Consider the following 144179-nt stretch of genomic DNA (forward strand, 5'->3'; position numbering starts at 1 on the left):
ATGTGGCTGCACTGGGGTCTCCTATACTCCTGTCAGTAACTCCTCATCCATGCCTTACATGTAAGCCTAATAAATGTATTGGTTTCCCAGGGTGATCTTAGATTTGTTGTTGAAACTGGAGAAAGGTGGTAAAGGGGTAAGTGTAGTTCATGTCTCCCACAGGGAAGGGATTTTAGCAACAGGGATTGTTTAGATCCTGTTGGCCTGTGACCAGTGAAGGAGGATTGCAACCTGGGATTATGAGGTAACACATTTTCTGTCCTAAATAGTTTTTGCCACAGCAACAGGAAGTGAGACTGGGACGCCTATTGCCTACAGTTCTATGTAAGCCATGTACTACTGCATTATATCCAGTCAACATTCTGTGTGGTGACTTGGGAGATGATTTGATGATGCAAGATGATGGTACTTCCTCAGTTTCATAGAAAGGCGGGTCAGCGACAGAGATTTGTTAGCTAAATAATGAAGACTCCTCTAAAGCTCTATGGATTTTATTACTAACGAAGAGCTTCCTCTAGCTTCTCTAGATTTGAGGAGCCAGCAGTCACAAAAGTGAGGGGTCAGTGGGGGTACTTACAGGAGGTGTGGAAATCTATTAAAAATTTGAAAGGAGTCTTTTCCCATGATGCCTAGAGAGAGTCCCTCCTATTCCAATAAGAAATTCATTCTTTCTATATTGGCAGTCCACGGTGACCAGAGAAAGCTTGCTATGCAATGGCCTTTGGTCACTCACACTTGGACTCAGCCCATCTTTCAACATAGCTGCTATCTGCCATCTGTCAGAGGAGACGTGTACACACACACATACACACACACACACACACACACACACTTGTATGTGTGTGCATGTCTGTGTAACAACCAGCAGCAACTTTTTTTTAAAATATTTTTATTTTCTATATTCTTTGTTTACATTCCAAATGATTTCCCCTTTCCCGGGTCCCCCCTCCCCATATGTCCCATAAACCTTCTTCTCTCCATCCCTTCTCCAATCACCTCCCTCCTTTTTCTCTGTCTTTATATTCCCTTCCCATGCTAGATCAATCCTTTCCAGGATCAGGACCCTCTCCAAACTTCTTCACGGGAGTCATTTGTTATGTAATTTGTGCCTTGGGTATTCAGAGCTTCTGGGCTAATTAATATCTACTTATCAGAGATTGCATTCCATGTGTATTCTTTTGTGATTGGGTTACCTCACTTAGGATGATATTTTCCAGATCAAACCATTTGCCTAAACATTTTGTGAATTCATTGTTTCTAATTGCTGAATAGTATTCCATTGTGTAAATATACCACATTTTCTGTATCCATTCCTCCTTTGAGGGGCATCTGGCTTCTTTCCAGCTTCTGGCTATTATAAATAAGGCTCCAGCAGCAGCAACTTTTATTGCTTGATAGGCAATCCCAATTTAATAACCATCAGGTCTCTTCAGAAGAGACCTTTGTAGGAATTGAGGAAAAAAATACTGCTTTTTTTTTTTTTTTTTTTTTTTTTGGTTTTCTTTTAAACTAGTGATTGATTCAAATTAAGAGCTAGGCAAAATCTTGATTTTAGAGCCACGGGGTAGTTTATCTGAATAATGAGGCAAGTACAGATAGCTCTAGGACCTGGCAATATAAGGACAGGGCCCAGAGACACCTAAGATAAATGTTCTTCTAAGCTCAGTGAAATGGGCGGCAGAGACTTATACATGTGTGTGGTAGCATCTTGTTCTAATATCTTTTAACCTCTTTGTGCCAGAATTGTCCAATCCTTTCTTTGCATGAGACTCCCTTATGATTGTGTAAATTAACTTTTTTAATCTTAACTTTTTGTGTAATTGTGTAAATTAACTTTTGGTTGTGGGGGAGAGGGGGGTGCTAGGGGTGGAGTCCTTAAATTCTTCTAGTGAGGTGACAGTCATAGAGCTATTTGCCATCTTTTAGCGGTTTCTGATTTTATTTTGAACAAGGCCAGTTACATCTGGGCAGTTACGGCTGGGGTAGGGATAGGAGTAGAGACCCTCAGAAGGGCTACATGTAAGTCTTGAACACTGCTCCCCACAATGTTCTTGCTTTGGCTGTTTTGCCATTGTTCTGCATAGGGGTGGAGTTGAGGGTAAATGTGTCCTCATTTTGGTGGTATGGGGAGAAAAAATCTTCCAGCTCTCACTGAGTTTTTATTTTTGTTGGAAATGAACCCACTTCACCTACTGGAAGCTATCAACTTTGAACAAGCAATCTCTAGGAAGCTTCTTTGTAATGGCAGAATAAATCTACCCTTACGTTTCTCTTGAAATAACAAGAAGATGAAATACAAAGGAAACGCCTGTGCTCACCACCATAAATCAGGCCTGTTGCTGCGTTCTGCACATATGGTATGGTAACGTGGCCCACTGCTCTGAGACCTGCTAATGGAAGGCCATATGTGCTTCTGTAAGATCAAAACACAACAGGCCTGGTTTAAGACTCCACAGTGGCCCAGACATGCAACTCACTTGCATTTATTGGTTTGTGTTTCTGCTTTAGCACTATTCCTACGACCACAGACTCTTCCCTCACTATTTCTTTGTGTCTATCAGGAGTTGAGGGGCCTGAGTAATTTAAAACTTGGGTTTGAGTTTCACAGAGTTCTTTGAGTGGGAAAAGACCACTGGCGGGCACAGGTGTCTGGAAAGGAAGGCATTAGTTGGTGCCTCAGGACACAGCACTCTTGGCTTGCAGACTCATCTTTGTGATACACTAACGAGAAGATGCTGGGGAATTGGGGTTTAAGCAAAAATAGAAAGAGGCATGATGGTATTATGGCCCCTCTCCACTTTTACTTAAATATGGGTGTGTAAACTGAAAAACAAGGGCCTAGTCTTTAAAACTGAACGAATGAACCAGACTGCACAGAATGGGTAAGAAGCCAAGGTACAGTGGGGCTCAGTCCGCATTTCTTCTTGGGACCTCAGAATACCTTGTGAACATACATACATTTACTTCAGCAGTAACCACCTCCAGAGTGGTGTCTAGTGAACATGCTGCCATCTGATTTGTTATGTTTCACACTTAACTTCTTTTTCTACTTACAGGGAGTAGGAGATAGGTCTGAAAATATCAATGATGGTCAGACAAAGGTATTTTAAAGGGAAGAAATGCATAAACAAAACCTATGCATGCTTGTTATGAACATAAAATTTATTTGTGGTTTTCCTTTTGGTTATTAACATCTGATTGTCTGAGTCAGGGTCTCACTGTGTAGTCCAGGTTGGTTGGTGTTAGTTCTTCGTGTTTTATTGCTGTGACAAAACACCATGACAAAAAAACAAGAACAAAAACAAAAACAAAAACAAAAAACCAAGTTTGTTAGCTGGGGGGAAGAGTTTATTTAGCTTATTCTTCCAGATCATAGTCTATCATTGGACAAAGTGAGGACAAGAACTCAAGCAGGACTGGGACCTGGAGGCAGGAGCTAATGCAGAGAGGCAATAGAAGAGAGCTGCTTACTAGGTTGCTTCCCATGGCTGTCTCAGCCTGCTTTGTTATAGAACCAAGGAGCTCCAGCCCAGGGCCCCACCCACTATGGCTGGGGCCTTTCCCCCACTGATAAATGCCTTACAGCTGATCTCATGGAGGCATTTCTCAACTGAGGCACCTTCCTCTCTTGTGACTCTAACTTTTGTCAAGTTGACACACAAAACCAGCCAGTTTAGTCAGGGACCAACAACAATTCTGCCTTGGCCTTACTAAAGGCTAGGATTACAGGAGTATGCTACCAATCTGCACTTAACTACTACCATTTTTGTAAATAATAACATCCTATCTTCAATATTAATGAATTATATTATTTCCTGAATTCTTACTCATAGCATCTGTCAGTATGCTTTTATGTACAATAATTAGTGTCTCATTGTTGATCTGAAGAACTACAGCTTTGTCACAAAGTAGTGAATCTAAGGTATTTCTTTGGTTATGTCTTGGTTACCACCTCAGTGCTGTGGACTTGTTTTAAAAGTTAGTTCTGGGGCTGGTGAGATGGTTCAGCAGTTAAGAACCCTGGATGTTCCTCTAGAGGCCCCTGGTTCGACCCAAAGCACCTACATGCTGGCTCACAACCATCAATAACTCTAGTTCCAGGGGACCGAACATCTTTCTTGAGCTTTTGTGGGCACTGTACACATGCGGTACACAGACACACACATACCCATACACATTAAAAAAATAAATAAACTAATTAGGATTAAAAGTCAACACTTAATTGTGGAATCCAAATTAGAATAAAAGTTGTGATAACTTTTGTGGGGAGCATTGTCAGTCCAAGCGGTATCACTTTAAACCATCTGAGGCTAGAAAGATCATGATCTTAGAGGAGAAGATACTGCTGCCATTTTACCTGACTGCCATAATTTCTAACTGAATTATAAATTGTTCCTGCTAATTATAAACTGCTAATAAGTATAGCTCTCACATGCCATCAAGAATGCTCCTCATTGCATCAGAGATCACTGTAGAAAACCACGACTGATTGTAGTGCATGATTGTAGTGCAGAGATCAGCTGAGGGTGAGGAGCCCAGACCCAATGGATACATCTATAACCCCTGTACCTGAGACTCAGGGAACATCCAGGCAAGGGACATGGAAAGACTGTAAGAGTCAGAGGACCAGGAAGTCGGTTGTGAGATTGTGTTTCCTAGAAATGGCAGGGAAGCCATACCTGTGATGTCACAACAATATGGCTGCCAAAATAAGACCTGAACAATGACAATATTAGTAGACATGCTAAGTGGAAGGGTGGTGGTGGTGGATCTTGTAGCATTCCATTGCTGTAGAGATAATCTCCTGAACACTGTGTAAAAGCATTCACCTGTCAATAAAAGAAGCCTTTGGGCAATGATCTGAGACAGGATTAGAAGGTGGGACAGTCTGTAGAGGCAGGGGGCAGTATTCTGGGAAATAGGTGTGAGAGATTCACATTCACGCTGGGAAATGCTGATGGAGACAGATGAATAAAAATGAGGAAGAAGTAACTTGCAGTGTGGCACTCTTAGAATAAAATACACGGGATTATTGAGATATGAGCTAGTTGGTGAAGAGAGCCAAGGCTATTGGCCTAGGCATTTATTCATATATAATTCTGTCTCAGAGTCATTATTTCAGAGAACAAAGAGGCAGAGTGGAACATCATGAGGTTACAGATGGCACCAACTACACATCCCTAGATAAAGAGCTAGAGGTAATTAATGACTCCTGAGAGAGAGAATTTGCCTTCCCCAGGGATGAGTCTGATAATTGTAGCTCAGTGGTGCAGTAGGCCCTAGGTTTGAGACATAGGAATTCAAAACAATCAGGAATTGCAGATCATTGCTATCCGTAGTGATTTGACATTCTGGAATAATTGCTGTGGGTATTGTAGATGCCATTTTTGGAAAGCTCTGATTAAATTGCCCGAGAGAACAGCTTTAAGCAGGAATCATGGTTCTCAAAGGTTCAATCCATGGATACCTATGCAGAATATCAAAGCAAGAGCATGAGAAGGAGGTCCACCTCAGCGCAGACAGAGTGAAGAGCTACAAAGGGACTAGGGACCAGAAGAGCCTTCAATGGTTACACCTTCAATGACTCACTTCCTCCAACTAGTTCCACCTTTTGAAGTTTCCAGAACTTCTCAAAACCACAAGTAATTAACACTGCAGAGTACTTAATAGGCCCACAGGCCTACAGGATATATTTCCTAATCAGGCATAGCAGGTGTCTGTCCATAGAGGTAGTGCTCAGTGTAATGGTTCTTCAACCTGGGTGATTATCAGAGTGAGTTGGGGGGAATTGACACTACCAGGCAGGCTCCTGTCTCTTAGGATCCTGACTCAAGATGTAGGATGGAGTCCCTGGGATTGTTCTGAGGCTATTTTGATGATGCCTTTTAGGGTCAGGAAACACTGCTTATAAGGTTCTTGCCCCTCATTTCAGTTCAGATTTTGCTGCATTCTCATTTCCATCTCATGAGTCTAAGAATGGAATGTCCCCTCCCCCTACCATCATGTGTCAGTCAAAGTGCTGAGTGTTTCGGTACAGAGAGATCAGCAGGGCGGGCATGCAGGCCAAACCAGTTACCGGTTCTGGGCTCCATGTCTTTGCTGTAGAGTAGAGGTTGGGGAGGTTTCTGGTGCTTCTCAGCTCCAACAGTCAACGATCTTTAAGAACTGACTTGGTGCCCTCATAACATGCCTTTCAATTTCATTTTGGTTCTTGCTGCCAAGTTCACATGCTCCCCTTCGAGATGCCTGTCTTGTCTTTGACTTGTCCCCAGAATGACAGTCTTCAGTCACCTGATGAAAATGTTAAGCACACGATTTCTCACTCCTTCCAGAGGCTGCTGGGATGTGTTGGTCCAGGCTTTGTGCACATGCTCCTGTGGTAGCACAAAGTGAAATTGCTCTCAAGTGAGAGCAGGGTGGGGGTAAAACATAAAATACTCCACCCTCAAGTCAAAGCAGTAGTTCTCAACCTTCTTAATGCTGTGACCCTTTAATACTGTTCCTCATGTTGTAGTGAACCCCAACCATAAAATACTTTGTTGCTTCTTCATAAATGTAATTTTGCTACTATTATTAATCATAGTATAAATATCTGTGTCTTCTGATGGTCTTTGGTGACCCTTGTGAAAAAGTCATTTGGCCCCCAAAGGGGTCACAACCTGTAGGTTGAGAACCACTGAGTTAAATGTTTTCATGAGATGATTCTGAATTTGAAACTCTAGATGTTATTCTGAGATGGCGAGTGGATTTTATTTTTAACATTGATTTATTTGTATGTGTGTGTATGCCATTGGCGTATGTAGAGCGGTCAGAATACAGCTTCTGGGCTTTGATTCTTCCCTTCTACTTGTGGGTCTTAGGGATTGAACTGTGGTCATCCTCAGGCTTCTTGGCAAGTGGCTCCATTTATTTTTACTTTTCATCAGCATGAGACTCCAAGGTCTCTAAATCTACCAGGCACCAACAACTTGAAACTCTTCTCCAGGGACAGAGACAGTGTGAGTCAAGGAACTTATTAATTTTGGGTCTTCAGGCTTGGACCATACAGATACTTACAGATTCCAGATTAGTGTATGTCAGTGAGTAAGACAGCAGGCATGACACTATGAATTATTTAGGTTGCCAAACAATTCAAATTAGATATGCAGTCATATTCTAACTATATACCACTGCAGGTATCCAGGTTTCCTTAATTATTACATATAAAAGAGCTGATACTTAGAAGCTAAAGGAACATACACAGAACTCCTGAAGAGGCAATATGTTCTTCATGATGATTGTGCTAGACAGCAAACTATAGAAGTTTTAGGTTGAAAAGAGATGAGCACATCTGGTGTGATTATCACTAGACATGGACCATCACCAGGTATGGTGTGGAACTATAGCATCTGAGTGTTCGAGCCTTCCGCATGGCTGGCCTGTGGCCTTGGCAGAGTAGTTCAGTGTAGGAAAGCTCCTTTGGTTCATGCCATGGTAACAGCGCAGAAAAAAAAAAAAAAAAAAAAACAAAAAGAAAACATCATGGCCTTTCCATTGGACAGCTATTCTAACATTTTAAAATTACTTTTGATTTTGAAGTAGGTCTAAATACCTCCAAGACTGAATAGTTTGCTACTAGCCACTTGAGACATATATCCTTATCACTGCATAACTTTTAGGTCTTCTTTTGCTAAGAAAGTACCTATACCTTTACATTTCAAGTTGTATTAGAAAATCAACTGGGTGCCATGTTGTAGCATCGTAGTTAAGCAAAATCAAATGTGACACCATAATTGAATACTTTGTAATGACCTAAAAGAGATTATTTATACTGATGCAAAGGAGAATTAAAAGTGATTGTGCAGTATGCCAGGGCAAGAAATGGTGGAGTGTGAAGTGGCTGTTAGAGATAGGTATCCTGGAATCTGGAGGTTGGCTAGGCTCTATAAAGAAGAGATTGAATGAAAGGAGACAGCCAAGCTACAAAGACTGTCCACTGTGAAAGCCAAGGCAACAAGAATCTCATCTACATCCTCTTCTTTCTTAGCTACAGTCTGGCCAGTCTATGGACCAAGGCCAAATGCAAGCCTGTCAGTGCATCCCATGTTGGTAGCATGATGGAGGATGGGAGTGGGTCTGGTATACAACAGAAATCATCTATTGTGGTGTTTAAAGCACTCAGTGACAGGCTGGGATGGGAGGCACACACCTGAATCTAAACATTAGGAAAACTAAAGAAGAAAGAATTTGAGCTATGTAGTAAGATATTGGATAAATTTGTGTGTGTGTGTGTGTGTGTGTGTGTATCTGTGTGTGTGTGTGTTTTAGATAATCAAGCACAAACCTACCATAGGTGTGCATGCATATACATACACATCAACATGGATACAGTTATGAGATGTTAGTTTGGTTTGCATTGTTCAGCCAAGTATATTTCTGTGCCAGAATGTTCAAACTGAACTTTCAACAGAAGCATTTGGATAAACATCTTTGGAGAAATGAAATATATTTCAAAGGATTAACTTCATGGCTGTTCATAAAACTCGACAAATATTTGTTGAGCTTTCCTGTCTTCCTGGTGCTGTGCTCACTTCTTTGAGTTGTAACTAACTGATATTTATGTCAAGCTTCGATGTCGATACATTTCGTTTGTAAACTTGTTTAGACAGAGTATCCTTTTACCCTTCTTGTGTTGTATTCAGTGACTCTTTCATGCCAATAACATTTGTGTATTATCCAGGAAGATGGTTCTAGAAACAGATCAAGTATCCTTTAAAGATAGTTCAATTTTTGATGTTCAGTGTTGATGCGGTTTTTTTTTTTTAATGGAACATACATTAAACTTATAGTTTCGTCTTGTAAGTGGAATTAAATGAGACAGGCCACAATGTGCATGGGCCTCCATGGGCAGCCCTTAGTGGAGACAGGCCAGCCTCGCTTGTTCTACATTCAGGATGACTTTGTTCAGGGTATAAAATACCTACTACCATCCCCAATGTCACAGTCATCTCCAACACATCATAACAGCCAACCAATGTCTGGGAACCTTAAAAGCAGCAATTTATTTCTGACAGTTCTATGACTGCAAGTCCACAATCAGAACACCGGCACCAGCTCTGAGAGAGTTGCAACCCTGGGCCTTCCTATGGCTTTTCCATTATATCTGCGGATAGCAGGAAGGAGGGAGGTGTGTGGTGAGAGAGATCAGGGTGGAGGGTGAGCACTTTGAGATCCCTTTAGACAAGGATACGAGTGCTGCCATTTGGGCTCCACTCTGGTGACCTTGTCCAACATTAGCTCTCTCCAAACAGCACTATCATCTTGAGAATGAGGACTTTCGCATTTGACCTTTTGGTTTGGCGTGGGGGTGAAGCATGCACAATTTAGTTTATAGCATTGATTTGACTTTGGAGACAGAGACTTGCTAGTTAAAAAAGCAAATGCTCTGCTTTCTTTAGAGGAGTAATTTAAAGCCATACTTATAGCTAGGGGATGCCATAAACTCATTTTTTTTCTGTCCATAATGAACAGAACCATTGCCTCAAGGTTTGTGGATGGTGACAGCATTATGCAGATTGCCTTGTATTGGTGTGGAGTTCTGTCCAGGCAGGCTTCTATGCAGAAGAGAGGGAAGAAAAGCAATGCCAGCGTTGGCTGTGTCAGAATTACCTACTCCTTTATGGTTGGATATCCAGCTTTTATAGTGTTTGATTCTTGTCCAATAACACAACTAAATTAGATTTGAAACTTTCCCATGAAAGCGTGTTAATGTCAAATTCTCAGAATTTTTGTCTGACATGCCCAGCAGTGGATGCTGCTTAATGGTCAAAAACTAGTACTTCTGAGTGTTCTAGAAAATCAATAATCCTACAGCAGCAGAGCCCATGTTTCCACACAAGGCTCCCTGTAAGGAGATCCAGCCTCAGCTTGACCTTTGAACTGCTTTCTTTAGTACACGTTGATCTGAAGAGTGAGTTAGTAGATCACTTAAAAAACCCAAGGCTGTAACCTTCTGACCCCCCATAGAAGTGATGGATAGCTTCAGATTATTTATTTATGCGTTTCTACATGACTAATCAGGTCACTGGGGCTCTGTTTGCCACAATTAAGATTGATTGCCACTTAGGTTGAGGATGCTGGACTCTAATCTTTAAGTCACTGCTTTTGTTGTTCTGTTTCCAATCCTTTATTGTTTACGATGCTTATCCAAATCCTGTGTTTCAATGGAGCCCCCGCTCCAATGAATGTGATGAATATCACACTGGATGCATAGGGAAAAGATTATGTCTAAGATGTGGCTGTGCTCATTAAGTAAAGGATTTGCAACCTTCAAGTGCTTACAAAATAATTTCATGTGAAGCAGGGGATAAAAGAGAAATGGACAGAAATGGACATGCACAAGAAAGATTGCCAGGGGTTGTGCTTTCTGTGGGCTTCTTTTGGGGGGGGGCTCATTTGAACTGGGCTCTAATGTGTATGACTGTATGAGGGATCTGCATAGGAAACAACCAGAGGAGAAAAGCATTTGCAATGAGTGGTAGTCAGTGCTGCAATGGTGTGTGCTAGGATGCTCTGGAAATGCTAAGAATAAGAGGCATGCCTGCAGGAAGGATTGGTAAGGACTTGTTGTTGACAGGATCCAGCCCAGCCTTTATATTTATACTTAAAAGTGTTTATATGCTTACTTATTTGTGTGAGCATACCTGTGTCATGCCATGCATGTGGAGGTCTGAGGACAAGTTTGATGAGTCAGTTATCTTCATACACTGAGAGGGTTCCACAGATGGAACTCACGATGCCAGATGTGGTAGCATGAGTCCGTACTCGCTGAGCCATCCCGACAGCTTCCTTTGTTTGTTTGTTTATTGTTCTTCCTGTTGTTGTTATTTTTCTTCTTCTCCATGAAAGGTAACAAATGAAGTTTAGAATCATCTTAGAGTATACACAGTGGGCTGTACCCCCATAGGTGCTGCATTAAAATCTCCCTCCAAAATTTAAAAGCAAAAAGCAGTTTTTTAAGTTATAAAGCAAACCAGTAGTTCAGAACCAAATTAAAACAAATGTTTTCATGGCTAATATTCCAGACAGGTTAAACTTTGGAAATACTAAATTATGACATATATTTTAATTATTTTTCCAGTTGAGTTTGTCAGAGCACAATAAAGCATTATATAGATAAAGGTATACATACGTGGAAATTCTTTGGCATTTTTAGGAAATGTAAGCGTTCTGGAAGAAACTCCTTTCACGTTTATCAAGCAAAAGCTTGATTTAGATATGTGTTCTTGATTGAATTTTTGGATGTTAATAGTTATATCGTTAAGAAATCGATGCTCTTTGGTGGTTTTGTGGTTAGCATTTGGTACACTTTCTGCTGAGGCCTGGGCTCAATTCCCAATGAGGGAAGCCTTTCTTCTATCTATACAGTAGTGGCACATGCCTTTAATTCTAGCACTTGGGAGGCCGAGCCATGCAGATCTCTGAGTTCTAGACCAGCCTGGTCTAAAGAGTGAGTTTCCAGACAGCCATGTCAATGTAGAGAAACCCTGTCTCAGAGAAAAGAAAGAAAGAAATCACATCAACTGGGTGTGGTACTACAAGTCTGTGATCCTAGGATTTGAAAAACTGAGGCATGAGATTAATTTTTTTCTTGAGATTCATTTGTTTTTATATTCTGTGTATGGATTGTGTGACTACATATGTCTGTCTATACCACATGTATGCAGTGCCTATGGAGGTCAGAAAAGGGTATTGGTTATCCAGGGATTGGAGTTACAGAAAGCTATGAGTCACTCTGTGGGTACTGGAATCAAACTAGAGACTTCGGAAAGAGCATCCAGTGTTCTTACCCAATGAGCACTCTCTCCAGCCCACTTTGTGAAGCTTTTTATTTGTAAGTTTTTATAATAAACTCTATAAAATAGATATATAGACAGATTTTAAAACAGTATCTAACACCAATACTTTTCAAAGCATCTTATGAAATATACAGGGAGAGAAGTACCAAGCTCCTTTTAGAAAGTCAGTATCTCTCATCCTACAGCTGGTTATGGATTTGCTCAGACACAGCAAATAGAACAACAGCCCCGAGGGACATAGATGCAAAATAAAACACTCACAGACCAAATTCTAGAACACATTAAGAAAATACATAGCAAGACACTTTTATTTCATTCCAGGGATGCTAATGTGTTTCAACATATGCTTATCAGCAGCACATAAACACACTTAGGGCCAGAAACCAAGTGTTCATCTTGATTCCAGCAAAGGCCTTTGGCCAAGTTCAACATCTCTTCATATAAAATACCCCAGGAGGCTAGGAATAGAAGGAACAAACCTCAAAATAATCAACTCCATAGACTACAAACGTATAGGCAGTACTATGCTGTAGGTTGAAACTGACACAATCCAGTCTAAAATCTGGAATGAGACAAAGTACCCAGTTTTCTCTTCCCTTACTTTGATGTTTGGCCTCTTAACTAGATAATAACACAAGAGAGATAAAAGGGATGCAAATGGGAAAGAAAGAAATCAAGTTTTTCCTAATTATAGGTTCATTATTGTAAACTTTGAAGACCCCTAAAAATTTACTAGAAAATTCTAGACACTGTACACACTTCCATAAAATAGGATACAATTTCAACACACAAAAATCAGTAGCTTTTCTATATACCAATATTGAAAACGGTAAGAATGGAATTTTTTTCTACTGATTTCTTTTACATTTGTTCAAAAAACCCACAGACAATCCAGGAATAAACCAAGCCAAGAAGGCAGAAAGGGCCTCTTCAGAGAAAACTTGAAGACACCAAAGAAATCAGGAGAGCACCAGAGGGTCATGATACCTCCTGACCACAGGAGGTGTCAGAATGAATATGAAAATGGCTACATTTCAACCTTCATAAAAGTCAATGCAACCTTCATAAAAATCCCAATAACATATTTCACAAAAGTGGGGGAAAACATTCATATGGAAGCACATTATTCTAATCAGAAAGCAAGGTTGTAGAAACCATTCTAACTGATCTCAAATCATATTACAGAACCATACTTATAAAAACAGTATGACACTAATCCCCAGACAGACATGTAGAGCACTGGAATGTAAGACAGGACCCAGTAGGAAAACCACTCAGTTACACCACTCACTTTTTTTTCTTTTTTCTTTCTTTCTTTCTTTCTTTCTTTCTTTCTTTCTTTCTTTCTTTCTTTCTTTCTTTCTTTCTTTCTTTCTTTCTTTCTTTCTTTCTTTCTTTCTTTCTTTCTTTCTTTCCTTCCTTCCTTCCTTCCTTCCTTCCTTCCTTCCTTCCTTCCTTCCTTCCTTCCTTCCTTCCTTCCTTCCTTCTTTCCTTTCTTTCTTTCTTTCTTTCTTTCTTTCTTTCTTTCTTTCTTTCTTTCTTTCTTTCTTTCTTTCTTTCTTTCTTTCTTTCTTTCTTTCTTTCTTTCTTTCTTTCTTTCTTTCTTTCTTTTTAGAAAGGGCTTGCTTTGTAGGTCTGGCAGGCCTGAGAACAGGCTGGCTTCAAGTTCAAAGAAAGCCACTTACCTCTGCATCCAGGTCCTAGGACTTTGGATAAGCTCCACCATGTCTGGCTCTTTGCTTTGTATTTTGACAACTTGACTACAATATGCCACAGAAATGCTGTTTTCTGGTCATTTCTGTGTGGGTTTTACTTGCTTCCTGTGTTTGAGGTTGGATTGTTTTTATGGGTTTTTATGAATTTCTGCTGTAAATTCACTCTGAGCCTCTCAACCTATGGATTCTTAGGTTTAGTTTCTTGGTAATATCCTAGGTTTCTTGGATGCATGGCTATTTATTTTCCTTATAGCTATTTGAATGCAGGTTTCCTTTACCCCTACTGATCTTTGTTTGGTGTCAGCCTGCTGGCTTCCCAGTGCATCTTTATTCAATTAGTTGACTTTTTCATTTCTAGATATCTTTCTTTCTTTCTTTCTTTCTTTCTTTCTTTCTTTCTTTCTTTCTTTCTTTCTTTCTTTCTTTCTTTCTTTCTTTCTTTCTTTCTTTCTTTCTTTCTTTCTTTCTTTCTTTTTCAAGATTCAGCTTCCTTAATAAATTTTTCTTGAAAGTGGTTGTTGTTTTTTTTTTTTTTTTTTTTTTTTGCTGAGTTTTTTCCTCAATATTGCTGATTTTTCTGTCCAGGATCAGGACGTGACTCACCTGCTCCTTTATCTTCTCTGAGCTAAGTAATCCTTTGGACTGGGAAACATTAACATATTTGTCCATCCCTTCCTTATTCTAGCATCTCTGAGTTTTGACAGGGTCAAGAAGGATCTCTGTGGAGTCGTGTTTACCTGTTTTTGGTGTTTCTGGCATTTCTGTGTTGTGATTTGCTTGTCTGCTTGGACAGCTTCTGGTTTTACGCCACCCCTAAGGGCTTGATTCCCAGTCCCACTTAGAGTGGAGAAACAAAATTGCTTGGAGAATCAAAAATAGGCATGCATTCAAAAGTTGAAGGTTAATAAAATCAAATAAATCCTAGCAATGAATCACCACTTACTACAAAATGTGCTCTGGCAACAGGACAGTGTGCTGGGAAGTTAATGATTATTGAAGGTAACAACAAAAAGTAGGAAATGGGGAGGCAACAGAAAGGGGCTGGCAAAGGGGAAAATAGGAAAGTAACAAGGCTTGAACTAGAAGCTAGCTGTCCTGACACATGCTTACAACTCCATCCCCTGAAAGGGGAAGCAGAGGAATCAGGGGTTCAAGATCAGCCTTGACTGCAGAGGGAGTTTGACAGCAGTTTGGGTTACATGCATTTCCACTTCAAAAACAACAAAGAAAAATCCAAAGGAAGCGATCAAAAAGAAGAGCAAAATAGAGGAGAAAAATAAAGATAGCAACTATAAAAATGTAAAAGTATGGTTCTGGAGAGATATGACTCCATGGTTCAGAGCATTGGCTGCTCAGAGCACTGGATTGCAGCTCCCGTTTGGTGTTTCACAACCATCTGTAGCTCTAGTTCCAGTAGATATGACCTTTCTAGTACTGCACACATGTGTGTACAGAATGCATGCAGGCGAAATACTTATATATATATATATATATATATATATATATATATATATATATATATATATATATATAAAACAAAAACTTTAAAAAATAAATAATCTGCACTGGAGAGATGGTTCAGTGGTTAAGAGTATTAACTTCTCTTCCTAGAGGTCCTGAGTTCAATTCCTAACAATCACACGGTGGCTCATAATCATCTGTAATGGGATCTACTGCCCTCTTCTGGTGTGTATGAAGACAGCTACAGTGTACTCATATACATACAATAAATAAATAAATATATAATTCTTTTAAAAATAAACAATATAAAGATATATCCTAATAACTAGAAAAATTGTGACAGAACTTAAATCAGTAAGAAAAGGAATAGAAAGAAATCATGAAAATCTCAATAAGATAAAGACTCAGAATGTCACTGAACGTGTAGAATAGAATAGAAACACCTAGAAGAAGGAGGCTGAGGATGAGGAGGTGACACAGAGACATAGGCAGAGATAGACAGAGGAGTGAGAGACAGAGGAGAGACAGACAGGCAGAGACAGAGAGAAACAGAGAAGGGAGATACCCACAGAGACAGAGAGTCAGAGGAGAGAGGAGACAGAGGAGACACATACACAGAGATAGAGAGAGATAGGAGAGAGAAGAGAGGAGAGAGACAGAGGAGAGAGAGAGAGAAAGAGAGAGGGGGAGAGGAGACAGAGGACACACCACACACACAGAGGGAGAACACCAAATGTACTTGTGGACTCCTCCATCCTCCCCCTTCCCTTCCCTTCCCTTCCCTTCCCTTCCCTTCCCTTCCCTTCCCTTCCCTTCCCTTCCCTTCCCTTCCCTTCCCTTCTCTCTCTCTCTGTCTCTCTCTCTCTCTGTCTCTGTCTCTGTCTCTCTTTTTCTTGGTCTCTCTGCCCCACTGTGTCTTTATTGACAATTTGTCTGAGCCCAAATTGACCTCAACCAAGATGTGTAGCTGAGGATGACTTCCTGCCTCCACTGCTTGAGTGTTAGAAGTATAGACATTTACCACCATGTTCAATTGGTAAGATTTGCTGGGGATCACACACACACACACACACACACACACACACACACACCACACTCACCATACACACAGATACACACACATATACATACCACACATACCACAAACTATACATGTACATCATACTACACATATTATTACATATCATGCTTCACATACCATATACTTCACACACCATACCCCATACGCCACATACACCACACACAGAGACACATCCATACTACATACATACACACATAACCTCCCCCACCCCAAGGTACAGACTGAGCATCCTTGATATGAACACCTCAAATCTTAAGTCTTCTAACATTAAAACCAATAGCGTATGCTCTAAGAGCAAGAATTGACAAATGGGACCTCATAAAATTACAAAGTTTCTGTAAGGCAAAAGACACCATCAAGAGGACAAATCGGCAACTAACAAATTGGGAAAAGATCTTCACCAATCCTACATCAGATAGAGGGCTAATATCCAATATATATAAAGAACTCAAGAAGTTAGACTCCAGAAAACCAAACAACCCTATTAAAAAATGGGGTACAGAGTTAAACAAAGAATTCTCACCTGAAGAACTTCGGATGGCGGAGAAGCATCTTAAAAAATGCTCAACTTCATTAGTCATTAGGGAAATGCAAATCAAAACAACCCTAAGATTTCATCTTACACCAGTCAGAATGGCTAAGATTAAAAATTCAGGAGACAGCAGGTGTTGGAGAGGGTGTGGAGAAAGAGGAACACTCCTCCACTGCTGGTGGGGTTGCAAATTGGTACAACCACTCTGGAAAGCAGTCTGGCGGTTCCTCCGAAAACTGGGCACCTCACTTCCAGAAGATCCTGCTATACCACTCCTGGGCATATACCCAGAAGACTCCCCACCATGTAATAAGGATACATGTTCTACTATGTTCATAGCAGCCCTATTTATAATTGCCAGAGGCTGGAAAGAACCCAGGTATCCCTCAACAGAAGAGTGGATGCAAAAAATGTGGTATATCTACACAATGGAGTACTATTCAGCCATTAGAAACAATGAATTCATGAAATTCTTAGGCAAATGGATGGAGCTAGAGAATATCATACTAAGTGAGGTAACCCACACTCAAAAGGTGACTCATGGTATGCACTCACTAATAAGTGGATATTAACCTAGAAAACTGGAATACCCAAAACATAATCCACACATCAAATGAGGTACAAGAAGAAAGGAGGAGTGGCCCCTGGTTCTGGAAAGACTCAGTGAAACAGTATTCGGCAAAACCAGAACGGGGAAGTGGGAAGGGGTGGGTGGGAGGACAGGGGAAGAGAAGGGGGCTTACGGGATTTTCGGGGAGTGGGGGGGCTAGAAAAGGGAAATCATTTGAAATGTAAATAAATTATATCGAATAAAAAAAACTGATATTATACTGCAAGTAGAACATTCCATTGCTCACTTCATGTGACAGATCATTCTTAAAATGCGGGCACCTTAAAGATAACATACAGAATTATATTTGGGCTATGTGCATAAGGTATATATGAAACATATGGAAAATTTTATGCTCTAAGCACAATAGCAATCTCATCCAAGAGATATTTTTAATTATGTTTGTCTGTATAGTGTCCCTTACCTCCACCAAAGAGACTCAATGTATTGAAAGTTTGGTCCCTTGTTGGTGGTACTACTTTGGAAGGTTCTGGAAACTTGAGGTGGAGCCTAGCTAGAAGACATAGGCTATTAGTGAGGAGTCATTGAGGACTGGACATTGTTCCATTCTGCTCTCTGCTCCTCTCGGCTACCCAGTCAGCATGGCCTGGACGGTTTGCCATGTCCTCCCTCCATGATTTGTGAACTAAATAATTCCCCCTTCCCTAAGTTGTTCACATCAAGGATTCTGTCACAACAAGAATGAATGTCTAGCACAGTATGTATGAAAACACTCCTAAATCAACAAACAAGGGAAAAGCTTGCAACTGTAGAGAGAATGAATACCTTGGGAATTGTATGGATGTACCGCCTGACAATTAAAAAACCTATGGCCTATAGGAAAGGATCGAAGGTTGGACATCTGAGAGGCATAAAGGATTCTGGGATAGAGCCCAGTGTGGTAAAAGCCACTCAGGAAGATGTGAGGAGGACAGGCACATGAGCAGAGGTAACCAGCCAAGGTAGAATGTAGATTAGTATAAATGGGTTTTAAATTATCAGCTAGTCAGGGAATGAACCTAGCTATATGCCCTAAGTATTTGTAAATATATTTTGAGTCTGAATAGTTATTCCTGGAGCTTGGGGTCAGGGGAAAACCGTCCGAAATACTATATGCAAGATATTTGGTCCTAAGTGTTTTGGACAAGAAGACTCTTAACCTGTAGTACATTTATTAAGCACTTTTTAGAAAATATGAATAAGCACATGGAACTTTAGCATTAACCCCACAAAAGCCAAGCAAAAAGCTATGATGAAGAGATTGCAGCTGCTAATGAGTTTGGTGTATTCAGCCTTCTCGGTTTCATAATCTGTTGTTTTCACATAAAGCACATTAAGAACATCCTTCATATTATGTGTTTTAGAGGACACATGCTGTTCTAATGAGTGATTATATTGTGAGTGGGCTGGAGAGATGGTTTAGTTATTAAGAGCACACTCTGCTTTTGCAGAGGACTGGGGTCCAGTTCCCAGTATCCATGTGGTAGCTCACAACTGCTAGTAAGTCTGACTCCAAGAGATATGACACCCTCTTCTGGCCTCTAGAGGTACTTCACACACATGATGCACATAACACATGTAGACAAAACACCCATACACAGAAAAATAAAGAACCAAATACCCTATTTTTGAATTTTTAGTCTATTTTTACTTTGCCTTTTTTTGTTGGTGGCTATTAAACATTTCCTCCTGTTCACTGTCAACTATATAGTCTAACTATATAGTCTAACTAGCAAGGTAGAGAATATACAGGCACAAAGTTAGCATGCAAAGTTACCAATATCATTATGTCATTTTCATCATATTGCAGTCATATGGAGACCAAGCTAAGGCCCAGATCAGAAGAGCAGAACAACTGATGAACTACTCAGAGAAACTGAGCCCAGGTAAACTGGAAAAGGAAACTTGAACTATTCTGGAACCCTTTTGCTATGTGACAGCTTCCTCCTATAACTAAATGCACTGTGATTTGCATTTTCTCCCCTTGCTACCAACTACATTCTAAGTGTAGAATCCATTTAAAATGTCACAGCAGCAAAGATACCCATGACGTTTTTGTGGGTTTTTTTGTTTTGTTTTTGTTTTTTTGCTTTGAACATTTAGTGATACATACATTTATCAAAATACTATATAGCACCATATTACTATTTGCTTTTTGTACTTTAAAATTTTCTTTTGAGAATTTGATAAATAGTTCATATTCTTAACTATACCTCAATTCCTTCCCTCTAACTTCACTGCACACCCAACTTCAAAGCCAAAATAGAATGAAAATACTAAAGCTGTGGTACATGGAGTGCATTTATGTTGGCTAACTACTCCAGAGCATAGGGCTTACCTTGGAGTATGGTTGATATACTCAGTCTCACTCCATAGAAGGTTTTCCCTTCTCTCAACAACTATCAACTCAAATAACTTTTTGGCTAGGGATGGGACTTTGTGCTCATTGTGTATTCTTTGTGCTAGGGTTCTGTCTGGCTTGAACTTGTGCTGGTCCTGTGCATGCTGTCACAGTCTGTGAGTTCACATGGTCATCAACCACGTTGTGCCAGGAAATCAGTTTCCTTGGAGTCATCCACATCCTCTGGCTCTTATGATATTTCTGTCTCCTCTTTGGCATAGATAAAAAATTTCATTTATTTTTATGTGTATTGTGTGTTTTGCTTACATGTGTGTCTGTGCATTACATGCATTCCTGGTGTCCTGAGAAGGACAGAAGGCAGAGCCAGATCTCCTGGGACTGGAGTTATAAATGGTTGTGAGATGCCATGGGAATGCTGGAAATCAAATTCGAGTCTTCCAGAAGAGTAGTCAATGATAGTCACTTCTGAGCCATCTCTCCAGCTACACCCCTCATCCCATAATTCTTTGTATATACCCAGCTATGACTGTCCCTTTGGCATGCATACTCTTACTCTTAGAATTGCAGAGTGAGGGCATGTGGAACATCCACAGTCCCTAGATCTTCTTGAATGCCTTTATGCGTGTTGTTTCTATTGGCTTTGAAGTGCTCTTACAACAACAGCAGGTACCAGGGGCTTCTTTTAGAAACACTTTCTTGGGAAGCTGAGTTGAGACTTCAGTTATTGTACACTGAGGTATTGGCCTTCAGTCATGGCAGGCTGAGGGAGGAGATGGAGGCTGCCTTGCCTCAGCTTGAGGCAGAGCTTACTGTTCAGAGTGTCTCTGAGGAGCTTGAGCGAGGCTGCCTCCTGTGGTTCGTCCACATGACAGACATTCTTACTTGGCTTTCCTGTTTTGTGCTGCTTTCCTTATTCACTTGCCAATTGCCCTAAGGAACACTTGTTTAACAAACCAAGTGATCGAGAGACATGGACTGTTCAGTTTGATCTTGTTGCTGTGATAAAATGCTCTGACTATAAGCAACTTGGTGAGGAAAAAGCATATTTGGTTTACACCTTCAGGTCATAATCCATCATTAAGTTAAGTCAGGCAGGACAGGAACTATGAAAAAATGTTGCTTGACGGCTTCTCTCTGGTTTCTTCACAGGTTAAGGATCACTTGCCTAGTGGTGTGGATCGGGGCCTCCTATATATCAATTAACAATCAAGTAGTACTCCACAGACATGCCCACAGGCCAGTCTGATCTAGCCCCACTTTCACAATCAAAGCTTTTCCACAGATTACTCTAGACTGTGTCAAGTTGACAAAGCTAACTTGGGCATGGACTACGTTGGCTAGTTTTATGACAACTCAAGAGAAGCTAGAGTTGGGAACAAGGAACTTCAATTGAAGTCCTTCTCCATGGCCTCTGCTTCAGTTCTTGCCTTCATATTCCTGTCTTTCCTGAGTTCTTAAAGGGGTGGCTTGCTCATCATAGCTTACTCAGCCTGTTTTTATTTTTTATTTTTTTAGCACCTAGAACCACTGGTCCAGGGGTGGCTCAATCCACACTGAGTCAAATCTTGTTATATCAGTCACCAATCAAGAAAATGCACCTCATGCTTTCCCGTGGGCCAGTGTGGTGGGGCCATGCTCTCAGTTGAGATTTCCTCTTTCCAAGTGATTCTAACTTGTGTCAAGTTGACTAGACAGCACAACTGACCCCTTGCCAATTTTGTACATAAACATTTCATTATTCAACCAGAACCTTTCATTTTCATTTCCCCCTAAAAGGTATGTTAATATTACATTATAAAAATGTTTCAACTTCTAAAAGTCTCATAGTCTAAAAATCCATCACCTTAAAAATTCAGTCTCTCTAATACCAAAATTTTCTTCAAGAATCTGAAGCCGCTCTAAACTTTCCAAAGTGTAATAACTGTGACTTCTCATAAAATTAAAAATAAGTTAAATACTTTTTTAAAAACTATAGTAAGGAAGAGTCAGAGCAAAGCCACAATTGGACCAAAGCAAAACCAAAGTTGAGTGTAAGGCTCAGAGTCAGTGTTCAGGAGCTCACAATGCTGGAGGCCTCCAAGGGTTTGCCACAGTGCACACAGCAAATCTTGTAAGCTCAGGCTAGCTCCACTGCACACCTGTTGCTGTCTTAGAGGTTATCCTATGATACTGACATCTCTGGGATGCTGGGGTCTTCTGCTATAACAAGGATGCACTTCAACAATGCCATTTCTTGGGCTTTCCTCAGGGACTCTTGATCCCGACACATGGTACCAGAGTATGATATGTAGCCCTCTTCATTCTATCACTTACTTTTATGCTAATGAAGGCCCCATTTATGAATGAGGGTGAGAGCAAAAGTTCTCCACAGGCTTAAACTTGTTTCAAGTTCTCAGCTTAGTGGCAGAATTCTGTGGTTTTTCAGATTCAAATTCATCCAGGGAAGTATGGCCCTGAGTATAACGCCATTTAATCTTAGTGTAGCCACACATTTGGTGACTTCTTGGTATGGCCGGCCCATATTGAAATGGAGGTCAGTGTTTGACTGTTGTCAAGAACACCTACACAGTTAGAATGGAAAACATGGCTGTTCAAACAAAGACTCAGATGAGGCTTGTGTCCTTTAGCTCTGGGTAGGGCTGAACTGAAGAAATGAAGGAGGAAATGGGCCTTGGGCTGCAGGGCCCAGGACTCTGTGCTCTCATTTTAGTCATAGCTGCTTTTGTGTGCTCCATCTTTTGCTTTTGTGGAAAGGAGCACTGACATTTTCTAGGGCTAATGTTGGACGTATGTTGCACTTACCCATTTTATCTTGATATTAAATACTAATAATATGATAATGTTGGTACTCAAAGGAGTCAATATCACCCAAACCACAAAAGGTGGCAATTAATTTTTAGTATTTGCATATCTTAGAAGAATAATAGAGGCATGCAGGTGGGTGAATATAAGCCTTTCCCTTATGTAGATTTGAACTTGATCAGGCAGGGCTCAAATGGCATTTTTCTCAAGCTAGGATTTGTGTTTTTCTTTTATTCTATTTTCTTTTCCCCTTATCTTTCCTTTCTAGCACTAGGGATGTAACTCAAATGCTAATGCATGCTGGAAAAGTACCCTGCCACTGACTCATTTGTCCAGTGTTTGAGTGCTTTCTGCAGCCAGGAGCTGTTCTTGTTTTCACGATGTCAATGAAAAAAAGACCAGCCATCACATCCTCCTAAAGGCTCAAAATTACATTTTCCCCCTTATGTTCCAAGGTAAAGACAAAGCCTAAGAGGAAGTAGGTATCCCATGGATGGGGGAAGGACTTTAGGGAAGCCGTCCCATAGATGTGAAGAGGGAGTCCATTTAGAGACAGCCTGTGAGAGGTGTGTAAGTAAAAACCGACTAGGAGCGGTGGAGGCCAGCTGTGGTTGGCCTGGTTTCTGGCCTTGAGGGAAGATCAGAAACAGGGAAAGATGGAGGAACAGTGTGAGATGGTCAGGGCCAGTGGGAGTGTGAGTAGAAGGAGAATGTTTCAGGGTGATGAACAGATGCACTAGAGGAGGATGGCGAAGTCCTAAGAAGGGGGAGGAAGATGAGAAAGGTCTTTATTTTTCCTTGAGGCCAGACGGAGCCTTTAACTCAGGAGGACGTGACTTGACAGATTTTGTCAGGATTGTAGAGGACAATCAACACTTGGAGAGTGGACAGAAATCTGTGACTACAAAGCAGTGAACCGTCTTAGAGAGGATGTGATGAAGGGGGAGATCTTGGGAAGAAGGCTGACTTTCCGCTCTTCACGGACATTCTGTGTCTGCCTGCTGCAGAATGGCGGGGGAGGGGGGCTAGTTTGGGGGTTCAGTTGTTATTCCCAGGTACCCTCTGACTTCTTTCCTAGCCTTCATCCCCATATGGAGGTATAGGTTAAGTGCATCCTTGAGGCTCTCCCAGAGAGGTGATGGTTATGCTGATTCACAGCCTCTTGGCTTTAAGGAGCTTCCTGGAAGCTCCTGTCAAGGGTGTTAACTTCCCTCGGGAAGAGAATCATCATTCGCCAGGGGGAAATGGATAGCTTGCGGCTGTGGGCTCTTAACCAGGTTAAAGCTGCAGGACAAATGATGAGTGAATGCACTTCATGCAGGGAAGACCGAGCAGTCTCAGAGAAGGGAGTATGAGCACGGGGAAGCCAGCTCTCTCCTCCCTGGTGTGCATCAGTCAGGGAAGGATGACAGCTGAGGTCCCTCCAGTGCAGCCTTGGTATGGCAAGGACAATGCCCTTCTTTCTTGATTAAAAAATGTCCGTTAATGAAAAGGAAAGGGAAGTACAAACATGTTTATGTTACTTATGAGAGAGAGGGAGAGAGGGAGAGAGGGAGAGGGAAAGGGGGAGGGAAAGGAAGAGGGGGAGAGGGAGGGGTAAGGGAGAGGGAGAGGGAAAGGGGGAGGGGGAGGAGGAGGGGAGGAGGGGAGGGGGAGGCAGAGGGGGAGGGGAGGGGAAGGAGAGGGGGAGTCAGAGGGGGAGGGAGAGAGGGAGGGAGAGGGAGAGGTAGAGGAGAAGGAGAGGGAGGGGAGGGGAAGGAGAGGGGGAGTCAGAGGGGGAGTCAGAGGGGGAATCAGAGGGGGAGGTAGAGGTAGAGGTAGAGGTAGAGGTAGAGGTAGAGGTAGAGGGAGAGGGAGAGGGAGAGGGAGAGGGAGAGGGAGAGGGAGAGGGAGAGGGAGAGGGAGAGGGAGGGGGAGGGGGAGAGGGAGAGGGAGAGGGAGAGAATGAGGTCTACCCAAGCAGAGAAATTGTCTTGCATAGACAGGGGCTTCTTACCCTCTCCACAGGCATCACTTTGGAGTGGAATTTCTTGTGTTGGAGGCTATTCTATGGATAATGATCTATTTAGCAGCACCTGCCGCCACAACCCCAGCCTCTGTAGTTTGATATCAGTGGCATATTTCCAGATGTGATGAAAACATCTCTGGACTATGACAAAGTTGCTGCTGGTTGAGACTCAGTTTTCTTGAGGGTAGCTGGTGAAGTCAGTGTTTTACTTCACATCCTCTCTAATTGTGTCCTTAGATTTAAAACTGAGTGGTTGGGTGCTGGGGATGTAGCTTAGTGGTAGGGGACTTGCCTAGGATGTGCCAGGTCTTGGATTGTGCCCTTAGAACCCTAAAATCAAACACAACCCAAAACTCTGATAGTGTCTATATACTCTGTTTCTAGGGTAGTGGGCTTATTCCAAGATAAGAGTGCCTGTGCTTTAAGTAATACTTCTTGTGATTCTTACGTTCCGGACATCCCCGTATAAAACACAAGCCTGCAAGGCAGACAGACGCCAAAGATAACTCACTTCCTGATTGCCAGGGAGGGAGCATGCTCTCCATCCTCCTCTCCTGGATCCATGCAATAATTAGCCAAAGTAAAATGAATATTAGTCCATGCTTAACTGCCTTACCGTGAGCTTGCCGGCACTGACCCAGTAGTGCTAAACCAATTATTTTTTGAACTTTATGGCTTTAAATAATCCCTTGCTCTAAAATTCCCTGTACCCCTCAGCTACTTAACCACAGGCCCCTCTGCCCTAAATCCTTTTCTTATACTTTGTAGCTTTTTAAGCAAGGCCCCTCTTTAAGAAGACATAATCCCTTCTCTGTAGAAAACATGAAAGACCTTGAACAAATCAAGATTTCTCCATGGAGAATTCAGTTAATCCTGTGCTTATTGCCTAACAAGGAAATCCATCTCTCCGCCAAGCACGCCATTACCCGGACTAATGCCTGACTTGAATAACAAGCAAATTATTGTGCTTTTAATTGTACCCTGCCTGGTCACAAAGCACATCTGAGAGAGGAATGTGGCGTCTTTTCCCGAGAAACAGGTCAAGCCTCTAATCCTCCTTTTCTTTTCGCCTTCCCCTCCCCCCTCCAACCCTTTCTCTTCCCAGCAGCAGAGGGGGAGGGGGAAGACAGCTAAATTATGTTTAAAATGGAAGAGTCTAAAGAAGAAAAAAAGGCAGTAAATACTGACTTGGGAGAGGGAGAATTATCCTCCAGTCTCTGCAGTGTGGCTCATTTGAGAACAATCAATGTTATCATAACCCCATTACCAGAGGGCGATCTTTTTTTTCCCCCTAAACCAGACTCCTGGTGCATCTCTGCTATTGACAGTTTGGGCTGGGTAACTCTTTGCTGTGCGTGTTTGTGGTGGGTCTTTCCTGAATGCTGTAGAATACTCAACACCTTGTCATGTTGTGTCAATTCAAAATGTTCCAATATGATAGCAAAGTCTCTTGGATGTCATGGGATTGCCAGTCACACTGATGGAGAGCTACAAACCAAACCCTCCATACTGGGCTGGATTGGTTGCATATAATCTTCCATCTCTACACAAACTCTAATAAAATCAGTATTTTAAAAAATGGAAACCAAGGAGGCAAGTGTGTCCTTCATGTATGTAGGTTGAAATAAAAAGGTAGTATAGCTTACATTGTCAGGACTAGGGGAGTTGCTTGTTTCAGCATTCAGGATGCAAAAAGACTTGGCCTTTGATCCTCCTCACACAAACAAGTGTCCCTGAATTCAGGAAGCTTTTGAATGCCCCTCCCTACCTTGCAGTCTTAGAAATTGGGCTTGTTTTGGGTGTGAGAAGCATGATAAGAAGGTTTACAAGACAAGAACCATTACCCAGAAATGCTGATGCCCAAGTAGTAGAGGTCGGAAAGGAGAAGTGGTGGGTCTCAAGCTCTTTGAGACAATGTCAGCCAACAGTACTCTCTGAAACCTGGAAATCAGGACCACGGAAAGCGCCCCCAGCGGAGACAGTATACACGCGTTGCACGCGTTGCCCCGCACTTTCGTTGCAAATTTAGAGTGCAACACAGTCTTACTCCGAGGTACAAAGAACCAGCTTATTTTTAGAAACTTACTAGAAGCTTTGTTGTCTGTCCTTTAGTGGCCTCGAGCAAATGTGGGATAGAAAGGCATTATTGTTAACCTCCGTGCCCAATAGATGGCGGTGTATATCTTCCCGAGAAGCTAGGCTTGCCGGCAGCTGGCAAGACCTCCTTAGGCTAAGGAAGACAAGTGCCACTCGGTGTCCTTTGGAAGACAGGCATTTCCTCCCATTGTTGGCACAAACAGCTCCAAACAATTGTACTGACCACACACCTTCAAGCCACATTCCGGGGTGCTGCTGGCTGCACTGGAGTGAATGCCAGGAAAACGAACCAAGCTGCTAATTTGCTTGATTCGGGGAGGGGGAGAAGGAGGGGAGAGGAAGATCTTGAGTAACAATGGGCATGATTTATTTTTCCAACACGAATAGGGGCGATGCTATTTTAGCCCCTCTTCCAACTGCTGAAGTAAATGAAAGCAGCCACCTAATTAGCCAGAATCACTAGCTAGCGGAGGAAAAAATTCTGCTGAGACTCAGGCTGGGGTGGGGAATTTGGAGAGCCGGGTGTGATGTTGGAGGAGGAGAATGGGTTGGAAGGAAAAGGAGGCCAGGCAAGCGGAAAGCTTTTGTAGGCCCCTGGCTGCCTGCAGTCTGTGGGCTGAGCTGGCCACCGACCCTGAGAGAACAAGGGAGCTGTGGTTCCTTGAATTCATCCCCTGTAGGCGGAAAAGCATCTGCTGGAAGACAGGTCTCTGAGCTGCTTTTAAAAGTGCTATCGATGTAGATGAATTAGCTTGGGAAAGAGAGTCCAGCCAGCCCTGTGTGGCCTGGCTGACCTGCTGGTGGGCTGTTCTGGGACCCCACAGGAAGGCTCTCTGACACACCATTAGGGACATTTCAGGCTGATCTGAGACCAAATTTGGCTGTTGGTCAGGAATGAAACAAATCCCTAGTTACAGACTGATTCTGACTAATTGTCCTTCTCTAGCAGGACACATGAACCATTCCTACAGCCAGAAACTATCAGCAAAACAATGGGCAGGTAGGCACTGTTGAAATCTTCCACTTGAAAGCTACATGGACTGAAGTGCTAATTTATTTGCTCAGGGATGACTTTGGTTTTTTAGTTCGATATCACTTTAATTGAAATACTTCACTAATGCGATTTATCCCAACTGTAAACTGTCAGTTTCCACAGCTGTTGCCTTTTTCAAGCAATCTGGCAAATGTGTACAGCTAAAAACACAAACTTAGGAGGTTGAGAAAGAGCCGGGACAAGCTTCTTTCTCCATTCAGCTGGCCGGCAGCACCCAGCTCCTCGAAAACCTTTGAAATCACACGCTCCTTTCCCGTAGCCACACCCACTTCAATTCTGGGTGTGTTCAAACATCTGCCGTGTTTGGCTGATCAATGTCTGTTCTTCATCTTCTAGGCTTAGGTGCACGGTTTTCCTCAGGGAACATGTGTCTTTAGTGAGGTGGACTTCAGTCTCCTGGGCTGGAGTGGTGGACATGTTATCTAGATGTAATAAAAATCTTTATATTTCCACCTATTCTGGGCTCATGACTGAGGGTCTTGCTCAAATTAGCAAAACGACGGTCATAAAACCCCAAAGAGACCCAGTTTTAACTTTGGATTTTAGATAAGCGATTATGTTCTTTTATTAAAAGTGTATCTGAGATGTTACATCAAACACACACATATACAAGTACACACACACACACACACACACACACCCATGGTCTCTCTGGAATTTAAGTGTAATGTAATGAAACATTGTATATTCTGCATGATGATGCTATTTGTTCCTAAAGAAGTATTTGACCTAAATTGGCCAAATCAGACTCAGACTGGTACTTTTACAGTAGCTTTAGAAAAATATGTGCTTAATAAACTCAAGAAAAATCAGTTGAGCCGCTGAAGTGGGAGAACCTGTGTTATGACTGTGAGTGGCTGTTTTTCCTGCTGTGTGGAAGCCAATGCCATGAAGGACAAACATGTCTCATTTGACCAGGTGCATGAACTGCTCTTGAAGCTGGTCCTGTGCTCAGAGAAGAGCGGGTGACAATGGCTATACAAACTCTCAGCTTTCTACCTCTTGCAATAAGCCAATAAAATGTCAGCTGTGGGTTGTGCCCACTGGGCACAGCTGTTTAGTCAAGAGCATGCAGCATGGGTATCAGACAGCACAAATAGCTGGTGCTAACAGTATCCTTCTATTACTCTTTGGTCTTTGCTTTCAGTGAGCCTTAGTTCTTCTGCAGGACAGTGAGTGGAAACGAGGGGGAGCTAGGCTAGTGATTAGATTTGAGACTTGAATTTCCTACCTCTCCCTTCCTTGTTTGATGACTTTGGAGTCATCGTGGCCTTTGCAAAGTTAAAATTTGAGGTTTGAAAGCCAATAAAGAAACATATCTTCACTACAGAATGAGATAGAAACAGTAGTCACAGGACCTTTTGTGCAGTAGGCAGCTTGAGAGATCTCCCTCCAGGGATGTGCTGCATCCTTGGTCCTAGAAACCTGACGGGTGATAAGAAGATGCAGAAGGAACGGAAAGGATAGGTATGGGAGCAGGGAAAATATCTGGGCTATGTGCACTTTGGAGGAGGGATGCTTACAGCAGCAGTGTTTATATAGATAGCTAGTCTTGGTAGGGAGTGTCTGTGGGAAGTAGTGTCAGGCTGTAAATGCTGGGGAGGAGAAAGCTACAGTTGGTAGTTTAATTTTTTGCATACGCTGATGAATTATTTGTAAACATTGTCAACATTCACACCTAGACCAGAGGAAGACTGCCCCAATTCTGAATCTGCCCCCTATGGGGAAGGTCTTACCAAATTTCCATGGTTCTGAGGTAATGGTCCTTGACGTGACTGTATCCATGTCAACCCATCTACATCTACTCAGGACTTCATTCAGGCTTCCTGGTCTCTACAGGACACTCATAAATTCTTCCCTTTATAACTTAATCAGGGCTGGAGGACAGGTGCTCCTTGGGCCATCGGTTGATTGTGTCCACATCTGTGGGGGCTGTGCCTTTTCTGGAACGTCACTTCCTGTTTCAGCACAAACCTGTCTCCCTGGGGATGAGGCTTCTGCTCATTGCTCTTCCAGTGCTGTTACTTGTAGTGGGACTTTTGACGGTTGCTGTATCCCTGGCATCTCAGTGCTATTTATTCATTTTCAATTATTGGGATATTTGAGGTGCATGGCTAAGACATTTCTGTCCTTGTTAGCCAATTTAAGTGAAGGGAGGAAAGAACAGAAAGAGCACTGTTTGGCCTTGACAATTTGTCCTATTTTCCTTGGAAATTTCTGGAACTCAGAGGTTGGTAGGAGATAAGGTGTTAGATGGGGATTTACCTGTCAAATGTGTGGAATGGTGGACACATTTCCTTGCTTCCTTTTGTATAGTGCTTAATAAGAAAACTGATCCCCAAGTTCTTAGAGCCCCTCAAGGCAGCCTTGGCCCAGTGAGTGGGTGATGGGACTTGTAATTTGCAGGGTCAGGCTCCTCGCTGGAGGCTTTGTGGAGCCAACAGCACACTTGTCCTCGGGGACTTGCCAGAAGTTTCAGCTGGTCTGCTTGCTCTGTTCTGAAACTCTCAAGGATGTGTGTTACAAGAGATGGGGGCTGTGTCCAGCAGAGAGGGAGGTTGGACAAAGCAGAAGGTTTCAAGGGTCTTTGGTGTTGCAAAACCATGAGCTGAAATATCCCAGGATGAACTTCAGGCATCTGCTCATAAAAGATCCTTTTGTCCAATGTCCTGGCTGTAAAATAATACACTCCTGGGTGGGGGAGGGCAGATTGAGACTAGCAGCAGTCAACTTTCAAAGAGCGTGAGACAACATCACAACCCCACACTGTTTTGTTTTACATTTTCCTGGCCCCGCTTCACCACTCATTTTGTTCCCTCTCTTTTGGTTTGGGTGGAGGTTTCATCAAAAAAAAAAAAAAGGAGATCAGCTTTCTTCTACTCACCGTCCTGCAATTCTCTCATCCCACCTCCTCCTGCTCTGCTTGACTCAAGGAAAGGAGGAAAGTGGGGTAGGGGGGGGCTGGTGGGGTGGGTGGTAGGTGGTTGGTGGGTGGGTGGGTGGGGGATTTGGGGGGACAGAGAAACACACTGACACAGTGGTTCTTAACCCGGGGGGTTGCATATCAGATATTCACATGATGATTCATAATACCAGCAAAAATCACAGTTATGAAGTAGCAACAAAATAATTTTATGGTTGGGGAATGAGAAAATGTATTAAAGGGTTACAGCATTAGAAGGTCAAGAACCACTGATCTCAGAGGAATCTTATCCAGTCCTTAGGCTTTTCTGGATGTAAGTTGAGAAAGTTTGTGAATCCAAGCCTCCATTTCTGTATCTGTAAGATGGACACAAACATATCTACTTTGTCTCTTGGGGAGTTTAAAGGAGATCAAATCAATAAATAGGTAGCTAAATGTGTTAACTTACTGATACTTTCCAGTTGCTAATACAAAAATCATTTCATTAGCTTTCTGGCCTCAGGAAAGTTAGACAATGGGTAGGTACAGTGAGTATTGTTAACATGGAAAAAGTCTTAGATGCAAGGGGTAGTGATGGCCTAGCAAATCTCTTGAATGAAACAGGTTCATATGAGCCCTCACTGTAGCCTCTGAGGTAAACACTGTCTCCTTTTCACAGGTGTGAAAACCTAGACTCACAAGGTAGAACTGTTTTCCCAAAGTGCATAGCCTGTATCTCTCCCCCTCCCCACAGGCTGCCCGGTTCCAGCCCCTGCTGTGGGTGGTCTAGCCTGTCCTGTGGCTAGATTGGAGAGTGAATCTGGTAGCACAGATGTGTCAGGAGAGGGAGGGAGGGAGGCAGAGCTGCAGGAAGGAAAGAGACATTCTCTGTCTTTGTGCTGGGCTTTTGGCCAAGTGTGATTGGGACTTAGGAAGTGAGCTGGGGTCAGGGACAGGTGACTGGCATATGGAGCCTCGGGCTGTGAGTGATGACTTTCAGGGGTTCGCAAGGTCTGAGCTGATGTACCTGAAGAAACTGCCTTTTATTGTTGCTTAGGAACATTGGAAATCCTGCTCTCCCTTTCGCCAGAGCCTTTATTCTGTTAATTTAGTGCTTCCAGGATGAAGTTCACCTCTTCCAGGGGGAGGAACATAGTTCTTTACAGTCTCACTCAGGGTGCTTGTGCCTCTGCTTGTATGAACAGTGCACCCTCTTGATCATGAGTAAAGCTTAGACCGGTTGAGACAATTCAGTTGGAGTGGTGGTCTGTCATTTTATGGCCCTGAATTTTTCCAAGAGTTTGGGGGTTCATTTGAGAACATAGCTCACTTACAGAGGCACCTTGTATCCTCTCACAGAGGAGACATCTCTTTAGGGTTTTTTGTTTTTGTTTTTTGTTTTCTCTGATACTCTTCAGGCTAGCAAAAAAAAGCAGCTTAATGACACAGGGAAGGCCAGTCTGAGGGAAATAGCAGATCCAGCAGGAAAGCTCTTTATGCAGAACAAAGGGTCTTAAATCCCAGATGACACAGAGAGTCACAGATCATCTGATCTCAGACTGTGCCATGCTTGGGTGGGATAAAACGGTACCAAGGTCATAGCCTCCTTCCAGTGTCCCGATGTGATCCTGGAGGAAGGTTCACCTATGGGCATCGAGTACACGTTTCTCCTGCTTTCTTCTTGGAGTTCTCCATAGTAACAGCCTGTGCCTAGTGACTGAGAGGAGATCTACCCAGACCCAGATGATCTCAGTTGGCATCCAGCATTGCAATTTGTGTGAAGTCATTTGGGAGAGACCTCACACTGTGATTCTGGCCAGTCCAACCAGAGGCCAAAGATGCTCACACCCCAAACATATATTTTGGGAGCTCTGACCTGCCCTGATCTGCTTTCTCAGTGATTCAAGGGTTACCTCACATTCTTCTGGGGTCGGCTCAATCTTCTGGCCAAGGGACCACCTCTAGAAATGTAGTGGACTTGCTTTAAACCATGCTAATGAAATAGATGGAATAATTAATTCTAAGTACTAGGGACAAAATTCAGAGGCTGATTGAATTATTACTAAACAGACACCCCATGCCTATAGCAGTTTCATATTCTAAGTTATGACAGAGAGAGGGCGAGAGGGAGACAACAGTGTTTAAAAATAAGAGGAGGGGACTGGAGGGATGGCTCAGTGGTTAAGAACACTGACTGCTCTTTTAGAGGTCTTGAGTTCAATTCCTAGCAACCACATGGTAGCTCACAGTCTGCTGTAATGGTATCTGATGCCCTCTTATGGTGGTGTGTCTGAAGACAACTACAGTGTAACTCATATACATAAAATAAATAAATAATTTAAAAAAAGAGGAGGGCTTTTAAGAAACATTCAACATATCTTTTATATCAAGCAATATAAAACTTGAATTTAGGATAGAAAATTAAATTTTTTTTATCTCTCTAACCTTGTATGTAAATATACCACCTACCCCAGGTTAAACCTTTGCACACATAAGGTCCTGCCACATTGTTGGATTAAAGTAGCAGCTGACTACTTTTCCCTTCACTTCCTTGAATCAATTTTAAAGTGAGCCAATAGTGAAATATTGTGAGGTCAGACTCCAGCTGCTGGGGAAAGGGTGTTAGCTACGTTAGAATAAAGACCGAGTGTACTTCTTGTCCTGGTGTGAAGGCTCCTTTGCTTATTTGAATAGTGCACCCTCTCAATGAAAAGTAAAGTTTTGCCTTGTCTAGAGGCTTAAGAAAAGTCTTACTTAGGGCTGAACAGAAGCCCGATATCACCAATTCAGTGGAAGTCAGGGATGTCTTAAGGCCACCTCCTACTGCAGAATCTTACAGACAAGAACAGATAGTTCCCATATCCTTGCAGCTGACTTTCCAACCCTGGGTTTTCTGCTGTCATCTAATATTTGATATTGGAGACCTGCCCTAGCTCATGTAAGGACACCAGAGGCTCTGTTCCACCAGTCCTGGGTCCTCATCCTCCTCAGATAGACACATTGCTGCTAAGAATCTGATGGAGTCTTGGTCCCACGAGGCAGGCTTGCTTCTCCTGGAGACTCGGCCTTCCTAGGCAGCTTTGTCTTAGCCACAATCCTCCCGGACTCCAGAGCCACCAGCACTGCATCTTTGTTCAGCCAGTGCTCACACAAGGCAGCTGAGCTCAAAGTGTGTCACCCAGTAAGACCTCAAAATCGCAAGTTCCCATGAGGCACTCCTCCCTGGCACGGAGAATTCATGCCAGTGCACACACACATGTGTGAGTCTCTTTTTAAGGACTTTTGTGCTCTTTCCTGCAAGATGCTGTCTCAGTTTGGTTTTCAATAAAGTTAGGTGTCAAAAGTCACAACCTTAATTCTTTCTACTAAAAAACCAGACAGACTCTTGTCCCCAGATGAGAATATAGCAACCCACAGTAAGGTCCACTTCTCTCTCTCTCTCTCTCTCTCTCTCTCTCTCTCTCCTTCTCTCTCTCTCTCTCTCTCTCTCTCTCTCTCTCTCTCTCTCTCTCTCTCTGTGTGTGTGTGTGTGTCCCTGAGTACATAGTGTAAACAGTTAGTTATTTGATGGCTCAAGGTAAGAGGGCAGCATAGAGCAAAATTAACCCTTTTTTTCTTAACCAAAAAAAAAAAAAATCAGAAAATTAGGTCACCTGTTGTAGTATAGCTTTGCTAGCCCTGAGAACATGATTCTATGACATTTTAATGACCCTCTCCACTACAAGAACTTTCAAGTTCTTGCTGCAAACTGATAAGTCATATATACTTATTGACCTTATACTTTTATTATATTTTATATTTTATTATATTCCAGAATCCATGAAAGGCTAGGCTGAGGACAAATTTTGTGTGTACTCCAAAGTTCCTCTTTTAAAACAATTCAAGCACAGGTACAGTTTAGATCCTAAATGTCCCACAAAGGCTCATGTCCTGAAGGCTGGATCCCCAGCCTGTGGCAGTCTTAGGAGGGAGGAAGCAGACGGGGCCAGGCAGGGGGAAGCTCGCTGTCGGGACGATACCCTTTAGCAGGTACTCGAAGGATCCAATTCTTGTTTTCTCTTTGTTTCCAGTTGCCAAGAAATGAGCAGCTTTGTTCCACCTCATACTCTGATGAGATGCTCACCACAGGCCTGGAGATGGATCCATGTGTCACAGATGAAAATGTGCATGCATGCGTGCAAGAGTGTGTCTGTGAGGGTGTGTGTGCGTACATTCAAGTGTGTGTGTGTGTGTGTGTGTGTAAGAATGTGTGTGAGTGTGTGGGCATGAGAGTGTGTCTATGTGAGTGTGTGTGTGTGTGTAAGAATGTGTGTGAATGTGTGTGCATGAGAGTGTGTCTATGTGAGTGTGTGTGTGTGTGTGTGTGAGATGTTTAAATGCAATTTTAAGACCTAATGCTTTCTTCTAATCTTCATTTTTTGGTGTATTTTCTTCTCTTTGCTTATCCTCATATGCCTCATTTCAAGTTATATTTATATGTATGACCTAACCAACTTTAGATCCCAGTGGAGAAGTAGACATTGAGTATAATTTCTACACTATAAAAAATAAAGGTGAGCTATAATATTGTCAAGTCAAGAGAAAGCGAGAAGCTCTGGGGAATACAGGGAATAATAATAATGTAAGTGAAGAATATACATCACATCCCCTAGGCATCCTCCGTGCAAATGATAACTGTTGAGAGTCTACAACACAGGGTTGTCATGGTTTTGTGATTGTGAATTGTGGGTTATTAGTTTGCCGTCTTTTACTCTGGGGTACAATTAGCCCCATTTCATGGGAAAAGAAAATCTCAGCTTTTCTTTTGTACTACTTCCTCCTAGTTCCTCAGGAAGCTCAAGGTCATCTGAAAATTAGAGATTTCAAGCCTCACAAATACCTACCACGAAACCACAGGTATTTACAGTGGCAGGTCAGAACACCAAACCTCAGGAGGCTTGCTGGGCTTTGAAAGTGACGTGCTCCTCCCAGGGCTGCGTGAATTTTTCCTCGGAAGCATGTCGGGGGACTTCATTCTGGCATATTTTATAGGTGCTTGCGCAGCTGGAGATCACTTTATTTCATTGCATAAATAACCAAGATCTTTTGTAGGTTCCTTTATTTCCCCCTTTGAGCTGTAAGAATGGTGGCAGATCCGAGGTTCTCACACATATACCTGACATAAATGTGAACCGAAGAAGGGGGAGGCATAAGGACTAACGTTTATAGACCTCTCTCATTAAAACTCACCTTCAGAAACCACTGCTGCTCCTTCCTTATAATCCAATGATGCCTTGTAACCACCTAACCGTTTTTAATATTCCCCAGACTCCACTGAACTACGCTCCAGCTCAGACAGTGTCTAGCTAGTCAGAGAAAACAGTCTGCCGTCATATTTAAAAGCTGTTATTGGGATGGGTTTTACAGGCACTGGGCTAGGACAATTCAGAAACAATTGCTTATGTGATAGTTGGAGGATTTGTCCCTGTCAAACAGTTAATATTGCTTTAATACATGAAGTAGGCTGTATAAGACAGCAATAATGAAAAATGTCAGGAAAGACAATATCAATTGTTATTCAACATCCACATCAAAGATTACTTTTTTGTCAGTAGCTTTCAGAAAATGTATTTTCCATCAGATCTGATTGCATTCCCCTTTGAAGTGCTCCGCCCTCCCGGTAGATTTAATGTGACATCTAGGCACTTTTTAGTCCCTGGGCCTCTGAGGCGATTCAGAGAGGCACAACAAGCCATCACAGGTTTATCCTCAAAGGCCGACACTGTCTGTCTGATTTATTGTAACTTTAAGAATCATCTCCAGCAAAGCATGAGCCCTGCTACCCATCCACAGCGTCAGACTTTTATCAATTCATTTGTATGCAGCCAGTGCCTCTTGGAACCGAGAGCCCTATAGCCACTCATGGAAAATGCATTACCTGCGACTAATCCTTTTTATCTTTAAAGTCTGTATTTTTTATGTATAAGTCATTTTGGGTTATCATAAAATATACATAATTCTCCCTCCCCCAACAAGAAAAAAAAGGCAAAATGGAAAGAGAATATATAATAAGTTATGAGCTTGTGGTGTCCTTATCAGCAAGGATTCTAAATAAACAGCTCTCTTTATGTAAACACCCAGGATATAAAGCCAGGATTACTTTCAATGGGAAATAGGAATGCTTCCATTTTTTTTTCCCTTTTAGGTTTCAAAGTGAAACAGGGAGATTAATCATTGAAAACACGCTCTCTCTCTAGCAGTCCTCCTTTTCTGGTGTGTTTGCTGCCAAGGGGCGGTGGAGCTGCTGGTGGGAGTGGGGTGGGGGTGGGGCCGGGGCTGACAGTCATTCTGTTTCACAGGTTTGACAAACTGTTCGCTCTCCAATGTTTCCCAAGCCATTCGTGAAATGGCCTTAATTAAGAGTGCTAGAAGCCTGTGTCCTGTACAGCGTTTTCTCCGACCCCACCCCGTGCGGTGCCGTTCTGCCGTCTGACCTTCCTGGGATTTTTGTGCTCCTGTGCCCGGCATCCCAAGTGCTAGCTGCTGTCTTGCGCCATTCTGCAACGGTTCCAGGCATTTTGATTCTGCTAAGGTCTGGATCCTCATAAGCATGGGAAACTCTTCTCCTTTAGACTGAATATAAATGCTGGCAGGCTTGTGCTCTCATCTAATTAAACCCCTTGCCTGCAGACCTAGTTCCGGTGTGCCTACTAGGGACCATCTATGTTTACCGGCCCACCACACATGTGTCTGACAGCTTTCTGGCCACAACACTGGAGTAATATGTTTCACAGAGCCCAAAATATTTACCTTTGTACCATTTCCAGAAATGAGCCTCCTCCCTGCCCTGGAACCAAACTGTAAATTCAAATGAATGGAGTTAGTTAGTCCAATCTGACATTTATTTCACATACAGGCTGCACAGAGGTTTTGGGAAGTCAAAATGGTCTTGGGGGTGTTGCCAATGGCTGGTAAAGACTTCTGAATGGGGACTGACTGTGGATAGAGCTAAACAATTTTTTTAAAATACTTTTGACTTTTATGACATAATATGATAGAGATTGGCCAGTTTCCAGGGATGCTGTTCTTTTCTAACTGGACCTTACTAAGTCTTTCTGTGGAAATAGGGAGGTAGTCTCTAGTATAGTATCCAATCATATGAGCTTAAAAACGACTTACTATTTTTTTAAAAAATAAACTCAATGTCAGATAATATCTATATTGTTTACACACTTCAGCAAAAGGTACAGCTTCTCTTACATATCTAAACAATGTAGGACTCCCAGGCTGCCATCCGTAAAGATTAGAGGGACAGGCCAAAGGGGAATGTTTATATGCTACAGTCAAACTCCGGGGATGTGGGGTAGATAGCTAGAAGATGTTAGGTTTGCATGTGTGCTCCAGGTGTGTGTGTTGGCATCTTCCCAGGGCAATGGCATGGGAGGTGATGGCTCCACCCTCACGAGCAGATCACTGCCGATGATCCTAGAGTAGGAAGCCTGATGGTCAGGGCTCCAGCTCGCTGCCCTGAGTGCTCCCACGGCAGGTATTCGATTCTAGACTCGCTATGAGAAAAGGACTTACGGATGTGGGTGTGATCTCTTGTTCCTCTTTGCTTTCCCACTGTGTTGCTATATAGTGGGGAAGCCCTCACTTGGAGGCCTCTTTATCTTAGACTTCCAGACAGCAGAACTGCCACAAATGAGCTCGAGTGGTTTAGAAGTTACCCCGCCTGTGCTATTCTGTTAGAGCCACATGAGAGGGGCTGAGACAAAGGGGCAGATGATCTACAGGATTACTGCTCTCTCTCCTTGCAGGACTGGCCCTGCCTCACTGTTCTTCCCTAATAGAACGAGAAAGCAGAGCGGCATGACCCTTAGCCGAAGAGGGATTTTTAACTACAGAAGTTGCAGTCATTACGTGTTCCCCTATTATTTTTACATGCAGCTCATCTTCTGGGAAATTATCTCAGAGAACTTGCCAGAACTTGCTTAGAGATAATAGGCTGAGTGTCAGTCTTCTGTTTTCCTTGAGAAAAGGAAAAAAAAATCATTTCACAATAATGTCAGAAGATGTTAAAGGGTTTTGAGGCTTTCCGGAGCAGCTCCATGCAATGCTACAGCACCAGAACACGTTCAGGCTGCTGCAGACACAGAGGCACTCAGCAATACCATGATGCCCTGGAGGCTCAGATTCCTTGCTTTGGTCTTTCTGATTGTGGTGCATTCCCACAAGTTCCACCACATGGTCTCACGTTACTTAAGTCTAGCGTGTGCTCATGCCAGGCCTTTTTCTTCATGATAGCTTTTCTGTCTGGATCTCACTTGCCATGATTTGATTGTGTCTCCTGACTATCTGGTTAGACTTTATTACTCTATTTGCATATTGAGGGTATGTGGGTGGGGCCTTCGGGAGGTTACTCAGTTTAGATGAGGTCACAGGGTGGGTGGGGTAGCCACTGTAGGATGGATGGCTTCATGAGAGCAACCTGAGCATGCCTCTTGCAATCCGATGCACTCACAGTGATACAGAAGAAGGCCTTCAGCAGATCATGCTCTTGGATTTCCCAGTCCCTAGAACGGTGAAAAAAATGAGCCTCTCCTTCCACAAACTACCCAGCTTGTGCTATCCTGTTAAAGCGGCAGAGAGCAGACTTAGATAGGCAGCCCACCAGCTCCTAGTCCCAAACGCTTCATCTGTTTGGAAACTCGGGCAGATGTTTTATGCTCAGCGTGATCACTGTCTTTGCGGAAGATCCATGGTTTCTCCTTATTCTTTCCTATGACCTTGTTGTAGTTGCCTACAGCACTGCAGATATTCTGCCATCATATTTCTTAAATCACGTTGCCGTATTTTTAACCTGAGGTCTTGGAGAGTGGGAACTGACCTCTGTATTTCCCACAAATGTCCATTGAAAAATAGGGGGTTGCAGCTCCTTCCATGTCTGCCTGCAATCCTACCAGCCTGTGCCACCCGAACACGCAGAATCAACTAAGCAGGACTCACAGCGGCTCGCAGAGACTGGAGGGATAATCAGGGAGCCTGCCTGGGTCTGAGCTGGGTCTTCTGCATTCATGCTGTGCTTGTTTACCTCAGCGTCCTTCTGGGACTCCTAACCTTGGGAGTGGAGGGTGTCTCTGACTCTTTTGCCTGCTCTTGGGACCTTTTTCCTCCTACTGGTTTACCTCATTCAACCTTGATGTGAGTGAGGGTTTGTTTCTAGTCTTATTACATCTTGTTATGCCATGCTGTTGTCCTTGGGAGGCCTGCTCTTTTCTGAAGGGTAATGGAGGAGTAGTGGATCTAGGGTAGAGGTGAGGTAGGAGAGGGATGCTGGGAGGAGTACAGGGAGGTGAAACTATGGCCAGGATGTACTGTATGAGGGAAGAATACATAGGAAAAGAAAAAGAAAAAAATGGGACTGATTTGGAATAGCTGTGAATGCTTACAACCCCAGCACTGGAGGGAGAGACACAAGGACCCAGGAGTTGTTTGGCCCCCTCGGCCAGGCTGAAAGGATGAGTGCTAGTTCAGAGAGAAACACTGTCCCAGGGGAGGAAAGTATAAGTGATAGAGGAAGTCGCCATACCTCCTCCTCTGGCTTTCCGGTGCGTGTGCATGGGTCAACACACCCACCCACACAGGTGTACATACCACACACACATGCTCCATATATATAATACTCACTGGAGCACATACACACAACAGAACAAAGCAAAGCAGTGCAAATTGTTAAGGCTGTAGTTTTAGACCAGAAAGAAACTTTGGAAACATCTCATCCAAGCTCATGGACTTCAGGACTTTAGACGGTGCATCATATATATATATATATATATATATATATATATATATATATATATATATATATATATATATATATATTTATCAATCACAGGCTGGAACTGCCTTCTACAGAGCTGGCCATTGAGGGGAGAGGACCAGGAACAGCTCTGCAAAGTTCATTTTCTTTTGGACCTTCTACTGACAGCAAAGCAAAGCACCGTGCAGATTGTCTGCCTTGAGTCCACATTGGGAAGGGTTGAACTTTTATACACATGTACAGTGAAGATTGTTGCTGGAGCCCAGCTACTTGGCCTCTGCCCTACCTCCTCATCACACAGTACCAGACCAGAGCAAGGCTAGGCTTCCCCCAGAAGCAATGCTTGGGCCTCTAATTCTTTTTTCCTGCATTTGAAGAGACTCAATTGTCTAGAGTAGAGGTTCTCAACCTTCCTAATGCTGCGGCCCTTTAATACATGGTAGTTTTAATAAAGGTTGTTTCTCATGTTGCAGTGACCCCCCATCACAGAATTATTTTTGTTGTTACTTCTCAATTGTAATCTGATTTGCGACCTCTGCAAAAAAGGTCATTTGACTCCAAGGAGGTTGTGACCCCCAGGTTGAGAACCACTGGCCTAGCGTCTCATGTCGGTGTTTCCATTTTGTTCAGAAAAGCACATGGATATTTCTTCTACTTTTTCTATTTTTCTTCTCTCCCTCCCTGCTGTCTGTCTTTTGAAGGTGTTCAGGTTGGCCTTCAACTCTATTTTCTTACCTTAGCTTTCAGAGTGCTGGGATTATGGTGTGCACACCACCAAACCAGACTCAGATATGGAAGAGAATCAGAGCTGAGGCTAGAGATATGAACAAAGGAAAAGACAGAGGGAGTTGAATCTATGGGGAACAGTAACTTGGCCACAGTTGCTGTCACTTGTCGTGAGGTTGGTGGTTCTGCCTCCATCTTTGCTGTCACTTGTCATGAGGTTGGTGGTTCTGCCTCCATCTTTGCTGTCACTTGTCGTGAGGTTGGTGGTTCTGCCTCCATCTTTGCTGTCACTTGTTGTGAGGTTGGTGGTTCTGCCTCCATCTTTGCTGTCACTTGTCGTGAGGTTGGTGGTTCTGCCTCCATCGTCTCCATGGTACTCAAGTCTTCTTCTTTCTCCATCTCTTTCTTCCCCCTCTTTGCTGCCCCAGCACAGCTTTGTTCCTCTCATGGATAAATTTGCTTAGGCCTAGGATTTTGTATTTCTCTCACCCGTGGCTGATTGTACCTTCTGACTATCTGTAGGGGTTATAGCACACCTCAGTGTAGAAAGTGTCCCTGTCGTATGGGACACAAGAGAAGAGCTTGGTCACAAGTCTGGAAGATGGCTGGCGGTGGCCTAAGATGAAGGACAGTGCCACAGGCTTCCCCTTAGTCTATTAAATGATGATGCTTCTCAAGAGAGTTCTTGAGGGTGTTCTGAGCTAGGCATGGTCTAAGTCCTGCTCACAGAAGAAAAAAGCACAAAGGTTAAAAAAAGGTGGACTCTAAATAAATAAATAGATCTATTTATTTTCCCTCTGTCTCTCTACCCCTCCTTCCCTCCCTCCCTTCTTTCCTTCCTTTACCCCTCCCCCTTCTTTCCTCCTTTCTTTCTTTGCTGCCTGTGAGTACTTGCACATCTGGCTGTGGACACGGATGCACTGTATGTGCATGTGGGACACCAGGTGTCCTTTTCTATGAGTCTCTGCTTGGCTCCCTGTCTCACAGAATCTGAAGCTGGGCCGGAGGGCAGTGAGCCCCAGAGACACTCTTGTCTCCATGGCACCAATGTTGGCATGAAACATGACCAGTCAGACTTCTTACTTGGGGACTTGAACTCAAGTCCTCTTTCCTGCTTAGCTGGCTCTGTAGCCCTCTGGGGTAGATGACTTCTGAAGTGCTTTCTAGATCTAGTGAGTTTTAACTCTTTGAATTTTTGTTAACATCTTAAAGGCATTATTATAACAATCGCACATTGTTAAGTATTTTGGCACTGTGTAGAACAGGCATGAGAAATAAACTGCCATCTTTAACTTCTGTGTCTGGGTTCAATTATTTATCTGAAAAAAAAAAGGCAAAATCTGAGACAGTTTCTGAAGAGCAGATTTTATTTCCCTTGTGATGGCCCTTAAATGCTACACTTGTTACATCTGAGTGCTAATTACTGGAGATTAATTAGTCAGTAGAATGTACTTCTGTGGCAGCCTTCTCCCCTCCCCCACCAGTTACTGAACCATACTTGATCTGTGCTACCTGCAGATCCTCTGCAGAGATCCTGGGAGGGAGACCCTTCTGGTAAGCCTTTTGACAACTCTACAGTCCTGCTTTAAGAAGAACAACTATCAAAGACAGTCACTTTGAAAATAATTAAATGGAAAATATACTTAAGTCCAAGAATGAAGATTGCCCGGCTATCACCCCATGGAGCCGAGCTACTTTTGACGACTAAAGGTCGGTAATGGGAAGTGATGCTTGTTGGTCTCTTTCTGGTTCTGTGAGAGCCCCCAGGTCTAAACCTGGGTGGTACAATTCTCTCCACTTCTCTGCTTCTATCTCGGCCCCCAGAAGACACCTTCAGTAGGGATGTCGTGAGATTTAATCAATTATTATCTAAGGATGGAGAGATCCTGGGATGAAAGGCAAGGAGATAAAAGCCAAGTCTAGCAGCATTATTCTCACTTTCCTCTGCTCCTCTTCTATTAGTGACACAGGGTGACAGCTGAAGTGTGCTTTGGTGCATGTTACAAAATATAAAGAAGCAAGGAAATGGCGGTAATCTCAAAACCAAGCCCTTGTTCTTCTTTGTAACCTGTACACAGTAGATTGGCTGGTGTTCATGCCTCATTTATCTCTTTCTATAGGGTTGTCCTTTGTGTCCAATTTTCCCTTATTAATGAATCTCCCCTTTTGTCCTGTACAGTCTGGGAGGATGACATTTATACAAGGTAATCGTTTTCATGCATTACCACAAGGATTATTTATTGGTGGTTATGCAGCAAAAGTATGTGTATCTATCACCGGCATTGGATGGGCTGCTATTTCCTTAGCAAAATTATTTGCTGATTAGTTTTTTTCCTGGTCTTTAGATTTATGGGTTAGGGGGGAAAGACCCATACAAGCCCTAGATGTTGGGAAAGAGAGCTCCCATTGCAGGATGCTAAGCTGCTTTGACTTCTGTGTTCTCTGAGAAGAGAGTCAAATCAAGACCTTGTTTTCAGATCTAGATACTTTAAAAGAAAGTTTTCTGTATGGTCAGGAATGGAGGGGCCAGGGGAGCTCCTCTGATCAACTCTAAAATGACCTGAATTGATGTGGAGATTAGACTGGCTTCTCTCTGTGTGATCCCAGAGCTCTGTAAGTTCTCAAATGAATCTGAATCTCAGTATAGTCACAAGTGTTCAAGAAACACATTTCCCAATTTTTCCTTAAGTTCAACTTAATTTATATTACTCTGGCAGGATGAAATATTATTTCAATTCCAAGCATCTCCCTTCTTTACCTAGGACTGTGGCTAAGTCCCAGGACTTGGTAATTGTCAAGATAATACTGTCTTAGTCTCTACTGCCTATTTACCCAGGATGCTCTTTTAGAGTACCTGGTCCATTCACATATCAGTGAGGGACCAGCATTTCAGCAAGGTTGCCACCACGTGGCTCAACTTAACCACGATATGGAAAATAGGAAACAGAACTCCTGGTACCTTGATCTCTTATTTACTTTTCCTGCTAAAGCTAGAGAAAGGATTCTGCCTTCAAATCCAATTTCTTTCTTATCTTTTGAACCCTCCCCAAATCTTCTCTGTTCCATGTGAGGGCTCTTATATTTAGTTGTGGGTCACAAGACATTGGCAAGTACAGTCTGTTATTTATATATTTGTCATTTCTGCTGAATAAAAGCCATTGATTGGACTTGTTAGAGAAAGGACAAGAGGGGTTAAGAGGGAGTCTTAGAAGGTGGGGAACATAGTTACCATTTGACATCCTCCTCTTCCCAGTTTTGAATAAGGGCTTAGAATAAGAGAAGGTAATGCCTGTCTTCAGACCCATAGGTATCAGGGAGGACACAGTGAGATTTGGAGGGAGGATAGAAGCTATGGATGTGGCTTAGCTAGGGAGTTATATGCAAGTGGGGCTTTAGAAAGTAATTGTGAGAGATAAAGAAAGCTTTGATTCTTAAATATTACCCTATAGCCCAGTGTGTCATTTCTATAGAATTTTAATGTTAAAAGATAGATTCAACACCAGAATTAGAAGACATATTTGTAGGGCTGGGCTTGTGGATCAGTGGTAGAGTGCATGCTGAACATACACAAGGCTCTGGCTCAATCCTCAGTGTAGAAAGAAGAGAATGATTGGTGTACCACATGATGTGAGTTGTGAGGCTGATTGAATGTTAAGTCACTATGTAGCCACACTCAATAACCTTACCTAATTGTGTATTAAAAGATAAAATAACATGCAAATCACAACTTACTGGGAAAACCCAGGACCCCAAACTTGTGGAGAATGTGTTTTAAAGAATGAAGTGTAAACAACTACTCACTAATCATCTGCAATTGTCTAGGCAATGAGGTAAATGGAAAGACATTAAGAACCAGCAACACATGTGACAGCAGGAAATAAGGTATAAATTCAGTGGGGAAATTTTCCAGGTCTTGGGAACATGGGAAGGGGCATGGCACAAGCTGTCAATTGGTGTCATCCATCTGAGGCCCTGGAGAGGAGAAGATGCTGGAGTTGTAAGAGACAGGTATGGGAGTGGATCCTGACGACTGGAGAGGTGGCTGAGTAAAGGTGATGAATTGAATTTGGGCATGAATATTATAAACCAGTATAACCAATCAAGCAGGTGGAAAGGTTCTGAAAACTGTTAGGGGACAGAGATAGGGTTGAGGCTGCATCAGAATTAATAATTGAGGTCATGAAAAAGGGTGAGCTCAGGGATTGTGGAAGGAAAAGGAAAGAAAGCAGGCAGATGCAGGCCAGCCATGACTTGTACACAGTATCGAGGTATCCAGGACCTTATGATAACTTGACTATGGGAATATAATCAAGTCAGATGATAGCAGACAGCTGGAGATGCTGAGGCTTTCCAAAGGGGACAAAGAAGAAAGCTCTAGGGAGCAAGAAGTTTTGCTTATGGGGGAACTGGTTAGCAATTATATCAAGCATCAGCCAATCATGCTGTTCGTGTTCCATGTTGGTGCAAAGGTATTAGTTCTGGTAGCCTAACATTTCAGTGGCTGGCTCATTGGAAGGGCACATGATGTGAAACTTTTAATCCTCATTTGTTTGGAGATACTGTCATAAACGTAGGGAGGCCTATTTCAGTACTGGGAACATCGTTAATTTTTCATCTAAAATCTACTATTCACCTTTTCAAGACATCTGACTTTAATTTTCTGGCTAACTAAAAACTCATTTTAATTACACATCATTCCCTCAAAGCAAATTAAAAATGTAAAACTTTACATATTAGATTTTCCACAATAGGTAAATATATTAAAACAATATGGATCTTTCAAAGTAGAGATCATATTTTACTCATCTTTGTGTTACCACAGCTTTTCATGATTCTTAGCAAATAACACAACTTCTACAAACATGTGAAGGATGTACTGCATAGGGTAAGGCATAATTTGAATTTCAAATGATTTTAAATTTCTGAAAATTGCTAAATCAAAACATTTCTGGAGTCAATAGTATCATTTTTATAGAAGAACTGAACCTTTTTGTAGCCATGTCCAGCTGTGCTTGATGGCTTGCTATGTTAGCACCATGAAGATGGCCTTGAACACCCTGCTGTACTCATGGAGATAGATGTACTTATTTCTGCTTTATTCATCCGCTCTCAGGTTTCTAGACATCCAAGGCACCAGCAATGAACCGATGTGAAGAGCATCCTCTGAGAGCCTCTGTTTGCTGTGATCTGTAAAATGGAGCTCATCATCCATTTACATCACAGTAAACAAGGAGGATTATCTGACATAGTATGTAAAGGACAGGCATTATGTTGAGAATAGTATACATGTGTTAAATCAAATGATTTTGTGTTTTGTGGTGCTGGGGATGGAATCAGGGTCTTGCACATATGCATTCTACAGCTGAGCTGTGTCCTTAGTGCAAGTGTAGATTTGATTTGAAAGAATATATCTTTAAAAAAATATTTATTTTTATTATTTAAAAATTATATGTTTTTACAGTTTTATTATGTAATAATAGAAAGCTATGTCCTTTTTTTTTTGAATCACATTGACAGAAGCTGGCATTTTCTGAGTAGAAGGAACCGCAATTGAGAAAATGTCTCCATAAGATTGGCCTGTAGGCAAGCCTGTGGGGCAGCTTCTTGATTAGTGATTGATGTGGAAGAGCCCAGCTCTTTGTGGGCAGTGCCACCTTTAGGAAGGGGATCCTGGGCTGTAAAAGAAAGCAGGCTGAATAAGCCATGAGGAGCAAGCCAGTAAGCCATGTTCCTCTATGGCTTTAACTTTAGTTACTGCCTCCAGGCTCTGGCTGTGACTTCCTGCTCTTACCTTCCTCATGACTGTTTTCCTTGAAGCTTAAGATTAAATAAATCCTTTCCTCCCCATATTGCTTTTGGTCATGGTTTTTTATTACAGAAATAGAAACATTATCGAAGGCATTGCATGTGAGTGTGTCTCTGTAGGTATGCACATGAGAATGCAGTATCCGTGGAGTCCAGGAGAAGATACCCTGGCACTGGACTTGGAGGTGTTTGTGAACCATGCAAAGTGGTTGCTGGAAACTGAACTCAGGTTGTCTTCAAGAGCAGTATGCATTCTTAATTGCTGAGCAATCTTTCCAGTGTCTAAAAGCTATATCTCTTTATCATGTTTTCTAAAGAACACAGGACTATCTTAATTGACAGAGACTTAACAAAATAAATGTTGTTTATTTATCCCTACCAGATTCTCAGTTCCTCTTTATAATGAATTTATATTTTAAGTTTAGCGCTTCCAGGAAGAAGCTGATTTTTTTTCCCAATGACCAATATCCATTCTTAGGCACTATGCCTCCACTTTATTGTCAAGGATTACATTAAATTACATAGTGAATACAAGGGGCCTGTATAATTTATGGGGGCTAGGTTATAATGAGATGAAAATAAAGTATCTTAGGGCTTAACAGATGGCTTAGTGATTATAAACTTGTTCTTTTAGAGGATCCAAGTTCAGCTCCTAGCATCAACACTGGGTGGTTTACAATGGATGGTAACTTTAGGGTATTTGACATTCTCTGTGGCCGCTGTATATTTCCTTACATATGTGATGTATTGCCCCCCCCCCATTGACTGACATTCTGAGAGATAGCTAAATGGTTAAGAGGACTTACTGTTCTTGTAGAGGATCTGAATTTGGTTCCAAGCACCAACATCAGGTGGCTTACAGCGGGGTATAATTTCAGTTCCAGGAGATCTGACATCTTCAGGCATCCACTGTCATTGTGCATACATGTTCCATGTAAACTCATGAAGGCACACATACATACATAAAATAATCTTTAAAAATTATCTTCTAAAATGCTATGGATGTGTTGAGATTGCATGTAGCTGATGGCTTGGACAAGGCCAGCTCTTTATGATAGATTATTTTTCATGTTATAAGTAATATTCATAGAATCATGTTCAACTGAAATATCCTTAAAGCAACTTACTGTATTTGTTTTGGTTTTACCTTAGAGTTAAAATATCATATATTGCTTTTGTATATAAACCCCAAACTTTAAACAGGCTTATTTTGGTGCCATTTCATATTAATTTTGCACTGGCATTGGGGAAGGTGAATGATTATTTGTGTACTTGTTGGTGATAAATGAAGCATGCCCTGAGCATTGCTATGTAGGTAAAATGCTTTAGGGTCATTAAACAGGTTGATAGATGTCTAAATAAAATGTTGTAAATAGGAAAACATTATTTCTGTTTAATATTAGCTCAGTGACAAAGCAAGGGTTTGGATACCAAATTAAAATCTCTCTTTGATGTTCATAAGGTGAGTCTGGGCCCCAAGTTGAAGCTCTGTTAGTTCTGCAAGCATTGCTTTGCTGGTTGAGACTGAACATGTGTTGTAACTGGCTTCTGCCTCTGTTTGCTCCACCAGTATCCATACCATATTTCTTGGTGACATTCCTGGTTACACTTACTATGTTAGATAGCCTATTGTTGCTGTGACTAAATCCCCAATAGAAACAACTCTAGGAAGGAAAGATTTATATTGGCTCATGGTTTCAGAGGTCTCATTCTATTGTGGCAAATGGGGAGAGTGTTTCCTAGAAAGAATTAACTAAGCAAGTGTATGCAACACTGTCATAGGCTGTCTCTCAGATGGGACAAAGAGGAAAGGGACTGTTACGGTTTAAATGAGGGATAACAGGCACATATGCTAAAGCCTACATCCTGATGATAGCATGTTGGGAGGTATGTAGAACTTCAGGAGGTGGAGTCCCTCTGGAGGAAGTATAGGCGACTGAAGGTGAGTCATGCCTGATACCTTCCTGTCTTTTTTTCTCCTTCCTGTCTGCCACTGGCTGTACAGTTTTCTTCTTCCATATGATCCTTTTGGTTAATTTGATATTCTATTCAAGCCTGTGGGGACAAGTGATAATGAGCTGAGCTCTCTAAAACCATGAACAAATTAAATCTCTCCTCATTTAAGAAGTTCATGCCAGGGGTTTTCATCACAGTGATAGAAAATTGGTTAATACAAGGAGAAAGCAAACCAGCACAGACATTTTCTCTCTGTCTCTGCAATGAGATGAACAGTTCTGTCCCACCATGCCCTTCTGCCTTGATTATATGCCTCATTTCAAGTTCATAAAAATAGAGCTAAGTTATCATTTTCTGAAATCTCCAAAATGATGAGGGAACATAAATCTTCCTTCCCTTTCTTATTTCTTTTGTCCCGATGATGAGTAACTGGATAACATGGAAACTTAGTACTAGAAAAGTTGGGTACTTCTCTGGCCAGTAACTTGTCTGAGATTGTAGATGAAGCTGAATTGAAAGATGCTAGAGTAATTTAATTTGGCAGAAAAAATGTAAAGGCAGATGAGGATTTGGGCTCTGGCATGGTTACTGTTAGCTGCTTTTGACCAGATTTAAAGTGATTTTGTTAATTAAACAAAACAAAATCTCATTCCCCACAAACAGACTAAATGTTGGGAAAACTTGCAATTTGCCCAGAAGAGATGTCTATAAAGTTGGGAACAAGGAAAGTGTGTCTAGTAAAGAGACTAGTTCTAATGAAAACTAAAAAAGCCAACTACTTTGCATCAGGACAGTGAAAAGTGATATCTTAAGTCTATCTCAGAAATTTGCAGTCTTATCCACAGCAGCTTCAGGAGTGTCAATGGTTTTCACTTCTTTGAAATAGTTGATATGATTGATTGCCCTTTTCACATAGGACCACCTAAGGAAGTAGTCCCTTGTGTTTGACCATCTAGTTATCCAGGGGTGGATAACTAACCATTTATCTGTGAGAAAATTGCTCTTTTGCAAACTAGCAGTGGTGAACTATATGTTTATTAGATAGTTTAGGTTCTAATTTATCTACTGGTAAAATGGTGATAATTTTTACTATTAAAAAGATGATTATTATATAGAATATTTACTATTTCCTTGGCAAATAGTAGCTACTTATGGAATTGCTAGAGCTCATCTACATTCCTTCCACTTTCTTTACACTATCAAGAATCCATATCCTTTCTTATCCTAAGATCTATAGAACTCTTAAGATCTCAGCCCAAGGGAAATGAAAGGCATTGTGTACAACCTTTCCAGGCTCAGAGGTCTACCTTGTTGGTATCTGTGCTGATATGGTTAGACTGACCAGTCACTACACCCCAATGGTCTTCCTATATCATCCTCCTCTGTGCTGGATATATAACTATGTGCTACCATGGCAATCTTTTAAAACTTATTTTTATTTCATGTGTATTAGTGTGCTGTATGTATGTATGTGTACAACATATATGTCTAGTGCCATTGGAAGGTAGATGAGTATATTAGATTCCCTTGGAGTAACAGATGATTTTGAGCCACCAGGTGAATGCTGAGAGGAACTTGGATCCTTTGTAAGAACAGCAAGTGGTCTTAACCACTGAGTCTTCTCTCCATCTTCCTTCAACTTAAAGTATGAATTTATTAACTTTATTAAAACCATATGTTATAGGCTGCTAGTTTTGTACAGATCTCTCTCCTGCTGTCACTCACCTATACCTCTCCCACAAAGCCACTCCTTTACATTCACCAAGAGATTGTCTTGTTCTCTAAAGCTTCCTACAGGGACCAGCATGCCCTGCCTCTGCCCAGAGTATGATAACCGAGTTTTTGAATATCTTTCTTTATCAAAAGAGATCTATAAACTTTCTAAGCAAAAGACCTATTTGGTCTATTCCTTATCATTCCCACACTGTCCAGCATGAGGGTACACAGTAACTGTTGGCTGGAATAATTTTGCCTATGTATTGAGTAACTAGCAAATAACCAGAGTTAGCAAATCACCTAGTCTATTTTACATTACCTTAATGTATTACTTGAGACCAGGTACTTTGTAAAGAAAAGGCTTACTTAGCTTTTGGTGTTTCGAATTTGAAAATCTAAGTTGCATCTTTCTACCTCTATAATATTTTGTGTTTCCCTGCTGTATCACGTGATGGCAGGGAGCATGCTGGTGTGACATCCTGACCAAAGCATGTGAGATGGACAGAGCCTAGTCTTGCTTGCTTAAAGCAACCCTCTTGGGAACTAACTAGAGTCCAGCCAGAACCACACTAATCCCTTCTGAGGCCAGTGTACCTTATGGCCTAGTTACTTTGCACTCAGTCCCATCTCTAAACCTCAGTGTACTGGAAACCAAGCTTCTCACACATGAGCCTTTGGGGAACCAAACCATGGCAACCTCTCGATTGTATACCACACATAATTAGCTGCTTCACTCAGCATTGGCCTATTTGTTTGTCTTGTTTTCTTGTATCTAGATCAGTGGTTCTCAACCTTCTCATGTTTTGACCATTAATTTTTTATGGTGACCCCCGAAACATAAAACTATTTTTGTTCCTATTTCATAACTGTAATGTGGCTACTGTTGTGAAGTGTAATGTAAATATTTTTTCAAGGTAGAGGTTTGCCAAAGGGATCATGACCCACAGGTTGAGAAATGCTGATCAAGATCCTCTGCATTTGTTTTCTGTGCTGTTTCTCTTCTCTCCATCATGGCTGTCCTATAAGGAGATGATGGACTGTCCTCACCAAGGCCAGAGCAGTGGCACTGTCAGAAATATATTCTTTATCAAAATTCAGAGGTACATCAGCAAATGATGACTTAGGGGGATGCTAAACTTTCAAGCGAGGAAAGCCAGTGAGGATGAAGGCAAGGGGTGGGCTAGGCCCCATGAGGCTGTCACCTGGGATGCTGCCTGTGAATGGCTGTGAATGGAAAACTCTTGTAGCTTGAAGGAGGGAACTGCAGGCAGCAGCTGGCTGTTTATTCACTGTCATTCGCAATGCCCGGTGTCCGCAAAGTGGTTGACCTTAGAGGGGCTCTGTGATGTGCCCGAGTCTCTTCAGCTTGTCGTTCCTATTTGCACTTGACTTTGTGGCTTCCTCTTGGGTAAGGAGTTTTTAAAGGGCTAAAAAAGCCTTGTACCTCAGAGACACCCAAAGGTGGCATCTCGGGCAGACAGTTTTCAACCCTCTGTTATTTTCCTTGTAGGAGGAAATTTCTTCTCCCTCTGAACATCTGGGTTCTGTGATCTGAGGCACGCTTAGGTTTGGCAGCTTGAACTTTTAAAAATAATAATTATGCAGGGAATAGTCTCTCGGGTCTGTGGGGAGACTGGGAACTGTGGAGTTACTTCTGGAGCTTTTTAAAAGCTAAGCTTTCTCAAAGTGCTGTTTTTTAAACTATCATAAGTCAAATTTATCATGGGGATAATGTAATAAAGACAAATATTCAACCAATAATGAAAAGCTAAGTAAACGGGTCTGTTTAGGCTCTATTATATGCAGGGGAGTACATTAAGGCAGCTCTAAGAGACACTTTAATGGATTTAACATTAGCAATCAGACCTGGACTTGGTATAAATCAAACACTAGCACATTTCACCTCACTGCACACCCACTCATTCATTAGTACCATCAATGCAGATTATAAATATTAGCCAAGAAGCCTTCACTTCTTGAGATTCTTTCCACAGACACAGCAATAATTGAACAATAATGATGACAATTTTATTTTTATGAATCACTATGGCTTCCTTTTATTGATTTGCTCTTGGGCCTGGAGAACGCTTCCTCAGCCAGTATACAACAGGAAATGGTTATAGCATTATCAGATAGGCTGTAAAGAGATAAATAAAGTAAAGGGGGGTAGAAATGATGCTGGGGTGCAGCAAACTGCTGATAGAAGCAAGAATTACTCTCTCCACTCCCAACAATAGGGCGTCTTAAATGGCTTCCTTTCTCCCTCCTTTATGCTTTCTCCCCAGTCAGTGCAAGGAAAATATTTCTAGGCTGTAAAAGTGCATTAGCTTTGGAGCTGGGCATTTTGGGGTTCTTGGTAGCAGCTGAAGGAAAAGCAGTGAGATGGGACTAAATGAGCCTATTTAGGCAGCACACGGGAAAGAGGGCAGGATCACAGGGGCACATGGCCTTTTGCTGCTGGGGCTCTTTGTTGCTAAGAAGCTCATGTAGAGCCTTCTGGAGATCTTCCCTCCACGCCTGTGAGGAGGATTGCATCTCGGCCTCCCAATGTGAACAAACTGAACATCTGGCGCAGCAATCAGAAGGAAGCAGATGAAGACCTGCACATGAACTTTCTCCTTCCTCAGTGACACATCTCAGGGCTCTTATCACACCCTTACTATCCTGTCACCAGGAAAAAAAATCTGTTTTTACATCCATTTCCTTACTGGCTTTAGACCTTATCAAGCCTTTTAGGGAAAGGATCAAGGTCAAATGCATCTTCCTGGGCCAGCAAACCCTCTGCGGATTCTATGCAGCAACAGAGATAAACACGTTCCACCATACAGAGTGGGGACGGAACTCTTTGGAGTGGACTCTCTCTCTCTCTCTCTCTCTCTCTCTCTCTCTCTCTCTCTCTCTCTCTCTCTTTCTCTCTCTCTCTCTGTCTTCTGTTTGTCTGTTTGTGTCTGTGTCAAATGTACAGTGGAAGTATGAACAAGTGGTACCTAAGGGTCTGTCCAGTATATACATTTTGTTGCTCTGCCAACTGTGTCCAGGGAATTATGGGATACTGAGCTCCCCCATGGGAGGGGGTTGGGCAGCCCAGGGCCTGTAGTGATGTCTGCTGCATTCCTCAATCCAGTTCATCATGCCACCTCAGAACTGTAAGACAAGGCAAAACTGCTGGGCACTTGCTTACTTACCATTCTGTGGCTGTGAAGAGACACCATGACCAAAGCAACTTATTAAAGAATGAATTTAGCTGGGTGCTGTCTTACAGTTTCAGAGGGTGAGTTCATGATCATCATGAGCATGATGGCAGGCAGGCAGGCAGGCAGGAATGCTGCTGGAGGATAAGAGGTAAGATTTCAGCGGCTGCTCAGGTTGGGAATGGGAGAGGCACTGGGAATAGTGTGGGCTTTGAAATCAAGACCACACCTCTTTATCTGTCCCCAAAGCCCATCAGTGGGGAGGCCGGCATTCAAACATATGAGCCAATAGGGGCCTTCTCTTTTGTTTAATTTGATATATTCTTTATTTACATTTCAAGTGATTTTCCCTTTCCTGGATCTACCCTCCCCGAAAGTCCCATAAGTCCTTTTCTATCCCCCTATTCCCCAATCCATCCCTTCCCACTCCCCTGTCCTGGTGTTCCCTAACACTGCTGCACTGAGCTTTTCCAGGACTGGGGGTCACTCCTTCCTTCTTCTTGAGCATCATTTGATATGTGAATTGTGTCTTGGGTATTCCAAGTTTCTAGGCTAATATCCATTTATCAGTGAGTGCATACCATGAGTGTTCTTTTGAGACTGGGTTACCTCACTTAGGATGATGTTCTCTGGTTCCATCCAATTGTCTAAGAATTTCATGAATTCATTGTTTCTAATGGCTGAATAATACTCCATTGTGTATATATACTACATTTTTTGTATCCATTCCTCTGTTGAGGGACATCTGGGTTTTTTCCCAGCTTCTGGCTATTATAAATAGGGCTGCTATGAACATAGTGGAGCATGTATCCTTATTACATGTTAGGGAATCCTCTGGGTATATGCCCAGGAGTGGTATAGCAGGGTCCTCTGGAAGTATCTTTCCCAGTTTTCTGAGGAACCTTCAGACTGATTTCCAGAGTGGTAGTACCAGCTTGCAACCCCACCAGCAGTGGAGGAGTGTTCCTCTTTCTCCACATCCTTGACAGCACCTGTTTTCCCCTGACTTTTTGATCTCAGCCATTCTGACTGGTATGAGGTGAAATCTCAGGGTTGTTTTGATTTGCATTTCCCTGATGACTAAGGATGTTGAACATTTCTTTAGGTGCTTCTCAGCCGTTCGATATTCCTCAGGTGAAAATTCTTTGTTTAGCTCTGTACCCCATTTTTTAAGGGGATATTTGGCTCTCTGGAATCTACCTTCTTGAGTTCTCTGCATATCTTGGTTATAAGCCCTCTGTTGGATGAAGTGTTGGTAAAGATCTTTTCCCAATTTGTGGGTTGCCATTTTGACAATGTCCTTTGACTTACAGAAACTTTGTAGTTTTATGAGGTCCCATTTGTCAATTCTTGATCTTAGAGCATAAGCTATTGGTGTTCTGTTGAGGAAATTTTTCCCTGTGCCCATGTCCTCAAGGGTCTTACCCAGTTTCTTTTCTATTAGTTTCAGTGTGTCTGGTTTTATGTGGAGGTTCTTGATCCACTTGGAGGTGAGCTTAGAACAAGGAGATAAGAATGGATCAATTTGCATTCTTTGCATGCTGACCTCCAGTTGAACCAGCACCATTTGTTGAAGAGGCTATCTTTTTTCCACTGGATGGTTATAGCTCCTTTATCAAAGATCAAGTGACCATAATTCTGTGGGTTCATTTCCGGATCTTCAATTCTATTTCACTGATCTATTTGCCTGTCACTGTACCAATACCATGCGGTTTTTAACACAATTGCTCTGTAGTACTGCTTGAGGTCAGGGATACTGATTCCCCCAGAAGTTCTTTTTGTTATCTATCCTTTTGTTTGCTATCCTGTGTTTATTGTTATTCCAGATGAATTTGAGAATTGCTCTTTTTAAGTCTATGAAGAATTAAGTTGGGATTTTGATGGGGATTGCATTGAATATGTAGATTGCTTTTGGCGAGATGGCCATTTTACTGTATTAATCCTGCCAATCCAAGAGCAAGGAAGATTTTTCCATCTTCTGATGTCTTCTTCAATTTCTTTCTCCAAAGACTTGAAGTTCCTGTCATACAGATCTTTTACTTGTTTGGTTAGAGTCACACCAAGATACTTTATATTTTTTGTGGCTATTGTAAAGGGTGTCGTTTCCCTAATTTCTTTCTCAGCCTGTTTATCCTTTGAGTATAGGAAGGCTACTGATTTGCTTGAGTTAATTTTATAACCAGCCACCTTGCTGAAGTTGTTTATCAGCTGTAGCAGTTCTCTGGTGGAGTTTTTTGGGTCGCTTAAGTATACTATCATATCATCTGCAAATAGTGATAGTTTGACTTCTTCTTTTCCAATTTGTAGCCCTTTGACCTCCTTGTGCTAGAACTTCAAGTACTATATTGAATAAATATGAAGAGAGAGGGCAGCAATAGGGGCCTTCTCATTCAAACCACCATGGCGCTGTAGTGGAATTCTTCAGAAAAGTGAGCTCTGTGAGTGCATTTGTGTTTTAAAGAAACTGGGCCTCATGTGGCCCAGGCGGGCCTAGATCACCTATGAAACTGATGGAGATCTGAAAGCTCTGTTTCTCCTGCTTCTACCCCGAGAAGTGCTGGGCTTGATTACAGGCTCATGTCCCTATGCCCACAATAAGTTCTTTTAACTCAGATAACTAGACCATGGCTAAATTTAATACTTAATAAGCCCATAGATTTAAAATAATGAGTTTGAAGTTATTAGCCAGATATGACATTGTGACAATGGAAAGAACCTCAGATACAGTTGGAAACAGCTAGATGAGAGAGAGAAAGAGAGAGAGAGAGAGAGAGAGAGAGAGAGAGAGAGAGAGAGAGAGAGAGAGAGAGACCTGGGATTGGTTCCTGACATGCAGGTCAGGCGGTTCACAGCTGTCCGTGAATTCAAGAGATCTATCTAGTGCCTTTTAGGCTCCCTGTATGCTCATGATACATAAAACTTCAGCTAGGCATGCATACACACATACATAAAGAATAAAAACAAAACAAGAAAGTTCCCACAAGCTTAGCAGCGAATTTTTAGTTTATTGAGAGAAGGAAGGCAAACATTTTGCTTCATTGTTAAGTGGGGTATCTTATATCTTTGAAGGTTAAAAAAAATTACTCTGTAGGCCAAAAGTACCTTGGCAGCCACAGGTTATATTGGGTGTAATGCAACCCGAATGTTGCGATTGTTTGCAAGGCTCCTTGGAGACATGTGAATTCAAGGTGCTCATTGGTTTCTGAAAGTCATGATTGATGCTGCTGCTGTTGGAGATTTTCAATGGGAAGAATCAAGATTCTTGTGCTAGGACATGCTGCCCTGCTTCCCAGTAGCAGTTGTACAGTATATAGGAGAGCCTCGTGCCATTTCATCATGAATGAGCTAACTTGTTACATATACCAAGTGTCTACTAGGAGGCAGGTGTTCTGCTAGGTGCTGAATAAATTACAGGAAGGCAGGCTGTCCGCAGGCCCCCATAGGCTCACACATTCTAAGAGACTCAGTGAAATGTTTGGCTAAGGAACTTCATATTGTGGTCAATGGTGGCTGGTGATATGATGGTGTGGTTTTTGAGAGGATAAAGGTCCATTAATCTGAGTAGCAAATATGGATTTCCTGTGTAAGAAGAATGATGTGTATTCAATCTCAGTTTTCAAAGATCCTGTTGGCTGCTGTATGGGAGATCTGCCAAGGTGTGATAAAACTTAGGGACAGTTCACTACTAGTGAGTTGGGCACTGTCTTTGTTTCAGGATGGTGGGTGGATCTTCACTGACTTAGAAGTTTAAGGGGGAAAATCCTATTTAGAGCATGGGAAGTGTTTTTCATCCTTTAAATGTTTGTTAGGAATATCTTTGGGATAAAATGGAGGTTCTAGGAAATGAGTGACCAGATAAACAGAAATGCTCTTTCGTAGTTTATACTTTAGTATAGTGCTAGCGAGGATCTAAGGATGGCTTTCAAGAAAGCATGTCAGGAACTTTGTGCACTTAAGCATTAACTTTGGGCTCTACCAGGCAACTATGCAAATATAGATATAGCTAATTGAAGGGCCTTGTGAAGAGCTTCATCAGCACTGTGCCTCGAGTGCGGTGGGTATTTGGTACACATTCTGAATGGTAAAGTCAGGATTGTTAATAAAGGACAGTGGCTTCTTGGAAGACACCAAAGAGAAGAACTAGGCCCAGAAGTTTTATAAAAAGCCATGAACTCCCCAAATGAGATTGGTCCTGGTCTGATAGTTAGAGCCCCTATGATTCATGGAAATGTATATGTCTGTGGGTGCCTCCATAGAAAGGTACTTGGGGACATACCTAAATTTGGGAAGCCATTGGTGGTAATGTCTGTCTAAAGTAGTAGTTCTCAATCTTCCTAATGCGGTGACCCTTTAATACATTTCTTCATGTTATAGAAAACCCCAACCATAAAGTTATTTCCTTGCTACTTCATAACTGTAATTTTGCTACAATTGGAAATGGTAATATAAATATCTGATGTGCAGAATATCTGAACCCCAAGGGGGTTGCAACCCATAGCCAGAGAACACCTGGTCTAAAGGACTCAGGGTCTTTAATCTCATGGAAGCCTTGCAGTACTTGGTAGTGATGGGACCTTTGTCTCTTAGTCATGTTCCTCTGTACTGTACCAGGAAGCTACTGAGGAGTCAGGATTGGAGAACATGGAAATTTAGGATTTGGGATCCTAAATGCCCAGATCTCTGAATTAGGAGACTCTAACATTTGGGTGCTCTAGTTGAAGGGAATGATCAGTGAAAAGAAATCCACTCTAGGTCAAACTTAGTGACCAAACTTCCTCTCGGTTTCCTCTCCTTCCAATTTTCTCTACAGGTGACAGGTGTAGTAGTTTTATAATGTAATATTCCAGGTTCCCTTGCTTGAATGTCTATATTGTCCTCTTTACTATAAAGTGGAGAATTGAATGTTGATTTCAGAAATTTGTAGAGCCTACTAAACGTTGTCACACAATTTCCTGCCATCACACTGTACAGACCATGTCTCACTAGGATCAGATGCCAAAGGACTTGTGGAGCAGGAAGAATGCTTTCTTGTTCATTCAGTTCTGGGGACTCTAAGAAAGGACCAGTGTCCCTGGAGGTCAGGGAGAGATCTGAGGACTCTAAGAGGGATCAAGAGCCAAGTGCAAAGAAGGGTAACAGAAAACCTGGAATCAGGAGGATGAAGAAACCTACAAAGGAACAGTGTGGAGTTCTGGTGAAGTGGTTTGGCATGGGCAGGACTGGATGAGGTCTTGCAAATGCATGGGGATCCCAGGGACGTGATTCTAAGAGACTGCAGTGTTACACTGAGGTGTTGTGGCACAAATAGAGCAATAGACCCAGGAAAAATGGAAAGGATTGTAGTGGGCAGGGAATCCAGCAGGTATTAGGCTGTGCAGCTTCCGGGTGAGCCTGGGGGCTGGGCATTTGACTGCATGAGTTCATCAAATGCCTTGCACTGAGGGACCATTGCACTGAGAAAAATCTCACCATGTTAAAGTCTCCAAGATACTCATAAGTATATCCCTTTGTCTGTCTGTCCATCTGTCAGTCTGTCCTTTATGTCTTTAGAAGACTATGTTTAGCATACTGTAAGTGGTCTGTAGCCATGGCTAGTAAAAGTGAACTGCTTCAGGCAGGATCTTCCTTACCTTTTTCTTTCATGCAAGAACTTCTGGCATGAATTCTACCCTCTTAAGAAAATTGCAAGTGTACCTTACAGTATGGTTGGCCTTTCTCACAGTGCTATGTAGCAACCCTCTAGGACTTACCTTGCATAACTCAGGCTCTGTCCATACAGAGCAGTGACTTTTCATTCTCGTTCCAACCCCAGTCCCTGGCAACTCTTTGGTTCTATTCTACTCTTTGGTTTTAAGAACTGGAATGTTACAGAACCACCTTCTTCTTCTTCTTCTTCTTCTTCTTCTTCTTCTTCTTCTTCTTCTTCTTCTTCTTCTTCTTCTTCTTCTTCTTCTTCTTCTTCTTCTTCTTCTTCTTCTTCTTCTCCTTCTTCTTCTTCTTCAAATTATTTATTTTTTTGTGCAAGTACACTGTAGCTATCTTCAGACACACCAGAAGAAGGCATTGGATCCTATTACAGATGGTTGTGAGCTATCATGTGGTTGCTGGGAATTGAACTCAGGTTATCTGGAAGAACAGTCAGTGCTCTTAAGAGCCATCTTTCCAGCCCCCTAGAACCTTCTTATTTATATCAAAAATACAACTTCTTTGAAAGAAAAAGTATACTAGGAAATCTGTTCAACGTGAGTAGGGTACACATGGAGTCCTGGGGTTTCACTGTAGAAAATGGCTGTCTTCTGATCTCTTGTAGTGTATATACTGCCTTAGTATTGTAGTACTTGCTTAGGGTTTTACTGCTGTGACAAGGCTCCATGACCAAAAAGCAATCTGGAGAAGAAAGGGTTTATTCAGCTTATACTTCTACAGCAATGTTCATCATTGAAGGAAGTCAGTGCAGGAATTAAATCAAGGCAGGAATCTGGATGCAGAATCTGATGCAGAGGTCATGGAGGAATGCTGCTTATTCGATTCTTCACTATGGCTTGCTCATCCTGCTTTTTTATACAGCCCAGGACCACTGGCTCAAGAATGGCAATACCCACAATAGCCTGCACCTTCTGTCATAAATCACTAATCTGCCTTTCAGTCAGATCTTATGGAGGCATTTTCTTAATTGAGGTTCCCTTCTTTCACATAAATCTGTGTGTCAAGTGGATTTAACACTAGCCAGCACAGTACTGTTTTTTTTAAATTAATCAATTAATAAATCAATTAATTCAATTATCTGTCTGTCTGCTTTGTGGTTATGAGATGGTTGAAGCAGGTTCACCTCTTGTTCAGATTTCCCTTCTGCTATACTTCTTTTTAGGAGATGGTAAAGCCTTCTCTAGAGTTTTCAGCAAGCCAAATAGTTACCTACTGCTACAATAATGAACCGACAAATTATCACAGACTCAATGGCTCTCATGCTTGTAGACTGAGTTGATTGCATCTGGCCACTGAACACAAAGGAGCTCTCCTCAGTCAACAGTCTGTTGGCGTTGGCTTCAGGCTGCAAGTTGGGTTCTAATTGCTTCTTATGTGTTCATTTCTAGGCAGAGTTGAAGTAGCAAGCACTGAGAACATCTCTTCCAATGGTGCATCAATAGAAAGAAAGAGCCAAGCTTTCCATGTAGTACATTTAAGCCCCGTGGTTCTCCATCTGTTAATATTCCATCAGCCAAAGAAAGTTGCACAGCCAAGCTCCACACAGAAGGATGGAAAGGAAAAAGAAGGGAGGTGGCAAATACCTAATAATCTACTGATTAAACTCCTTGCATCCTAAGCTGGTTTGTCTCAGGGAACCTCAATTAGAATTAGCTCAGACACAGGTTTCTAAACTGATCTTCAAAAATGGGAGAAAGATGTTACCAATCATCTTAGAGAGTAATTAGCAGGATGGTTGCTAGTACAGAACTTAGTAATAATCATGTACCAATAAAATTCATTACTCATCACAGGGTATCCAAGGCATCATCAGGTACACAGTGGTTTTCATTACCAGTCCCATGGAAGGATCAGATGAGTGTAGGCATGGACTCCTCATCGTCTGATTCCTGTTGTAGCTTCTGTTGATCTGGTTCCTGTCTCAGATCCTTAATTCAATTTCTGCATCTTCTGAGGCTGTCTTTCCTCTTGGCCCTTTTTCCCCTCTCACTTTCCATATTTCTTTGGGGTTCATTGTGTGCACTTGGCTAATGTAACCAAAGCAGTGACCCTATGAGGCTACTGGAGTGAGGTTCTATGATACTGTGGTTAACACTACTTATTTTTCCAGTACTTGTAATATTCTAAGAATGCTGACAGTGGTTAGTTGTGTGTATTTTAAATTTGAGTTCCCTGTGACCCTTCTAGTGCTCTAGTCAGGTGGCTGGCTGCTTTTATTTTTCTTTTCAGCACATAGGGCCATTGTGGCCCAAGGAGCTCAGATAAAGTGACCAAGATTATAAAACAGGTACAGGGTAGAGTTGGGATTAGAAACCACAGGCACCTTGTTCCATATTCATCCTCCTAACCACTAGGCACTTTTGTCTGTGAGGTATTTGTAATTTAAAAGCACATTAAGACTGTTTGGGGATAGGATAATAATATATTTTTTTTAAGTACTGAAAGAAAAATCACCAAGTTTGGTGATACCCTACCTCCTCCCCACAACATGGGTCTAACAGAAGCCTTTCAGTGAGAGTAACAGTGTAAAAGTATTATTTTTATGGAGTTGTTAATTGTTTTATGGAGCAAGCTCATAAAAGTCACAGACCACAAAACATAATTACAAAATGCACTTGACATCAATTACAGGAAGTGTTGATCTCGTTAACTCATATCTTGTCCAGAGCTGTAAATTATGGGAAGGAGGGAATGTATGGTCTTTGCTTCTCAGTGGCTTGTCCTATCTGACCACATTGATCCATCACAGAGGCAGGGAGGGGTGAGGATGGACCCTCAGGACACACTGGTGAGGAGTAGGAAGCACACTGCTTCTTCCTTTACTCGATATGCCATTTGTGCCTCGTTTTTGAGGTGCGGGAGCTGTGTTCTTGCACGTTTGTGATTCTTAAGGTGTCTTCCAGGGATCCCTGGGTAAAGACTTATTTCAAAGTTCTGGAGGTCCCAACTGCGCTCCTCACAGTGCCCAGGTACTGGTTGACTTCTGTACTCCCATCAGTTTACAAGTATGTGATGGAGTTTTCTGGAGGCTTTAGGATGTGACATCGTGACACATTTGAAGAAACACATAAGAGAATCAAGATTAAAACCAAAACTCATAAAATCATACAGCAATGGCAAACTTTTGGTTTCTTGCAGGGGATATAGTTATTCCTCTAAAATATATTTTATGTTAATATGTAAAGATTCATTATTATGTTAAGATAAATTGCAAAGACACTTGAACATCTCAGTTTTAACTGTGAATAAAGTAAATATTGATAAATATAACCCTTCCTATCAAAAGCTCTTAGAGAACCCCATAAAATTTAAAACTATGAGTAGGACTCAAGGCTTAGAGTTTGAAAACTATTGCTATAACTCCCTTGCCATGTGCTCCCTCGTTGTCTTAGAAGCCAGGAATACCACGTCCAACTTATAGCCAACCTTTCAGCTTTTCCTTGAGATCATAAGACATTGATCTTTTTCCCTGGTTTACTTTTAAACCTAATTTTATTCCTAATAAATTTATAATCTTTTTTCTCATATGTTTATTTTTATTTTAAAACACCAAATCATAAGCTGTTTGTAAGTTGCTAAGGACCATTGGAAATTAAACACTGGTAGAAAAGTGTCTGCCAGGCTTTTAGACCATGTATAGGATGTAATTTTGAAGATTTTCATATAAATGTGCTCTCAGATTCAAATGCTGCTTCTCACAGAGTACAGGCAGGCTCTGCTTCTCATTGTTGGAGCCACTGCCACTGGATCTAAATGGATGGGACTTTTGTCCTGGACTCTCTTCAATCTCCTGTCTCTAAATTATGCATATCCTTTTAAGGCAAGGCCTCTCTCCCACTTGCTGCCTCCTCCCCAAGCCTGCTGGAGTCCCCCCTTCTTCTACTTTGCATTTACATCCTGTATGACCTATTCTTAAAATATATTTTCAAATGCATTTCTTGAGTTCAGAATAAAAGGCTGGTACTTTCAGCATTACTTCGTCTCCGTTATTAGGCTCTCATAACTCTCTCTGATTTAAGGTTATTGTATAATACCCGAGCTCTCCGCTAATGTACAGTGCATTGGCCCTGTAATCAGTGCGCATTTCAAGGGCTTCAGTCAACAATAGTACCTGAAGTTGGAATTTGAAAAAAGTATAATTATTTTTGCAAATTGGTGTCTAAATAGAGAAGGGGATTAGACTGGTCTAAGCATTCAGCAAAGCATACCTTTTAAGTTCAGCATTTATGTTATGTGCAGATAATTAAACTTTTAGTGAGCATCAGTTGTCAATTATTATCATATTTTGGATGAGTGAACTTGAGAGTACCCCCCACCCTGTGTGTGTGTGTGTGTGTGTGTGTGAGTGTGTGTGTGTTGAAATCAATTGTTCATCCTAGAGGGAAATGTTTGTCTAGTGTAGTGTTATATGTGTTAGAGAATATTTTTGTCAAAGCTTCCTTAACCCTTGGTAGTGGAGTTGAATTTAGTGGGGAGAGAGGGGAAAAGGACAAAAGGATGGAAGGGAGGGGAGGAAGGAGGAGGGAGGGGATGGAGTGAGAATGACCTGTGTGCTACCATGCTCAACTTATTTTAAAAATTTATTTTAAAAATACAATTCTCTCTCTCTGTCTCTCTCTGTCTCTGTCTCTCTCTGTCTCTGTCTCTCTCTCTCTCTCTCTCTCTCTCTCTCTCTCTCTCTCTCTCTCTCCAGTCTCTCTTGTTGTCTTGGCTGTTTTGGAACTCACTATATAGACCAGGTAGACCTCAAACTCACAGAAATCTCCTGCCTCTGCATCCTGAGTGCTGGGATTAAAGATGTGTACTCCCATACCCAACCAAATCTAATTCTCAGAAATATTAAAAAGGGTGCTAGTCTTTTCACTACATCTATGAGAGAGAGAGAGAGAGAGAGAGAGAGAGAGAGAGAGAGAGAGAGAGAGAGAGAGAGAATATAAGCTTGAGTGTATCCATTCAAATGTTAATAAGACTATCCAAGAAGAGTCTCCTCTTTCCCCCCATCAGTGGTTAACAGGTTTATGTATCCATGGGCAGAGGACCCTTAAGGGCTTGCCTCTCCTAACATGAGGGAATATAATGGTTCTGTTCATATGATGGGCATCTATATGTAATCACACCTGGTTTGATTTCAAAATGGCAGAAGCCATATCATACCTGGAGGACAGAACTCTATGACGCTTTGATTTACCTAAACATGTCTTGAGCATATATAAATGATAGGGTTGATCTTTGTTTTTTGACCATAAAACTTAGTGACCAATCAAAATGAACTTGCCAAAAGAGAGAGCTCCCACAAGGCCATAGTTGCGTAGAAGTAGCAAGTCAGTGTGATAGACAGTAAAGATGACACTCGGGCATCACTATTGCAGCATCATCCTAATTACAGTTAGTAAGCTTCTAAGCTTACTTTAACTCTCACATACTTTACCACATATTAATACTCAGGAAACCCATGGAAGACAAACTATCAGCCAGTGTGTGCTTCTGGTGTGGGGCAAGAATTCCAAACAACTTGCCTTGGTCTCCAAGCTCCTCCATGTTCATCTCTAGTCACTCTTTGGACACACTATCTCATGCTGCCACTACACACTCTCCTGTGCCTTCTGCCTCCTGTGATTTCTGTCCATGACACCTCCCTGCTAGTATAAAGTAGTACTGATGAGGCCAGTTTCACATCAGGCATCTCTGGATGAATTCACTTATTAGGTATTTACTGCTTTGCTGCATGACTTCTAAGAACTGAATTTATAATAAATAATATGGAGAAAATACTAAGTCAAAATGATAGGAATTTTAGAGATTTTTTTTGATTCATGTGTATGAATGTTTGCTTGTATGTACAGCTATGTATTATGAATGTGCAGTAACTGTACAGGCCAGAAGAAGGCATCAGATTCCCCTAAAACTGGAGTTACAACCAGTTACAAGGCAACATGGTACTCAACAGCGGGCATTTTAACTGCTGTTTATCTATCTCCCTGGCCCCCAGCATAGGACTTTTATTAGGATTGAAGACATGCTGCATTACTTGACACTCAATTCCCACAAGAGATTTTTATTTCCTCACAGTTCCCCTGATTGGGACTTTTGGGTGTGCCTGTCCCTTCACTGGAGGTGGTCTCTCAGTCACCTCAGATCATGCAGTTCCTCACTCAGTGCCTTGTCCCTGGTGACCCATGTTTGAGTGAGTTAAATCACATCTCTCCCTATACCATTAGCAACGTCTTTCCTCCACAGGGTTGCAGAAGAGAGGAGAGGATGCTGCTCCTACTTTCAAGAAACTTCCGTTCTCTTTGAAGAAAGAGAGCTAGAACCCTCAGAGTTCAGTGAGGAAAGAGTGCCCAGAAGGAGAGTTGTTTGTGTGTGTGTGTGTGTGTGGGGGGGCGTTGGAGATGGTCTCGAGTGTTTCAGAAAGACAGAGTATCGATGAGACTCTCTAAAGGAGAGTGTGGGGTTTTTGTTGCTTTGTTTTGTTTTTCTCTGATTATTTCTGGCAGTCCTGGAACTCACTCCGTAGTGAGTTGGCCTGAAATTCAGAGATCCATCTGCCTCTGCCTCCTGAGTTCTGGGCTTAAAGGAGTATACCACCCACTACCCACCATCTGGTGAGGATATATTTTTTGGATTGTATCAACATTTATGTGCAGTAAAATAGAAATAAACAGTGAAATGCCCATGTCTTCAGAAACACATCACTTCTCATAACAATCCATTCATTGTACACAGTTCCAGTTGTTTCTGACCCCTATAGCTCTCAGTCTTTGATTTGTTCCTATGATTAGATTTTCTTGTTCTAAACATTAATAAAAATGGCATTACACAACGTTGTTTCCTGAAATTTAACAGAAACAGATAGCATGGTGTTCTTTCGAAGCTGGGCTGCTTTGCTGTGATGTTTCTGTGCTGCCCCATTACTCGCTCCCTCCTCTCCCTTTGAGCAGCACTGTTTCTGTGTATTCACTCTTTGTTTTCCTGCTCATTGATTCACTCTCGGGTCTCTTCTGGTGTGTAGCTTTTACAAATTATGAATAATATGCACATGTATCAAACAGTTTGGGAACCATGCCTTTGCTCTAATTTTAGGTAACTAACTAGATATGGAATTGCTGGTTTATATATAGGGTGTATATTGAATTTAATAAGAAACTGCCAAAGCTTGGTTGTACAATTTTATATTCTTAGCAGCAAGTGTGAGAGCTCTAATTGCTGATATTTTGGCTGATATTTGGTGGCATCATTCTGTTTAAATCACTATTTTATTTTAGGACATTCACTTTAGTTTTTAACCTGTATTTTCTTTAAAATGTGGTAATTGTTTATATGCTTATTAGGTTTTATTTATTTTTGTCAATTTTTATTAAAGAATTATTTTTAATTAGGTGTAAGTGCATGCTGGTCTCTCTCTCTCTCTCTCTCTCTCTCTCTCTCTCTCTGTGTGTGAGTGCAGGTGCCAGAGGCTGTTGCGAGTTGCCTCACAGGGGTGCTCAGAAGCCAACTCAGGTCCTCTGTACCAGCACGTGTTCTCAGCCACTGAGTCATCTTGCCAGCTTACATTTTTCTCAGACAGGCTAAGCTCAAACCTGCTCCATCCTTCTTCCTACTTGTGCGGTTATAGCTACTGTTCCACCACATTAGGCTTTTTTTTAAAAAAAATTATTATTTTAAGACCATAGTTATTTTAAATACTGAGAAAGCTCCTAGTTTTCAGCGATGACTAGGAATTTGTCCTCCTGTTTGTGGAGTGAGCAGTCCAGTTTATAAGATGTCTCCCCAGCCCCTAGAAGGAGTCTGGGCCTTTCTTAACAGCTTCCTATGCACGTGGGCTGGAAAGACAGTGAAGAGAGGGAGGGCTTGAAAGCTGTCAACAATAAAGAAATTCTGTCCTACTCTTCATATATTTGTATGTAATAAAATGGTGTTAGGCTCCATATTACATGAATCTTGGGTTTTTAAAAGCCAGTGCAACAGTTTGCATCTTAAACATTTCATTAACGCATCGTGATTGTTAGCACTTTCTTCTGATTCTTCCAACGAGGCTTTGCCTCTGTCTAAATTACCCATCTGTTCTTACATGTTTACTTTTCCAATAATAATAATAATAATAATAATAATAATAATAATAATACTCAACAGTTATTCTAAATCCCTATTTAGAAGATTATTAGATCTCCACCATCTCTGCAGCTTTTTCTGGTCTTTCTTTTTTTTTTTTTTGTAAGCTTTGTGACTTTTTGTTGAAACTGAACCTCACAGTGACTGAGTGAGTATCACTCACTGAGTATCACTCACTGAGTATCACTCACTCAGTATCACTTTCCTGGGCAGTGAGAGCTGAGCAAAATAGGCCATCAGGAGGGTTTTTGTTTTTGTTTTTCTAGTTGAGCTAAAGAATTTATTGTTTGGTACTGTAATGTCCAGATCTAAAAATTATTCGAGTGTGCTTCTCTGTGTCTCTCCTGTTGTTTTTAATGGCCACATAGACTTTTTAAAAGTTCATTATTTTAAAATTGTGTGTGTGTTTGTGTGTGTGTGTGTGTGTGTGTGTGTGTGATGTATGTGTACATGTATACTTCAGTGCAAGTGCCTGTTGAGCCCAGGAGAGGGCATCGGATTCTCTGGAGCTGGAATTACAGGTGGCTGTGAGTCACTTATCATGGGTACGAGGACCCAAACTCAGGTCTGTAAGAATAGCAGGCACTCTTAACCACTCAGCCGTTTTCCAGCCACATATATAGACCTCTTAATAAGGAATGAGCTGCTTTGCTGTGCATGTACAATAAGGCAAAACTGTGGCCTCAAAAGTCCTCTATTTCCATCTTATACATATACATAATTGGGTGTGTATATGACTAAAATTACGTGCATTGTGAGAGAGGACAAATGCAATATATTAATGGTTATCTTGCCATAATACAAAAATCAACACAGAGAATCGTCCTCACTATGGCCCTTGGGAAGAAACTTCTCTTGCATACCATAAGAAGCCCTGGACAATCATCAGGGCCGTTGAGAGTCAGTCTTCACTCTTATGTTTGCTGCTCTACTGGTGTGTTCTGATCTATACCATTGATCGATTTCAAGAAAAGTTTTCTTGGGGCTTTTGCAAGTCTGCTTGAGCCTCATTCCACTTCCTTGACTACAAGGCCAAGAACTTGGAGACACTCCCCGAGACCTAGACTGCCAATAAGCAGTAGGTGTGGGATGGGAAGTAACCATGATCCTTTGGCTTTTAGTCTTTCAGTGAGCTGGGCTTAGACAGCCTTTGTCTTGCTCGTTGGGGACTCATGGGCTTATTTCCCTTTCCTCCAGACCAGCGAAGAAGACTTGCTGACTCCCCAGGCAGTTAGATTCTGACAAAACAGATTCTCCCCAGGACAAGCCTGGTTGTGGAACGCTGGCGCTCTCGGCGTCATTTCAGAATGACTGCTATTCCTCCCCCTCACAGAGGTGCACAGTGAGACCCCGAGAGCCTGCTTGGGGATAAAACTCTGTGAGTTAGTACGCAAGTGTGCTATTCTTGAGCATCGGCTGACTTGTGCTCTGCAGTGTTGGGTGCCCGAGCTAACCGCGTGTGCCCTGAGGCTCTGCCTCTGTGGTTCCTCATACACACCCCTCTTCCTGGTTACTCACGAAGCAGGTAGCGCTGCAACCTCAGTTCTCACATCTAAAGGGAGTCGTTGGTTTTACTTATTTCTTGTTCTGAGGGTTGGCATGGCGACATCTGATGGTGGTGAACATTTAGTTTGGTGGGCACCTCCAGCAGAGCAGGGGGGGTCTGAGTTCTTATGTCCCAGAATAAGCAAGTGGGCAGAGTGAGTCATGGCTAAATGATGAGGAAGGGACACTCTTAGACAAAGAAACACTTCCAAGCGAATAAGACAGCAGGGCTGAAGAAGGTTTAGCCCCACTATACAGAGGATGGGTGGACCTCAGACTTTTTAGGTCACTTTACTATTATATGTCCTTTCCCTCTGAATATCATTTTGCTCTCTGTTTGTCTCTCTGTCTGTCTCTGTCTGTCTCTGTCTCTCTCTCTGTCTCTCTGTCTCTGTTTCTCTCTGTCTATCTGTCTCTGTCTCTGTCTGTCTGTCTGTCTGTCTGTCTGTCTCTGATCTCATGCAGTCCAGACAGGCCTTGAACACTATTGTATGCAATGATGGTCTTGAATGTCAGATTTTCTTCCTTTCTCCCTCTTGCAGGTGCTGGGATTCTGGAATTTCAGACATGTTTCACTATGCCTGCTTTAAGATCTTTTTTTTTAAACTTTTGGCCTAAAACAGTTTGTAACATCTCTAGATATGGTTTTCTGTTCATCTGTTTTGCTGGGGATTTAACAAACTCTTGAAGAAGAAAGGAATTTTCATTATTATTTTTACTATATTTGGGAATTATTAAAATAATTATTAATTTTAAAAAATTTCCTTTTGGGACTCCAAGTACAGGCAGTTACTAACATCTTCCAAGCCTTGGAGGAACATTTATTATTATTTTTGATCTTATTTCTTTCTGCTCTTCATTCTGAACCCTGCTTTAATATTGGTTTTTTATTCCCTTTCATTTCGGGTGTAGAAGACATTTCCACAGATTAAAGTAATCCAGCTTTCAGCACTGAACTGAGCTGTTTCTGTAGACGCTGCACTCTGCACCTATCCACTTGGCATTCTCTAAACATTGCCTGGTTATTCCAGTATTGCCATCCACAGGCTGCGGGGGAAACTTTCCTATACCCAACCCCCCTTTCCCTATTGACATCCCAGTCGGTAAGTGGACATCGAGTTTTTCTGTTTCTTGAGGTAGAGGTCCCATACCACACGGGTCTTTCCTGGAGTAAAACCTGCAGTGTTATAAGAGTACCTTGCCCCTGTCTATCTTTTCTCCTCGCTGATCTCACGCTTCTAAGTTCCCTCTGCTCCTTTCCCATTCCCTCTCTCTGCAGGTATTCCTCATCTGTACAGTCATTCCGACCTGTGTTTCCTTGAAGTCCTTTAAAACAGCTGCCAATTCCAGTCTTGAGGTCATCTCAGGGTGATTTTCTTCTGAATCTAATGTCACAGTTTCCTCCTTTTTTGACTATTTACTGTTTCTTTGTTCTATTCTAGGCATTCTTTGGATGAGATATTGCAAAATCTATATTCTGATGATGATCGTTAGGTTTCTTTTTGAAGGCAGTATTGGCTAACCTGTTTGAACTCAGGGTGGCCTGGTTTTTATTAAGGTGGGTCTATTGATTTTAACCTCAGTATTAGCAGAATGAGTTCCTTAATTCAGACACACACTTTAATTCTGAAATGCCCACCTCTGGAGTGTCAGTCAAAACCTGTGGGTCTTTATTAAAGCCCTGAGACTCGCAAACGCTGAGGCCTCACGTCATTGTTTCCTGCAATAGGATGCACTAGATGTTTCCCCTCGGTTTCGGTGTTGCTATTGTTCATTTGTTTATTTATTTATTGATTTGAAACAGGTGTGTGCATGTGGTGCATTCAGGAGCTAACATGGAAACTGCATTATTAGAAGGGGGTGTCCATAGCCCAAACCAAGAGGAGTCCCTTGGTTACTAAACCATATGCTCTGCTTGCCTGTCTCAGTGCTCCATGAATCTTAGCTTTTGAGCATCTCTTAGGCTGGGGAGTTTTCCAAAGGCAAAAGCTACAAGTGTGAGTCTCCTGCTTTGCTTCTTTTTCCCTTCAGTTTTTCTCCCATGCTTCCTATTAGTTTTTATCTTAAAAAATTTAGTGAGGTGGTTTAATTCTTAGCTGTGGGAAGTTTGCACTGCCATAACTACTCCATCATCAGACATGCAACCTTTTTGTGTTTGTTTCCTAGTAGTAGGGCTGGCTAGTGATGAGGTTTTGTCAGGAGAAAAATTGGTTTGGCTGTGTGTGCTGGAGTACGCAAGGCCTTAAAGGCCAGACAATGGCTATTTTACATGAGGAGGCATGCAATAGGGAAAGGGTCATGTCTGACTTATAGATAGCTTTTGTTTTTAAATATTAGAATGATGCTGACATTTATTATAATTCATAGAGAGACTTGACATGTATTTAAATGAATTGGCATGGTATTTCCATCATTTACATGAAGCAAATGTCAGAACAGAAGTAAGACCCTCAATTTATCCTTGTAATTATACGTCCTTCCCTCCCTCTCCGTTTCTCCCACTCCCTTCTTCCAGTTTCCCATTTCTCTCTCCCCCATGTCCATCCCCCACCTCAACTTCTTTCTAACTTTGTTTCCAACATGTAGTAGCAGCTACGTCTATTAAAACACATTTCAAGAATTCAAATTTGGGACATAGAATCCATTATTTTCCACCTAAACCATTTTGTTTTAGTCTTTAATATTCTTAGAGCAGACTAAAAATGCCTTACAAAAAAGTAAAAGAGAGAAATTAAAATACTAGAATCATGACTATGATTTGTCAAAATTGTGACATAACAATTTAAAATATAACATATAGAGGCTTCTACAGTTATAACAGTAGTTCTATGCAAAACTTTGGAAAGGGGTTTTGATGGGGGCTTGATATAAAATTGTAATGTATCATGATATAAACTGTGAAAAAGTTTTCCCTGTGGTAAAGACTAGAGAAAATGTTCCAAAATTCGAAGAAATATACCACAATAGGGCCCTGAAGGGTTGTTTGCAATAAATTTCAAAATAAAGAGGATTTGGTTTTGTTAAAATTTCTTTTTAGGACAACTTCAACAGGGATGGACCAGCAGCACTCTAGATCTTTCCACTTGCACATCAAGGATTTGGACTCTTCAATCTGTCTCACTTGTGTGCATATACTTCCCAGTTTAGATATAAGACATGCTAGAAAGCATTTACTTAGGAACAACAACACTTGAACATCCATTTTAAATGGCAAAACCCAGCAGCAAAAAAACACAGGACAGGGATTGTGGAACATGGAACAACTAAAGAAACCCAGAAAGGGATTCTTGCTGTGTGCAAGCTAGAGTGTGAAAGGTTTTGTTACTCTGCCTACCTGCAAATAAACTGGGGTCCACAGACACTGATTTGAGGGTAACACATAAGTTGTGACAAGTGGGAGTGTATGGTCTCTGCAAGTGGAGACCATCTGTATTAATTAGTGGCTTGGAGACAATGCATTCAAGCACATACCTGATTATGTGTTTTGTGTTCTGTTGGAAGCACTGGTCCTTGACCCGTGGGCTGTGACCCTTTGACAAACCTCTATCTCCGAAAAATATTTGCATTATGCTTCATAACAGTATAAGATTACAGTTATAAAGTAGCAACAAAAACATAAATTTTATGGTTGTAGGGGTCAGCACAATATCAGGGATCATATTAAAAGGTCACAGCATCCGGAAGGTTGAGAGCCACAGTGTTGGGAGATCGAAGCAGTCCGCAGTGAGCGCTGTCAGTCGCTTGCCAACACTGTACATCATGCCAGACGCTCCGGGGTATTTCTTCCCTCTGTCAATTCTTGGTTTTTATTCAAAAAGGGAACTCAGAATGAGTAAATAAAATAGCCAAACTTCCATACCCAACAGGAACTAGCTCAAGCCCAGCTCTGTAGAAGGCCTGCCTTGGCACGGATCTTCATACTGTTCCTGTCGCTTCCTTGCTAAGCTTTTGGTAAGAGGGAGAATGGGGGAAACAGAAAAGGAAATGCAAAGTTAAACTAGTTGTTAGGATCTGTGCTTTTGTGTGCTCCCGGAAGAAAGATAAGGTGAGGCAACCTGTCTCTGGGACAGTGTGAGAGGGGTGCAGGTAACCTTTAGCCTGTGGCTCCTATCATCAGGCACGGCTGAAAGGCAAAATCTACAGCTTGTATCTTGACTTCCTACAGGAGCCCAAGGATGGATGACCAAGACTATTTCATTATAAATTTCATTCATAAAAGTACTGTATTTTTACATTTTCCAATAATATATTTACATATCATGTCCTTCGATTATATTTATCCCCTATGACTCCCTTGGATTCACATCCACAAACTTCATGTCCTTCATGCCTAGCAACCTGCTAGTTTAATTTGTGCTGGCCATGTACTCATGGGTGGTGGGGTATGCAATTGAGCAAGGTCACCCTTCCAGGGGCCATGGCCTTGTAGAAAATGTCCTTCTCTACAAGCCATCACTTGCTGCCCATTGCTTCTTAGGGCCTGAAGATCATGAACTCTCTCCTCTCCTTGATGGAATGTTGACTGACTTGATCTTGTGCAGGAAGCTGCTGGTTGTTCACAAGCACAGCCATTCTGTCTTGTCAGGAAGACACTATTTTGCCTCACTATTCCCTAAACTATGGTCTTTGCAATCTCCTCCTTTTCCAAGATGGTTCCTAAAACCCAACGGTATTTTTCTTTTTATTTTAAGTTTATTTTTTTATTTTAGTAACTGTGTACCATATTTATATAATTTCCCATTCCTCTTGCCCCTCTCATATTATTCTAGCTCCCTATATTACAATGAATAAATATATCAACCCAACCTGCTGAGTCAATTTTGTATTGCTTGTACTCTATGTTTTTTTGGCCTGACCACTTGGTACTGAATAACCAATTATAGGTTTCATTTCTGGGAAAGAATGATCATCCTTCTCTCAGTGGTTATGAATGGTTTATAGTTCTTCATATAGGGGTAGGGCCTTGTGAGGCTTCCTGATTCCCTAGCATGTCTTCTAGTGTTGAAGTTTTGTTTAGGCAACCATAGTGTTGACATTTCATGGGTGCAGTGTCCCTGTTATATACAGAAGATGCAATCTTGCAGCAGTTGTGCTAGTTTTCTGGCTGTTATAACCTTTCCAGCCTTCTGCAATGTTTCCTGACTGAGCCTTAGGCATAGAGGCTCTGCTGTAGTTGTATCAGTTAGGGCTGGGCCACCCACAAGTCAGTTGTTGCCTGAATTTTGGTCCTCTTGTAGCTTTCTGTAATGCGCTCTATCTGCTGCAAAAGAAAATATCTTTGATGAAGTATAAAAGCTGCTCTTATCTATGGGTGTAAGGATGCATATTTAGATACATATTTATGCAGTTAGAGATTATACTGGTTTGGAAAAGTGGCAGTAATAAGTTCTGCTCTAGGTTCTATGGCCTTATTAGCCACGGGTAGTTGGTTGGGTTTATACTATCAAGCATGCATGTCCACCTATTGAAGGGGCTTTAGGTCTAATTAGATGGCAGTTGGTTAATGCTCATATAGAAGGGCCACTATTGCACCCTTAGGAATACCAAAGGCCACATCTTAAAGGAGCTATGGATGAAGGTCATGTTATTTTCCAAGTGGTACAACATCCCTTGGAGTCCTTCTCCTTTATGAAGTTCCATGCAGTGTTCAAGCCCACATATGATACGATACATGCCTGGGAAATGGTGGCTACATTTGCCCATCCCATGTTTCTATGAGTGTGAGTCTTATCTAAAGGATAAATTGCAAGGTTGCTCACAGGTGCTACATTTTTGTGGCCTTTATGATATAATTAGTGTCAAACACATTGCAGATTCTGAACTCATAAAACCAAGTCTGACTGCTTTAGTTTCCTGGTTGAGATTTTGTGAATAGGAAATAGGTATAGATTGAAAGATTATATTACAGATTCTCAAAAATGAGGCCATTGTCTCCTTTGCCAGCTCCCACTAGACTGTTGCCTTCAGCACTCACCAACGTGTCTGGCTGCTTTCTCTTTCTGTCTCTTTGTCTTCTTTCATTTGTTGGCATCTATTTGTGTCTCCCTGCAGCATAAAGTGCCCGTCATGTGGTTCTGCCCTTGAGCTGAACAAAATCCTCACAAGAAGGCCATGAGTTGAGTCACTCGCCTCTGTCTCCAGAGGAGTTGATCTCCCCTGACAAGGTTTTGTCTGGTTCTAGTGGCACAGTTAGTGACAGCCCAAGCATGTAGCAGCATGTGACCTGGCTCCTTGCTGAAAACTGTGTAGTCGTCAGAACTGTCACACAGTCAGAACAAGTTAATTCTATGCCAGCCGAAGGGCAGGCAGCAATAATACAGGGCCTCTGGAGAGGGTGTTCTCAGGCAGTGTGTGTAGCTACTCAGCTGCTGCTCTACTCCATGGCAGGGTTGACAGGCAGCGTGGGGTTCCAGGAACCTATAGAAAAAGCTTTGGCAATTTTCTGTCAGTTGGGTGGTGTTCTGGGTCCTGTTAGCTGTAATCTGGGAACAGCTATTTCAGCAGGGACCATTTTTAGCATAACGAAATCCCGTCTCTTCCTGATGGAGACAGAAAACTGCTCTTGACCCTTCTCTGCTCTTGGTCCTTGTTTTTCTCTCCATAGCTAATGAGAGTGATTATTGGTTAGATGCTTATTTGTGGGTTTCCCTGGAGACAGTGGCCGACAAGCTGTTTGTCTCATTAAAGAGGATTTTTTTTTTTAGCACTGTGTTCTTAAAGAAACCCTTGGTTTCTGATACAAAGAGAGATGTCCTAGAAGAAGTTCATCACTATGGAGCAGCCAAGGAAAACAACACAAACATGGGCTGGTTTTTTTAAAAAATAGTCTGGCTATTTATGTATGTTATTTATTTATGTATGTTAAATATACGTGCTATATAGTCTTTGCAGGTCAAAATTTGCATATCCTTTAACATTAAAAGAAAAGTCCTGTCTTAAATGAAGCATTTCCCCTTCCCCAGTAGGAGACTAGGGGCTTTGAAAATATATTTCTGTATATTTGTAGTGTATTTATAAGACAATATTTGAGTATGGATCCTCGAATTTCTGTCTTTTTTACTATATTGTGAGTGACATTAGAAGCCACAGACTTACTCGTTATATTTGTAATGCTTCAGAGATGCTCAGTGGATGGTTGAAATTTGCACAAAAGATCTTTGCAATGAGGTGTGGCACAAGAAAAAATGCTAAGAGATGAAGAATGGAACTTAATCAGGAGAATGGAAAATGATTAATATTTGCAATAAAACTTATGAGTGTAATACTATGAACTTTTAAGAATACTGCCAAAATTGAGGTCAGATATTTAAAAAGTGTTATAGAAAAACCTAAAAATTGAAAGGACATTTGCAGTCTGTGCTTATTGCAGTGATTGGCAGATGGTGTAAGGTCAGCACACAACATAGCACACGACACAGCACACGACACAGCACACGACACAGCGCTCACATAGCTCCGTGTTCTCTGCTCAGGAGAGTCATCTACAGAGACCCACACAGTCGAGGGAAAAACAAGACCAGAAGAAAAACTTAGCAACTTTTAGTAGATTCAAGTTTCTGGGACCAGGATTCATATTGTATAAAGTCTTGAAATTGGTGCTTGAGTGTGGATCCAGTGGAAATAAAAGTGGAATAGTCTGTTGAGAATTCTATATCTTCTGCTTTTCAAGTCAGCTATATTTTCTCAATCTCTCCTGCTGTAAAGTTGGCTGGTTCCCAAGCTACTCAATGGCCAAGGTCTTTTGTCTCTGCAGTAGCCTCTTCCCATACAATATCTATATAGGAACCAAGGTGATAAGAATCTGGTCTTACTACTCCATTTTCTACCCAATGCAACTTTCCTCTCATATATGACATCTAAAGCATGGTTGGAGGACAAAGGAGGGTAAGGGAGGATATGAATACAATATATAAAAAATGACTTTGCATTGGTCAGAGCTCTCTAAAGGAATACAAACAACATACACACCTGCACACACAGACAAAAACACACACACACAGATACACACACACACACACACACACTTTTAAATGGAGATTTATTAGGATGGATTACAGGATGTAGTCTGGGTAGTCGAACTGACTGCTCACTAGAGAAAATGAGAATCAGGCAGTTGCTGAGACATCCAGCCTTATGGTTTGGGTCTTGTCTCTTGGCCTGGCTGGTACCCACTTCTCCTGGCCTCATCTGAAAGCTTTATTCTAGAAAGCCTCCTGTGATGGCTCCATTTGCCTATCAGCCTGGTTGGCTACTTCTAACATGGGTTTCTGAGCCATCACATACGTCCATCATTACAAATGATTATATTTTAATCTGTTTGTCCAGAATCTCACATGAGAGTGGAAAAACCATGTTTATCTTTTTTTTTAAAGACAAGAGATATATTTTTTTGTTTTTCTTCCTCCTCCTTTTCTGCCTCTTCTTCTTCATAGCCATTCATTGTGCATGGTAATAGATTTCAAGTAGAAATTTCTTTTAAATATATGATGATGCTTTGATTATTTTCAAACCCCTACCATTCACTTGTTTTTAGTCTCCAGGTTTCCCATCTTCAGCACACACAGATTGTTTCTTGGACTGGCTTTACTCCACACCTGTAGTTCTTCTTGGTGGATGTGCCAAGGTCCTGGTATCTCTAGTATCCTCTAGTCTCCAAAGCAACCTAGACCTCACCTTTGCAGCTCCATAGACAAGTCTCTTAGGGTTTTCTTACAGGGACTCCATCTCTATTTTGACACCCTTCAATCTTGCATATTTCATGCTTTCAAAGCCAGGACCCGCTGCACGGCATTGCCAGGCTCTGCTGCCTACTTGGAGTGGAGCCCGGCTCCCCTGGACCACAGCATCTTTACTTCTGTGTGCTGACCCCCAGGAGATATTTTTTTTAAATGTAATTGCTTTTAAGAAATAGGAAACCCTCCCAGCTTAGACTCTCCCTCTTTAAAAGAATTTGGCTCTTCCCTAGCGGCAGTCTTCAAGGGTTTGGGATTCTCTTTTCACTTTCTTGGTATCTTTCCTACTGTCCCTCTCCATCACAGGAGCTTTCTCTGTAGAGGTATTGGTTATATCTTTAACAATTATGGCTGCTTTCTCAGCACTAATCTGAATGTTAGTTACCCTGTCCTTAAATTTTCTCTGCAAAACAAATTACTTTGTTATCTTTAAATCAACTTGACTTAACTCTTTTGAACACTGGAAGATAAAGGTAGATTCCTGATCACAAGGTCACATGAATATCCATTTTCAATGTCAGATGACATGTTCAGAACCTGTATTGATATTCTGCTACTCTTGTCACTAGTGTGTGTGTGTGTGTGTGTGTGTGAGAGAGAGAGAGAGAGAGAGAGAGAGAGAGAGAGAGAGAGAGAGAGACAGAGAGATGAGACAGAGAGACAGAGAGAGATAGACCCATTTTCAGTAGAGAAGGTTTATTGGTGTCTCCTTTACTTTGAGGGTACAAGTGCTATGTGTGTATTTTATTTCCTTTTTCATTTTTTTTTGTTGCTCTTAGAAAAAAAATCTTTTTTTCACTGAAACTACAATGCAGATTTTCTAAGACTCTGTGGATTGCACTTGAAATTCCTCTCACTCTCCACAGATAAATCTTCTGGGATAGATCTGGGTCTTTTCCTCATGTTCTGTTCCCCCTAGTGTTCTACTCTCTTTTGCTATTAAAACTAGAGCTTTTCTGTCACTTGCCTCCTGTGATAGCTGTCATCCAGCTCTCTCAGCTGTCCCCCAGATAGTCTAGTCTACTATGCTTCTGTATCATCTGCCACCAACACAAGAGAACCGTCTGCATCTTATATTCCATTCTCTGGCAGAGTGACACAAAAGGGAGGTGCTTTAGGTGTTTTTTTCTTTTAAAATCTTTTTAGTTTAGAGTAAACATTAATGGATTTCCTCGTGACACCTTCATAGCCATGCCACTGTACTTGGTTCTCAAGCACCCTCCCTCTTTTTGTTGCCCTCACCTGTGCCTCAGCTCCTGTAGATGGTTCCTTTTCTCCTAATCATCCTCACCTGCTGTTTACCTACTACATGTATTCCAGAACCTTCTCTATCCTCTATCTGGTTTTTTTTGGTTTTTGTTTTTTGGGTTTTTTGTTTGTTTGTTTGTTTCTGAGACAGGGTTTCTCTGTCTAGACTGGCTGTCCTAGAAGTCACTCTGTAGACCAGGCTGGCCTCGAACTCAGAAATCCGCATGCCTCTGCCTCCCAAAGTGCTGGGATTAAAGGCCTGCGCCACCATTTTGCCCAGCCTGTGATTGTTTCTTATCTGTCAGGATCCTACTAGGATGTTCATCACCTACACACACACACACACACACACACACACACACACACACACACACACACCTTTAAATTTAAGTTCTTTATGCAAGTGAAAAAATGGTATTTGCCTTTGTAAGCCTGAGTTTTTGTGCTTAACATAATGATTTCCATTTCTACCTTTCCATAGATGTCACAGTTACAATAAAATTCCACTGTGTAATATGCACTATACTTTCTTTATCTAACCACCTACTTATAGACATTTAGATTGGTCTCACTTTTTGGCTGTTCTGACCGATGAAGTAATAAACACAAATGTTTAAACACCTCTTAAGAAAAGATTTGTTTATTTTATATGTATGGGTATTTTGCTACCATGAATGTATGTGGCTTTGTGACCAAAGATCCATCAAGAGATTGTCAGGTCCCCTGAAGCTGGGGTTTATGGATGATTGATTGTGAACCACTGTGGGTATTGTGAATAGAATTCCATTTCTCTGCAAGAGCATCAAGTCCTCTAGACCACTGGCCATCTATCTAGCCTTCCCCTCTCCTTTTATATTTAAGTATGTAAGCAGTATAGTTGGTATAAACTGGGTTATATGGTAGCTCTTGCCTCATTCCAGATTTTAGAGGAAATGCTATCAAGTTTTCTCCATTAATTATAATGTTTATATATAATTATATATATAGGCTTTCTGTATATATACAATCTTTGTTATGTTGAGTTATGCTACTTCTATTCATAGTTTGCTCAAATATACTCATCATGAAGAAATATTGAACTTTGTTTAGTGACTTTCCTGCATGGAGATCATTATTTGGTTGCTGTCTTAAATATATTTACATATAAGATTATTATTATTATTGTTGTTGTTGTTGTTATTATTAATTTCCTTCTCCTCCTCCTGGAACAAATCTCACTATGTAGTCCTGATTGGCCTACAGTCTAGGCCAGATGAGCCTAACCTGAAATTTACAGAGGGTAGGCTGTTTTTGCTTTCTGAATGCTAGGATTAAAGATGTGAACCATCCGTTTAGGATTATATATATGATCTTCTTAATAATATGCTCTTGAGTTTGATCTTCATGAATTTTATGGAAAGCACTTGATTCTGTGTTAATTAGGGAAATTGCTCCATAGCATTCTTTATTTGCTGTATTCTTACCTTGTTTTAGTATCAGTCTAATGCCAACTTTACACAATGAGTTGAGTAATGCTGCTTTCCTCTGTATCTTGTGGAACAGTCCGAGGGACAGTGGCATTTGCTTTAAAGGTTTAACAGAACTTGGCAGAGAGTCTATTGTTCCAAGCTTTGCTGGGAGGCTTCTTGCTATTGTATCATCCTTGCTGATTGTTATCAATCTTTTAAAAGTTGTTTTTGTCTTTTCAATTTAATTTTGTAACACATTTGTTTTTTTCTAGATTTTGTAGTTTGTAAAATATATTTTCAAAGTGCTCTGTAATAATTCTCTGTATTTCATTGGAAGCTATAGTAACTGTCCCTTTTGCAACTCTAATTTTATTAATTTGGGTCTATTCTTCTTTGACTAGTTGAGCTGCAGATTTTTCAGTTTTATCATTTCACTCCTTGTTCCATTGATTGCAGGTATTGATTTTTCAGTCTTCATTTCATTAATTTTTTTTGTCCCATCTTTGCTGTTTCTTGCTAACTGCTTCAGGCCTTGGATTCTTCTTTTAGGACCTTGAGGAGTATCATTAGGTGATCTTTAGGGTTTTTCAATGTAAACAGTCTCAGGTATAAACCTTCCTCTTAGCACTGCCTTGGCTGCATCCCAAGTGTTGGTTTCATTTTTATTTGCTAGCAAGATCATTTTAATTCCCTCATTGACTTGATCCACTACCAATCAATTCCACAATGTGTTGTTCTATCCTCATGCATAGTTTGTAGTCTTTATAGGTTTTTTTTTTTGCTATGATTTCTAGTTTATTATTATTGATCTGACCAGGTAAATTATTTTGAATTTTTACAGTTTTGCTTTCTTCATTAATTTACTGATTTATTCACTTTACATCCGGATTGCAGCCTCTACCTTCCTGGTCCCCTCACACAGCCCCTTCCTTCATCCCCCACTTTCATTCTCCTCTGAGAAGGGGGAGGCCCCCTCTGGACATTGCTCTACCCTAGCACATCGAGTCACTCATATAGGCAACACAATGGAGACTGTGTCCAATGATGCCTTTGCTGAATACAGCCCTCTTACTATATGCATGCTTTCAGGGTCTAAAGTATATCATTATGTGCTAAACTGCCTTTTTTTTTTTTGCATTTATGGTGGTTGAATGAGAATTCACATTCCCCACCCCTTCCCCATGTAAGCTCATATATTTGTCTGCTTGTTGTTTCCCAGTTGTTGAACTGTTTGGAATGATTAGGAGGTGTGACCTTGTTGAAATGGGTGTGTCCTTTTAGAATGAGATGTATTGCTGGGGCTGGATTGGAGACTGCAACTCTCTCTCTCTGTGCATGCTGCCTAGGACCAGGATGTCAAGCTCTCAGCTACACTCCAATCCCATGCCTACCTGCTTCACACCGTGGCAATAATGGACTGACCTACTGAAACTGTAGGCAAGCCCCCAAGTAAATGCTTCCCTTTACAGGAAGTTGCCTGGGTCCCAGTGTCTATTCACAGCAACAGAACAGTGACTAAGACAGGTAAGAAATCTGATGTTACTCCAATATTTATTCCAAGTTGCCATTTTTACTTACAGCTTTTAATACTAGTATTTTTTCTTCTTTTTTAATTAATTAATTTATTTATTTATCTCACACTTTTTTCTTTTTTGGACATTCTATAACATCAAGAGTTTCTACTCTGGTCATATATATCACCTCTTGTAGTTTAATGTTTATTTCTTTTTCTATATTTGGAGAAATTTCTGCTTTGACTTTGCTGAATAGATTGTCTATGCCTTTGGTGTTTATTTTAGTTCCTTCTTTCATCCCATGGTTTCTTAGGTTTGATTTTCTCATTGTATTTCAATATTCTTGGACATAGTTCATTCATTCATTCATTCATTCATTCAACTATAAAGTTGTGGTGGTTTGAATGACAAATGTTCCCCCATAGTCTTAGGCATTTGAACACTTGGCTCCCAGTTTGTGATGCTATTTGGACATTTTTAAATGATTTAGGAGATATGGCCATGTTGGAGGAAGTACATTTCTTGGGGGCGGGCTTTGAGAGCTTTAGCACTCTTCTGTTTGATTCAGTCTATTAGTGATATTTTCCACTAGTTTTTGAGCTTTTCTATTTCCAACATTACTTTTTTTCTTAGAAATATCAATTTCCCTTGTGAATTTTTCTTCCATATTGTGGATTTTTTTTTCACATTTTACAAACTTTCTTCTCCATGTTGTAAACTCTACTCTCCAGGTCGTAGGTTGCACTCATTGATATGTTTGTATCTTTTTGAGGTCAGTAACTGTGCATAAGTAAGACTTGTTGAATTAGTATACCTTTATATTTTTATCAATAAAATGAAAGGATTGAATTAGGGTTCCAAAGAACTTTTGTTTTTTATATTTCCCATATTGGAAAATAAAACTGAGAAGTTAAAAGGAATTTTTACTTTATTGAAAAAAATAGTGTATTCATCAGGTTATTATGTAACAAAAATTTTGACCTATAATAGTATTTTATAAAATAATAATATTTTAAAAAATGTCTTGCCTGTTAGTAGATGATAGCTATAATTTCAGATCTACTTTTGGATTTAGTCTCTTGTTCTATGAAAGTATATGAAGAAAAGTGCACATCCATACTATGATTCAGCACAGGGGCCTTTGCTAAGCTCTAGAGTCGTGCTATTGTACTTCCCAGGGTCAAGAAATATAAGCTGAATAAAATTCTGTTATATAAACTTACACACAGAGACACACAGACAGACAGACATATACATCATACATGTTGCTGGAACAGAGAGAAATATTTTAATAGCACTTTTCTTATTGTGGATAATATGTTAGAATGCTATATTAAGAACTTGAAAACATGGTAGTTTCTTCAAAGTTAGCAGTTCTGTGGAACTTGAAGTCATATTAATGACCTTTCATTACTTGCTACATTAACTCCATTAGAGTGTGCCTTTCCCCTTTCCCCTTTTAAAGAATGGACATTACCACACAGCCAAGGGCATTCTTTAGTTTGAATACTGCCTCTGTTTCCTGAGCTCTGCGATTATCAAAATGCATTTTTGTCTTAGTTACATTTTATTGCTGTGATAAAACTCTGTCCAAAAGCAACCTGTAGGGAAAAGGGTTTATTTGGCTTACATTTCCATTATTAAGGGAAATCAGGGAAGGGATTCAGGGCAAGAACTTGGAGATAGAATTGATACAGAGATCATAGAGGAACACTGCTTATAGATTTATTCCTCCTGGCTTGCTTCATTTGCTTTCTTGTACACCTCAGGATCACCTGCAAAGGCAGGGTACCACCCACACTGGGCGGGGCTTTCCGGCATCAATCAAGACAATGCCCCACAGGCCTGCCCATATGCCAGTCTGAAAGAGACTTGGTTTTTCAATTGAGGTTCCTTCTTCTTACATGATTGTAACTTGTGCCAAGTTGAATCTGAACACAGTTACATTGCCAGGCTTGTAATATATGATTTTAGAGTCATTGGAAAACACATTTAACTGAATAATGTGGATTTTCTAAATACTGGCACTCATTCCTCTCCTAAATAGTCACTAATATCACTGAGTTTTTCAGGACATAGATATTTTATGTAGGTCAACCTGACCCTAAAGTTGAGATTTTCTTACCTCGGCTTCCAAAGTGCTAGGATTATGGGCTTATGTCATCAAGTCTGGCTAGTATCATTAATTTTTTTTCCCCCAGAAATCTTTTAAGTGTTTGGAAGTTTTAAAGCTAGTGATAGAGTCTTTAACCTTTTCAAAACTTGAATTTCCAGTTGAAATCTAAAAAGTACTTATTGGTAATAAACACTGTCATTTATTTTCTGGGTTGTGGCTGACTCATATTTTGATTAAATATCTCAGTCCCCAGGTCTGAATAACTGAAGTGTGACTGTCAGGCATTCTTCTAAGTTTAATGTTTCATGACATAAGTGATTGGTATGGATTGCAGTTCGAAGGGCTGCTTATGTGACTTCCTGCGAGACCAGTGTCACTTTTGGACATGCAGCAGATTACTTTATCCATAGTTTTTATTGTGACACATAAGACATTAGGAAGATGTGTCTTCTAGAGTTTATATCTAATGACTAATTTTTACTGTTTTCATCAAGGATTTTGAGGCAAATCCACTTTCTTTGTATCCCGATCCCTCAGTTAAACAAACAAAAAACAAAACAAACAAACAAACAAATTATTTGGTATTAAATAATTAATTGGTGCGCTCTTCCCTGTGAAGACTATTTTCTCCCCTTCTCAGCACTCCTTAGTTCTTGGTCTAGGGTTTAGGCCTTGTGAGCTGTCACTACACGTCTCTCAGTGCCGTCCTTGTCCAGGATATGTTCAGATAGTCATGTTAGTAAAATTTATGACTGTATCCTCTGATATTTCAGGGAGATACAGTCTCCCAGAAAACTCCCTGTTCTCTGTCTTACATGTTTTCTGCCACATCTTCTGCAATGATTCCTGAATATATTATAATTCAGGAACATCCCAGTGTATAGACCATTCTTTAAAACAAATCATAAAAATTACATTGTGTTATCAAGTGGTGACCTAGGGATCAAAAACAGTAAATGATCAAATTAGCCCAGTCTTTGACCTTGCTCAGGACTAATGTCATCACTAGAATACACCAGTCACAGAAAATTGTCAAACTCAGTGTATACATATGTTTATTTCTCATTGGTCTTTCAAATTCCACTGGAGTATCTACCTCAATGTTGTGATAAGGATTGCCAGATATACCCCAAATCCACTGCCCATTTCTCTAAGATGCCTCTTTCACTTAGGTATGACCATCCAGGTATCAACTATGTTATCACAAGGCTGTATGTCATGTGCAAGCTTTCTAGCCGCTTGTTCTGTGTCCAAAAGCCAATGGGATAGTGTAGTGAACTTGGGAATGACCTCTTGTAGAAGATGTGGCAGCATTCTGACTGCGCCTGAACACTGTCGAGTAAGTGAGCAAGAGGTACTTTCCTATTGTTTTGAACCTCACAGTTTAGGTCTATTTATTATAGCAATTAGCTTTTCTAACACTGGCTTGAGTAATAACCTTTTAATTGGAATTCACAGCGATTCATCTTCCTCAATGAAATGTAAATTGAAGCTGCACTAAAAAGGCTAACATCATTAAAGCCCTCTTTTCACAGAGATACACTGGAAAAGGACACTCTTTTCTAAATTTATGACAGATTCTCCTTTATCCTCTCAGCAAAAAATCTGGTTCCAAGTCAATGGATCCTGCAAAGAGTAATGAGGAGCAAATATTTGTCCCTGAAATATGTAGGAGAGTGCATTGCATTATTACCTACATATGTTCCACTTGGAGATGACTAGCGTCAGATACCCAGGGGTGTAGATGGAATTAAACAGGAAATTAGAAATGTATTCTATGCAAAATACAATGAGAAAAGTAATTGAAGATAAAGCATAAATAGGATGACTGAGACGCTTGAGAAGTGCTTTCAAATAATGGAGGCAGCTTTTCAAGGGTGAAGTAATTGAGTTGATTCCAAATTTAAAGCCTTTGAGGAATTGATTCTTTCCCTAATTACTGATCTTTCTCCTTGGGTTGTGAATGTGGCGCTCATCCCCCCCAGTGTCAGTTAGAGATGACAATTACAAAAACAACGGCTGTGATCCTGCAAGGCATCATACCTTCTTTCTTTCTCTTCCTATATTTGTATTCAATGCAAGTCAGCATTCAAAGCAAACAACCGGGCCATTTTCACAAACATTGTGCCTTATTTTATCTTGTGCGCATGACTGACATTACCATCAAGGATGCTGCTTTCATTGATTCTTCAATGATCATTTCTCATCTCAACAATCAGCAGAGCTCAATTTTCAGCAATTTTTTTTTTTACCTTCCGAAACCGATAGCATCAGAATTAAATTACCACCAAGCTCCTTTGGAAAAAAAAAATGGCTAGTCACACTTATAATCCAACAAACATGTATTTGCTCACTAAATATTATGTGGTAGGTCCAAAGGTGCAAACTATATGAGCAACTTCTGTTTTAAAGGGTCTCACAATCTCATGGGGAGATTGTACATTGTAACAGCTAGACAAGATCACTGGGCAGTAAGACACATCCCTCTCAAATCCCTGGGATTGAATACCACACAAATTTATTTCAAGTTCATACTTCATATCAGAGGAGGGTAGGGATCATACCTTGGGACGTTTCATCTCCTCATGTGATCCCCTTCATGTGATCAAGAAAAGGACCATGGCAAGTTGGTCTCTGACTTTTAAAGACGTAGAAAGTTGAATCATGAAAGGAAAACTGGATTGTTCTTGAACGGGGTATGGAAGCACACATGTAAGCAGACAAGCACACATGTAAGTACAATGCAGAGGAGGAGTATGCCATCAGCACTAAGGAGACACAGTGGTCAGGGCTGGAGAGATGGCTCAGCAGTTAAGAGCACTGACTGCTCTTCTGATGGTCCTGAGTTCAAATCCCAGCAACCACATGGTGGCTCACAACCATCCGTAATGAGATCTGATGCCCTCTTCTGTTATCTGAAGACAACTACAGTGTACTCACATATAATAAATAAATCTTAAAAAAAAAAAGACACATCGGCAAGTGTTCTCATGCAGATTTGTACAGGGCATGGACAGATGCTGGCATGAGTGGAGCCTCCCTTTGGGGCACTTATTATCGAACTGTATGTAGCTCATAGAGCATCGCCTCTCTCCTCCCAAATCCCAGAATCCCTGGACTCAGTCACGAATCCTTCCTATCCTGCTCTCATGGCATGAACTCAGAGATCCTCCTTCCTCTACCCCCCCCCCCCCCCGAGTGCTGGGATTAATGGCGTGCTCCTCCACTGCCTGACAACTACGCCTGTCTTCTTTATGACCATGCGCAGGGCATATTTTTTGAAGGGTAGTGAGACTCAGCACATAGAAGCCATGTAGGTACTACACTTTGAGTTGAGGTATTACAGAAGCTGAATTAAAGCTCTCCTAGGCAGGAGGGAAGGTGGGCACTATGGACTGAGGGCTATCATGCTCTGGGGCAGGCCATTTTGAGGTAAGAAATTGGAAAGCCTGTCCTCTCCTTCTGGCCTTTAAGGAGTTTTTACTTGCACATAGCTTAATGATCATTTTAGGGGAGAGTGAGGAAGTGTGTTACTTTATAGCGCTCTCTGTTCTCTTGTTGTGGCTTTGATGAACTGAGATCACCAGCTGAGCGGGGCTTCTACACTGTGGCGCATGTCCACAAGGGGCAACAGCCAGGCTGCTGCTTCATTTTCACATGTGATTCTAGCCCCAGCTTTAACCTTTCTCTGGAGGAGTAGACAATGCATTATCACCTCAAATCACTCCACTGTCTCCCGGGTACAGTGGTATCTGTTGCTTCCTAGACCGGGGTGTAGTTCCCATTTGCGTCTGATAATCGCATAGCAGGAAGTAATTTCAAACAGGGGGCAGGGGCGGAGAAGAGGAAAAACCTCTTATAGACAGGGAAATTTTTCTCTGATTATTGTTTTTCACTCTGTCCTTCACAATCATGAGGTAACTGTATTTGGATTCTAGAGGTATCAGGGGTCTCTCTCTGGCCCCAGAGCTGCACCACAGGAGCCCACAGAATTATTAGGCAGCTGCTAAGAAATTGCTGGGTTTAGCTGCAGCTTTTCTCCAGGGTGGGAGCCAAGATCCTTAGTAAGATTTCTTAAATCAAGGCTTAGTATTTGTGGGAGGAAACCCACTGTTTGATCAGGGATTGTTCAGTGATGACAGAATTGAACCGATCAAACCAAAGCAGATGGCAGGTTTGGTCTCTGCCCCTTAACCACCTGGCCTGACTAACTCACAGAGACAGCTGAGGTCCATAGCTCAGAGGAGCAGTCTGGACATGCTTTTGAATATTTCATAAGACATGAGGAAGTTTTTTTTTTTAATTAAAAAAATTTTTTTACAACTTAAGATGATTAAATTAAATGATTCCTTGCAGATATATTTCATCCATTGCTGTGCGTCTTGTCCTCACAGTGAAGAAGCTGACTGACAACAACTTTTCTCTCTGCTCAACTGGGATAGACACAGCTTAGACTCGCACTGCTTATTCCTTATTATATGTTATTATTTAAATTGAATTAAAATGAGTTCATTTCAAAGCTTACCCTCTCAGTCCCACTAAGCATAATGACATGCCCGACAGCTGTTTTGGATGTTTGTGTCTTCTGGGCAGTACAAGTGTAGACTATTGTTTTCAAAATAGGATGAGGAAAGCCAATAGGGTTTATAGGACAATCCTTGTGAAGGAAGAAGAAAACATCTGGATTTGGGGTTATTTTATCTAGTTCTAGGGAGCAGACTTTGAGATGGAGTTTAATAGTGAAGAGGTTTATCAGGGCATGGATCCTTACTGAGAAATGAAAATGGAGTGAAACTGTAGAAGAGATTGGAGAGAAGGAAGGGAGGAGATTGGAGAGTTAGGCTTGGAGTAGTCAGAGTTGCTAACAGTAAAACAGCCCTTTACACCCAAGTTGCTTGTGTGTTAAATGCATGTGGCCCCCCATGATCAGGGTTCTCTCCAGAAGCTGGGAGAATGTCTTTCTGTACTGAATGGTAATTGGCGCATCAGAATGTCTGTGCCACACTGTATTTTTGCATTTGTTTTTAGGATGTTCTGATAAATGAATTTATCATAGAAGTTTGTATAGTGGAGTTGAGTTAAATATACTGTACTAATTAGAATCCACAAATCCAAAGCTTGGCAATTAACTGGTGTAGACTCTGGATGGAAACCAGCTGGCTCAATTTAGCAGCACGCTAATTTGTTCAAGATTTCTTTTAAAATCATGTGCAAATGACTTTAGCTTTGGCTGGTTCAAGGTGGCTGTAGGTCTGACCTCTTACTGTTATCTTAGATTTATTGATTTCACACATTTACTTGGCCTACTTGAGCTCTGATGTGTTTGAGTTTGTACTCTTTTGTACAGGTTCAGATTAGTAGAGGAAATTACAGCAAATGCAGTTTGGTAGATCTTTTTAATGACTTAATTTTATTCATTAAAAAGTATATAATATTTAGTGTGTGTGTGTGTGTGTATACAATTTGCTGAAGTTCATTTTCTTCCTTTCATTATCTAGGGTCCCAAGCATCCAACTCAGGATGTAAGGCTTGTCAGTAAACACTTTTACCTGCTGAGACATCTTGCTGGTCCATTTCTTTTTAATTTAATTTTAATTTGTTTTGTGATACTCAAGTTGACCAAAGATAATTCAGAATGCCTGTCCACTACATGGTGCAGATTAAATTTAGAATTAGAGAAAAGGAAGTGTCTAAAATGGAGGGGAGGAACAGAAGCAGCTCTGTGGGTTGGTTAACTTTGTCCCATCATGGTTTATGTTGTCAGTTGTGCATAGCTGAATGAAGCTTGGCTCTGACTGGCTAAGACTTTGCTACTTGTTACAATAGTAAGTCATAGCCTGTTTAGATTACATTTAGGCAGTTAGGTTAGGTTAGGTTACAGTTTATGATGGATAGGTAAACCTTTAGTTTAACCTTTAGATGAATAAGGAGGCAGCTTTAGGTAAAAGCCTTATTCAGTTTAACAATAGTGACTATTAGCCGGGTGGTGGTGGCGCACGCCTGTAATCCCAGCACTCTGGGAGGCAGAGGCAGGTGGATTTCTGAGTTCGAGGCCAGCCTGGTCTACAGAGTGAGTTCCAGGACAGCCAAGGCTATACAGAGAAACCCTGTCTCGAAAAAACCAAATCAAAAAACAAAACAAAACAAAACAAAAAAACAAAAAAAACAACAACAAAAAAACCCCCCAAAACAATAGTGACTATTTGGTTCTCTGAAAGCAGCAGAGAAAAATGAACAGTAGTAAGAAAGGGGGAGGAGCTCAGGGCCACAGAAGGAGAAAAGTGGGTCTGAAATGTTGTATAGTGATACCATGTTGCACCTCACTACTAAGGTTCTAGTCTAGTCCAGGCAGCTTTCCTGAGCTCAGCACAAAAGAGAGGACTTTCTTTTCTTAGCAGGTTTTCCTGTTTCCCACCTGGTCTCAGGAGCCCAACCCCAATTTTCTACCGGAAGAATGTCATGGAATCCTTGATGAAATTACAGGCTCAATTTTTGGAATGCTTCTCCATGCAAATGAGGTGTCTGAAGAACCTTAAATCTCAGTCCATGTAACTTCACCCTAAGAAGAACCTCTCCCCACTCTCCAGGGTTTATAATACACACACACACACACACACACACACACACACACACACACACACACATATATCCCCTGATTTACCCAGATTAAAGTGTATGCACGCAAGCTCTTTCGCTGACAATGGTCTAAGAGCAGTTTTCTAAAAGAGCCACAGCACTGCTCTTCGTAGGCCTCCTGCCTCACACCGAGCATTCACTGCTGGACACGGTCCTACTGCCTCCCCCAACTCTGGACATCATTCCATCCTTCCCTGTTCAGTGTGCACCCGGACCCAGATACCCCAAGGAAAGACTCGAACTGAGGAACTTGGCTCTGTTCTCCCCTTCCCCACTTGTTGTGCAGCAGCTTGTGGACATCCCGAGAGAAGAGACAGAAACAAAACAAACAAACAAACAAGCAAGCAAGAAAAAAAACCCTGCCGGAACCACAGTACTGGGTATTGGTTTTAGAACATAACTCATACATAATATTTCCTTGATGTATAAAAAGGCAAAAACTGAAAATAAAACTACAAACAATAGCAACAAAACAAGCAAACACATTAAAAAAAAAACCAGCGTATAAAGACTCAGATCCATTTCCTGGGAAGAATCTAATATTTATTCAGCATTTATTTTCATTCCATTGTTTTGAGTTAGGATCTGGCCTAACTATATAGCACAGGTTGGCCTTGAACTCACTATTTAGCCTGAGTTTCCCTTAAACTCAAAATTCTCTTGCTCTGTCTCTCATGTATGGGGATTATAGATATGTACCATCATACTAAGCTATACATTGAAAAGACTGAGAGAGTTTTTATTGCCGGTCTCCAGAGGGCTTGGGACTGTTCAGTTTTTGTGCACTGTCAACTCGGGTTTGGGAAGTTGAGAAGCCATTGACGGCCTCTCATCTGCTAGAGGCTGCTGGCACTGAGGACCTTTTTCAGAGACTGGCATGGATTTGTGAAGCACTGGAGAGCTGGGCAGCGAGGCAGCTCCGAGTGTGGAAGGCCTCATCTCCTCACGTCCAAAGTCAACAGGGGTACACACACGGAGCCCTGTATTTTCATGGATCTTTCTTGCTTGCTGCTTCAGCTAATTTTAGAAAACTGGATTTATTTCAACCTTCAGATATAGTCCTGCTCTTCTCTCTAGCCTCTTTGGCTATCTTGAACATCACTTTAGACTCTTAAACTAATTACAGAAATGTCACTGCAGTTAACATCAGTTAGCACAATACTTTTAATCATTAGCAATTAGTAAACGTTTGACCTTTGGCTGGGGAGGAGAGAAAAACAGTCAAAGGGAAATACCAAGGCGGAACAGGTTTCAGTCTCCGTGATGATGACGTGGCACCATCACCACCTGGCCACACAGTTCATACTCAACCTGTCTCCTTCCTGACTAGGAGGACATGAAGGAAGTAGTTATAAGCAATAGCCTGGGGGAAGCTCTGTAGAACAAGACAGGCCATAGTATTGGTCATTCTCTTAAATATGGAACGGGTTGGAAATAAGATTCAGAAGTAGAAGTCTGAAATTTGTTCTCTGTGTTGAGAGCCTGGGGAATGTTCAGAACCCTTGTCTTAGTTACTTCTTGTTACTGTGACACAATAGCGGATAGAAGGGTCATAAAAGCTTTTTGTTTGTTTCTGTTTCCATCAGAGTTTAGAGGGTTGCAGTCCGCCATAGTTGGGAAAGCGTGCCAGTGGGAGAGGAATCCATGATGGCTGCTCACATGGCGGCAGGCAGCAAGCAGGAGAGAGGTGAAAGTCAGTCTCCCATCCTTGTGCCAGTGAGTCCAGACTCTACATCCTAAAGTCCCAAGAGCCTTCGAAATGGTGCTGTAAGATGGGGACTGACCATTCAAAACACAAGATTAGTGGGGGCATCTTTTAGACGCCTCCTTAACAATTCTTTTCCTTACTACTGAATGGTGCCAAAAGGAAGAATTTTGTAGCTACCACTCTTTCATAGATTTCTACTCAGCACAGGACTCCTATTCCATAGATGCATGTAGAATCTCTAATATATGTAACAAGCCCAATGAACCACCCCTCTTTAGGTTCAGGTGAATTCTTCCTACATCCTCTGTTCTGTCTTCAGGAAGTCAAAACTAGAAGATCCCCCATGGTTATAATTCAAATTATTATCTGGGCGGGATAGTCCTAGGTGGCAAATGGAGTTGGGCTCTCCTTCTCCCAGTGCACACTGTGAACTGAGCCTCTTTTGTTTGCTTGTGTCCTCTAAGCGCAAGTACTTAGCAAGCTGGCACATGTGGCCGGTGCTCTGTTGATCTTGATGAGCAGAGACAGACCCTTACACATCTTCTCAAATAGGGTAGTCAATATGGTCTTTGTATGGGATGGGGTGGGGGGGGGTAGAGAAAGGGATTTGGAGTTTTTTAATGTATAGAGTTTAGTAAGAAGATCTTCACCCTAAGGTTTTCAGCAAATTGATTTCTTGACAGAGAATAGAAAGAAGATAAAATTTCAGAAGCTTCTTAAAAATGAGATAAATGTATGGGAAGATGCTCCTTCCTATTTTATGAAATCCATTCATCTATCTAACCAATATTCACAGAGCTCTTGTCAGGAAAATCATACATTTATCATGCTGTTACCATCAGAATAGCAGCCTGTTCACACCGCAGCCATTGCTGTCTGAATGTCATTTTTTCAGGCCACTGCCCTCTTTCTGGCCACCCCTTTTGCCTTAACTTGTCCCTTTCCTCCCGTGCTTGTTTCTGCTGCCTTGTTCATCCTGTGAGGTCCCCTCCAGTGTCATGTGGCCCACCTAAAGTGTGCTCTGATATTAGCTTGCTGTGCCTTGTCAGTTCAAATCAAGTTTCAGCAGCTCCAGCCCACCCTGCAGGGAAGTCTTGACAGCTCTCCTTGTCAGTTTGCTGGCCGCTGAAAGCCAGCAGCAGTGAGTGGTAACCAGTCAATTAGCAGTGACAACTACCAGGTTGGGAGTTTTTTGTTTAATGCGTAGTTAATTTCACAGTAATTGAATTTAGGCTTGCTTACAGAGTCTGGGGCGAAAGGTTCTGTGTGGAGCCCTGGCAATCTTTGGCAGGAAACTGAACAGGGCTATTGTTCAAAGAGTAACCTGGTCTCTCTCAGAAGCTCTGTGGACATCTGGAGGCCTGCGGCTTTCTGCAGGGGGCTTCGAGGTACCCGCCAGACACATAGAATGGTCACTCCTTCCCTGTAAGGAGTGGTGGGTATTCGGCCTGGTGGTGTCTGCCCTGTAAATGAGAAGCACACTTTTACTGAATGATTTCTTCATGCTGGTGCTGTCAGCGAGAACACTACACTCTTATTTTTCCACACATTCTACTCATGAAGTGGGTACTGTAATTATTTAGGTAGAGAAGGTGAAGGTCAGATATGGTGAATAATTGTATTAGTAAGATGCAGTAAGAAATAGGTTGAGAATGTGATATATTTTAGATAAAGTTAATAGATTGCTCAGAAGAGGTCTGTTGAATGGTGTATATGTGTATATTTCATCTGGGATGTAGTTAAACTCTGTATTTGTTCATTGGTTTTAGTTTAGGTGATATAACTAAAGAGGAAAGTGCAATATTGACATCACCCAGTGTTGTTATAACAAGTCCTAGCTGGCATTTTATGCCCACCAGTATTTATTTTAGAGAACTGCTAGCCCCAATACTATATATGCAGTTGTCTCATTTTGATCACATGTTGCTTTTATAAACATTGTGTAGCTTTTATCTCTTCTAAGTTTTGGTGACAATGACTTTATTAAATACTAGAATATCTATCTGTACCAGCTTGGCTTTGGCTTCCCCATCCTTTAATAAATTTACTTTGATTCCTTTATTCTCATCAAGGTAAGGTGGCAGTGTGATGTGGGTTTTGGTGACAATAGATGGTTAGATCTTGTTTACTGATTGAGGCAAAAATCTGTGCCTTTTTTGGTAAGTTGAGGCCATTTATATCTAAGGCTATTATTAAGTCAGATATAGTAATTGCTATAATTTTGTTGATTGCTTTCTAATTGGTTCAATTATTTATTCTTTTCTTTTTCCCTTACAGGTATAAAAGATTTATTGATTTACAGAGTCAGACAGGATGGCTTCCTTCCTGCTTGTTGTTCAACTATTTCTCTTATGAAACATTATGCTTTTTTTCTTGTGATCTCATAAACAATGTGGTTTCTTTTCCTCTTCTGTGTATAGTATCCTCTAAGTACCTGTTGTATTGGTGCCTTAGTGATCCTGGAATGTCATTGCTGTCCTTCTCTTGAAATGTTCCTATTGTTCCAACAAGTTTTAGGATAACTCTGCTGGGTACAGCAATCTCAGTTGGCAGTTATTTACCTCAGGAACTGAAATACTTCATTCCATGCTTTCCTGGACTTAGGGGCGCTTACCAGAACTCAATGCTGTTCTCATGTACTAGACTTTGTAGGTGAGTTGGCGTTTCCCTTTCTAGTTTTACTTCCATTGCTCTGAAATGTTCACATCTTGACTGTCTCACATCACGAAGAAGTTACTCTCTGGCCATATCCATTTGGTGTTCTAAATGTATCTTGTATTTGAATGTCATATTTCTCTAGGTTTTTGAAATTCTCTGCTATATTTTCATTAAATAGATGGCGTGTTCAGTTTTTTATTTCAGCTCTATCTACTTGGGATTCTTTTGTGCTTGTTCTTTTCTTCATATCTTAGAGTTCTTGGAGATGGTCTTCCTTCTTGTTTTTCCTTTTGAGGACCTTTGGGTGTACAATTTCCTTGGTTTCAGCTTCAGTCCGCGATAGTCTGTCTTCTGCTTGGTCTACGCCATAGGCGTTCTGTTGTGACTTTATTGGATTCGCTGAGCTTTTCATTCCCACATTTACATTTACATTTACATATTTTAACTTTCACTTTTCTTTTCAAATCGCTCTTCTTTGTTGCTGACTTTTCCATCCGTACCACCGATTTCCTCTCCTTTTCACTCACTTTCTCCTCTGTGTTCGCCTATTTCTTTCCCAGGCCATGTATTCATCTCCCCACCTTGTTCAGGTGCTTATTTTTTTTTTTTATTCTTTTTTATCCTAAACTTTTGATATGTTCATCTGAATTTTCTTCTTTTCTGTATCTTTTTCATATTTAAATAAGTTTGTCACACAGGATTGTGTAGGGCCATTTTCCTTCCAGGATGTAAGGAACCTTGTGCACAGTCTTCTTTGACTTTAGCTTTTCCTAGTATCATTTATCGTCATCCACCTGCACTTTCCTTCCTTCCATTAGTCCTTTTGTCCTCAGAGGGGTGTGTTCCCACTTTCACTTTATCTGTGCATATATGACTTTATATATCTATAAGTCTAAGACCTGCAAATCAGAGAAAGCAAACGTGCAATACATGTATCTCTGAGCCTGAGTTTGCTTAATACAATTACTTGTATTTATTTTTAAATAAATTCCAAATTCAGTCTTTATTTTGTAGTCTGAATGTGTGTGTGTGTGTTTGTGTGTGTGTGTGTGTGTGTATAAACCACATCTTTTTTTTTTTTAATCCATTCTTTTGCTCTTAAATATCCAGGTTGTTTCTTTAACTCAGCTATTATAAGTGCTGCAGTATAGACTGATGTGCAGTTATTTCTGCGATATGTGGGCTTGGGGTCCTTTTGGTAAACACACAGGAGTGATATAGCTGGGCTGTAAGTTGGGACACACACACACACACACACACACACACACACACATACACACACCTAGCATTCTACATCTGAATCTACAGGCAGCAGAAAGAAAGAGTGAGCCACTGTGTCTGGCTTGAGCTTTTGAAACCTCAGAGCCCTCTCTCTCAGGCCCACACTGTCTCCAACAAAGCCACACTTGCCCCAAGGTCACGCCTTTAATCACACCTCTCTCTAAGTCTATGGGGGCCATTTTCATTCAAGCCACCACTTGTAGTTAGAAATTATTTTCTTTCATTTTGTAGGCTGCCTCTTAACTCCATTAAATATTTCTTTTGCTGTATAGAAGCTTTTAGTTTCACATGTCTCTGACCACTACTTAGAGAATTTTCCCAACTTTCTTGTTATCAGTTTTAGGTATTATGTTAAGGTTTCTGACACAATCTCAAATTGATTTACATCCAGTGTCTGTGAGAGAGATCTAGTTTTATTCTCCTATATGTGGATGCCCAGTTTTGCTAACAACACTAGTTGAAGAGTCTTATCATTTCTCCTACCTGCATTTTTTTGGCATCTTTGTCAACAGTCAGGTCTCTGTACATGGGTGGGCTACCTCTGGGTCCTCTCTTCTATCCCACTAGTCTATATGTCTGTTGTCCTGCCACTACCATGCTGAACTTGTGTATAGAGTAACTTGGGATCCTGAATGGTAAAACCTTCAGTGTTGTTCTTTGGCTCAAAATTGCTTTAGCTTCTGGAGTCTGCTGGGCTTGCACATGTATTTTATGATTGTTTTTCCCATTTCTGTAGGAAACAAAATCCGACTTTTGGTGGAGATGGCATTGAGTCTTCAGGATGCTTTGGTAGTATGAGATCTTCCAGTCTGTGAGCATGGGAGAGCCTCCTGCTTTTGAGCATTTCAATTGTTTGCTTGTTCCTCGAGTGCTTGGATGGTTTTTTCATTATGGAAGCCATTTACATCCTTCGCCAAACGTATCAGGTCTTTTCTTTTCTTTTTTTGAGGTAACTATGAATGCGTAATTTTTATGCTTTTTTCTTACAGGCATATTATAAGCCTACAAATTATTGTACATGTGTTAATATTTAAAAATAACACGTTGTGAAAATGTTCATTAGATCTAAGCATTTTTCATAGAGTTTATAAGGTATTGAATTATAGAGTTATGTCATCTGCAAATAAGGATAGTAACTTCTTCCTTTGCTATTTACATCACTTTTATTTATCTTTTTTCCCTTTTTTAATTGGATATTTTATTTGTTTACATTTCAAATGTTATCCCCTTATCACGTTGTCCCTCTGCAACTCCCCTATACCATCCCCCCTTATGCTACTTCTATGAGGGTGCTCCCCCGCCCATCCACCCACTCCTGCTTCACCACCCATCCACCCACTCCCGCTTCTTCACCTTCTACACTGGGGTGCCAACCCTCACAGGACCAAGGGCCTCCCCTCCCATTGATGTCAGATAAGGCCCCTTCAGCTCCTTCAGTCCTTCCTCTAACTCCTCCATTGGGGTCCCTGTGCTTAGTCTGATGGTTGGATGCAAGCATCTGCATCTGTTGATCAGGATCTGGCAGAGCTTCTCAGGAGACAGCTATATCAGGCTCCTGTCAGCAAGCACTTCTTGGCATCAACAATAGTGTCTGGGTTTGGGGTCTGCAGATGGGATGGATCCCCAGGTGGGGCAGTCTCTGGATGGCCTTTCTTTCAGTCTCTGTTCCACCCTTTGTCCCTGCATTTCCTTTAGACAGAAACAATTCTGGGTTAAAATTTTGGAGATGGGTGGGTGGCCCCATCCCTTAAGCAGGGGCTGTGCCTAACCTCTGGATATGGTCTCAACAAGTTTCCCCTCCCCTTTGTGGGGTATTTCAGCTAATGTCATCTCCGTGGGGTCCTGGCAAGCTCTTGCTTTCCTGGCGTCTGGGACTATCTGGTTGCTACTCCTAGTTTCCCATCCCCCATTGCTACACACCTGTATTCAATTCCCTGGTCCTCTTTACATCCCCTTCTCCTCCAATACCTGTTTCTGTCCCTCTTTTCCCTCTCCCCTTCCTCTCTTCCTCCCAAGTCCCTCTCATCCTCTACTTCCCTTGATTATATTTTCCCCCTTCTAAGTAGGACTGAAGCATCCACTCTTTGGTCTTGAACTCCATGTGGTCTGTGAGTTGTATCATGGATATTCCATACTCTTTGTCTAATGTCCACTTGTGTGTTCTTTTGTGACTGTCTGAGAATTTTGTGAAGTTATTGTTTTTAATAGCTGAGTAGTACTCCTTTGGGTCTGTTAAATCCATTTGATTCATAACTTCTGTTAATGTCCCCGATCATGATTGTTTCTTTCCTTTTGTGTCTCTGAGTTTAGCTTATTGTTTTTCTCAGGATCCTAAGGTTCATTATTAAAATTTCATTTTGATAGCTCTCTGGTTTATTTATTTTAGGTGTGTGTGTGTGTGTGTGTGTGTGTGTGTGTGTGTGCGTGCGTGTGTATTTTGTCTGCATATATAAGTGTAGGCAATATATATAATATACATATAGGCAATATATATAGGCTATATGTGTATACACACACACACACACATACACACACACACACACACACACACACACACACACACATATCATGTATTCCTGGTGCAAGCAGAGGTCAGAAAAGGTAATTGCGTCTGCTAGAGGTGGAGTCACAGATGGCTGTGCACTATCCTGTCGGTACTAAGAGCAGAAGCTGGTCACCCTTGGGAGTAGTAAGTGCTCTCATTTGTTGGACCCTCTCTCCAGCCCCTTTCTCTGATTTTTTCAAGTAGGCACTTCTAGGCATAAACTTCTCTCTTAAGACTGCTTTTATTGTATCCCATAGGCTTTGTTAAACTGTATGTTCGATTTTTTATTTAAAAAATTAAAATTAAATTATTTATGTATATTTTGGCATATGTGTGTCTTTATGTCTAGTGGCATCAGTTTTATGAAATTAGATGCTCTCGTGTTTGGTGAATATGTGTTCCTCTCTCCTGAACAATTTTAGTTGGAGTATACTTTGTTTGATCCTAAGATGACAATCCATGCTGGCTTTCTTGTTCCATTTGTTTGGGAGATCTTTTTTCATCTGTTGTTTTTTGACTTTGATAATAAAGTACATTTCTTAGAGGTAAAAAATAATTCAATCTGCTAGTCTCTTCCTTGATTGGGAATTTACTACACCAATACTCAAAGTCACAAATGAAAAGTATGTATCAGTTCCTGTGGTTTTGGGGTGTTTGTTACCTTTCTATTCCTTAACTAGTCATCTGGTATGGTTTATTAGTTCCTGAAGTCTCCTGGATATGTTCAGTTTCCTCATCAGCCTGAGGATCCCTTCAATTCTCTTCTGTAGTGAAGGTTTACTGCTCGCACATTCCAATGGCATTTTTTTTTTATGATGGAAAGAATCTAGTCTTTCCTTCTACCTTTAAGCAGGTTCTATGGATTGAATTCTGGTTATCAGGATTGCATGGCAAATGTCTTTTCCTGCACCTACTGAATTATTCAGTATGCCTTTATACTAATGCTCTTCTCATATTTTACCCTATGATTCATAAGGCTTGTATTTGAGTATTGTTCCAAAGAACTCACACAGTTTCTTCATATTTTCTGATTGTACTAATTGATGTCTGAATACTCAAATTCACTTATCTTGTCTTTTATCCCAGATGCTTTCTCTTTTACTTGATGCATTTTATTGGTGAAGTTTTCTCCTGAGCTGCTTTTTATTTGACTTATGAATTTTTCATGTCTAAAGTTTCTAAATTTTGACTTTTTTCACTATTTACCTTGATTGAATTGGCTTCATATATATTGACTTTCTTATTTCTTACTGAGCTGTTTATTTATTTTTCTTTGGATTCATTTAGAATTTTATTTGAATGTTATTTCATTAAATATTCTTATAATCGTTCTTTCAATCGTGTGTCTCGGCACGATTTCATTTACTCTCCTCTCGCTGGGAGCCATGGCCGGGGAACTGGTATTTTGGTTGGAGGGTCTGTACCTACTTCATGTCTCATGTTTCCCAGTACTGAATTGACATTCACATACATGGGGTTGTTTTGTTGGTTGGATTTTTTTTTTTTATGAGCTGTATTATCATTTGAAGTATTTCCAGATTCAAAAGGGACTAAGTTGTGGGGGAGTTGAAGTAAGTAGTTTACATGTTATTACATCAGTCTCTGTGTTTAAGGAGTGGAAATGTTTGCTGCAGAAGCAACCACCACCACCACTTGGCTCCCTACACCTATATAATCCTAGCCAGTTATAAACAGTGCTCTACTTAACTTCAGTAATGAGTAAAGAACCATTACGTCAGCACAGTGTTGTAAATGCTAGGTTACTAGTCACTAAGATTAGCAGTGCAGGGCATGTAGGCAGATTAGGATTAGCACAATTGAGAAAAAAATTGTGGTGAAAAAATATCTGGTATGATTTGGGAAGCTGATAGGAACCATGGAATCTGGAGATTATTAAAGCCCTGCAGGTTATGTTTAAGAAGTAAAATGAGGGGCATTTGGGGAAGATAAAAAAGAATGGAGATAGGAAGGAGAGAACACTGTGTAAGTGTGTGTAGACAGAAGGGTAAAGCACACTGTAGTGGATGGGCAGAGGTGTTTTCACTGCAATCGTACAATATAACCGAGAAATATACCAATCAAAGCAATATTGTTGCAGGGTAGTTCTACAAAAGAGAAGATTAAAACAGGAAAAAACATTAAAAATTAAAAAATAATAAAAACCAGAAATAACAACTAAAAGTCAAAGTGTAATAACAATACATTAGTTTAAAAAAAAATACCACAGCAGTCAGTATTTCTTCCCTGGTGGGATGGATTTTGAGTTCTTTTTTTTCTCCAGTGATATTTCATACAGCAAATTGTGCTATTGGGGGAGGTGCAGTTTGTAATTCTAGTTTAAAACTACTGAGCTAGGGGAGTATGTATCGTTCCAATGGGGTTCTGGCCAGTTACCTTTGGGATCGTGTTTCTGGAATAGTTCAGCTGAGATGAGCATGGTTTTCTGTTTCCTCCTTGATTCTTCCTTATTAGGCAGTGTGTGTGTGTGTGTGTGTGCATCCGTGTGTGTCTGTGTACATGTGTGTGTCTTTGTGTATGTCTCTGTGTGTGTGTTCGTGTGTGTCCATGTGTGTCTCTGTATGTGTATCTGTGTGTGTGTGTGTGTATCCATGTGTGTCTGTGTCCATGTGTGTGTCTCTGTGTATATGTCTCTGTGTGTGTATCTGTGTGTGCCTATGTGTGTTTGTCATTGTATGTCTCTGTGTGTGTATCTATGTGTGCCTGTGTGTGTGTATTCATGTGTGCCTGTGTCCATGTGTATGTGTGTATGTGCCTCTGTGTGTGTGTCTCAGAGGGAGTTGGAGTAAGAACCCCTGAAATGCGCTTTGATTCTGATCTAAGCAATAGCCTTGGAGGAGCTAGTCGTTCTGTAGCCACTTTGCTTTGTGTCCTTACAGCCATTTAGGAACTTTTGATCAGACACTAAAATCTACTAAAGCTCTTCCCTTAGACTATATGATGTCAGAGTGCAGGGGCATAGCATAGGATTCTTTACTGAGGGCTCCTGCTGATATCAGTGACCACCCCAGGATGGGTCCTGCTCCAACCTTAGTGTCACACCTTAGTTCTTTTATAGCTGCTCTTGAAGTGCTCAGGATTATGGACCTGCTGGCTCTAGGTTCTACTGTTAGTTCTCTGCCCAGAGTGTTCTGTGGTCCTGGAATGTGAGGAAGGGAGAGTCTAAACCACCTGACCTCAGCAAACCCCTTTATTCTGTTTTAAAGTCTTCTGCTGCCACTATCATGGCCTGTTATGTTTCCTAATGCAGTCTGAGCCAGGACTTCTGCATGCTTCTGGAGGGCAGAGACCAATAGTTGGAGCTGGCTGTCTAGCCAGTGTAGTTGAGTCGGTGAACTCCAGGGTCATTAAGAGACAATACCTAGGCTTGTACTCTCTGGAGCTGTTAATGCTTTATCAGGAAAGTATCTTTCAAGCACACTGAACATGGGGCAACACTGAGTTCTATACAGGTAGACCTGTCTTGGTACTTGGAAAACACTGTCATCCTGTTTTAGTGATCCATGAAGCTTCATAGTCTCTGACCTCTACAGTCAGTTTTGCATCAGATGCTTCTTCCAGAGGCTGACACACCCAGTGACTCACCTAGGCTACCGGATTTTAGGAGGCTGTTCCCAGACACTGAAGGTGAGCCTGCCTTTCCCTATAAACTGCACTGTCTGGGTCAGGTTTCCCAGTCATCCTGGTCTTCACAGCTGAATCCTAGGTTGTCTGTCATTCTGGAGTTCTGGTGTGTTGAATTCTGGAATCTGGTATGTGGAATTCTGGTTCCCGGCTTTGTGAATGTTACCCAGTGTTGGCCTCTAGGACAGACAGCAGAGTTATAAAGTGGGTGATCACAGGACTGTGCCTAGCCGCACAGCTCCTGGAGCTCAGGGAATTGTTGGCCCAGCTCTAGTGAAGGAGTCATTGTCTCTGCAAGACCTCTGACTAGACTGAGGCTTGTGGCAACTGTGAGCTTGTCATGTGGCTTGGTTTGACAGTCATTTGAGCAGAGCTGCCTGGTTTATCTTGGGGGAGAGGTTCTGGTCCCTTCTCTAGTTCTTCCTCCACTGGAGCTGGAGCGGTTTGGTGTGCCTTTCTTCATTTTCAATGCACATCTTGGTTGGCTCTACCCCTTATTTTGTGTGTTTATGAAGCGCTTTCTCTTTCTTTGGAGTGAAATCTATTTTTCTTTCTTTTTGAAAGATTTATTTCACTATCGTTAATTACGGATCTGGGTGTGGGTGTGTGTACATCTGAGCAGGTTCTCTGCAGAGGCCAGAAAAGATATCAGTTCTCTGGAGCTGGAGTTGCAAGAGGTTGTGAGCACATGCCTCTTGTGCTGAACTCAGGCCCTCTGCAAGGACAGTGTGTACTTGCAGAGACTGAGCACTGTCGCTTGTCCTATTTTTTCACCTTGATATTTCTTCTTTCTTCAGTACATCTCATTGAGGCAGTGGCTATTCTACTAGCTTCCCTGGAAGTCCCATTGTTTCTGTTTCTCTGGAAGAAGGGAGGGATAATTCAGTTCAGTGGTTTAATCTTTTGGACAGAAAGTGGTACTAATATTTTTCATTTCAACAGGGAGTGGGATCATGCATAAAGCATGTTAATCATAATTTTTATTTGAAAATTGTATATGTGTGTGTAAATATCCCTCCCCTAATTTTCCCAACCCTACCCAACTCTCTCAACATGTCCCCTTCTAACTTCATGTCTCCTTAATTTTTTTTGATTACTTATGAAGTCTAATTAGGGCTACCCACATGTTCATAACTGTGGGTCTATCCATGGGAGCATGTTAAACCTACCTTGAGATAAGAATGGCTCTTCCTCTCCAGCAATTATCCACTGCCAAGAGATCCCCCATAAAGGTGGGGCCTGGCCAGAACCTTCCCTCTCTATGCTGTAATGTTGACTGGATTAATCTTGTACAGGTCTTGTGCAGGCAACCACAGTTGTGGTGAGTCCCTGAGTGGAAGAGCTACATGTCTAGATGACAGTCTTTCACTGTTCTGCTCCCCTACTCCAGCCCTTCAGTTCCTGTGTCTTCTACCCTAGGATATTCCCTGAGCTTTGGTGGAGAGTGGGTGATAACAATGTCCCATTAAAGGCTGAGTATCTTAGTCTGTCACTCTCAGCACTACTGGTTAAGAGTCTCAGCAGTGACATGGTCTGTAGGAGGAATAGCAGGCACCACTGACAAAGCAGTGGCCTCCTCTGCATAAGCATGGGGGGATGGGCACAGCCACTGAGGCAACTTCTGCATGAGGATCTAATTGAAGGCTGCCTGAGAGCCTAAAGATTGGTGAAGCAGATAATTCCAGCCAACGGGGAACTGCTCCTTGGAGGAGATGCTTGCTTGGGACCAATGGGATAGGGCTGGAGGGTATAAAGAGTGATTGATTCCCTAGGATTAATAAACAAGCTTGCCATGACATTCTCAAGGGCTTGCTGTGGCATTTTAGCCTGCTTTGGAGTTTAAGGTATTGATTCTCCCCCACCTCATTCCCAACCCCCAAGAGCGGGTAAGGTTGACTAGCGGATGGTCCAGGGCACAAGCAGCAACTGTTCACTGCTACAAGAAGCTTCTCCAATCAAGTTTGAAAGCATCTTGGTTCCAAAGGTATTCCTATTTGGAATAGGAAAATAGTAGGTTATACTTTATAGCCTATGAGCCATTCCAGCAATGGGTTTTTGACCAAGATTACAATACCAGGTCTGAAAAATCCCTCCTGTGGGGCAGGCCTCGAATCTAATCAGAGAGGGGTTAGTTACTCCATGCCACTATTGGTGCTAGTGGGCCCATCTTGTCTGGCAGACTGGTATTTTCTGTCTGGCAGGTTGGTACTGTAGCATGCAGGTTCTAATGCTGGGTAAGACCATGAATATCTATTCTCAGTATCCTGCATAGCATCTTCTGGCATTCAAAAATGCCAGAGCTTGCCCTGAGGGGAAGTTTCCTGGTTTGCATGAGGTTGATTCTCCAAGTGAGCATGCGTATCTCCCCTCCCCCTGCCCATTTTTCTTTCTTTTAAAATTTCACATATGTTTTTATATTAATAAAAAATAAAAAAAATTTAATTTTTAAAAATAATGATTTTTCCTCTTGCAACTTTTCCAAGGTCTTCCCTCCCTACACACACACACACACACACACACACACACACACACACACACACACACACAAACACACGTACTACACAAATAAAAAACAAACAAAAATACACACATAAAAAGTAACAAAGCAAAATGAAACCAAAAGCCCATAAAAAACTATGGCATTCATTTTGTGTTGGCCAACTACTGGGCACAGAGCTTGGCCTAGAGAACAGTTGCTATGCCCAGTGGAAGTCCACTGGAGAAAGCAGATTTTCCCTTTGCCATCAGGTATCAATTGCAATTGCTTCTTGGTTCGGTTGGATCCCATGTCTGCTTCCTCCTCTCATTTTTGGGATGCTATCTGACTTGGTCCTGTGAAGGTCCTATGTGTGCTGCTGTAGTCTCTAAGTTCTATTTTTTTAATTGGATATTTTATTTATTTACATTTCAGGTGTTATCCCCTTTCCTGATTCAGCCCCCGCCCCAAACTCCCTATCCCTTCCCTTTCCTCCTGCTTCTAAGAGGGTGTTCCCCCACTACTCCCACTTCCCCACTTTCGCATTCCCCTACACTGCGCCATTGAGCCTTCACAGGACCAAGGGCCTCTTCTCCAATGATGCCCGACAAGCCTATGAACATAGTGGAGCGTGTGTCCTTGTTGTATGTTGGAGCATCATTTGGATGTATGCCCAGGAGTGGTATAGCTGGGTCCTTAGGTAGTACTATGTCCAGTTTTCTGAGGAACCACCAGACTGATTTCCAGAGTGGTTTTACCAGCTTGCAATCCCACCAGCAATGAAGGAGTGTTCCTCTTTCTCCACATCCTCACCACATATGCTGTCACCAGAGTTTTTGATCTTAGCTATCAAAACTGGTGTGAGATGGAATCTTAGGGTTGTTTTGATTTGCACTTCCCTGATGACTAAGAATGCTGAATATTTCTTTAGATGCTTCTTGGCTATTTGAGTTTCCTCAGTTGATTGTTCTTTGTTTAGTTCTGTACCCAATTTTTTAATAGGGTTATTTGGTGGTCTGGAGGCTAATTTCTTGAGTTCTTTGTATATATTGGATATTAGCCCTCTATAGGATGTAAGATTGGTAAAGATCCTTTCCCAATCTGTTGGTTGCCATTTTGTCCTATTGACATTGTTCATTGCCTTACAGAAACTTTCCAGTTTTATGAGGTCCCATTTGTTGATTCTTGATCTCAGAGAATAAGCCATTGGTGTTCTGTTCAGGAACTTTCACCCTGTGTCCATGTATTTGAGGCTTTCCCCCACTTTTTCCTCTATAGTTTCAGTGTATCTGGTTTTATGTGGAGGTCCTTGATCCCCTTGGACTTGAGCTTTGTACAAGGAGATAAGAATAACAAAAAACCCAGGATGGCGAAAACTATTCTCAACAATAAAAGAACTTCTGGGGGAATCATCATCCCTGACCTCAAGCTCTACTACAGAACAATAGTGATAAAAACTGCATGATATTAGTACAGTGACAGGCAGGAAGATCAATGGAATAGTATTGAAGACCCAGAAGTGAATCCACACACCTATGGTCACTTGATTTTTAACAAAGGAGATAAAACCATCCAATGGACAAAAGACAGCATTTTCAACAAATGGTGCTGGTTCAACTGGCAGTTAGTATGTAGATGTCTCTAAGTTCTTCCTGTTATGTCTGGAAGTCATAGTTTACCTAGAGTCATTCACCGTATCTGGTTCTTACAATCTCTTCTTATTGTGCAGTTGTGGATTTCTGTATTAATTCCCATCTGTTGTGTTGTGATGGCAGTTTGTCTAGACAGATCACACCAGGCCAACATAGTTCCACAGGAGAGGTTTATTGGGGGAAGAGGGAGGACAAAGGGGGCAACAAAGAAGAAGGAAAGAGAGAGAGAAGGTCAGGGGGCTCTGCCTTTTTCTGGGTCGTGATGTACCCACACATACTGCTGCAGGCAGGTGAGGGTTGGCAGGTGAATGTGTGGCAGTTACCATGGCACCAGATGCACAGGTCCCTGTCCCCTATGGGTGATGTCATCACTGGGTTCAGAGGCTTGCTTCAGATGGCAACACCATCTACTATAAGAACTTCTCTGATGTGGGTTGAATGAGGCACAACGAAATAACAATATGCCAGTAGGAATCATTTATTCACTATGTTCATTCAGCAGATTAATTGTAGAAGGTTTCCTCCTCTACAATCAGTCCATGACCTGTTTAGTTCCATTCCCATTGCCACTTTAGCAATGTCAGGTTTGGGTTGCATTTCATGGAGTTGGCCTTCCATCCAATAAAACTGTGGTCATTTTGAGGAGACTTCACTGAGAGCTGTAAGATGTCTGTAAGAAAATAGATGGAATCTTTGGGGCTTGAGCGACTGATGCTTTGGCCACAGATCTGGAGGGAGTTTCATCAGGGCATGTTTAAATCTGTCTACTTTATTGGATTAAGAGACTAGAAAGTCTGTAAATCATACCTCTGTGCATCTGTGCGCATTGACAGAGAGGTTTAGACCATAAGGAATCTGACCTAATCAGGGTAAACAATCTACTGATGGATTCAAAATTTGAATGGCCTATTGGGAGGTGAAAGTACTCTAGAGAGTGAGGCCTAGTTCAGTTGTTGAAGGCAGGGATGTCTTTGGAATGTATTGCTGGCCATGAGTCCCTTTCTGGTTTTCTTTTTTTGGCTGCCATGAATTAAGCATCCCGGTTCCACCATGCTTTCTCTGCCTTGATATTTAGTCTCACCTCAAGTCCACAGCTATGGAGACACATAACCATGGATTGAAACCATGAGCCCAAATAAATGAGTACTTCTCTTATTTGACTTGGTAGTATGAAATTAACCAACACAGGTATACTTTAGCTTCTCAGTTTTCGATTCTTGTGATCTTGCAAATAGTGAGGTCTCACCTATGGTCCTAGTCTCCTGACTATATGCCTCTGTAGGCAGAGTAAAGTTCTTATCCCCGAAATGGGTGTCTGACATTAAGGCCACTGTTACCCATAAGATGGACATTTGATTTGTGCATCTTGCTGGATAAATGCACAGCCTTGCTTTTTCTCTGCCTTTAAATGTATGCTTCCTATGTTTAACCATGGTTAGATGAATGAGTGTATAAAACCGGACCTGAACTATGCTATTCATTATCAGGTAAGTATTATCGTTGTGTGATGGTTCTGCTTGCTGCCACACTGCTCTCTAATCTTGGTTCAATTGGATCCAAACCCATCTCCGAAGCCAGGATTTGACAGGACAGCCCCTTCTTTCCTTTCTGCTTTGTCTTCTGGGCTCTTCTAACAGGTGTGGTCTTTGCTTTTGTGGTGGTATCCTATCTTTGGAATGCCATTGTGGGTTCCAGGTCCCAGTTTCTACCTGTCATTTTCTCCTGCCCTTCTGCTCACATGAAGCCCTTCCTGGGCATTCCTTCCACTCTATCCACCCACTAGGACTGCCTGTATCCCACTCGCTTTTACACTTGACTCTAAGGCTCTTCCTCTACTCTGCCTCTGTCCTTACTTCTGAAAGGGAGAGCTACCCTCCTTACCTGCCTCTCTTTTTTTTTTACTTTACTTAAATTTTTAAAACTTATTCACTTTACATCTTACTCACTGCTTCTATCACGGTCATCCCCTCCCCCAATCCTTTCCTTCATCCCCTCCCCCCTTCTCTGAGCAGGTGGGGGACCCCTGGGTATCCCCTCACCTTGGCATTTCAAGTCTCTATGAGGCTAGGCACTTCCTCTCCCACTGAGGCCAGAAAAAGCAGTCCAGCTAGTGAAACACATTCCACATACAGGCAACATCAGCCTTTGAAATAGCCCCTGTTCCAGTTGTTCAGGACCCACATGAAGACCAAGCTGCACATCTGTTCCATACATATGGGGAGGCCTGGGTCCAGCCTGTGTATGCTCTTTGGTTGGTTGTTCAGACTCTGAAAGTCCCAAGGGCTCAGGGTAGGGGGTCTTTCTGTGGCGTTCCTATCCTCTTTGGGACCTGTCTTCTCCTGTTCTTCATAAGAGTCCCCAAGCTCCATGCACTGTCTGGCTGCTACCTTTTCTGAATCACACACCCATTTGTATCACTGCCAACTGAAGGTTTGCTTGCATCTCTTCCTACTGGCTGCTGTTGGGAATGTAGGGGCAAAAGTTTTCTACAGAGCAGATCAAGAACAATATATGCTTTAAAATATGTAGTCAGCCATGCTGAAATTAATACATATTTAATTAATCTAAAGAATGTGCTTGATGTTTTATTTAGCAGTTTAAAGTACTTTTAGGTATGTAATTTTCAGATGTTTTAGGAAACAGACCACACAAGGTTTATTTATATTGCTTTAATCCTTTTCAGACTTGATAAGCATATAAAACGCATATATGTTTACACTTGCAGAATATCAGGTGCATTTCTGTGTGTGCATGTATGTTTTTACAATAAGCACAGAGATATGCAGTCTTCTTGAAAATTTTTTTGTGTGAGAAACATGAAAATTGCAGTCTTGAAGCTCTCTGAACTGTTTCTCTCTCTCTCTCTCTCTCTCTCTCTCTGAAGTGCCATTCAGATGAGCACAGAAAGTTTTTATCATTTCAGTAGGCTCCCATGTGCCCTTTCCTGTTTATGAGACCCCCTGTGCCCCAAGGTAGCAATTGAATTTAATATGACAGGGTTAGCAACAAGCAGCTAATTTCCACATCTTTTTCTCTGAGCTGCTAAGTTCATTCTGTTCACTTTTATTGGAGGTACTGAACAATTTATATTTATTTTATCCTTTTATCTTGTGTCCTATATTGACAATGACTTAAAAATATTTTTAAACCCATTCTCCTTTCTATTAATCAAGCTTAGGTTGAGGTTTCAGTTACAATGAGAATTCAATTATTTTGATGAAAGATTCTCATACATATTTGACTTAACAATGACCTAAAATGAATCAGGATTTTTATTCATCCCTTGAAACTCCCAGGGCTTTAGAATGCTTTAATTCCAACATTTGCCTCCATTCTTTGATATTATTTATAGCTAGTTTAGTTTCATTCTATTGAAAAAGAAATGCTAGATCAGCTAACGCTATTTTTTTCCCTGTAGGTAGTGCCACTTCTGATAGCTTCCCTGATGTCCGGCTGTCTGTTGTGTCTCATGCATCCTTCTCCTCCTTAGTTACCATTTTTTTTCTTGCTTATATACACTTTTTATATTTCTCAAGGAAATATACACAAATAGGAAACTGTCTTATATTTTTGTATCAAAGTATGTTTGTTTTACTCTGACCAATGATGAATTTGCACTCCTGACTATATAGTTACTTTCCTTCAGGGTTAGACAGGATGGAGGAATATGTATATATGTATGTATGTATGTATGTATGTATGTATGTATGCATTTAAAATTCTAATCTGATAGATGGAGAATCCTTTTAAGAATCACAGCATTTCATAGGTGGCTGTTCCTAGCTCTGTCTAAAATGCAGCTATGTCCAATGGATCCTATCCTGGGGTAAAAGAAGCCCTGACAGTCTGAGTGTTTATAACATATCCTATTTCTTTGTAAACTACCATAGCCCTGTCTCCCTGTTCTGACTTTGTGTATAGCTCTGTGATTGATGTGTAAGAGACAATGCATAGAAGGTAACAGTGCTGAGTTCTTCATGGAGGCCATCTGGAAGTTTCCTGGCATGTCATCCTTAGCTTCTCTACCCCATCCTGCCGTATTCTCACGGTTCCTCCTCCTGACTAGCCTTCAAAAGCACTTGAATCCATTATTCTGAGCACGCCAAGGATAAACCTGCTTAAATTGTGTTCACAGGCATTTTTGTGATATGTGATTTGTTGCATTTTTGTGTGTTTTGAGCACCCATGAAAGGTATAATGTTTCAGATAAAGCCATGGCAAAAAAGGTACCAAGTTCCTAATTCTGTGTAGCTTATATCATAGCTATGGGAACACAAAACCAAATGTATTTATTTAAGATGCATTGTGTCTCAGTCAATAATGACTATTAAAGAGACAAATCAATCAGAGAAATGGGATATAGATGCTGATAGTGATGATGTGGTTGGTATTTTAAATAGACTGTCAAAGTTGTCTTACAGATGGAAAAACACTGGACTGAAACTAGGTGGAGGAGAAGCAGGGACATGGTAGAGGAAACATGAAGGCTGAAGGAATAGCAGTGCAGAGACCCTGGGGTAGCAGAAGGGATGCCAGTAGATTTGCCACTAGTGTAAGGGAGAAAAGCAGAACAGAGAGAATTCAAGCCAGGCTGGAAGAAGTTATTACCAGGTGAAATGAAGAGTCCTTTTTCTTTCACAGAGGAGGACATACTCATGGCTTATTTGATAATTCAGTGTAAGAATACGATTTATCTGAACTATCACTCATGCTAGCAAAGTACAAACTTGAAAGATGAAGATCACTGATATCCTTATTTTGTGCGAACTACTTGATGTTTCAAAAATATGACAAAAAGGAGCTTGAGAGAATTGTTCTTGCAGCATCTTGGGAAGAGCAACTTGACTATGCTTATTACAGAGCACTCATTTGGCAAGGTGTTGATATAGTGATAGGTACATAACGTTTTTTTTGCTTAACATTAAGAGACTATTTCCTCCATATCTTGACAACCAATATTCAATTAATTACTTGAATAATGCAAATCACTACAACCATTACTACATATGGTATCCCATTGTTGTCTGTTGTTACATGAGAGTCCACTCGGTTGGAATTTATAGATGGTCTCTTTACTACAGCTGACTCTTACTGAAATTAGACTGTGACAGACAAGGAATCTCAGGGGTAATAGTATATTATCAGTGCTATTACTGATGAATTGGTGGTGATTATTCATTTTTCACATAATTGTTATGAGTAGGCACACACATGTGCATACCTGCTGGCTAGAATGGTTGAGGAGGAAAAGAGGTTGCTAAGCCATTAGTAAATCTATAATAAGAAAATTGTTGTAGCGAGTAACTGAAAGAAACAATATACAGGTTGGTAAAAAACAACTAAAGTTAAGACATGATTTGCAAAGGCAGGAGAATATTAGACAATATAGAATTGCAGTAAAGGTGGCTGACACCATGAATGAGGGCTGTGAGAAGAATCTTTTATGGGTAGCAGTCCTTGGAGAAATTGAGGGAAGATTTAAGTAGGACTTGACAGAGGGATTTTGATGGAGGAGAAGAAAGTGCCAGGTTGGAAGGACAGTTTACAAAGGGCCTCATGTGGGAATGGCCATCATGTATTCAGGCAACAGGAAGGAAGTAACATGGTTGGAATGGAGAGTTGGTGAAATTAAAGGAAGCCGAGGATTTCAGAACAAGCCTGGATGGTATGTGATATGAAGAGAGACTTGAATCAGAAATTTTATTTTTGGTGAAGAAGAAGATACATGAATAATCTCAGTGAAGAGGGTGGACTAAGCACCTCCAAAATGCTCTCTTCCATCAGACCACTGGGGAAAATGGCACCGTTAACCACCAGAAGGAAGTTAATTAGAAGTATGCAGTGACCTGGAGTTGAGAACAGTGGGAACCTGCCCCACTCTCATTCCCCTCTTTTCAGCCTTGTGATACTACCTCAAGCAGTAACCCACAATCAAGATGAAAACCTGTGACCTGACTGTCCCAAGGGAAAACACATGTGGCCAGGGTTCCTCCAAAGTGTCACAGCTAGAGAGTGGTTATCATTTGATCTGTCTCATGATTCTCTGGAACACCTCCTTGCCAAGCTGCTTCTGTTTAACTGAGCTGGCCGGGGTGGTGGAACAATTAAGCCAAATGCTGACAGAAACATGAGAGAATGGGATGTCCACAGGCACTTTGAAAATCTCTGACATTATCTTGGGATTCGTAAAGTCACCAGAAGTATAGGGTGTGTATATTCTGAAATGTTCTGCACATAGTCAGTAGAGATCTGCGAGGGCCCTATGCTTTTACCGTTGTCTGATCTTGATGTTCTATGGAGGCATAGAATGAGTTGTTATTTATTCAGTTGAGCATATTAGGTATGTCCTAATACAGTCTGCCACTTTCAGGACAATTTTTGTCTCCCAGTATTTAGAAACTCTGTGCTCAGCAGTTAGGTTATAAATAAGTTCAAGAAACAGAAAGGCCAGTCTCTAAAACTTAATAAAGGATAGACATAATAGAATTAGTCTATTAAAAAATGAGTACCAGAAAGAGCATTGATTTAGAGACCCAAAATTTCCATAGAATTAAAATGAAGTCATGGCTAGATCCCCAAAACCAAACCAAACCAAACCAAAACACACTGAACCTAAATGTTCTTGATGAAGCTCAGACTTTGGGATTATTAAGTAAACATTTTTTTTTTGTGATTTGAAATTTGTTCGAAGAACCAAAATTAACTAAACCAAAGACATGAGAATGATGTCTCACCAAGTAGAGTGGAAGGAAAGAGAAACATTATTGTTTGATATTTCATCTCATTTTTTTAAAACAAGAGTAGATTTAGTTTAGCTTATGATTTGAGTGTAAAGTTCAACATGGCAGAGAAGGAATAGAGGTTGGTAGCTCCACGGCAGTATGTGTAGACATCTGGGACTCAATAATTCTTTACATCCCAGTGAAACAGGAAGTAGAGTTAAGACAGGAAGCAGGAACCAACTATGCATAGGGCCTAACCCAATAACCTATTTCTTCCAATGGGGACCCCATCGTCCAAAGGTTTCACAACCACAAAAACAGTGTCCATAAGTTCAGGGACAAGTATTCAAACACATGAGCCTTCAGAGGAAGTTTCACATTCATTAACATTTGTCCCTGTTCCCCCAGGCAGTCATCTGGTAATGCAAAATGTGCATTCAGTTCAACTTCAAAAGTTTCAACACTACTAAAGGTACAAAGTTTATTTTAAGACTCAGGTAATCTCTTAATTGTGGGCTCCTATAACATGAACAAATAAACAAGTTACATACTTCCAGCATAACCGGCACAAAATAAAATGATCATTTTAAACGGAGGAATCAGGAAAATAAAAAGATCACACTGAAGAAACAAGCAGGTCAACCATTAAGCCCTGTAGCTTCATGTCCGGCACCTGAGATGCTTGGTGGGATTGTCTGGGCTTCAACACACTTGGGCTGTCTCAGCCTTCCAGCTCTGTAGTCTGTTCCATGTGTTGCATTTCTCCTGGGCTCGCATGAGGTCTTTCTAAGCAAACACACTGTATTTTATGCATCTCCAATATCCTGGAGTTTCCATTGCAATGTTAGTTTCACCTTCACAACTGCAGGTATAGTCTATCCCGAAGCTCCATGCATGGAATCCAACCTTGTTGACCATTGCATATCTCTAATGGCTCTTTACTCTTGAACTTACATGCCTATAAGCCAGTGCTTGATGGATGGCCCCAAGTACCACTTACTAGTTTGAGATGTAGCTTTGCTCCTTTGGATAATAGGTACAATGACTTCTGTGTTCCTTCATAACTGAGGTTGGGAGGGCTCTTCTCTAGACAATAAGGGTATTCTGGAAACTCTCTGTTCCAGAACTGGATTTTTAAATAGAAATTTATCAAATTAGCTCACACTATTATACTCTGGATGTTTTTTTTTTTTTTTAAAGATGTAGTCTTTTCCTTAGTGCATTCTTTCTACTTTTTCAGTGCCAAGTGTGAAGCTGCTTCTTACTAGCACTAATCACTAACAATTATTGCTGTTCTGTCAGCACATACCTTGTCTACCTACCATTGTGCTCCTTTCCCAGATAAAATGTATATTTTCATGTATTTCCCCTCTGCTTTCGTTTTGTGTACTTACTCTAAGTCTCAATAAAAGCAGATGATAACAACCATACTTATGACTTATTGCTGTACTGTTATGAAATTTCCTCCACCAAACAACTTAGTCCATTACTTTTGAATTTAGCTTCACTTAAAGTTTCAGGACAGGGGAAGAATGCGGACAGATGTTTTCCCAGAATGTAACATGAATGGTCCTAATTGCAATGGAGCACTTGTTCCTTTCTTAAGACCCCCACACAGGGCTTCTGCTGTCCACATTTTCATCAGCTTTCTGGTCTTCTGGACACCCATTAGAAAGACCTATTAATCTCTGCCTATAGCATTCAAGAGCTTTTGTTCTGTGAAGCTCCAAAGTCAACTAATTATGAACTAATTAAAATGGTTAATTTAATTATGTCAGTAACCCCATTCTTGGTACCTACCAATTTTTTTCATTCCTTATTTTTCGCCCCACCATGTAATAAGGATACATGTTCTACTATGTTCATAGCAGCCCTATTTATAATTGCCAGATGCTGAAAAGAACCCAGGTATCCCTCAACAGAAGAGTGGATGCAAAAAATGTGGTATATCTACACAATGGAGTACTATTCATCCATTAGAAACAATGAATTCATGAAATTCTTAGGCAAATGGATGGAGCTAGAGAATATCATACTAAGTGAGGTAACCCAGACTCAAAAGGTGAATCATGGTATGCACTCACTAATAAGTGGATATTAACCTAGAAAACTGGAATACCCAAAACATAATCCACACATCAAATGAGGTACAAGAAGAAAGGAGGAGTGGCCCCTGGTTCTGGAAAGACTCAATGAAACAGTATTCGGCAAAACCAGAACGGGGAAGTGGGAAGGGGTGGGTGGGAGGACAGGGGAATAGAAGGGGGCTTACGGGACTTTCGGGGAGTGGGGGGGCTAGAAAAGGGAAATGATTTGAAATGTAAATAAATTATATCGATAAAAAAAATAAAAAAATAAAAAAATAAAAAAAAATTGTTGACTTAATATATAAAGTTAAAGGAGGACTTAGTTTGAATTTTATTTGGGCGAATAGCCCATTATGACTGAGAAGGAACAGCAGCTCTGTGGTACTGGGAACAGTCAGTTGAGACACCTCATTCCTCCCCTTTCAGTAGAACAGGAAAACAAAAGAGTACTGTTTTTATGGTTCCTTGGAATACCCTCAATCTAAAGCTACACACACACACACACACACACACACACACACCACACAGAAATTCTAGGGTTCAAAAGTGACTACTGGGATTTTAAAGTAGACTTGAGAAGGCAGAAGAAATAATCAGAAACTTAGAGATGTGCTAACTGAGACTACTTGGTAAAAAAAATCATAGAAAAGAATGATGAGTAAAGCCTGGGAGACCTTTTGGATACCATTAACTTTACCAAAATACCTACAATAATAGACCCAGAATGAGAAAAGAAAAAAGATCAGAAAAATATTTAAAGAAATAATGACTTGAGATTTCCCAAATTTGCTGAAAAACATTAATCTAAAAAACTTAGTAATCTTGGTGACATTCATGTGGGACGAACTGAAAAAGGTCTCCATCTAGAAATGATGTAATCAACTTTTCAGACCCAGAGACAGTCTTTAGATGAACAAAGGATGAGCAGCTTAGCAGGTACATTTGAGATTCTGTTATTTCGTGCTCATGACCCCTGAGCCATACCTCCAGTTATCCTGCTTGGCACTGATTTGGGATTATAAGCCATGGGTGCTCTGAAGCAGTGGGAAGACATTTTAAGGGCTCAGAAAAGACTTTCAGGCAAGAATTTCATGTCTACTAAAAGAATCACTTTAACATTGAAGATAAATTAAAACATTGTCTTATACAAAAATTGAAAACATTTGTTTCTGGTGAACCTCTTGTGAAAAAAAAAAAACATTAGAGAGTTAAGTGGTGAGGTCCCTCAGCAGGCAAACCCATATGGCTTATATCCCACAGATTTGTTAAACTGAGTTTAATGTCTTACACCCATGTGAAGAAAGGACAAGAGAAGGATTCCACAGTGCTGTCCTCTGGCATCTGTGTGCCACAACTCGCCCATCAAGAACATAGACAAACTAATAAAATTTAAAAAATATGTCACAGTCCTTCAGGCTGGCAGTAAATGAATAGACAAGAACTTGAATCCAAATGTGGAAACAGGCAGCATTAGTTTAAGCAATTGCACAAGCAAATTGAAAAGATGGTATAAATAGCTTTTGTAACTTTCTCTTATATGAGTTAAAGGAAACTTCATAGAGCAATAATTGAGTGATACAGTAAAAAGACAAAGAGTAATAATGGTATATATCTATGCTAATGGGTACACCATAGGTAAAGGTCCAATTTGTGTGAAAATCTTCTGGAGGGGGTTAGACAGACATGGTCAGGATTGAAGGGTTGTTTTTTTTTTACAGTATTAAAACTAATGTGATATTAACCCAAACTAGATTACTGTAAACGAAATTGCTAATTGTTCTCTTCTAAGAAGACTAAGAAGAGAATATGTGATTTTTATTTTATTTTGCTCTTTTTTCTTATACCTCACTGGAGATACTAGCTAGATAGTAGTGAAACAAACAAATACAAAGGAAGAATACTGGAAAAGAAGAATTGGCTTATATTTGCAGATCATATGATTTTCTTTGTAATAAATTCCAAGAAGTCATCAATAAGCCCATAAAAACTGAAAAGGCCAGCAAGTTTGGAGGATTTACAAACAATATGGCAAACATCTTTCCCATTAGTATTAAATAACCAAAAAATCTAAATAAACCATGTGAATTTACAATAGCATTTAAACGATAAACGATGAGGAATGTATTAGGCAGTGGACTTGAAGCCGTGGTGCCCTGAAAGCTGCAGAGCTGGTTGAGGACACTTTGTAAAATCTAAACGGATGGAACCGCAACGCTCACAGATGAGCCACTGACCGTTGTTGATGTAACTGTTGCCGCATAGGTCTGCAGGATGAACAGAATCTCTTTCAAAATCTTAGCTGCCCTATTCCTCCCAGTGAGTGAAAAGCTGATTTTGATATTCGCTGGGAAATTCAAGGTGCCTACACAGCCAAGACAATCTTGAAAATGACTGTAGGACACATACTACCCAGTTTCAAGACTTAACATAAGACCCTCTGAGGAAAGCCATAAAAAAATCCAATACTTTGCATGCTAATGAAAATTAATACATCATATCAATCAAGGATGCTGCTAGAATAAAGAGAGTGGATCAATGAATAAAAAGGAGCATCTACTAACACATTTTATCTTAAGTTTTTGTTTTAGTGATTAAAAAAAATTGTGTGTGTGTGTACCTGTGTGTGAGTGTGAGAGTGTGTACTTGTGTGTGAGTGTGGACACATTCACATGGGTTCCTATGGAGGATAGGAGAGGGTATTAGATCCCTTGGGGCTGAAATTACAGCGTGGCATGGGTTCTAGAAATTGAACTTGAGTCCTCTAAGAGAGCAGGAGGAGCTCATAATGACTAAGGCATCTCTCCAGCTCCCATGTATTTAGACAGCTGTTTTTGTACAAAAATGGATTGAAGTACAAATCCATTGGCAAAATAATAATCTTGAAATATTTGATACTGGCACTGTGACTGCCCACATATTGAAGAATACACTTGGTATTAAACTTCCTGCCATATGCAAAATTAATTCAACACAAATCAGTGTGTTAAATGTAAGAATTAAAACTATAGAAATCTACCTTTGTGTAAGTCACATTGATCTGGGATTAGTCAATAATTTCTTCTTTAAAAAGAAGATTTAAAATTATTTTTAAGTGTATGAATGGTGTGTGTGTGTGTGTGTGTGTATGTGTGTGTGTGTGTGTATACCTATGTGCAGCATGTATGTGCTTAATAACCATATTAAGAGTTATGGTCAGAGTATGGTGTCAGATTCCCTGATTTGGACTTAAGGACAGTTGTAAGCCACCATGTTGATGCTGGAATGGATCCTGGCTCTGTCCTTTTCCAATAACAAACAGCAAGTTCTCATAACAGCTGAGCCATCTCTCCAGCCCCGATAATTTCTTAGATATACCATGTAAAGCAGAAGCAACCAATTAATATATATATATATATATGACTTCCTCAAAATTAAATTCCTGCATTATATAAAAACATTAAAGGGAAAAGGCAAACTACAAAGTGGGAAAATACTTACACATCATGTACTTTATAATAGTTTGACATCAAGAATGACCAATTCTTTCAATAATAAGACAGACGACCCAGCTAAAGATGCATCTAATAATTAAAATAAATATTCATGCTAAATTATACACAATGAACTTATGAACAACTTATGACCAATAAGTTATGGAGAAATGATTAACACCAATCAGCAACATGGAAATTCATGTAACATCATGCTAAGTTGCTACTGCCGACAAGATGCCACATCATGCATATGATGGGCGGCACTGTGGAAGAGTCTGAGGCCCTCATACGTTGCTGGTAAGGATTTAAAATGGTTCATCTAAGGGAAAATTTGGTAATTTCTCAGATTATTAAAAGTGAAGGTACCATATTACCCGGTGATTCCACTTCAAGGTGATATTGAGGAAAAATTAAAACATAGGCACATAAAAATTACACGTCATTTAACTACTGAACTACTTATGCCAGAAATGACTACAGTTGATGTGTCCACCACCAGCTTAATGGCTCTACAGAATGTGCTGAAACCAAACCATGAAATAAAAGAAGCCAGAGTAAGGAGATAGCTAGGAAAAGATCATTGCGTTCTGCATGAAGAGCACTGCAGCAAGAGTCTCTATTATTTCAACAGTTTAGAAACCTTTCTATTCAGAGGCATCAAACCTTCCTTGTCAGTGCTGAACTCCACGTATGTCCAATACATTTTTATTGAGGTTTATGGCAAATGACCCGTGTTACTTCTGGGAGTGAGTCCATATACACTGCTTTGTAAACTGTAGTTTCTCCTCTGTAGGACAGAGATTATTTATGCTGAGTGGCAAATTATATCCATATCAGAATATAAGTTTTTAAAAAGCCTAATGCATTTATGGTGCAAGACACCTTTGATGGCCACTTTATAGTAACAAAAGTTGTTATAAAACAGGAGACGACATTCAAAGTTCCAGAGCTAGTAGACTGAGGAACTTGCCATTGAGGGTTTTTTGTTTGTTTGTTTGTTTGTTTGTTTGACGAGGCCGGAACCTTTGTTTTTTGCCAAGTACAGCTTTGCCTAGCTCACTATCTATATATTAATGCATATATTGCGTGTTGTACTTTGTGTTTTAAAAATGGGCTATTATGAACATAATTACACATGCTACATGTTGACTAATACATATTTATGCATCATCTTTGTATCTCTACATGCAAATAAACACAGGATGGAAAACTAGGACCCACATCTTACTTAAATTTGATGTTCTTTTACCTATTATTATTCACAGATGCCCATGTTTGAAATATGCTTCTGATCTTTTTGTGTGAAAATATAAAAAGCCCTCTAAGAATAGGAATCCAGTACAGGAATGAAACTTCCTCTCTTGCTTAAAGGGCTGTGTTTTCCTATGCAAATGTAGCAAAGCCCAGAAATTAGCAATGACTGCTAAATTAACACACTTGAAGAGCTTGGCTGGTTCTAATAGGCAGTCAAATGGTCTTGTTACATTGTAATGGTGCCAAGCTAATTGAAGTGATTACTGTTGCTCATGAGCAGCCTTTTTGAAGTAGAAGTCTTTTAAATTATCCATAGACGTTAAATGTCAGACACTATTGTGTAATTATACTTTGTAAATGCTGAATGTCATAAGGCATCACAGGTAATTGAGGTTTACAGAGAGGAGCTTTTTCTAAACCTAATTGGGCATCAATTCTTTGTCACTTTTTCTAAATCTAATTGGGCATCAACTTTTTGTGCCAGGGGACACTCCAATGCTTCACAGTCTCCCTTTCTTCCCTCCCTTCTCCCTGCTAGACTTTCTCATGGGGCCCTACATGCCAAGATGTTTCCAAACCACTGGGCTAACAAACGGCTGTTTGTCTCACCCTGTGGCATCTTCTGGGATTGGGATGCTGGTTTGGGATTTCACAGACTGGAGATTCCTGAAGCCTGATGTGGCTATCATGGCAGAATGAGGCCATTCGAATGAGGCGTCACCCTTCGGAATCTCACCGTGTCCTGGGATTTTCACTGGGGTGGGGATGGGAACTGTGTGTGATTTCTGAGATTCTCGAAATAGACATTGTTTTTCATGAACCTAAAATGGTTCTTTGTTTTCTACCCCTCTTGTTTCTTAGGTTATATTAGAATTCATATCTTCCTTTCTAAGTAAAAAAAATATTAAAGCAAGCATTTTTTTGAACAGTAATATGAACCCAAAGGCAAACTTCAGAGGGTTTGTGTCTCTGACCTATGTGAGCCCTGCTCTGACCAAATGGTCCAGCTGGATTTAATGATGAAGACAGACAAATGTCTTGCTGTTTACTATGAATTCTTTAGCTTGACTGACTGGAAATATATTAAAAGAACACGGAATTTCATCAGTGTGAAAGAAATACATAAAAAGGACTTTTGTTTCATATATTCTTCATAGATATATTTAATTGTTTACCAATTTTATTAATCAAAAATGTTATTTCACTGTAATCTCACGGATGCAGCCTCAGTGTGTGCTTGTAGCAGGCATCACTTTATGTTCTGGCTCCTCAGGATATATGTGTGCTTTTTCAAAAATGTATTTATTATTCTCTGTAATAAACTGAGTTGCAAGTAAAGTGTTCTTTGACCTGAACAAGGAAACCCTGACAGAGCCTTGGTGCAGACAAAAAGAAATATGAATATTTTCAATGCTGGAAAACAAAAAGAAGAGCCAGGTGTTCTTGCTGAGTGCACTGGAGGAGTTTAAGGATAGATGCAGGGATGCTCACACAGATGCTCTGAATGGTCCACCCTTGTTATAGGCTGCAAAGAAGTTCTCATATTCATTGATGATGATTTTTCTCATTGTGATACTGGAAAAGCAAATTAAATGAGTACTTTTTATACATTATAAGCAGTATATAGATATCTGTCAGAAGTAACACTACACAGTAAGTGCGGTTTTCTAAGCATCACTTTGGAAGGTGCCTTTTGTGATGTGCCTGTCAGAGAACAAGGTTCAAGGATATTATTAAAGTTGTTAGAAGTTTAAAGTAGTAATGTGCAAGGTGCTGCACAAAATGTTGAATTATACATGGTTTTTGCACAGTGAGCACACACAATCCCCCTCTTTTTGCTTCCTTCCTGAGCAAATCACACCTCTCTTGTAAGAGCCTCACCTTGATGTCTTAGAAATCTTGCTTTAATTATCTATTGCTGTCTCCATTGTCCACATATAACATGGATGCTTAAAACAGAGGGGTGTTGATTCTTCCTGATGTAGGCTACATGGCTGAGTTATTCAAGGGCTGGTTGTTCATGGTTTTGCAGAATTCCTTAGTTCTATTTTCTAGCAAGATATATGTGTGGCTCTGTTAACTGCGGCTTTGAATGGATTCTCTGCTGGCCCCTGGCCATCCAGTCGAGTATCAAACCCATGAGGAACATAGTGGCAGAAGGCTGGTTTCTCCATGCTCTCAGGGTAGGTGAGCCTTCTCAGGGACAGTGTGCTGTTGGCTTCATGGGGCGTAGATAAATGCTGCTTATCATTTAATTCCAGCTCTTTGTCCTGGTGCAAGACAGGTTCTTGTATTTCCTTAAAGTTGGGTTTGGTTTATGTGACTTTATCCAGTTAGTTGTGAATAAGGTCATACATCATTTTCAGATTGGAGCATTTATTGACCAAATTGCAACTTTAATCTCTGTGACAATATATCTCCCCCCTCTTTGTTCTTCTCTTCTTCCCCTCCATTCCATCTCTCACACACAACTCTCTCCTGATAGGATCTCACTTTTTGACACAGAATGACCTTGTGAAAACCCTTCTAAGAATCTTGAGTATTAGGTTTACACGCACGTGCCTTGACACTTGGCTTAAAGCTGGTACCTCCCAAGAACCTTTGTTCTGTTTTTATGTGACTAGCAGTATGGGAGATGATGACTGCTTTGTCTGCTAGAGCATAGACCTGAATTAGAGACATCACTTGCCTCAGTGGATCTGTAGGGCAGTGAAGTGAAATCTCTATTGACCTTCTCCTTGCTGCAAAGCACAATAGTCTACTTGTTAAGTTGTACCTGCAGCAGCAACTCATTGAACCAGTCATTAAATCATTAGGATCTATGTCAGGGGTTACAAATACAAATTCCATTGCTCATGAAACCACACTGGATGAAAGGAGACAGACAGGCATGAGAAAAGACAGGCTGTGGCTGTAGACAAAGAATAAGGACATGCTCTTTCCAAAGGCATATATTCTGTTTTGCATTTTTTTAGTGTATGTCCTTTGCCCTCTCTCTCTTGTACTGACAGCAGCAGTAGCAATGTCTATACTTGATAGACAAGAGAGGTCATGCCTGATGCCCAGTGACTGTTGACACTCTCTCTTTATGTGTTGACACTCTGTTGTAAGGATGGTGGCTGAGGCACTTCAGACCATGCAAACCCTGTCTGAATGAGGCAACTGGCTATTCCTCAGATCAAGGTAACCTTGACCTGCAGGGACATAGAAAACACAGTTTTCATTTTCTCAGAAGAAGCTAAAGTTCAGGTTTTACATGAAATGTTTTGAATTTAAATATTCCGACGGACTAAAAAGCATACCATAAAACTGACAGTGTGTGACTTTGACCCTCGTCAAGTGCCTCACAGCCTTTGATCATCAAACTGCTATCAACAATGATGGCTTTTGGTTTTTTCCCCCTTTATCAAAGAGGTTTTATCTTAGCAACAGGGTAAACATCAGCTGGCAATGTAATGAGACAGAATTGAAGCAAAACACTAGCAAATATCTGTTGATATCTCATTACATGTTCAGAACCTTGCTAGTTGTAATGAGAGACCCAGAGAAACATAAACGAAGCTCCGACTTGTAGAACTGATCCAGTTGGGCAAAATTGGCAAAAGATATAATGTCTAAGAAACAAATTGAGAAACAATTTTAATAGAATAAATAATAAGACAGATTTAAATGAGACAGTATAGCAAAGAACTTCCTTTTCCATTAGTTTGAATTCTCCAAAGGAGGAATTGGTGGGTTGTATGAAAAACCTCTCTCTCTCTCTCTCTCTCTCTCTCTCTCTCTCTCTCTCTCTCTCTCTCTCTCTGTGTGTGTGTGTGTGTGTGTGTGCGTGTAAAATAAGGTGTGGATTAACATGATGGTGGGTGCTGAGAAATTCTGTCATCTCCTGTCCACAGGCTGGAAACACAGGGATGCTGGTGGTGTACCTTTTGACCTACATACTGGAGAGTGGAGGATGTAGCTTTGAATCCAGTTCTGAAGGCCTGCGAACTAGAAGCCTGGAGAGTTGGAGAGAATCTAAGTTTAGCTAGTGGGATAGATTCTCCACTTTTCCTTCTACCCGGGTGCTCACCGGACTAGATGATTTCCATTCATAGCTAGGAAGGTGTCAGAGTTAGGGACCAAATCAAGTTGGGGAGAAAAAGATTTATTTGGTTTACACTTTCATATCACCGTTCATCACCAAAGGAAGTCAGGATAGGAACTCAAACAAGGCAGGAACTGAGCAGCAAGAGCTGATGCAGAGGCTGTGGAGGAATGCTACTTAATGGCTTGCTCCCCAGAGCTTGCTTTCCTATAGAACTCAGGACCTCCAGGCCAGGGATCCCAACCATAGTGGACTCAGCCCTCCTCCATCAATTGTTAATTAAGAAAATGACCTAGAGGCTTGCCCACAGCTTCATCTTAGGAGGCATTTTCTCAGTTGAGTTTTCCTCCTCCCCCATGACCCTAGCTTCTTTCAAGTGGACATAAACTTGTGTCTAGAGCAGAAGGGCCCCTGCTTTACTTTGATTCATATGTGAATCTCTTCTAAATAGACATGCAGGTGCAACCTGAGAAATGATGTTTTCTCAGATTCCTTTGTGACCCATGGCCTAGTTAAACTTGAAATGCTGCAGGGATGTATATTTTATGGCCAACCTGTGCATTAAGTATCGTAGTGTGAGCAGAGGCAGGAAGGAGAAAAGAGAGGGTGGCACAACCTTGTGAGGATTTGAGAAAGGGGAATTACACAGAACATTGAACAAAAGAGAGAGAGCTAGGAAAGAAACAAAGTTTCAGTTGAAGATGATGAAACGTGAAGGGAGACAGAGCAAGGAGTACTGCTTAACTAAAGTAGAAATTGCCTGGAGGGAGTCTGGTTGCAAGATGCTTTAAGAGGACCCTTGGATGTCAGGATCTACTGCACAGATGTCACCACCAGGCCTTACATATGGTAGGGTGAACTGCATTAGTGTTGGATTCACTTGTCAAGTTTATTAAAAATCAAGGCACTCAAGGATACTGTAGGACAGCCTTCTTGGGACAGGGGTTTGAGTGAGCATGCAGTGGGGTCCGAAGCAAGCTGGGATGGAAGTATGCTAAGCTGAGGTACGTGGTGCCCCAGCTGAAGAGCAAGCGGAAACTAGGGTGAGGCCGAGCCTTCGAAGAATCCAGGCTGATTTAGGGTGTGCCTCCTGTCCAGTCTCCACTAGCAAGCAAGAAAAAAAAAGACTTTTTATACTTGTCAATGTTGTTAAGGCAGATTTAAAAAAAAAAAAAAGCTGAGAGGAAGGCAGGGCAGGCGTTAGGTATAGGGACTGTCAAAGTTTTGCAGTGGGGGAGACAGACTGAACTCAACTTCTACAAAGACCTGTGGGATTTAAAACCAAGAAAAGGTGGGACATGAGTGATGGAAAATTGCTAAGAGGAAGCTTCCAAGATAAATGTTTTTTGACTATGATAATGAATGTATTGTATTGTACTGTATTGTATGAATGTATGTATGTATGTATGCATGCATGTATGCACGCTGAAATATAGCCTGCTGAATTTGTGTTGTTTGTGTGTGTATGGTTTGTGTGTGTGTTAGGAGACTCATCCCCAAGAGAGGCAATTCTCTCAACAGTCATCAGTTGCCTGTAGTTCTTTGTCCAGGGCTGGGACCCCTCATGCCTTAGCTCATCTCTTGATGTTGCTATTATTTAGCCTTGTTTGTGCAGCCATTTCCAGGAGAAACATTTCACAGCAGACTTTTTCCTGGTTTTCTGGCTCTTACAACCTTTCCACTATCCCTCCATGAACCCTGAGCCTTAGGAGCAGTTGCCCCGATGTAGTTGTATCCAGTGGTGCTGGGCTCCTCACTAGCTGCTGATCTCTATAGTGTGTCCAGTTGTGGATTTGTTTGATGGTTTTAATTTGCCATAAAGAGAAGCTTCTCTGATGAACAATGATAGCTACAGCTATTCACCAGCGTTAGTATAAAATTTGGAAGAAAGTTAGGACTTATGGATCCAGTAAAGAGGTGATAGTAGTTTCTCTTCTAAGATCCATGTGTTCATTTGCCCTGGGTCTATTTTCATTTTTCTGCAAGTGGACATCCAGTTTTCCCATGTGTCAAAGATACTTTTTACAGTATGTCTTTTTTTCTTTGTCAAATATCAGATGGCTGTTAATAATGAGTGCTCAGGTTTGCATCTTCTATTTTATTCCATTTATATACACATACATATACATACATATTTTATATACACATACATATTTCTCATTCTTTCATCAATACCATACTGTTTTTATTTCTATATATTTCTACATATAGCTCTATAATGTGTGCTTAAGTCTGGTGTGCCAGTCTGTCTATTATTATTATTTTTATTCACAATAGCTCTGGCATTCTGAGTTCTTTTCTGGTTCCATGTGAACATTAATATTCTTCTCTATTTCCATGATGAATGTTGTGGGGGTTCTGATTGGATTGCATTGAATCCACAAATCTCTTTTAGTAGGATGGTCCCATTCTGAGGTGTCTTTTATATTTCTGTGTAGTTTGGGTTCTGTTCATTTGGCTTCTCTCTTTCTTTTGGTTAGTTGGGCCAAAGTTCTGTCAGTCTTGTTTATCTTCTCAAAGAACCAGCCTTTAGGCTCATTAATTATTTTGTTTTTATTCCATTGACTTCTGTTTCAATCTTTATTATTATTTCTTGTCGTCTAATAGGTTGGCTCTTGTTCTTGCAAACTCTTGTGTTATTAAGTCACTTGTGCTCTTTTAGATTGTTTTTTAGAACATGTAGGCACATAGGGCTACAGATGTCTCCTTAGAATGGTTTTACATGTGTCCCAGAGGCTTAGCTGCGTCGTAGCATTTTCATTTAATTTCAGGAATATTTTGATTTCTTCTTTCATCAACTCAACCTTCAGTAATGAGCTTTTATACTCACTAGAGTCTTGTTTCCTATCTTATGTATTATTGCAGAATGGTCAGATAAGATGTATGCGATTATTTTGACTTTTCTGTATTTGTTAAGGGTGTGTGTGTGTGTGCTAGTATGTGGTCTATTTTGGAGACGTTTCCCTTGGCTGTCGAGTAGTGTGTGTGTATTTTTGGGGATTTGTATGGACTATTCTGTAGCTATCTGCTAGGTCCATTTGATGTTTGATGTCATGTCATTGTGACGTTTCTTGGTTATTTTTTGTCCAGGTGATGTATGTACTAGAGAAAGTAGGATGTTGAAAATGCCTACTGTTATCAGGTTTGTGCCAATCTGTGTCTTTAATTCAATTAGTATGATTTTTATGAAGTTGGGTGCACCAGAGTTTGATGCAAATATGTTTAGTATTGTAATAGTTTTCTGATTAATTGATTCATTGATTAAAATGAAACACCTTTTTTGTCTCTTCTGATTAGTTTTAGTTTTATTCTATTTTTTCAGATATTAGGTTGGCTTGCTTTGATATTATTTGCCTAGAATACGTTTTCCATCCTTTAATATTAAGGTAGTTATCTATCTTTAAAACCAAGATAATTTCTTTCGGTAGACAAAAGATAAATGAGTTTTATACCTTAAGTCAGTCTAGTCTATGTCTTTTGATTGAAGAGTTGAGGCCATTAACATTTAAAGTAATTATTGAAAAGTAGAAAGTGTTTTTAGACTAACATCTATTTTTCTTGTTTGTGTTTTTAGTTGTTTTGTGTTTAAATATTTAGGTGCTAAATAAATTGCTTATTTTCTTCCTAGACTCTCTTGGTGTGCTTATTTTTCTTCACTCTGTGAAAAGTTCTAAGTACTGCTTCCCATATTCTGTTTAGGGTTTTTGTTTGTTTTGTTTTGGATACAATTTTTTAAAGGCTGTTTGTGTCATGAAAAGTTTTTCATTTTCCTCATCTATGGCAAATAATTTTGTTGGGTATAGCTGTCTAAGTTTCAGTCATGGTCCTTTTTAGAACTTGGAATGTACCACTTCCGGTTTTTCTGGCTTTCAGGCTTTCTTTTTGGATATCAGTTGTTACTCTGATGACTTTTTCTTGATATGAGACTTGTTCATCTTTCTCTTGCAATTTTCAACATTTTCCTTTATTCTATATATTGGTATCATTTTTTTATTTTCTGCTTAGACAGGATTTCTCTATATAACCTTGTTGTCCAGAAACTCTCTTTGTAGACTAGGCTGACTTCAAACTCAGAAATCCTCTGCCTCTTGAGTACTGGGATTAAAGGCATGTTCCATCATTCCTGACTCACATATTTGGTATCCTAACACACGGTATACTGTGGATTATTTTTTTTTAATTGCCTACTTTAGATGGACTTCTGTATGCTCTTTTTATCTGTGTATGTCCTTCTTTTGTTTGGAGGAAGTTTTCTTCTTTGTTCATGTTAAGGAGCTGGTCTACAACAATAACTCATAATTATTTTCTTCCACCTATGCCTACTCGTAGAAAATTTGGCTATTTGATGATATCTCACATTTTTTGCCTGTTCTTTCCTTGTGCTTTAATTTTTTAAAAATATTCTTGGCTTATTTTGTTTATATCCTCTGCTTTGTCATTAGAGGTCTAATATTCTATTTTCTGCTTGATTTATTCTACTTGTAATGTTCTCCCCTGAATTTTCTAATTGGGTTTTTCAACTATATCTTTATTTTAGCTCGTGTTCTCTTCAGTGTTTCTATCTTTACTGAATTCAGTTTTTAAATCCTGAACTTTATTCATCATTTCATTCAGCAATGTATTTGTATTATTCTAGATATCACTTAAGAGTTTATTGTTATCCTCTTTGAGTTCAGTGGGGTGTTTGCTCATGTCTTATTTAAATTTATTAAATTATTTGATAAGTTTATTATTTTTCCTTTAAATTTCATTACATGGGTTCATCAATGTACTGCTCATTAGAGAGCAATTTTTTTTTTGTTTGTGTTTAGAACTGGTAGTCTTGATAGAAGACATGCTATCTTGACCTCTCATATTATTTTTGTAATTTGACCCAGGGATGTAGACTACTTTCTTTGCCTGAGTGTCTGAGATAATAATCTGGCCTTCCAGATAGTCCATTGTGATAATTGAGCCAATACAGTGGCTGTATGACCTTAGCTAGGCCAGGTAAAGCTGGTTGAAGAATTGCTTTAATTGGACCTAGAATATGGATCCCAAAGCACAGATTTAAAAAAAAATTTTTTTTAATTTTTTAAAAATTTATTATTATTTTTTTATTTATTGAGTATCTTCTTCATTTACATTGCCAATGGTAAAACCTTTCCCAATTTCCCCCTCCAAAAAGCCCCTCTCTACCCGACACACTTCTGTAAAGGCTCAAAGCATAGGTTTGAACCTAGGCATGTGGATGCTGAAATGGCAGTGGGCAGAGAGGAGGATGGAAGAGGGAAGAAGCATTTTACCAATCAAAGGTGGTGCTCAAAGGAAGCAGATTCACAAGCTATTGATCTGTTCGTAGGTCTGTGGGTGTGGAGATGGCTATAGGCACAAGGGGTTGGGGGTGGAATCAGGAAGAATGAGAACCCTAAGAAGTGGCTTTCCCATTAGAAGCTGAAGAGAAACAAAAAGTTCATGGAATGAACTAGGCTTATGGGTTTGCACACGATGGTGGGAAGGCAAAACCATTCCTGGGAGAAGATGAGCTATAGTCTAGAAATAGGTCTCGATTCTACATTGCTTCCTCATTTGGCTTCCTCCATTTTTCCTCATCCCTCATCTTAGGAGCATCCTTGGCTGGCACATCTTCAAACATGTTACCAGAGACACATTTTAGCCCAACTTGCCTGATGAAATCCCATGAGCAACCACAAAAATACAAAGAATTAAAATGATCTTTGATAGCTGTGCAGTGTCTAATAATGGAATGAAGGCTTCATTCAAGGCAAAGCATTCAGATCCATTGAGCTAGCCAGTTGCCAGCACTGTCTAAGGCAGTAATTACTCTTGTCAGAAGTAGAAATAAGGTAAAACACATGGGAGAAGTTCCTAAAATGGAGAAATTAGTGAGAAATTAAGATGCAAACAACATGTCCTGAGGATCAAAAACAATGTAGACAAATGAAGCGATTGGTAAATATTGTTTGTTAATTGATAAATAGGACTTGGCAGCCATCCAAAGCTTGAAGTTTGAAGCCAAAAAGTATCTTTTTATTTGACAAGGTAATTTTATGTGTTGGTACAGACTGAATATTTGTGCCCCTCAATTAATATATTGAAACCTAATCTCCCATATAGTGATATCATAAAGTGGGGCCTTCAGAATTGATTAGGTCCTTAGGAGAAGTTCTTATGAATGGGAATAGGGACCTGTTTAGGGGGTCAAGAAACCAGGATTTCCACCTTTCTTTATGTAAATACAGAGCAAGATTTCATCCAGGAACCAGGGAGATGCTCTTTCTTGGACTTTCTGTGTCTAGAACAGAGCATCATCATGTCTGTTCACCACCCACTCACAACAAGCTGTTATAGAAGCTGAAATTGGCAGGGCTGGGCTAGCAGATTTGTGTTACAAAATGGGCAGGTGGTGGTGATTTTGAAGGAAGGCGTTTGAGGGATGTCACAGTTTGGGGGTGTGGCCTTGTAGGAATCAATTTCTACTTTTTCTGAGATAAGAGATGTGATCAGAGTTCTCACACACAGGGTTGGAGAGTTTCCTTTTATGAGCACTGCCTTAGTGATATTTTCCTTGTGCTATATGAAATCATGGTGTGGGCAAGTGAGGGAGAATGGTGGATCCTTCACTGAAGACTGACATTAATATTTTAAACTGTAACATTTTAACTCCTTAACATTTTAAAATGTATTCTCTAAGGCCTACTGTGTGCAAAGCAAAGTTCTGGGTATCCTAGGAGAACATGTTAAGAGATGATTCTATCTCTCAGGAAACTTTCATTTCACTCTTTGGGATTACTTTGCTAGCTAGCCAAGTGTGGGTTAAGTTTTAAACTTCTAGAATAAGGAGTACTTAGAAAAAGGAGGTGGGTGGATATTGACATTACAGTTGGGCATATAGGGAGTGGTGTTTCTCCACTCAGGATCCTATTCTCACTCCAGGCCTGTGCCATGCAAATTTGTGGCAAAAATATATTTTCATCAAAAAATACCTAAAATGGACAATAATGTCCTTCAGGTGCCTTAGGACTCTAATACATTTCTCTTGACACATCTGTTAACTTCACATGACCCTGGTATATGAGAACTGGGAAAGCCAGATATCCATGTTGCCTTATGAGAAGACCAGGCTATCCTATTGCCGCCGACATTTGTGTCAGATGCTGATGAAGTTAGAATGCAGGTAACTAGAGACAAAATTCTCACTCAAGGAAGATTTCCTTGACCCTCTTTTTATAGCAACAATAGTAGCTAATATTAATTCAGGAATGATTTTCCTGGCTTTAAACACTCAGCTTTACTACTTGGTTTTTTTTTAACCTATTAAGACATGGTTTCATATAGATCTTTTTGGCCTCAAACTTGCTATGTAGCTAGGGATTACCATGAACTCCTGATTCTGCCTCCACCTGTAAGTACCAGAATTTATAGCTGGTTTGGGTAGTGCAGGGGACTGAACCTTGCTAGGCAAATATTCTACCAACTAAGTTTCATCCATAGCCACCAAGTTCTTTTGATCCACAGGGTCAGGCTATAATATGTTGCCATGAATCTGCTTTCTCAAGAGACTATAAAGGTACAGAGATGTTGAGAATGTGCTCACAGTTACACAGCTCAGGATGTTGGAGAGCCAGTGGTATAGATGGGAAGTATAGTCTCAGGGTCTATATTCTGTTAATAACTATCTTCATATATATCCCTGCTGAAAGTAAGAACTAAAATCACAGTTGTAGTTGAACTATAGTCATACTTGTCTTCCTGATGTCAACCAAATAGAGAAATCCTAGCAGGCCTAACTGAAAACAAACAAATAAACAAACAAAACAAAATATAAAACAAAACACAGTTGGTCTATTACAATGTTTCAGTGACATGGTATTGAAATTGAAGATTTGGCGTGTGAACCCAGGGAAATATCATAAACTCAAGGAACCATTTCTTTAGAATAAAAAAAAAAGTGTTAGTCTCATTTATCTGGTATTTGCCACTTCCAGATAGTTTTATTATACTTTCATCTTTCAAGCATTTAAGAAAGAATTATGATTACAGCAATTAATGTCAGTATAATGTAGAAATGGAATAAAATTTTAGAGTGGACATGAATCTAGATTCATTGACTAGAGGATACAGTTGTCATTTGATACAGATATGGATTATATCAATTAAAAGGTCCTGTGTACTTACCAGGAAACTGAATCAGCTCTCCCATCATCAGGCAAGAATCATGTAGCATTTCTGATGGCTGCTCGAAGGGATACTGACAAATATTTTTCTAGATGTGTTGATGTGTTCTAATTACATAGAATGTTAAAATTTCTCATAACCTCAGTACAATGAGTAAGTTAATAGTTGTTTCTAGTTTCATTGTTCAGTGTTATGTGTTTAATTAAAAACAACTTGATAAACACTGAATTCCTAAAATGCTAATTCAACTAATATTTATTGAACACCCACTGTGTGCTCAGTAGGGTTGTGAGAGAGATCTAACTAGAATGTAACAAAAGCTTGGTGCTATCAAAGGACTTTCTGTCTTTGAGATATTAAGCTCTTGCATTTGTGTCATACAGAGAGGTAAAACCAGTGGGGTATAAATATGGATATAAGTAGCTACATGAGTGTGGATTTATTAGAGAAATTGGTTCGTGCAATTATAAAGACCCATTAGTTCTATTTCAACCCTCTAAAAGCTGGAGACCCAAGATGCTGATAGCATTGCTTAGCACAGGTTCAAAAGTCTGAGAAACTTGGGCCACTGCTGAAGTTTTGGTCCAAGGACAATGGCTTGAGAACTGAAAGGATTCAAGTCCTTGAGGCCAAGTGTTGCAGAACTTGGAGACTTAATGTCAAAGGGCAGAAGTGTGCATTTTAGCTCTGAGGCAGATAGGTAAATGGTAGATATAGATCATAGATATAGATGTTAGATAGGTAGATAGATAACAGATAGAGATAGATTATAAAAAGTCATCAGACTTGGATTGACAGAGACAACTGGGTGAGACAGGGGGTGAGGAGGGGAGTGAGATATGGAGCAGATATGGGGGGGATGGAGAGGGCTGGAGTGAGAATGGAAATCAGCAGGGGATATCTCAAGGACTAGCTGGAGCCCTGGGACAGAAGATGCTCTGGGAAGTCTATGGGGGTAAACCTAGCTGAAATTCCTACCAGCAGGGGATATGGAGACTGAAGCGGCCACCTCCCATAGCCAGGTGGGACTTCCAGTGGAGAGAGGGGGACATCAGCCTACCAACAATTCTTCAATCCAAAATTTGTGCAGGGGCTGGACCTAGACTCCCTATACATTTATAGTAGATTTGTTGCTTGGTCTTCATGTGGGTCCTCTAACAATTGGAACAGAGGCTGTCTCTGACTCCGTTGCCTGCCATTGGATTCCCTTCCCCTACCTGGGCTACCTGGGCTTCCATTCTCTGAGGAGAAGGGGAGGGGTCATAGGAGCATGGACTGGGACTACAAGATGTACAGGCATAAAGAGTAGCAGAGATGGAAGGAATTGCCAACCAATGACTGGCCCAACTTGAGACCCATACCATGGGAGAGAGCCAACCCTTGACATTATTACTGATACTCTGCTATGCTTATAGACAGGAATCTTGCTAAATGTCACCTGAGAGGCTTTGTCCAGCAGCAGATGGAAACAGATGCAGAGACCCAAAGCCAAACATGAGGGAGATCTCAGCATGTCTGTAGAAGAGCAGAGTGTAAGTGAACAAGCTAGAGTGGGTGAAGATACAAGAAGACCTACAGAGTCAACTAATTTGGGCCCATGGGAACTCCCAGAGACTGAACCACCAAACAAAGAATGTGCAGGGGCTGGACCTAGACTCCCTATACATTTATAGTAGATTTGTTGCTTGGTCTTCATGTGGGTCCTCTAACAATTGGAACAGAGGCTGTCTCTGACTCTGTTGCCTGCCATTGGATTCCCTTCCCCTACCTGGACTACCTGGGCTTCCATTCTCTGAGGAGAAGGGGAGGGGTCATAGGAGCATGGATTTGTAACCAGATTGAACTGGGACTGCAACAATGGACTGGGAGGGAAATGCAGTTGAGGGTTAGCACAGAGAGAGGCCAGCAGAGAACACTTGGTGAAGGTACAGGGTTCACTGCAGGATATGAGAAATGCCAGGTTATGGGATGTTAGCCAAGAATAGTGGGGGTATAGGGTGCAGCTTCCCTGAGCATACAAGGCAAGCTGTATGTACTATGAATGGCAAAGCCAGAAAACTGGACTACCTAAATCCACTGGAGCCCAGAAGCTTATGAGTGAGCCCAAGATGTCAGACACTGTACTCTTTACATTGTTGGATTTTGGTTTTCCTTTGATTCGATCATTAATGAGCCCAAGTTCTTTGTTTTTGGAATTTAAAAAGTAGTAACTTTTAATACTTCAAGATCTCTCAGTAAAGAGACTGTTATTCTGTTTTTGTTTTTTTTTTAAAGAGATATTGCACTTTTTGTTTGCTCTTTTGTTTTTTTCTGAGAGACATGTTTGTTGTGGGTTGCTCTGATACTGTTTGTCTTCTGATGTTAATTCTGCTTCCTTAAAGGAGTTGCCTCCCTCCCCCCAACAACTATGAGCAGATCCCCTATTCAGGTGATCTCATGTGAACCTTCTCCCCATTATAACTGGTCAAGAAAGGATAGAACTTGTGATTGGGCAATGAAGGAGAAAGGTGGGATGAGAGGTTTGGGAGAGTGAGGAAGGAGAAGAAGTAAGGAGGGAGTGACAGATGAGGAAGGGGAGTAAGAAGAGGAGAAGGAGGAGGAGGGGGAAGAAGAGGAGGAGGAGGAGGAGGAGGAGGAGGAGGAGGAGGAGGAGGACATGATGGAGCAGAACCACATAGCCAGGAGAAACTGCAAGTAGCAAAGGGTCTTATAGCTGGGGAATAAGTTAGCATAGTGCTAGATTTGCCCAATCTAGGCACATAGCTTATAATTATAATAACTGTATTGTGTGTTTTTTATATGGGTTATTGGGATTGGAAATTCTAGCAACACATACTCTATTTTGTAGCTGTGGTTATCCTGGAACTCACTGTGTAGACAGGATTGGCCTCAAGCTCAAAGAGTCTACCTACCTCTTCCTCCTAAATGCTGAAATGAAAGGTTTGTAACACCATGGCTGGTGAAACATTGAACTTTTAATTGGTGGGTCTTTTAAGGGTATGGTTTACCAGTGATGTGTTTGTGTTTCAAGATGACAGCATGTCAGTTGTGCTGATTAGTCTCTGTCAACTTAACACAAACTAGAGCTGCCTGGGAATAAGCTCTTGGCTTTCCTTATTGATGGATTATGACCTGATTGTTGTAAGATAAAGTAACCTCGTTCCTATGCAAGTTGTTTTTGGTCACAGTGTTTGTCATAGTAACACAAAACCAAACCAGGACACCTAGGCATCCTTAATCCTGTCAAGTTGACACTTAAAATTAACAATAGCAGTTCTGAAAAATGGCTGGTGACTCACCTGAATCTGGGACAATTAAATTATTTTTTATAGGTTAATATTTTAAAGTTTGCAAGGAACTTTAACGCTGACTACTTATTTTGATTATTTTAACTCCAAAGAAACTGGATGATGGTCCAGTCCATACAGCGAGTAGCTCTGAGCTTCTGGATTGTAGTTAGCAGTTCTCACTATGGTAGGATCCCATTCAACTCAATTTCATCTGGGCTAAGTTCATGGGTCCTGGTCTATATTGTGAACAGTGTTTGGTTGTTCCCATTTGGAGCAACATACTGGGTTAATAAGATGGTGCTAGGTATGGCTTGTGGTTATGATTCAGGAGACCTTATTTCAAGCTTTTAGAAATATAGCCAGCAATATCCAATATATACAAAGAACTCAAGAAATTAGAACCCCAGAAAACCAAATAACCCTATTTAAAAAATGGGGTACAGAGCTAAACAAAGAATTTTCACCTGAAGAACTTCACATGACTGAGAAGCACCTTAAGAAGTGTTCAACATCATTAGTCATTAGGGAAATGCAAATCAAAACAACTCTGAGATTTCACCTCACAACAATCAGAATGGCTAAGATTAAAAACTCAGGAGACCGCAGGTGTTGGTGAGGATGTGGAGAAAGAGGAACACTCCTCCACTGCTGGTGGGATTTAAGCTGGTACAACCACTCTGGAAATCAGTCTGGCGGTTCCTCAGAAAACTGGGCACGACACTTCAGAGATCCTGCTATACCACTACTGGGCATATACCCAGAGGATTCTCCAGCATGTAATAAGGAGACATGCTCCACTATGTTCATAGCAGCCCTATTTATAATAGCCAGAAGCTGGAAAGAACCCAGATGTCCCTCAACAGAGGACTGGATACAAAAAATGGGGTATATAAACACAATGGAGTAGTATTCAGTTATTAGAAACAATGCATTCATGAAATTATTAGACAAATGGATGGAGCTGGAGAACATCATCCTAAGTAAGGTAACCCAGTCTCAAAAGAACACTCACTGATAAGTGGATATTAGTCTAGAAGCTTGGAATACCCAAGATACAATCCACATATCAAATGATGTCCAAGAAGAAGGAAGGAGTGGCCACTGGTTCTGGAGAGGCTCAGTGCAGCAGTGTAGGGGAATACCAGAACAGGGAAGTGGGAATGGGTGGATGGGGAAATAGGGGGAGGGAAGAGGGCTTATGGGACTTTCGGGGAGGGGGGATCCAGGAAAGGAGAAATCATTTGAAATGTAAATAAAGAATATATCAAATAAAAAAAGAAATATAGCCAGTCTTTCATTCCTAAAATCATATCCTACTTTGTTGAAGTTGTCCAGGGGTGCAGGGTTGTGTCATATAAAATTTATGCATTGAAATGCTAAACTCTATGCTTTAGACTATACCTATTTGAACATGGGATTCTTACAGTATAAATTAAAACCATGTCATCAGTGTAGGATACAGCTTCTTCCATATGAAATATTGCTTCTTTCAGGTCAGTAGCAAAGTCAACACCCAACTGAAAAGAATCACACAGCCTGCCTACTCTGGGGTCACTTTTGATTTTTCTTTTCTTTTCTTTTTTAACCTTTAAAAGAGAAAAGAAACCTGATGTATTGGTGAACACCTTTAATTCCAGCAGGCACATCTCTGTGAATTTGAGGCCAGACTGGACTACATAGTGCATTCCAGCACAGCCAGGGCTACATAGTGAGATCCTGTCTACAAAACAACAAAACCAAACCAAGAAGTGGGAGGGAAAGAAGAAGGGAAGGAGGGGAGGAAAGAGGGAAGGAAGGAAGGGAGAAAAGCAGTGAGTTAATCTGAAGAAGCCAAGACTGAAAGTAGAAATCAGCCTTCTATGATTCCCAAGATGGCCCCTGGAAGGGCTCTGACCTGGTCACTAGTCTTCCAGTCATGGGACACAGGCAGGAGTCTGACGTAGTAGAGTGTTTCAGATAAAATGACTCAAAATTCACTAAGAAGTTTCTCTCAGAGGACAGCAAGTGAACAAAAATGTAACAAAAGTTAGTCTATCTTCTAGGCACACGAACAAAGGGTCTGGGGTTTAGCAGGCAGATGGTTTGCTTTCCATTTAGCCATAAACAGTCTTAAGATATCTGGGAAGTAAACCATCACTCTTGGGGGTTGGGGGAGGGCTGTGCCCTGGCAGCTCAAGAGCTGCTCCAATCTGCATCCTTGGTTTATCCTTTCTGTTTCCTCACTTATCAAATATTTATTGTCAACAACGGGCAGTTCTGTTTGCACACAGTGTGATGGGGTAATGAGATAGTTAGGTTCCCTCCTGTTATTGATGGGGAGTGCTGATGGCATGAATAATTTCCTCTCTTTATAAATGGGAATTTAATTATTGATGCCTTGTTTAGGCAGTGACAAAGGTGCTATCAACAAATACAGTAGTAGGAAGCCTTGGGAGGCATGAGGCTGCCAGGTTGCAGCTTAGTGTCCATGAGGGCCATGAAGCAAATGTTTTCAGTTGCTTAGTAGAGAATGAGTGACCTTATTTTATCTCATCTCATTAAGATAATTTATGTCCATACCCCTAGACACATACTTATATACCTATATGCATATGTTGTTAGAAGAAATTATAAAACATATCAAGTAAAACAAAACTCTAAAAGGAAATCCTACCCAAATACAATCCTATACAATATACGAAAAAGCAAGCCCAAGCAGCAAGAAAGTGGCTTCTTTCTACTTTCACAACACACTAATCAAATTCTCAGCATCGCTGTAGGAAAGTTATTCATACAACAGAGACTTTCATGGCCTGGATACTTACTTCAGTTCTTAAGATAAAAAGAACATAAAAGTCTTGAACCCAGTATTGTAAAATTTCTAACTTTCTTTCCCTGCTTCAAGGATGTCTCTATTAAGAGTTAAAAAGTCCTGTCATGGGTGGGCATTATGCCTAGGAATGGTAGGCTAACACACATTGGACTAGATAGATGGGAGGGAGGAGAAGGGAGAGGGTTGGGTGTAGCTTTTCATTACCCTGCCTAAGTTCTAGGATTGGACTGTGCTACTAGCCCCCACCCAGCTTTCTTTGAATCTACAGATAAAACATACAAACAGACACACAGTTGTTCAATTTCAACTTGCCTTCTTGGCACAATTGCTTAGTGCTATTATATACCACCTGGAAAAGCATGCTCTTATCAATACTCTCAGCTCTGTACTTCCCACTTGCCCTAAACCTTAGTGGCTAATACCATCTAGCCCCTGCCAAACATCCATGCCCACCCACCTGTAGGAGCAGTCACAGGCTCAGCTCCCCCAGAAACCTCACATTGCTGCTGGGTTCTTCTCTCTTCAAAGCATTATGAACCCTTTCTCCTCCCTTGCATTTCTCTTTTCTCCCAGTGACCTGGAAGTCATGCCTGTACCTTCTGCCCAGCATTTGACCCATGACTTTCTTTGCTGGCAGATCAAGAACCAATTGGGGAACAGGACCTTAACATCAGAACTGCCCCTAGAGAGGAAGTGAGAAGTTATCTTGGAAAGTCTGGGAAGAATTGGGGAAGGGGATCAGTATGATCAGAATGTATTATATGTTCTCTCTGTGCTGCCCAGGGATGGATCCATAAGGCATTACTCTTGACTCCTGTATTATCTTAGAGGGGAATTTACTCAATGCCCAGAGCCCTTGATGCTTTGCAGATGAAGGAGGATGATGTCCTCACATTTCTTGCTGCAAGAACCCACTTAGGAGGCATATGATTTTTAGATGGAGCAGTACAGCTATTTCTGCATCATAAGTCTCAAAAGGACCTGGGAGAAGCTGTTTCTTGCAGCTTGGGCTATGGTTGCCACTGAGAACCTTGCTGATCTCAGTGTCATCTCCCCTAGGAACACTGGCCAGCAAGTCATGCTGATATTAGCTACTGCCACTGGAACTACTCCCATTGCTGGTCACTTCATGCCTGAGACCATAGCTAATTAGATCCAAGCAGCCTTCAGGGGAGCCACCACTTCTAATGGTGACTGACTCCAGGACTGACCACTAGCCCCTCACAGTGGTGTCTTATGTCAACCTGTCCACCATTGCTCTTTGTCACAGACTTTCCTCTGTCTACATGAATGTTGCCATCCTATGCAACAAGGGAGTTCACTCAGTGGGTCTGACATGCTAGATGCAGGCTCAGAAGGTATTCCACATACTTGACACTGTCTCCCGTGAGCACCTGTGGGAGGTTTTGTCTAATCTTTACTCTATAGACACCCAGAGGAGACTGAGAAGGAGAAGCAACTGCTGCTGAGAAGGCTGTGACCAAGGACAAATTTCAGGGTGAATGGATCACACCATGTCTCCTGAATTCACTCACTGCTGGTAAGCCAGAGGTGGCAGACTGGTCGGAGAGCAGGCATCCTCTGTGCCCATCCAGAAGTTCTCTACTGAAGACTGGTATGCTCAGCCAGCCACTAACGGCTATTAAGCAGCTTCCACAGTGCAGGCCATTGAGTGGGCTGGAGTCACTACTGAGTGTCCCTGAGACACCTGAGCAAACAGAAAAATAATGATTAAAAAAAAGTGGAAGGAAAATAAAGTTCTCAAAAGCTGGGGGAAAACATTATGTGAACTTATCAAAGAATTAATAGAAACATTGTTTAAAAGAAACCAAAATCCTACCATTCCATCTCGGTAGATGTTCGTTGGCTAAAGGACCACCCTTAGGACAGTAGGCTCACCATGAGCACACTAAAGAGAGAATCAGAGCAATTAGTACTTTACTGAGGCACTGGTTTTTTCTTCTCCCCAGAGTCCCTGCTCACAGTGCTGTTGTTTACTGGGTGCAGCCTTTCACCCACTTTTCTCAATTACTCAGAAGAACAGAGCTTCTTTTAGTCTTCTCTCTCTTTTCTTTTTTCTTTTCTTTTCTTTTCTTTTCTCTTTTCTTTTCCTTCCTTCCTTCCTTCCTTCCTTCCTTCCTTCCTTCCTTTCTTTCTTTTTTTCTTTCTTTCTTTTGGTTTTTCGAGACAGGGTTTCTCTGTGTAGCCATGGCTGTCCTGGAACTCATGCTGTAGACCAGGCTGGCCTCAAACTCAGAAATCTTTGTGTCTCTGTCTCCCAGGTGCTGGGGTTAAAGGCATATGCCACCACTGCTCGGCTTCTCCCTCTTTTCTATTGTGCCTTAGCATTTTGGGTTTCCCCAACATTTTGGGTTTTCTTACTTTTTCTCTAAAAAACCCTCTCCTCTTCCTATGTGACTGCTTGTCTGCCAAGTGTCTAATCTCCTTGCCAGCTTAAATGGCATGGCCTTTGTTCCTTCTCTCCTCCCTGCTCCTCCTCTGGGCAGCTGCCAAGGGTTACAGATTGCCTACTCTGTCTTTTTTTATGTTTATGTATTTATTTATTCATTTATTCACTTATTTATTTGTTGTTTTTCCATCTTTTAAACGCTAATAAAATTGTCCTTGAGCTTCCAATCTAGTCTCTTCTTAAATGCTTCTATTAATGAGTCTAGGAACCCTGAAGGGATCCCACCTTCTCTGGGTTCTGTCCTTGCATTCCCACCCCACCCTATTCCAAAGGAAATAAACGTAAAACCTAGCAGGAGTATGAGTTTCTTCAGGAGGCTTTTCCTTAGTGCCTTTGTTGTTAAAAAGCCAGCTGGTGTGACTGGCTCATTCTTTCCAGTCTCTTGGAGTGAGCTGCATGGAATTTGGAGCTTATGTCTCCTTTTCTGGTATGTAAATGATGTGGATTTTGGGGCCAGGGCCTGTGGGGGAAAAGCAGTTGTTATGATTCCCTGGAAGGCAGGAACTATATAGGAGGCTTCTCAGACTGGGTAGCTCTCCTTTTTAGGCAGAGAGAGCATTTGGCTTTAACAACCAGGCTGGAGCCCATTGCTACATTTTCCACAAACTCCAAGGTGAAGCAGGCCCTGCTGGTCCATGGACCTCAGAGTGGTATGAATTACCTGACCAGACAGCCAATCCAGACAGCAAAGGGCTAAGATATGCTTTTGTAGTTATTTTTTTGTGGTTTTTTTTTTATTTTTTATTTTTAATTTTTTGCAGTTGTTACTTTGATGCATAAGGTATTTTTTTTCAACCTGCCTCAAATAGCTTTTGGCTATAACATTTTCATGGTTTCCTCCTGAAATCTCTGATGACTCTAGAGAGGAAATGAGTGAGAGAGGCTGGCTTAGAAACAGTTTCTTTCCCTCTAGTACTTCTATGATTGGAAGTAACTTTAGGAAGTGTAGTCCAGCCTCACAGACTACACAAAGCCTGGGTTCCAGGCGTGAGTGGCCAGTACCCTTTTCAGTTTACTAGAAGCATTAATTTGGTATTTCCTTTACCTCTCCCCTTTAACGGCTTCATCTAAGATGTTCTGGAAAAGCTCTGGTTTTCTTAGCTTCGTGTACTTATCTGCCTCATCTCCTCAGAGATGTCCGTTTTCTAGAGAAGACCACGTGATTCATCATTGCAAGTAAATAATAAATAAACCTCCTCCATCCAGCCACTCCAGCATCTCAGCCTCTGTACTAGTGCATGCCCAGAGAACCAAAGATGCTTGTGGGAGTCCCCTGGCAGGAGTTCTCTTCTCTCTGACCCCAAGAGGTAAGCAGGCCTGCTTCGTCAGGCCTGGCCTCCCTTCCATCTCCTGGCTCTAGCTGTCAGCCTGATGCTCTCTTAAAAGTTCATAAGGACCAGAGGTAAAAGATCTTCCTCATCAAATGCTGAATGATAAAAGAGTGAGTGAGAGAGAGAGAGAGAGAGAGAGAGAGAGAGAGAGAGAGAGGTGAGAAAGGGAGGAAGAAAGCTCAGGCCAATTATTTTTTCTACAAAATACTGTATGTGACAACAGCAGCAGCCCCCAAAGGGCAGCGTGTAACAACAGAGCCTAATTAGAGTGATTTCGGTGTAATCATTAACTCGCATCTAACACCTACGAGAGGATTTCTGTTTAAACTAAAACATGACCTGCATGGTGGAGTTGCCTTGTAAACTGTCTCTGAAATAAAATATATGACAGGAAAGGTCAGAGCAGCTCTCATTTGAATTTCAAGTAGGGAGCTGGCTCCGAGGTGGCCAGTGCAGCGAGCCTGAGGACTCCTTTTCCCAGGCCTTACTGCCAGCAGAAGCAGCAGAAAAAAAATCCTCCAGGACTAATTAATAGGATTGCAAAACAAGAATTTTTCATCCCCTGTCTCTGCTCACTTTCCCTTTTCTTCTCCCAACCAGGGCAGGAAACAAGCGAGGATCTGAAATGGTGTCTGGGGAGGGAGGTGATTTCCTGTGTTGTTGCTATGAGACGGAAGGTCACTGCAGAGGGCCTGATCCAGACACCTGCCTGCCTTCCCTGGGCCAGGCCAAGATGGCTCTGGCCTTCCTGGCAGGTCGTGCTGCCAGCCAAGCGGGGGAGGCCTGCCTAATAAACTCTCTGCACAGCAAGAGTGAAGCAAAGGCTCTGCTTTCCGCTGGGCTGCGTAAAAGCAGCTATCAAACCAGCAAGACGCAGCTTGATTTGCAGGTCTCCAGTGAAATTTAGGAAGGCAGACTGTAAAACGTTCAGGGAGAAGGAAGCATGAAAACATTTTTAGGGAAAGCATTTAAAAAGTCAGAGACAGACATAATAATAAAAAAAAAGTTGGCAGGGAAGCTTTTATTTATTCATTTTGAAACATTGCAAGGAGTGCTGTTAACAGCATTTATCTGCCTCTCTCTCTCTCTCTCTCTCTCTCTCTCTCTCTCTTTCTCTCTCTCTTCTCTCTCTCTCTCTCTCTCTCTCTCTCTCTCTCTCTCCCTCCCTCCCTCCCTCCCTTCCTTCCTTCCTTTCTCTCTCTCCCTTCCTTCCTTCCTCCCTCCCTCTTCCTTCCTTCCTTCCTTCCTTCCTTCCTTCCTTCCTTCCTTCCTTCCTTCCTCCTTCTCTCCCTCTCTCCCTCTCTCTCTCCCTCCCCCCTCTTTCTTTCTTTCCTAAAGCAGTCACAAAGCCAAAGAATTTAATTAATTTCTTTCTGAGAGGCACTGTATATGTGGAAATATTTTTTGCACTTCTGTGAATTTATAGATGTAACATTTAGTGCATACTGTTGACTTGGCTAACCACCCCCCCCCCCCCTTCCTTCCGCTGCTTCCTTTCCCAACCCTTCCTTCCTCCTCCTTGGCCAGCATTGCAGGGCTGTTCTTTGTCATGCATACTGATTGTTCAGTTAGGAACACTTTATTTGCGTTGTGAGTTTTAAACCTTTCCCTTTTCTTTGTTTATTTTAAATGACTAGCTGGGATGAGAATATAAGAGTGTATTAGGCAGCTGTGAAAGAAAAGTGAGACTTGGCAAAGCCCTCCACTACCAGGGAGTTAGCTGTCTGTGTTATCTTCAGCAGAGTCCAGGTCAGTGGGGTACCTCAGGGACAAGCATGGGTGACACTTGTTAAAGGGAGACC

At 41.1% G+C, this 144179-nt stretch overlaps 1 pseudogene; it reads left to right on the top strand.

Moving 5' to 3' along the window:
* Nucleotides 1–139419: 139419 nt before the first annotated feature.
* LOC127689216 (40S ribosomal protein SA-like) lies at nucleotides 139420–140279 on the top strand (annotated as a pseudogene).
* Nucleotides 140280–144179: the final 3900 nt, after the last annotated feature.

The sequence above is a fragment of the Apodemus sylvaticus genome, chromosome 1, assembly GCF_947179515.1.
Source record: "Apodemus sylvaticus chromosome 1, mApoSyl1.1, whole genome shotgun sequence".
Taxonomy (NCBI): domain Eukaryota; kingdom Metazoa; phylum Chordata; class Mammalia; order Rodentia; family Muridae; genus Apodemus; species Apodemus sylvaticus.